The sequence below is a fragment of the Plectropomus leopardus genome, chromosome 9 (genome assembly GCF_026936395.1).
Source record: "Plectropomus leopardus strain MGB_pleo_1.0 chromosome 9, ASM2693639v1, whole genome shotgun sequence".
NCBI lineage: Eukaryota > Metazoa > Chordata > Actinopteri > Perciformes > Serranidae > Plectropomus > Plectropomus leopardus.
Window position 1 is genome coordinate 14,779,224 of NC_142184.1, and position 115,694 is coordinate 14,894,917.

Sequence of the window (115,694 nt, forward strand, 5' to 3'; positions counted from 1 at the left end):
CAGCGCTTCTCATCGTGATGAGTGTGAGAAGAGGAATTTATTGAATTTTTTAACAAAAAAAAACAAACCCCAAAAGCAAAAAAAGATTTTAAAATCCTACTTCCCAGGTCTGAGCATTTTTAAGAATTTAATACCAAATAAGGCCTTATTTTTAGATTCATGAATTCAATGCCCTTTAAGACTTTTGAAGGATCCACGGGAACCCTGTTTAAGGAGTTCTTCTTAATGTTTTAGACATACCCATGCTGAGGGGGAATGTGCTGCCTAATTTTAAATGTCGCACAGTTTTACAGTTTGCTTTCAATCAGAGCAAAAGTCAGGTTAATAATTTGGAGCTTTTTGTACAACTTGTTCTTTTATCTGAGCTCCAACAAACACAGAGTCTACGAGAGTTTAGGGGAAGTATGTGATGTTGCTTTGTTCCTCTTTTAAAAGAGGAGGAAACCTTTCTCACTTGTATTACAATTAATCTCATATCTTACAATTAATTACAGCCTTCCCATTGTACCCCTTTTTGTTCTTTATTATGGAGCCAGCTAGGAGCTTAAATCACATTCAGTCTCGGCACGTATTTCATAGTTATTCCTGTCCTATTAGGGTTTCTTTTCTCCTCTTTGGCTCATGCCGGGAAATAGGATACCTCGGTCAGTAATAACAAATCCTGTCTTTCTTGGAAAGGCGGTTTACAGTGTAAACACTAAAGTGAACTTAAGCTGTTGTAGCGCCTTGGGAGCAGCCAGGGTATTGAGAACGCGGGGGGATATCTTGGTGTCTAAATTTGGATTTGGGCCCACTTGTTGCTGATACGGTAGCATCAGAGAAAGCTCGGAGGAAAACTTTCTTTCAGGGTCAAGCGAGGTCTCGAAGGCGAGGCCAAACATTTTAGCTTCCTTTTCCTTCGGTGACAAAGTGCCCCCCTCTGAGCAGAAAAATACACTGAGACTCAGACTGAAACTGAGAAACAGAAAGAGCGGTGAATCAAAATGTGAATGTGCACACGCTGTTGCCAAGGTGTTTGTTTTGCCGTTTTGGTGATGTTTTAGCTACAAAATTCATGCCGGTTTTTGATTGATTGATTAGTGCAAATAAAGAAATACGGTTTTCCTTTTTTTAATATTTCCAGTTAACCCTTTAAAACCTGAGCAAACTGGCTCGATTCCTTTCAAAAACATTGGAAGACAACAAGCAACGCATGAAACAACCCAGCACAAAATAGTGAAAAGTACAAGAAAATTACCTGAAAATTAGTATAAAAAAATAGATTTAAAAAAGTAAAAGAAAATAAATTTTTTTTAAAAATTAAGGAAATGACATGGAGAAAGTGCTTAAACATTATAATAATTTTGTAACTTAGTAAAAATAAATAATTATGATCATCATCAATTTTCTAAATCTACTAATTTCTTGCAATTTGTGTATAATTTCCTACCAAGTTGCTGATTGCTTGTTTGTTAAAAAAAATCACAACATTTTCTTAGGGATCAAATTTTTTTGAAAAGTTATATGGCTCCAGGTTTCAGAGGTTTAATATATATATATATATTTTAAATAAATATATAACACTCAGAGATTTAATATTTCTTGTTAAATGCTCAATTTCAACGCAGCTGGGCCCCAAACATCTCTGTAGTCTGAATGACCTCCGTGCGTCAGTTGTTCAGATTAGCAAGATTAGCAGCGTAGTACTGTGTATCATGTACTCAGTGGTTACGAAGCACGATGTAACGCAGTCAGGAGACAGCATTATCTCCCTAATGCTCTTGCCTCTCTGTGTCTTATCCAGCTCACCTCTGTCCCTCTCTTTGTCTCACTCCATCTTACGTGTCCTTTTTTCGTCCACAGCATGGCACAAAAGAAAAGCTCCAATGCCTGAAGGACTTTCACAAGGACACCCTGAAACCTTCACCAGGGAAGAGCCCAGGCACGCGGCCCGAGGACGAGGCCGAAGGCAAGGCTCCTCAGAGGGAGAAGTGGGCAAGCAAGCTCGACTTTGTCCTGTCCGTGGCCGGAGGCTTCGTCGGATTAGGAAACGTCTGGCGCTTTCCTTACCTTTGTTATAAAAATGGCGGAGGTAGGCAGAAGATGCACTACAGATGTTGACCCTTTGAGACCTAGATGGACGTCAGTTTATGTTATGCTGCATTCACATGCCTCCCACAAATTTCTAAACCTTTAAACCTGAGAAAAAAAATTATCCTCAAAAGCATGGGGAAAATGAGAAATTAGATATAGTACAATTAGAAAATTATATTAAAAAAGCGAAATATGTCCAAAAACTATATTTATGATGATTAGAATTCTATATTAAACATATGTTATAGAAAAAATGATCTAACTTTTTTTGCACTTTTTCCAGATAATTTTCTTGTGTACATATATATATATATATATATATATATATATATATATATATATATATATATATATATATATATATATATATATATATATATATATATATATATATATATATATATATATATATATATATATATATATATATATATATATATATATTTTGCTAATTTTCTTTTGTCAATTTGTGAGTCGTTTCTTGTTAAGTTGCTCATTGCCTTCTTCCCTTGTTTTTGAAAGAAATCAAACCAACTTGCTCACGTTTCAAAGGGTTAAAGTGTTAAGCCAAAATAGTTGCAGCTGGTGACTGTTGCTAAAAGATGCCTTACTCTTGTTTCCACAGGTGCGTTTCTCATCCCTTACTTCATCTTCCTGTTCGGGGGTGGCCTGCCTGTGTTCTTCCTGGAAGTCGCACTGGGCCAGTACACGTCTGAAGGAGGGATCACCTGCTGGGCCAAGCTATGCCCCATCTTCACCGGTCAGTCTAAGCACATAAACACAAATAAAACACACAGAGAAAGAAGAGGCTCCGCATCAGAGCACAAATCATCCCTGACAAGATCATTTAAAATTTAACGCTGAGTAAAAGCCTCATTTGTCCGAACAGGAATTCCGCCCTGATTTTCCTCCCGTTTCAGTGCAGTATTCATTATTCAGCATTATGTTCTGCCGAGGTGTCCCCCCACCATTCCCTCCCAGTGTAATTGGACCAGTCTGCCTTCATTAGGCTGCTTTGTGTTGTGTAAACGACATCACACAGCACAGTAAACCAGGAATATTCAGAGCATGCATCATGGAGGATGAATGACACTTTAACCCTTAGACATCTGGATCAACATCAGTTTTCTTGTGCTGTGTTCAGATGCCTTTCACAAGCATTTAAACCTCTGACACATGAGAAAATTGGTTGGATTATTTTCAAATACTTGAGAAAAAAACATAATGAGCCAATTGTAAAAAATACCCCCCAAAAAATCCTGGAAAATCAGATACAGTGGGGGATTATTATATATTATCAAAAACTAGGGAAAATGTTTTAAATTATAATAATTATTATATTTATATTATTATTGTTTTTGAAAGAAATCAAGCCAATTTGCTCAGGTTTTAAAGGGTTGATTCCAGGGTCAGGTATACATACCTGCAAGTAAATATACAAACATCACATGCTAAACAGCACTCCAAAACATCCGTGTATTGCAGATTGTTGAGTTCTTGGTTGCGATGGAAACAGAGTAGCAAAAGAAACAGTCCTGCTCCCGGTCTGCACGAAAACATCATTTTTGTTGACAGTGTTCATCTGCTTGGTTTGCCTTAGCTTATAGGCTGATATAAATACTGCATGTGGTCTGTGACGCTGTTGCCAGGGTCGAGTTCACTCACCGGCCTCTTGACCTGAGATCAGCCATTTGCCACTGATACCTTAAGACACTCCTAGACCAGTCATTGCTCTTTGGTGCGTCCCTCTACCTTTGAGTGACAGCTGTAGACAAGCGCGGAGGTACTGCACCTTAAGCAGCTGCTGTGATGCCCTTACTCATGTTCACACACAGGACAGGACATGAAAAAAGAGGAAGCTGTGCTTCAACGGATCTCTAGCAGCTGCTTATGGTCTCCGCTATTCAAAGAACGCTGAGGCTGCTGTCTGTCCATCTGGCGCAGCGTCTGGCACAGCAGAAAGTCCACAAGTGGCTGCAAAGTTGGCCAATCACAAACCTCCCCATTGTCCCTCCCGCCTTCACGTGTTCTTATCACACGATGAAATTCATGACTTTACTCCCTGCGCTCCAGCACACACACACACACTTATACACACCTGTCACAGCATTGACTTGTCTATCAGTTTGCATTCGGTATGTGGGAACAAGGCGGGAGGGGGTTGACATAGATGATGAGTTTAAAAATACTCTGGAGCACTGGAAGAGTACCGGGGATTTCTGCATCCAGGTTGTTGGCAAAGTCATCTAAAAATAGTGTGACAACACTAAGGACATTATAACAGTAGATAGCAGAGGCGAGCTCGGGAAGTTTTCCCCTCTTTGAGTCGATAAAGAGTCAGTTGATACTATTGTTTGGTCAGCCGCAATCTCCACCTCAAACAAAGTCTTCATGTAAAGAGTTTATTTATCGCCAGGCTGGAAAAGTGGTTTGCTGCCCTCTCTGGCTGAAAGTCACAACTCTAAGCAAAACCAGTATCTGTGATGGGTGTGGTCGGATGCAAGGGCGTAGGTTTCGTTTGAACATTGGGGGGGACAGTGATGAACTGGGGTTTGGGGGTCCTCCGCCAGAAATTTTTAAGCATAAAACTTAAGTTTCTTGCATTCTGGAGAAATTTTATGCAGAAATTTGTGCCTTTTCTGCTTCAATTTGGTGTAAATGTCCTTAATTTTACCAAAACAAAAGTCCCCTATTACTGACTATGTAAAGTATGAACCATGAAATAATAGCCAGAAAATTCTATTTTTTCCTAAATCGATTTGCTCTTGGCCCTTTTGGCAGAATGTAAAAAATATGTATAATTTGAATAAAAATTATATATGGAAATCATTTTCTATCATATTTGACACAACACGCTTTTATGGTAATTAATTGATCACAAAAATGTATTTTTTAGAAACAAATACATACAGATTTCATTGAAACTGGAACACTTCAACTGGTCATTTTCCCCCCAAAACAGGAACCTTTTTCCCAAGTTTCTGTCCTTTTTCAGGCACAGGTGGACTTAATGTTTCCCTTAGAAGACATTATCAGGAAAGCCTCCCACCCTCTGAATGCCTGTGGTCTTTAGTTTGTGGTTGTAAATTTTCATGAGACTCTGATTATCCTAAAGTTCACAACAGGTCATTTTTTAGATTCAGGTCAAAATTGCATACAACAGGTTTTTGGAGCTCACAGAAAGTCGTGTATTAAATATGACAAAAATGGCATTATAGTGTTAATATTGAGGGAGATGAGTCGCTTGCGTCCCACAACACCCCTGAAATCTCCACATATTGTCAGATGTTCAACATCACTGGAGCAGGGCGGCTCAATATGACTTGTCATGCCTGACAGAGAGAGAGAAATCCTAGAAAATGATGGGAACACAGTGTGCACACTGTAACTGCTGAAGATCAGAAAAAAAACAAGATTTTCAGCAGCTGTGATAACGTCTATAATCAATTTCTCAACAACAAAGGATCTCATGACTACTTGTGAAAGATGTTTTCCTACGTGATGAACCCACAGTGATTATCACATGACTCCTCACTTCCCCTCCGCTCTAAGGAGCTTTAGATTTGCGTCATTTTCAGTCACAACAAGCAGCAGAAAAAGCTCTTAAAACCCACTGCACACTACCTGCTCAACACCAAACGGCAGACGAACAAAGTAAGAGGTGAACATGGTGGAGCGTTTAGCATCTAAAGAGGCAGATATTCATATTGGGCGTTAGTGGAGACCAAAAACAGAGATAAAAGAGTGAATACTGGATTCACATTTATCTGGGCCTAGTTGTTCAAATGTAATCTGCTTGGATTTCGGCTATTGAATAGGATCAAATTCTGAAAATGGGCTGTTCAAAATAAAAAAAGGATTTTGAAAACGGATTAGATCACATAATCCAGTCTTTGTTTTGATCCGGATCAAACCTTTAGTATGTGTTGTCAAAACTTTTCAAGAGGACTGGGAAACCTATAATCCAGAAAATTGGGATAATACAGATCCCACGAGAAGGGTGAATTAAAGGTGGATTTGTGGGTAAAAATATAATAAAAATTTCAAATTGGTTTATATATATATATATATATATATATATATGTATATATATATGTGTGTGTGTATATATATATATATATATATATATATATATATATATATATATATATATATATATATATATATATATATATGTGTGTGTGTGTGTATATATATATATATATATATATACACACATTCATTTTTTTTATTTGATATGTTTAACAGTTAGTTATCTCTACTGCTTTAGTAGACATTATCTTATTACAGTTATGTCAAAAATAAATAATAAAGGGATGTTGTCACCATAAAATAATCCCCCAAATAGCTGTCAAAATCAAACAAAAGTTAATCAAAGCATACAAATCTCCAAAAGATCTTTGAATGGATTTTTGGTTAGATGCTTGAAGAAAGGTCTGTGGTTAACACAAGCTTAAAAGATTTTTTACATTTTTTTCTACAACATAAAATACGCCAGCAAGTACCCTGCTCGTCATGTAAAAAGCCAGTTGCTAACAAGTGGCTAAATGAGTATACAGAACGTCATTACATCAAGCTGTGCCTGCTTAACAGCCTCGTAGCAATAGCAACGTGACTGTAGTGTAGTTCATTTATGACCTAATGTTAACCTTTTACCTCTGGCAACTGCATTTAGGTTTCAAAAATCCTCAAACAAAAGAACATTTTGCACAACTATCAGATGAGACAGGTGCATTGGGGAGGTACAGACTGACCAAAACAAAGGCAAACAAAAACTGAAGAAGGTCTAGTACCAAAAGGTCGCAAATAAAAGTAATATTGCAAGTTAGACAGTGTGCGGGAGTCCTTTTGTGGCTTCAAAAATCCTAAGAGTGATGTTTGTTTGTGAAAGTTATCTTGAGGGACAAAACTCAAACTGTTCACCATAAAACTGTAATAACCCAAAAGCCAATGGAAAAATCCCAAAGGCTTTTTTGACGAGAGAACCAGGGAGACGTTAGCCGGGTTGGCCTACAGAAAAATGTATGGGGAACTCTATTCGGATCCAGATTTTTTTGTTTTCTTTTTGGAACAATTAGGCCCAGGTGGCAAAAAAACATAACAAAAGCTGGACAATCACAACTCTGTGTTTTGGATATCTTGAACTGAAAACCGGTCTTCTTTCTTTCCTCTCTCTAGGTATCGGCTATGCCTCTGTCGTGATCGTATCTCTGCTGAACATCTACTACATCGTGATCTTGGCCTGGGGACTCTACTACCTGTTTCAATGCTTTCAGCCGGAGCTCCCCTGGGCAAAATGCAAGCAGCCCTGGAACACAGAATACTGTGTAGAGGACACAGTCCGCAAGAACAAGACCCTGTGGCTCGCAGCCAACATTACCAACTTTACCTCCCCTGTCACTGAGTTCTGGGAGTGAGTATACCCTGACAGCATGCACTCACACACACACACACATGAATATACTAAGTAACACTGCCCCTTAATCTCGATTGCGTAAATGTGTTTGAACAGGCACAAATCCTACAAAAGGCACAGTTTACTTTTAGTCCTCTGCCAGTTTATCTTAAACAGTATTTGTACAGCACCTTTCACACATCAAATGCCGCTCCTCAAACTTTGTCTTAAGTTGTCTTTTTCATGCCCGTTTACAGGCTGTTACATGTTTGTATTTGATGACAATTCATCACAATGAATAGCTCTAAACTAGAAGTGTTTGTGCAACTTTAGACACTAAAATGTTTAAAGCCTCAAAGCTTTCCAAATAGTCACCTCAAAATTTGAGAAGGGTCTAGCTGCAGAGCTGCAGAGCTGCAGAGTTACAGGCTCGGCTCCACTTCCTCCTTCAGACCCTTTACAGCCTTGAGCTTGGAGAAAGAAGTCTGAAATTGTGTACGCCCACCAGAGACGGTCATAAGGATACAATAGCATGCCCGTAATAGTTTGAATAAGCCACACACCCTTCAGCAATAACACCAAGATAAACAGGACAACCAAGTATTAGGGTTGGCCCAGAAGCTCACCTGGTAGAGCACATAGACATACATAGACGCTGCCGCATTAACTGTGTTGGTCCATTACTGCGATACATGACCACGTCTGAAATATTGGATGTGGCAGGTCTACCCTGTAAACAAATACAAGTTGACATTAAAAACTGCAGGTTTTCTGAATAAAGAGCACTAACATTTACATTGAACTGACTTTGATTCATCATTTTTATATGAAAGTTATATTTAAATTGAAATGAACCTTTCCCTACATACATTTTTATTTTGCAAATGTTTTTTTAATTCCAGGCCAGAGCAGCAAAACAGCACAGAAATGCCAAGTTGTGTCTATTTGTTTTTCACATTTGTTGTCCTTGACATGGTCCAGGGGAGTCACATGATTCACTTCCTTGGGTGTGTTTAAAAATGTGCTGTTTCAAGTCCCTCAGACTGCCAGTAACCTGTTCTCTGTCTCTGTATCCTCTGCAGACGCAACGTCCTGAGCATCTCCACTGGGATCGAGGACATCGGGCCTCTGAAGTGGGACCTGGCCCTGTGTCTCCTGGCAGTGTGGATTATCTGCTTCTTCTGCATCTGGAAGGGAGTCAAGTCCACCGGGAAAGTGAGTGCTGCCGAGGCGCCGACACATCCTGTACTTATTGTGTTGCCTGGATGCTGTTTGGCCTTCAGTGTTCTTTTTTACAAGTCAGTGACAAACACTGTTGCGCAAAGAAAGGACACATGCTTGGAAGGCAGTTAATTTGGTTGATTTAGAGACACAAGCCTCTGCGCTGTCCTGGAGGTTTCTTGTTGGCCAGACTCACTGTCGGCTGTAAACAGTTGACTGCCACTCCTAAGTCTTTGCTCTGTTCCTGTCAACTGGGCCAGAGCCAACAGGAGGAGCTCTGTGAGGACAGTTATTAACTCTATTAAGCCCTATTTGTGGGTTTATTTCCATATTTAACACAGGGTTCACTGCTGTGAAATGATCCCGCTTAATCTTTAACCAGAAGGCTATTCAGAAAGAAGTCATTACGCAGTTTGGTGTGCTGCCTTGTGCTCTATTCGGCACACACCTCAAATACTTTTCCTGACTTCTGCAGGCAGTATGCATCACCGTTCCTGGACCTCACCTAACTTTTCTATGTTAAAAATACTCTGGACATTAACATCAGATAACATGAACAATATTTCTTTTGTCTTGCAGCTGGAAAAACACAAGTTAGAAATGAGAACTTAAAAAAAGAACTACTGCTTGTATCATTATATATCAAGGCTGATGAGTCACAGTTGTTGCTCAGTATTTTGGCTTATCACTCCCCCATCCTGTCTAGGTGGTCTACATAACAGCAACTTTTCCATTTGTGATGCTGATTGTGCTGTTGGTGCGTGGAGTGACCCTTCCTGGGGCAGCTGAAGGGATCAAATTCTACCTTTATCCTAACCTGACCCGCCTACAAGACCCAGAGGTAAGACTGAAAACGAATAAATAAATAAAACTTAATAGCTTTCACACTCTACTCCAATGGTTCCCAACTGGTCCTGCCATGGGGTCCAGATTTCTTCCTAGTCATTAGTTCATGGTCCACACATTAGATAATTTACCACATATTTAACGATATTTCACAAAATGTAAACTGTACATGGGCTTGGAACATAACGGTAAAAACATATTGCAAGGAGAAAATAAACGTTTGTTTGCCACAGAATGTATTTTCTGCAATAATCCAAAATCCAATGGAAAAATGGCTTTTTGATGAGGGACGCTAATTTTGGTGTCGGCCAACAGAAAACTGCATCCCTGGGGCACTTTTGATATCTTTTTATTTTTTCGTTATGTAACTCGATTATATAATTTCTCATGAGTGATTGGATTAACATCAAAACCAAGCAGACATTTCCCAATTGTTTGGCCCCCGTGTGTCCTGTGCGAACGCTAAGTAAAATAAATAAGATTTAACGATGCCTCAAAGAGTGCATGATGTTCATGAGGTTTAAGATAAAATGATTACTGACATTTCACCATTACACCACTGCTTAAGGGCTGAGTTTGTATTTAATGTATTTAATTTATTTAATATCTTTATAGTCTTTAAAGCTCCCCGTCATTCAGCTTTACTTCCTGTTAACATTTTTTCTCAAACAAGGAACAGGGGTGTGTTTAATAGTCATTCATAATTCATTATCATGGCTACAAGATTGCAGTGACAGCAGGCTAGCTTATGAAAACAGCGATATGGCGACTAATTTGATTAATTTACTGTTTACACAGGGTTGGTGCAGTCATGAAAAACCTGGAAAGGTCATGGAATTTGCAAATACCAATTTCCAGGCCTGGAATAGTTTTGGAAAACTAAATTTAGTCTGAAAGTTTTGGGAAAGTCATGGAATTTTGTTACACAAGCCTGCATAATAACACATAATATGTTTAAGGAATTGGAAAATCAACAACAATAATTTAAACAGTTTCTGGTTATGAATTGTGTAAATTTGGTGATTTAAAAAAAAAACATGCCCTCCAAGCTTGAGGGTCCACCAATTTTTTTTAAAAAAAACATAAAATGGCCAAAGATTTTTTGAAGGAATTGTTTTCAATTTTTAAAAAATATAAATATATATAAAAAAATTACAGAATACAGGCATTTAAAGTTGTATGCGACTCCCCTTAGTCAAAAACAAAAACATAAGTTCCTACCCAGTGCTTAAAAAATCAGTGCTCAACCTCATGTCCACTTGTAAATAACATTAGATTTTAAAGCTATTATACAGTAATGAAAAGAACCGATAAGGCATGTCAGTGGTCATTTCAGGGGATGTATGGTCTTGAAAATCTGCTTAAAGGTCATTGGAAGTCATGAAAATTGAATGGTAAAAATGTGTATGAAACCTGTTTTTAAGACCATTGATAGACAAAAAATAGCCTAATAAACCAACTCTCTCTCTCACTCAAGGTACAAGGTAGATTCATTTGTCATTTTTATTGGTGGTTTAAGAAGAAATGAAATTAAAGTTGACCCTAAATCTTGCTACATCTTTTTGGCGTCGAACGAGGAGTTGGGGAGTCTCACAGCCTGGGGAAAGATGCTGCTCCGTAGTCTGGTGGTTCGGCAGCGGACACTTCTGTTTGTTTTTCCAGATGGCAGCGGGGTGAACAGACTGCGGCTGGTGTGGCTGCTGTCTTTCAGTATCCCTTGGGCTCTGTGCAGACACCTCACTTCACCGAGGTCACTGCTGCTCTGCTCGCTCTCTTATTTACGTCATTGTGCTGCAGCTGTCGGTTGTTAGCGAGAGGCGCCTTTTGGCGGCTGCACCGGTGCACTATGGCCAAAGAGCGCCACGGGAAGGACAGAAATGTTGTAGAGGTCCGCCGTTTAAGATGCAACGATGGGACATTTCGGAGCTGCACCAGCTGCTCTCAACTCAGCTCCCAGCACAGCAGTGGACCTAATCTTTCTGGAAAACACTGAAAATTATATCTTCTTCTGTCTCTCAGGTGTGGATTGATGCAGGAACCCAGATTTTCTTCTCCTACGCCATTTGCCTGGGTGCCATGACGTCACTGGGGAGCTACAACAAGTACAAATACAACTGCTACAGGTGAGTTGTGTTTCCGCTGGGGGGGACAGTGGGACTGTAGTAGTGACAGCAACTCGTGTCAGAGACGGTTGCGTGAAAAGAAAATGGGAACTTCGGTTCCACCTGTGTTCATTAACAACCTCCATGACATATGTGTGACATAGGGACTGTTTGCTGCTGGGAGGCCTCAACAGCGGTACCAGTTTTGTGTCTGGCTTCGCAATATTTTCCGTCCTGGGCTTCATGGCACAAGAACAAGGGGTGGACATTGCCGATGTGGCAGAGTCAGGTACGAGGGTCCAAGGTGATGGCAGCAGTGATGGTGGGCGCTGTTGCCAAAAAAAAAAAAAAATTTGGACACAAAAGAGTGAAGCAATACCAAATTTTAAATGAGGGGAAAAAGTATGAAAGTTTCGGAAACGGTGATGCTGAAATGTAGAGGTATCGGCAATTGCACACTCCTTGAATTAAAGAAACAGAATTGCAACTTCAGTGTGAAATCTGTTCCACCTTTCCATGGCGTTGGTGCTTTGGGTTTTAGCTCCACAATGAACTGCGGTGTTAAAGAGCTCCTCATCATTACTTCAGGTGTTCAATGGCACCAGGTGTCCTCATGTCCCACATTCAACCTGCTCATGTTATTTAGTAGCTTTACATCTTTTTGACCAGGGGACATTGCTAAGAAGATTGGCACCGTACTGTATGTATGCTACTGTATGTGCACTGGCACCCTGAGGTGATATTTCTGACCAGCAGCACTGCACTGTAAGCCCAGTTCTGTTAACAAGTGTGGATCTCCTGAGGTGGATGCCACCGGTTCTGTTTCTGTCTTCCTTTATACTCTATGTGGACTTTGAAGGAGATGCATCTTCTTTCAGCATGCTCGCTCTGTTCAGTTTCAAATTAAACTCTTGCTTTCTTTAAGACTGCAACTTTGAACATATTCATGTGAAATTAAACTATAACAATGACAGTAAGTTCTGTGATGGCATGTTAGTGTGTATGTACATACAAGATATTCCATCATATATGAAAACAGCCCAAATTCATAAATTAAGCCATATAACTTTGCATTTTGCTCATCAGTTTAATTGAGACACTAGTTTATGTGTTTGCTGAGTTTGTGTCTCATGCTCTTATCCTGTTGATGTGGTTCATGGCTTTGCTGCAAACCTCATTTGCTTTGTTTAGATTAGATTAGATTAGATTAGATTCCACTTTATTGTTGTTGCACACAGTAAGTACCAGAAATGCAGCATCTAGTGCCAACAGTAGTAAACGTGCTTATAAATGTATATGTGATATACACAAAAACAATGTACAAAATGTAAAGCAGCTGTGATATGAACAGTATGATCAGAACCTAATGAATAGCATGTGCAGTACAATGGGTAGGGTGTGTTATGTACAGTAGAAACAGTAGGCTGTTATGTAATATGTACTCTACAGTGTGAAAGAGACAATATGTACAGCTGAATATAGTTGTTGGTATTTCCTGCACGTTAACACATACGAAAACACTTTGAGGGAACTTCTATTTCCTCACAGCCACCCAGCACATAAAGCCAACAAAGAATAAAACACTCAAGCTAACTTCATCACATCTTTGAATTGTTGGACACATTAGATCATATTCCCTGTAGATCATTAGCAATGCCAGACCCCGCTCAGCCTGTAGCTCAGTATTTACATTATTTTTCCAATCCCATTGTGTCGTCCAAGCTAAAATCAGATAGAAATATTAATCCTGTCCATCTCCCCCTCTCCCCGTCCCCACTCTGTTCTCCCTCCAGGTCCTGGCTTGGCTTTCATCGCCTACCCTAAAGCTGTGTCCATGATGCCGCTGCCAACTCTTTGGGCCATCCTGTTCTTTATCATGCTGCTGCTCCTGGGCCTCGACAGCCAGGTCAGTATTTTTTGATTTTTTGGATTTTTTTGCAATCACTAGCGCGTTTACATGGATCCTTATATTTTACTGTTGATCAGAATAATAGCCCAATCAGAAAAACAAATGCTTAAAGCCCAGTACACACTGTGCGATTTTCAGCGGTTTCAGACGAAATATATCGATCGTGGCTGAAACGTGGTGATATCTGGTCGTGGCTCTAAAACGGTGGTCCCACGTCGCACAGTGAGAGAGGTGCAAGTACGGCTGTTGTCAGAGTCGTGCGATCAAAGACAGCCTGGGATAAATATCTGAAAGTGTCGGATATTTGGGATGAGAATCTCACACTGTGACTGCTGTTACGACCTATGTCTGCTAACCAACCAATAGCAATGCAGCATGAAATGACGCACTGACCAGCGCAACAGTGCAAAATGCTAAATGCTAATAGATGCTAATACATACTTGGAGCTCTCTTTGCAGAATTGGCGTGCCAAATTGGCCTTTTTTCCCCCCAACCATAACAGCACCCACATTCCCCTCCTCCTCCTCTTCTCTAGATGTTTCCCGACACATAAATGCCGCTACAGCGAAGGCTCAATTTGTTTATTTACATTTTTCTCTACAACTACAGCGGTGTAGATGAATGACGCCCGCCGACGTTACTCTTTTCATGCGTGTTGACGTCGATGGACGTAGGTCATAACCTGAGATTCAGTCGGTGACATCATTGTTAAGTCTTTAGATCCATGTCGCAAAGTGTGGCTGCACTAAACTTATAACATTGCAAAAATCTCACAGTCTACAGGAGGCTTTATGCAAACACATCAATCGGAAGAGACTGAATCAATCAGAAGAAAATTAATTAATTAAAAAGTGCAAAAAAAGTGTCAGCATTGAAGGAACTTTTACTCTTTAAAACTACAGGGAGCTTTTTTCATTAATTCATTTTTTATTTAATTTTTCACTTGACTTTATAAAAAAGTTGCTGGGAACTTGCTGTATATGATGTTGAATGTTTCAGTTTTTATTAAACATTTGCTGAAAGCATTTAAACTAAGTTTTGTGTCGGAGGTTGTGATATTTCAAATTCTAAATATTGACAGAATGATTCTTTTTATTTTTATTGTAAGTGCATACAATTTCCAAATATCAGTTATCGGTCTAACTGACAAACCTTTATCGGTCGACCCCTACTTAGGACTCTGACACACCAAATCAAAGGATGGCTATCGGTCACTTTCAGGCAGTTAGTCAGCGTCCGTTGCTCTAGTTTTTGCAGTGTGTCCTGCACCGTTGGCCCTTGTCAGCTTTTTATTGGTCAATTCAGCTTATTGAATCAAAGTCAGAGACGGTGGAGAAATCACTCTGACTGGTAGCTGAACTCAGCATACAAGCGCAAGAGAAATGAGGAATGCAAACAAATGAATAAAGTCAAGAGGGAGTGAGTTCAAAACTTGTCTTATTAGGTAAGATAAACCTTTTAGCCACTGAACTCTGAAGCAGAAACAGTTCATAATTGTTTGTGTTATTGCTCACTAGCACACTGATCATTCAGCATCAGGTTGTGTTGTTAATGTGCTGACTAAGCTAAGCGTCTTGAATCCATCCTGTTGGTTATCCAGTGTCCCTTTTTAAATGATGAATACAGACTACAGTTATCTGCTGGTACGGAGAGTTATTTCCTCTCTTGAGGTTCAGAACATTCGTGTTTGTTGGCTCTTTGCTGTGTACATGGACGCGTGTACAAGTACAACTTTTTGGCAGCGACACAGGTGATGTGAGGCGACACAACAGTCGGTTTCATCGCCATCAGTTCTTTGATGTCGGTTTGCTGTGTCTGGGCCTTAAGATTCGTCTATTTATACCAGTAGCAGTAGCCTGCATATGGGACATTTAGGGAACATTGGTAAATTGCAGCATCTGCCAACTGTCTGCACGTGAGTGTGAGTGTTTAGGCAACATCTGTAATTTGTAGCTACAGCAAATAACCGCTTACATCACAACACTTACAAACCACTTCTCTTCCTTTATTCAATGATCTATTTTTTTGAATTCAATATACCTATTTCAAACATTTAAAAAAATGACATACCTGTATAACAAACAAACAAAGGTAGCCGATAAATAACGGTTAAACTATAAAACTAAATTCGTCAACAAAGAAAAAAATCTTCTATTTCTGGTATTTTACTGGCAGATAGACACTTTACAGCTGGCTGAACCAAGTCAAAAAATTATTTTAGCGACTGTAGGAAACAATCTAAAAGTCACTGAGGCAGAGGCAGGGCCTGGTCCATGTGTGACACACCAACAAATGATGCTGAGATCCAAAAATACAATGTATTAATGAAAAGAAATCAAATTATTGTAACGTGCACAAAATAGCCACAGCGATCAAAGAAAGTGCGGTCACTCACTTGCTTTTCTATTAACAGGTGAAAAGCAGATTATAGATTATGAGGGCCCATATCCGTGTGACCCAACTCTCCTAATAACTGCAATCATGAAACTACTAAGTAATATTCCCAAAAAACATGCAACAACACCAAAATATAAACAATACCAAATCTTTATTATACTACAAAATGATCTCCTTTATAAATCACTTTATGGCTCCCGCAGTTATAAATCTATAATCAGAATGCTTTCACTCAGATAGAAGAAATACTGTCCGTGTAACCGCAGCCACTGTGGCGTCAAGCTCTGAACAGAACAGTCAGTTGGCAACTTCCCATTTATTTCACACAAACACCTCCCCGATCCCATGGGTTAGTTGGCTCCTGCCAGCCCCAATGTGTAAAACACATTTAGTGTCTCTCTGATCCACATCAACGTCTCCAAGGTATCAGATAACTGACAGACAAGAAAAGCAGCCTGTTCCCACAAAGGCATTTTACTATCACACTCAACCGCACTGTGTGAGGATTATAGTCCTTTTAATGTCCCATAATACCACAAATTAAGTTTTTAGAAGCTGACAGACGTTGACATGCCAAACATTTAGTTAGTAGAAGTCATTATAATAGTTTGCATGCGAGCCATCCAGCTCTGATCGCAGGCAGAGCTTTGATTAAGACAAGATAATCTAAGTAGACAAAACACAAGTGTGCACCCGAGGGATTCGCCGGCCATATCACATTTCCTGCCTCCAAGTGTAATTCTACTCCAGTGCTAACTCAGTCCTGCACATGGCCAGCTACTCGTCTCAGCCAACTGCGAGATCAGGCCGATGCTCTAAATTTGAGCACATGTAAATACTCATGCAGCTATTTCCATGAGAGAAGCGTTACCAGTGACAGTGTGTGTGCGTGTGTGTGTGTGTGTGTGTGTGTGTGGGTGCATTTCTTGACCATAAATTTCATGCAGATTTGTCGTTCTGAATGCTATATATTGTGAACATCGCTCACACATACATGCCACTGTTATGTAAGGGGTTTTTGTTTGGCTTTGGTGCAACAAAGAAGCATGTTCTTGGTAAAGAGGAACAATTTCATAATTTTGTTATGACAGTATGTAGTTTATGAGGCAATGAGAAGACACAGGGGAGCAGGAGAGACAAGGGGACGGGGAGACGGAGACAGTGATTCACTGTTGTTTTGTTTCTGTTGTGTCTTGGTAGCAACAAACCAGTGTTGCAGAGAGGAGCCCTGTTTAAATTCTCATTACTGCCCAACAAAGACAGCTCTCATTCTCTAATCACTGGTCTGTAGAGGCAAAACAAGAGCTGCATGCACACAGAAAGAGACATTTTTTTTTCTCTCCTCTGAGAACTTAATGGTTGCTTTTGTCCCCACAGTTTGTTGAAGTGGAAGGACAGATCACCTCCATCGTGGATCTATATCCGTCCCTCCTCAGGAAGGGTTACCGACGGGAGATCTTTATAGCTGTGATGTGCACCATGAGCTATCTCCTGGGACTCGCCATGGTAACAAAAGTAAGTTCACCAACAGTCACTTCATTTGAACCCCTGCGCTCTCACTGCTACTGCTTATCCTGTTTAGAAAAGGAAAAGCGACCCTGCGTATTCGGATTAGCGGCAGAGATAACGCAACAGACTTTCCACTCGCCTGTCGGCTGCCTCATTGTTGCGACCAAATATGGCTTCCTACCACATTCACCACTCACATCCTGTGTGTCTGAATGGAACAATTCGGAATGCCGTTTTCCGTTTAGCAGTTAACCGTGCTTCAATGGCGTCTCAGCACCTGTTGAACTCTGCCTCTATTGGTCGGGTGCCAGCATTCTTGTGCGCCTCTTTCAGCACCCCTCACCCACTCCGCTTTAATACCCCCCTCTATCTCCGTGACTTTCTTTTGTTCCACACACACATCAGAGAGGTAATTAATGCTGCTTTTCTTTTCTCTTTCCAGGGTGGCATGTATGTGTTTCAACTCTTTGACTACTATGCAGCCAGTGGTGTGTGCCTTTTGTGGGTTGCATTCTTTGAATGCATCGCTGTAGCCTGGGTTTATGGTAAGTGGAAACCACTCTGTGCGATAGAGTCGTAACGCATTTCTGTAACGTGTCTTGTTTTTTAAAGTAATGATCCTGAAGAGTTGACAAGCAAAGTGATCTCTTTGGCGGTAAACAAAGGTGTCCTTGTGTTTCCTCCTACATCAGTAGTAAATAACTTTAACTGCACGCGGGGCATGGCGAGGGGGTGGGGATGATGTTGGTCCCCCACTAGATTGTTATTGGCTCATTGGGTTTCCTCCCACCAGATGACATCCCATTAGTATTAATGAAGGAGGAACATTTAACCTAATGAGAGAAAAGCATCTAATTGAAATGAAAGCAATGCTGCATCTTCCAATAATAAACACGATACTAATATTCTGAAGCCATTGGATACTGTAAATTGCAATCATGTATCTGACAAACAGTGCAACCACTATACCGATACTTCTGTGACTGTAAAGCTGAGCATGTTTATCCATTTAACTCCCCCAAGACTCAGCTGAGCAATCCGTCAATGTGTCAGTTTAAGAAATTATAACAAGTTAATACAACACAAGTTAAGTCATTTGTCCTTTCAGTTTTATCAGAAAATGCTCTTAATGGTAGCTCAAAATGAAAAACCTGCTATATTCTTGTGGAGGTTCAGCCTGAGCAGTAAATATAAAATAACTTCAAAATAAACATCAGATATTTCCTGGAACAGTTTTAACCCAAACAACACTCTAAAAATGATTACAATTAACAATATACTACTACTGCTACTACTACTACTAATATTAATAATAATAATAAACTTTATATATTGAGCAACTTTCATACAAGGGATGCAGCTCAAAGTGCTTCATAATAAAAAATGCAACATAAAAGTAAAAAGGATAAGACAGCCCCAGCGCCAGGGCAAATCTGTAGAGAGGACGTGATTTAGATTGGGGGGACCACAAAAGTATCACAACAGATGCAAATTTAAAACTCACCAGCGGCATGACCAACAATTAACAACACTGAGTAAAGACGCACGCCGCGCGTAAATACGTTCAAACCAACACAACAGCATGACCAGCAGCACTGCGTAAAGGCGCAGAAGTAGGCACAAATAAACAACTGAACAGCATAACACTGCGTAAAGTGGCACAAATAAACAGCAGCATGGCACAAACCATTGCGTAAATGCACATGGATGCGCACGCCAAACCAGCTGGCCAAAGGCAAACAAATACACACACAATACAGAGAAACGACACTATAATCTACAGTAATGAACAGCAGACACGAGATAAACATGGGAACAGTCCACTCACCCTCCCAGGCAGCAGCTCCTTGTTGATGCTAATAAAGCTGGAAACGCCGTTTTCCTGTTGAGTGGATGTCCTCAACACACAGTCCTTCCTCTCATCCTGGCACATCTGGGTCAAATCCTTTTCAAAACCGCGTTGAATTAGCTTTGCGCGGATAAAGCATACTCCCTCGGTGATCGCTGAAAACGTTTGTCAAAGCTGAAAATAAGCTAGCACCCTGCTAGGTGCAGTAGCTGCAGGGTCGTCAAAGGCTGCAGCTGTCTCATCTGATATGTCCTTGGTTTTTAAACCATTTTCGTGAATCCATTTTTAATTTAAAACAAAATACTGCCACTTTAATTTTTTTTTTTTGTTTTGGGTTTTTTTTTTTTAGGGTTTACAAAGGTGCACCAGTCTCTTTAAAAAAGTTGCACATTAGCTGTGGGGGCAGACATGTCAAATGGGCGGAGAGGCACCTGGCTGTCGGAGGTCCGCAGGCACATGCGCAATAACTATCTCCGCAAGCGCATGCGCAAGAGTCTCGGTTGGCTTGATTTTTTGAATTATTATTAATTTTATAGAACATTAATACTAAACAGCCATAAAAGTCGAATCAGGGGTTTGTCCATATCATTCACATAAACTGAACTAAGTTAGGCTTAGTGAGGGAGCAGTCAAGCATATTAAATTATCTAGAAAGCCTCAAAACAGTTAGATGATTAAAGAGTAAATCGCAACACAAACAACAGAAAAAAAAACAGAAAACAGGTTATTCAGGAGTTAGGGCACATAGATATTCCCATTGCCCAATCCATTAAGAGCTTTAAAAACAAGTATGAGACGTGAACATCGCTTTTCGGTTGAAGTGCCCACTGCCCATTGACAAATGCAAGTTTGAAAAACTTTGTTAAAATAGCTGCTATTGTAACTGCATCACAAAGGACCGTACTCGCTGCTGCACTTTGTATTCATCTGTAGTCCCTCGCCAGATGTTAAAAAGGAACTAAAAACAGAAAAGAACATTTTGTTAACTCGCACAAAGGAGCATAAAAACAGTTGCACACACCCTTCTTAACAATGCAATAAACCATATTGTTCTCAACAATAAACTCCGAGGAAGCATAAATGATGGCCTAGTAAGCCCAGACTGTTTATATTATAAGCAGCATATGGTGCTTGACCCAGCGAAAATAAAAGCTGCAGTTTAGGGCACGAAGCAGAGATAAGGGACCATAAACCTTTTTATTTCTGAAGGTAGACATGAAGGTCATTCTGATTATAAAAAAAAAAATAAACACCAAAGACTCATGGTATCTTATGTACAACATTAACCTTGTTGAAACATATATATATATATGTACGATAGGACTCATGTTATTGTTCTTATTTTGTCTGGTAGGGGTTGATAATTTCTACGATGGCGTTGAGGATATGATTGGCTACAGACCAAACCCCTGGATGAAATGGAGCTGGACCATAATCACTCCTGTCCTCTGCATGGTGAGAGATGAGTAGTAGCTTCTGGAGCCTCACTTTATTTGTTGGACAAGATACTGTTTACGACATGTGACAAATGTTGCTAGTTAAACCTTCAAGGTCACAGGAAAGTGTTCAGCTTGTACTGAAAGAAGCATGTGTTACATTTTCTTTCCCCCCAGGGCTGCTTTGTGTTCTCCCTGGTGAAGTACAAGCCCTTGACCTATAACAAGGTGTATGAGTACCCTGACTGGGCCATCGGTCTGGGCTGGTTTTTGGCCCTGTCCTCCATGATCTGCATCCCCATGGTGATGGTCATCAAGATCTTACAGTCTGAGGGACCCCTGATCGAGGTGAGCAGACTTTTGTCCCTTTTAAACAAGGAGTTTGAATTTTGAAAAATATGCCTATTTGAGTCTTGCCAAGAGTAAGTACATCTGTGTCCGTAATATGAAGCTTGAGCCTGGAGATGGTTAGCTTAGCTTAGCATAAAGACTGGAGACAGGGGGAAACAGCTACCCTTGCTCTATCCAAAGGTAACTGAATCCACCTACCAGCACCTCTAAAGATCACTTATTAACACATCACATCATGCTTGTTTAATCAGTACAAAAATCAAAGTGTAAAAGACATTAAAAAAATGTCAAGTACCCCCTGCAGTGCTCCACTGTACCCCCGTTTGAGAAACATTGATTAACGTAAGTTAAGAAAGCGTATAAGCATATTCCCTAAAATGTCACTCAATTTTAAAAAAATTAAAATTTGATTGCTGTCACATTGAGCCTTAAACTGCGCCAGTTTGTGATGGTCATTAGTCTAATCTCTCCTTTCCCGCCCTCAGAGGATCAAAGCAGTGGCAGCCCCGGCGAAGTCAGGCGTGAGCTCTCGCCCGAAAGAGTACAACTTGAAGGGCAGCGAGCTGACACAGCCCCTGGACCCAAACGGGAACAATGGCTTGATCAAGCCCACCCACACCATTGTAGAAACAATGATGTGAGCGCTCTCTGTGAGAGGAATAAGATTGATGTGCTTTCTGTGTTATTATCATATTTGCTAACTTTGATAATGGTAGGTTTACATCGTCCAATATATTCACATTAGAGATGGTTTGATTTCTATGAAGAAAGTTATATATTATTGTTGTAATTTTTTTTCTCTTGTAATTTTTTTTTTCTATTTTTTACTATATCGATATTGTTAATGTTACAATTGTTGTTGCTGTAGTTGGCACTGATCTCAGCTTAGGCAGTATTTTGAGATAGAAAATGTTCAATGTTTACTACCTTTCTGTTGATTCCGGGGACGAGATGAGGAATTTGATTTGTATTGGTGTAATAGAGGAAAACATAAAATTCCAATTTCACATAAATTTAGTGAACTAAACAAGTAATTAAACCGCGTAAAAGTTAGAGAACGTCTACATGTCCTCACGTGATTGCCCAAGCTAACTTCTAATCTCGTTATATGTTGTTCGTCCCTGCAGTAAAAATGAATGTACCTCCGCTAGCAGCGGAAGTGAGCCACCCACGTCTCTAAGAGTACAAATCCATAACATGTTAAGTGGCAATATGCAGTGTATAGAGTTAATCTTGCTTTGCGTCCTTTACGTTACAAGTTGAACAAGGCCTTGGCCAAATACTGTGAGAAATGCATTCATAAGCTCCTCAGAAACAGAAACAACATAATACAGAAGAAAAACAGCTAAGGAAGAGGAAGTAAGGAGAAAAGGGAAGTGGCATTTTTGGAGTATTTGTACACAGCCTGTGTGACTACTATAGTCAGTCCCAGTGCATTTATTGAAACCTCTCTTTGCACTTTATATGTCGTTTCACCTTTATTGTAGTACTTGTTTTTATCGTTGCAGTGTATTTGGAGTTACATTCGCAACACATTTCAGGAGGAAATATTTTTAGCTTCTAACATTTTGATATTGTAAACTTTGATATACAGTATCTAGTTGTCTCCTTGCTAAGACAATGACAAGATAGAGTAGAAATCTGACATCAAATATTCTTAGTTGATTTGTGAGAACACTTAAAAAGTAAAAGCATTACTTTTTTCTAAACATCCTGACAGCTCTCTCCGTCGTGCTCATAGCAGTAGCAGAGGCCCTCTGCAGAACTACCACTGGATTCTAGTTTCTAATGTTCGGTGTAGGCATTTGTATTGTAGAATTTGAATTATTTGTAAATCACATATGCCTTTTTGTAACAATTTTATACTGTACATCATATGAACACCATCACTGACTCATTCATTTTACTGAAAACTCAGCAATTTGTTTGCTAAATATCGATTACATTGTGAGCCAAGATTACATTTTTCAGTGTGCAATGTTCATTGAAGTAATGGCAGTCCCTGCTCTCTCAAAATGCACCGTCAAATTTAGAATAATGTTGAATAGTGCAAAAACCTGCACAGTTAGATACAAAATCTGAAGCATGTGCGGGAGCCACCACAGTACTGTGCTGCTTTGTCCGTGAAAAATCTTGGAGATTCAAGTGTACCAAAGTATTTTTGTCTCACGGTTGTCCCCTTTGAGATGCACATTGCATCATTTCTATATAGATTACAATAAACATCTTTTTCTTTGGATTTTGTGCCTGGATGATTCTTTTGTTCTCTATATATGAACGTCTCTGAAGCATTTATACCTCAAAATTCCTGCAAAGTAGAGAAATTTCTATCTGACACCAGTATACTTTATTTATTACCATTAATATGTGATGGGTTTTTAATTTCTCAAGCAGGAATAAGTAGATGAGAGGACTTACATGTAAGAAACTTGGTAATACAGACCATTTATGACAACATGACTGACAGTGTAAAATTGTTGTTTGAATTAATAAATGCTCACCAGTTCCTCCTGATGTTTACCTGTAGATACCACTGAAGAAAACATAACTGTGGGGAACAAGGGAGTATCAATAGGGAAACGTTGAGGAAGCACCAATATTGTAGTAAATCCAAACAACATATGATGGTTTGCTAAACTGCTCATGCCAACATTTCCCAAAATTCTCCTTGAGTACCTCTTGTCCTGCCTGTCTCCCTGCTGCAGCACAGCTAAACTAAATTCTTTTCTAGAATTACCTCTTGTCCAGCACCTTTTTTTTGTCTCTTTGTGCAAACTTTTGTGAACTTTTTGTGTGTAAGTGACAAATAGGAACAACATTTTTTGAAACTCATTGAGTATATGGAGCAAGAGCTCTACAGTGCAATGTAAACTTTTGGTGCAATCCTTTAAGTGTTTGTTTTTGCATCCGACATACTAAGATTTAGACAAGACGCCTACAGCAAAATAATATTTTTTTCTTTACCTTTCGCTTGATCTGGTTTGTGTTTGTCTTTCTGCAACAACTCAACTCACAAGATTTCAGAATGAGAACTCACTTTGAGGGAGACTTGCTTAGTCCATTGACTGTATAAACAATGGACTTAGCTACAGTGAGGTCACCCATTGGTTTCTGGACTCCTGTTTTGAAGCCTTGAATTCAGCATTACAGCCGTCGCCATCTTGGTTTTTTGGAGCCAGTAGTGACCAAATTTGGGCAAGTGACTGTCTACCCTCCATTACACATAACTTTAAGACATTATAAAATCTGAACCGGAGAGTTATAGAAAAGTTCACCCCCTGTACAGTTTTCATAAAATAAATTTGAGCTATAGTGACTAAACTTTGTTTTTGTACCAGGCTGTAAAAATGTTTTATTCTGCTGTAAATTTAGGCATTTTAACATGGGGGTCAAATGGTGATTTCTGTTGAAGGTACTGCAGTTATTGGCACTTCCTTGTTGGCGACATTTTCTTTTTTGAATGCTAAAATCAAATAAGACAGTGGTGCTGTGACTCAGGAGTTGATTGTCCACTAAGCGGAAGGTTGGCGGTTCGTTCCCCGGCTCCTCCATTCAGGATGACGAAGTATTCTTGGAAAAGATACCACACCCAAATTGCTCCTCATGACTGTTCCATTGGTGTGTATGTGTGTGTGTGTGTGTGTGTGTGAGTGAGTGTTTAAAAAAAAGTGAGTAGCAGGTGGCACCTTGTACTGTAGCCTCGGCCACCAGTGTGTGACAGTGTGTATGAATGGGCACTCATAGTTGCAGCGCCTTGAGTTGTTGAATGACTAGAAATTTACAAGATCTGTAGCGGATAAGATTAAAAGTTTGCGTGCCAAGTTCAATAATCTTCATATTTCAATACCTGATGAAATATCCACAGTTTAACATTAACTGATGACACATATTAATTGCAGATTAAGGAAGATCAAACAAAGTGGTGATTTTTCCCTGTTTGGTAATGTAGGTGTGGTCACTGTGTGATATTTTTCCCAGTTTCCTCTAGTAAAAGCGGAGCCATTGTTTGTTGAGGGATAGGAATTAACCTGAGGTGTAACATATTTAAAGTTAAAGACTGTTGTTTGGCAGAATGATGCTGTATTTGCAGGGTTATTAAATGGACTGAGGACATATTTAGAAGGAACACACAGTAAGCATGTGACATATATTTGTTGAAGAGGCTTCAAACTGGTAGACAGTTCATCTTTGTACAGGCAGTACCTGCTTTTGTTACTAAACTGTACTCCTGTAGTTTTAGTAGCATAGTGTTACCATGAAATACGATAAACCACAATAACTCAGTGTTGGTAACACCATTTTTCATTTTTGTTTTTCCAGGGTTAATGTTTTTCTCTAGGCCAACGCAGAAGTTAGCGTCGCCCTCGTTCCCTCATCAAAAAGTCAGTGGGATTTTTTCCATTGGATTTTGGATTATATCAGAAAATATGGCAAATGGCAAACAAACGTTTATGATACTTTCAAGTTTTGTTTAACAATATAATATTCATAAATGAACACCACTTTCAGGATTTTTGAAGACTAAATACAGTTGCTTGAGGAAAAAAGCTAACATTAGTTATTAACAAACTACGCTATAGGCACGAGTTAACATTGGCATCACAACAAAGCTGTAAAGCCGTGTTCATTGTGGTTAAGCTTGATAACATTCTGTAGTGTCATTTAGCCAGTTGTTAGCAATTACCTTTTTTAAGACATAAAAGTTTCAAAGTTCACAAGTTGGACTTTTACTGATGTAGTTTATGTCATAGAACAAAACATGAAAGTCTCTTCAGCTTGTGTTAACTACAGACCTTATTTAAAGCTTCTAACCAAAAATCCATTAAAAAAAAACCTTTGACTTTGAGACGAGTGAACCAGAGCTACTGAAATGCTAACTCATTTACAGGTTTTTAGGACTCATTCCTGGGGGACTCTATTTGTTTAAACCTGATGTCATTAAAAAAGCAAATTCTTTTATGTTCAGACATCAATCATCGTTCAGGCTTCAAACACTACGTTTTTTTGATCTACATTTAAAAGTGACCTTGTCTCCCCAGTAACATGATTTCATAACGTCCCATTTATATGAAGCATTTGGATCCCCTGCTTCCTCCTGCACTCCAATGCTCATGTTGATCATCTAGGTTAAATAAATTTACGTCTTTGGGGGTTCAGTGCCACGGGGGTTTTTGGCCGGACAGTCGGACACCAGAGACATGCCCAAATAAGCCGGGGCCATCCTTGTGGGTGAGATGTCGATGCAGTTCCCAGCTGCTGGGGGGTATTTGATTGATGGTGGGTTGGACACCCTGAAAAATTTAGGCCAAGCGTCAATGAACTGTCACAGAGATCGGTGAGAGGTGGGAGCCAGGGTGTCATCGGTGTTATCTGCTTGAAGGAGGACATTTAAATGACAGTATTGACGAGGGTGCACGTGATCACATTATTGGAAGCAATGCTTAGCAGTGTTTGATAAGAAGATAAAAATCTTATCTAAACCAAAGATGTACACACATACTGAGCACTTGTAGTTAAGTCATCTTAAAAGTTAAGAGCTGCAATGATATCCAGCTTAACGTCATTCCTGCGGGGTCTGTATATCTATGAAGACAGATGATATTGTGATGAAATGTGGTCTCTAAATCATCCGTGCTGTGCTAGATCTCCTTTTAGCAAACAACTTCCAATATGCAGTCATGATTATTATGGTGGGAATAAAACTTGTGACAGTTTATGGTGTCATTTTGTTGTAATGATCAGGTGCCAATATAATAAAACACTTAGTGGCTCCAATTGGTACTAAAATGTATGATCGATGGAAGAATACCAGAATAAAGGGTACAAAAGGAGTGATTGGGCATTTTATAAGAGAGTAGAATAAATACTATATACAGATGGGGTACAGTAAAGAATACCCCAGTAATGAGTCCTTATACCTAAAAATGAGTTAGCATTTTAGCACCTCTGGTTCCGTCGTTTCAAATTCAAAGGGTTTTTTTAAATGGGTTTTTGGTTAGAAGCCTGAAATAAGGTCTGTAGTTAACAAGCTGAATCAAGCTGAAGAGATTTTTACATTTCTTCTATGATATAAGATATGTCAAGTAAACACCCCACTTGTTAACTTTTATGTCATAAAAAAGGTGTTGACTAACATGCGCTAAATTAGACTATAGAATGTCAGTGTGCCGAGCCGCAGCGAAAATGACTTTACAGCCTTGTAGCGGTGGTGACATTAAGTTGTGCAAACGCAGTGTAATTCCTTAATAGCCTAACATTAGCTTTTTACTTCTGGTGATTACATTTAGGCTTCAAACATCCTAAAAGTGTTGCTCATGTGTGGAGATTATCTTGTTGAACAAAACAAGTTATTCTAAACATTTGTTTGCCACAGAGTTTATTTTCTGCAATGATCCAAAATCCAATGGGAAAATCCCATAGACTTTTTGATGAGGGAACCAGGGCAATGCTAATTTCCGCATCAGCCAACAGAAAAACGTCATCCCTGGGGCACTTTATATTCATGCCTTTACAGATAAGACACCAAATTTAGTTATCCCTTTTTAAGATTTTGGATTTAACACGTGCATACTGCAGCATTTGATTGTTATAAATTGTTTGTATTAATTCTCTCAGTCTGCTAGCATTGCAGACTTGCATACAAGGATAAAAGTCAAACAAAGAGCATTCAAGCACTTGTCAGTTTCACTGAGCCCTCACAGATTTATTGCATCAGTCTAAGTCTATGAATACATAAAGGTGAATTTAGACAGAGCTTATTTTCCACCACAATACAAAATCCAATGGAAAAATCCTATGGGCTTTTGAACAAGGGAGCCACCTACAGGAAAACATAATCCCTGCAGCACTCTGTTGAGACAGCCTTGTACAAATGTGTAACGCCCACCCTCCAGCATTGATTCATATTCACCAATGTAGGTTAGCATGTCAGCATGTTAATATTTGCTAATCAGCACTTAAAGTACAGCTGAGGCTGATGTGATTGTTTTTAGTTTCTAACATTACATTGTTAGGTTTTAAATTTTAGCATTCTCGCCCGAAAGCACTTTAAGCTGTATTTTTTGTACGAAAGATTATCATTATCATTATAATTATTATTTAGTTTTGCAGATTTTGTAATAAACTACAGTATTGACAAATATAAATGTTAATTTGCAAAAAGTTTCATAATTAATCTTGAGTAAAACAGAAAAATCTTTCCAAATAGCAATCGATGCAGTAGTTGAGACATTTCAGTCTGGATAAAAGTGGTGGAGCGACACATTGCGTTACACTCAAATGTTGACACACTTTGTGTGAGTCTATGTGTGTAATCTTGTTGGGGAGAGCCAAATTAAACAACACTGTTGAGAAACCTGAGCCAAATCAGCTATGGTTTCATGAACTTTATTCTCATAAAAAGAAATACATTTCTTAGTTTATAATAAATTAAATAACAAAAATAAAATCATATCCAATAAATCTTTCAAGTTCCTTTTAAATATTTCCTGACATATTCAGGGAGGACAAATTAACCTAAATTAAATTTGTGCAGCCACATTCAGTATCACAGCTTACATGAAGACACCATACTGTATGTGCATGTACTGTAAATAAAAATAAAGCACTGCATACCATTATATATTATACAGCAAAAAAGGTACAATAAATTAATATAAAACCTTAAAAATAGGCCTCTGTATATAACATGACATTTAATATAAGACATGAGTCTGATTGAAAAAAAGTTACCGCCCCAAGGATTAATCAGTCTGCTCTAAACTGGACAGCAACTATCTCACAAAGTCTTCACATCAGTGATCACATGAAACTAAACATGTTTCTTATTTCCAGAGAGGCAGCAGGCCAGATCTGTTCCACAAAAGCTTTATAAAAACACATCATGATAAAAAAGGGGGCACTCTCACAAAGGAGCCAACAGATGTTACTCCAGCACGGTTTTATTCTAAGGAGGAGCTATTTTCTGAGGACAAACTCTACGCATGCTTAACATGCTTATAGATTTTGGTAGGAAAAACAGCAACTGAAGAGAGGAACATCGACCCAGTCAGATGTGGAGTGAAAACAAGAAAATCATTCATCACTGAAAAATTGAAAGGCATTTCATCCTCCTGTTTAGGGAAAGGATGTGATTCACTTCAGAAAGCATCAGCGATGGACCACAACCCATAAGTCATTCTGGTGCAATGCCACATACAGAGACAGTGAAAACAAGTGAAAGAGAGATTTGAATTAATGTGCGTCATGTGCAAATGCAGTGTGAGGGAAAAACAAGTGTGCAGAATGTGGAGCTGAAAATATCTTTGCAGACGTGCAGTTGAGTCATCAAGAAAGGAACAAAAAAAACAAAAAAAAAAAAAACAGAACATGTCTCTGACCACACTCCGGAACTATTCAGAAACTTTTCTATCCGTCACGGGACACCCACTTAAAAACAGAAACGGTAGAGTGTCTTCACAAGCATTCCTGGTATTTAGATGTAAGGGGCTTTAAAATACAGCTAATGATACTTGGAAAGAGCATTCTGTCTATTTGGAGGCACTGTCCCTTCTCTGGGGCGGGCAGTGTGGAGGAGAGACTGGAAACGAGGGCAGTGAGCCAAGCTGTGGCTAAAATAACTCAAATAAGCACAATGTGCCTTGGACCTTGAATACGCTAACTCCCTGTGTGTCACTGAGTGTGTTTCATAAAGTTGTGCGTCTTTTGTGTGCAACAAAAAAAGGGAGATTGGGTGAAATGTTCTTTGAATGAAGCTCATTAAAGCAAAAGATAGTGGATTTATATTTATCTATGCAGTGCATGTGTGCAGCATTTGACTCTCTCCAGAGCTGAGGCGTGTGTGTTGACATCCTGGCTCCGTCAGAAGCTATGACTCCCCCTGTTATATAACCCTGCATGTGGCTTTGCCTCTGGAGAGGAAAGGGGTGGGGTGAGGGAAAAGGGGGGAGGGGGGTGAGGGAGGTGGAAGGGGGCTGCCCTGAAGCCAGAGCCTCCTCATCATGTGAACACTGTGACTAAAACCGGCAGCAGCGAACACATGTGCCTCTAACTTTGTGAGTGAGGGATGCTTTCAGGCAGCGAGGATGTGAAGGTCTGTTTGAGAGGTACCACGTGAAAAAAACGTGCGCGACATGTGTCTGTGTGAGTGTGTGTGTGGTCCCAGTGTTTTAAAAAGCTAGCGTCTGTCTCTGTGGTCACAGGGCGATGCTGTTGGTCCTGTGCTCGGGGAAACAGAACAGTGAGTTTGAGGGGTCGTCACAGTCGTCAGGCAGCCCGGTGTCTGCTGCTGCCAGTGGATTCCTGCTAATGACCAAGTCCAGGCCGTCTCCTGCCTCTATAATGAGGGGCACAGTGAGACAGCAGTCCAAGTCCCTGGTCCGGACACGGTTCACCTGGAAGATTAGAATCAAAGAAACCATTCATCATGCTCCGACAGGCACATTTCTTTAAAGATATAGTTTGACATTTTCAGGGTTCGTACAGACAGGGACGAGTCAAATTCAGGGACTTTAAAAAACCTTTTTCAAGCATTCATTTTTATTTAAAGGATGAAATTATTTTCTCCCCAACAGTCTGCTGCAACAGGATTGTGCAAATTCGTAAACAGAGCAAACATTCTGCTAGGACATCGGACCTCTTTCACAAGCACTGAAACCTTTGAAAACAGAAAATTCGTTTGGTGTCTTTTAAAACTTGTGGGAAAAAAACACAAAGAGCAAGAGATGCCTCACAAATTGCAAGAAAGTATGAAAATTTGAAAAGAATAAAAAAAAAATTACAAGAAAATGACCTGAAAATTAGTTTTGTTGTGTTCTTTTTTAAAAGCAAATTTTCAGGTCACTTTCTTGTAATTTTTTTTATTCTTTTCATTTGGATAATTTTTAGGTCATTTTCTTGTAACTTTCTTTTGTTTTCTTGCCAATTTTGAGTTATTTGTCGTTAAGCCAATTAATGCAGGTATCAAAGGGTTAAGATAAACTTATCAATAATTTAATGGTTATTATTATTACTACTTTTATTATCATTATCATTATTGTCCTTCACCCCCACAGCAATCAGACTACAGCACTCTCTTCATCTTCATAATGTAGCACTGTTAGTTACCAGTCATTATCAAGCTCACTATGTAGCTCTGTTTGTTATCTGTGATTTTTCATAATCACAGTGTTGCACTGTCTGCTATTTTTCAATATCCACAATATGTAGTACTGATTCTTTTTTGGTCCGCCATTTGCAGATCAAAGCTGCTAATCATCTGCACTCTCCACTTTCATCTACCACAGGATGGAAATCACCCTGTGCAATACTGTGCGTTGTGCATATATATATATATATATATATATATATATATATATACATACACATACATACATGTGTATACTCTACATATATATAACAGTTGTTGATAGTTGTTAAATTCACTCATATTTCTTTTTTTTCTCCTGTTTAATATTGTACTGAGCTGCTGTAACAAGAGACTTTCCTCATTGTGTGGATCAAGAAAGGCTATCTTATCTTATCTTATTAAAACATGTGGTTGGTAAGGACAAAAAAGCAGGGGAATATAAAGAGACCAGCGAAGTAGCCTGCTTGCAACCAATAACCTCAAAAATCACTTCAACAGCTCCACTATAAGCAGTTAAACACACAGTTGCTTATCTTATCTAAAGCTAAATTACAGCTCAAAATTTGTCCTAACTGCTGATGGTGCTCCAATGTGACTGTTTGGCAGGCTATAGCGAAACATCCTGGTGTCAAATATTTACTGTTTTTTACCTACCCGTGGCGCCTGGAGCTCATTCCGCTCACACAGCATTAGAAAATAGCACAGCTGTTCTTGGCCTCTAAGTTTAAAACATTTATCTAATCCATTTCATGAAATAATATATCTCTCTTTTCTCCTGTTAGTTATATTTAAGTACTTTAAGGACCAAGTCCACGACTTAAATTTCTGAGTGTCAAATTCAAGCACTTCAAGCACCTCAAGCACCTAGTCCAAACATCCTGTTATTTCAGGGAATATTGCCCATTGCTTTATTCATGAGTTTCTTTTAATTTTAAGTTTTTAGCAGGAAAGGCAGTATAACGATGACCAGCTGTGAGCCTGACTCAGTTTAGAAACTGTTTACAGCTGTCCCACACAGCAAGGACAAAGAGCCAGGAGACAGCTCAGAGACAAGATAACCATAGAAACAGTGAAAGTAACAACAAAACATCAGTGGCCTATTATCAGCACAATGTGCTCAAATTTACCTAAAGTTTGCTTAAGATGGAGCTCTTAATTCTTATATAATGCTGCATAGTTTAAAAAAATAATGATGCATCATATGTCAAATGAAACCGTAAATGTCCTTTTTTATGTCATAGATAATAACATTAGATAATTTAATGATATGTTGACCGCAGAATTGGAAATTTCCCAAGTTTTCATTTCCCTAAATCTGGTCACTTTATACTTAAGTAGAGCCTACAGTACTTTACATTTAAAAGGGTTGTTAATCTAATTCAAGTTCAGTTTTTTCAGTTTTTTGGAAACCTATAATCAACTTTAATCATATAAAATGTAATTTCCCAACACTGAAATTGTGGCTAATGCAAATGGTGAGTGGCTAGTAAATTTGGGAGTCCACTAGCCACAGTCAAGCCCTGCAGGTGACAGTTAGCTTAGCATAAAAACAGTTTCCCCTTGCTTCTTTATGCTAAGCTAAACAGCTGCAGGCTGTAGCTTCATGTTTAGTGTACAGACATGAGAGGGGTATTGATCTACTTATTTCACTGTTGGCAGAAATTTCCCACAATGCTAAGTTTCTTTAAAACAGTACCTGAAGAATGCGGTCGAAAGGTTTTAACCCTGCCTGGTCAGCGGGGCTGTCGGGGCGGATCATGTTGACATAAACCCCTTTCTCCAGGAGCCCATCGGACACACTGAAACCAAAGTCATGACTCTCGAGGTCCTTCCTCATAGAAACCTACAAACACAGTGGACCTTAGAGTTACACACAGATTGTACAGCACAGAACACATTCATAAATACACATGAGCTTTGACATCATTTAAAAATACACAGATTTAGCAATTTTAGTATAAAGTTTGGGGGCTATTGATTCTCCTTAAAAATGCACATCTCCAGTTTCCAAACAGATTCAGACAATTTAAAGTCTCAGAGATCAAGAAGAGATAACTCATTATTTAGACTTAACAAAGCTCCCTGACTATTCTCAGAGGGCGACTCTCTGATCTAAACAGCGAGTTCAGGCATTTAAAATAAAAAAATAATGCACATTGATAAATGAAAATATGGATACCGCTCTCATATCTGTCCATTCAATATCAAGGCAGAGCACAGAGACAGTTAGCTTAGTTTAGCATAAAACTGGAAATAGGAATAAACAGCTTGCTTGGCTTCCTAGAGCTGATACTAAGATAAGCCAGAGTAACCAGCTGCTGGTGGCTGGCAGATATGATATTGGTATTTAACTCCTTATCTTCCTATGAAAAAAGCCCTCAAATTAAGCATGTTTTTTTTTTTAATATGCCTGATTTGATTAATAATATTGTCTGATATTGTTATTGGGTATTCTATTGTTTTGTTTTTTGTATTATTGTAATTTATTGATTTTATTTGCCTCAGTGACGATCTTTAGGGCATTCAGTTGTCAACACTTGTTATCTGTTTGATTGATGGTAATTATCTCTGATGTTATGGTTCCCTATTCTTTGTATTTCTTAAAACTGCCTTATTTTATTTGCCTCAGCCCTGCATGGTTTTAAATCTGGGTTTAACCATGAAAAGCACTTTGTGACTTATTATAAAAAGCACTTCATAAAGTTTATTATGGTTATCTAGCTTTTGTGAAAAATAAAATGAATAAGCACATTTATGAAATGTCCAGCTATTCCTTTAATTCAGTGGCCAAACGAAAACAAAGGGGGTGGGACAAAATAAAGCAATGATTCTATGCAAAAATATGAGGTGTACCAAGAATTTAATACCATTTCACAATCTTTTACATACAAATTGTTGCAGTTACTGTCATAGCACTGTACAGGTGTCTTTTGTGTCCACTGTCCCCTCTCTGTATATACTAAACAGTTAACGTTTTCACAGGCACGTGTCTCTTTAGATGTCGACCTACATGATCACAAGGTCAGCGGGTTTACTGAGAAACAGCTTCAAAGGTGGGACCTCAGATGACTTTCCATGATATCATGTATGATGTGTCAACTCATAACACTTTAAATTTCCACACTGCAGGACCGTGATGTGCTCTGTTGTTACTGCCCCAGTTTCAGCCCAGTTACTCCATCAAAAGATGCATGGTGACATGCACAGGTGACACCAAACACTGTGTCTCAGGGAGCACACGGGCGCAGACTGGGGTCACAGCGTGTGAAGCTGCTGAGGTAATGTTGTATAATGAGTGTTGTGTGTTTTTGTCGTACACACTGCATGTCCTGACTGGCCAGGTATCCACTGGGTCCAGTTACACTCTACCGACAGGCGCAGCGAGTCGAGTGAAGGAGGCACGCAGGTATAAACTTCGTAATGGGCAGATTCCCTCAGGACAAAGTTGTTTGTACCAAGATCATCAAGCTGTGAGTACAGCTGACTGATCAACGATCACATCCTCACATAAATATCTGTAGTACACTTTGGATTACAGTAGAATTACATAATATAAGTGGAGTATCTATAAAATACTGCTACAAGGAAGAAGAATAAGATGTTAGATAATAAGGGTATAACGGTGTGTTTAAAAGGTAAATATTTTTTTAATTTACTGAACACTTTTTTAATAATTTAGAGAATGTAATATTATTGACAGATAAAAGGGAGGGAAAGTGGGCAGAATTGGGTACATTGACAACATACTTTGGTAAATTAAAAAAAAGTTGTTCATATAGAGTTTTTTACATTATTATTTTTGCTGCAGATCAAAACATTAGGCCAAGTCTGGTAAAAGGAATGTGCCTGTTACAGCTTTATCTCTAAAACGGTTCATTTTTAAGTTTTTAAATTGACGATAAATTATTACTGGATAACAGTTATGTAGTTTTGGGATCTGATATAGGATCTACTTCTGCTTCTTGTCCTATTTTATCTCAGATATGACAGAACAAATGTATATTTTTTGCCACATGGCTCCTTTCACAACACCCCACCTTGGGTACCGAATAAGTATTTCATCAGTACAGCAGTAGTATTTTCACTGCAATCGGTGGGCTGTAATCTAAAGCATTAACATTTGAGTATTACACAGTATTTTGCAGTCTGACTGATTACTTTCCCCGCAATACCGACCGATACACACCAGCCTATAACCAAGACTTTTGTTTACTAGCACATGCTCTGTCTCTCTCACACACTTTTATCCGCTGACCAGTCTGCAATATTTCATCTGCATTTTAGCAGCAAATAGAAAAACTGTCTTGCGTGTTTTGCATCATCTGACTGGCTTTTCTGATCAGCCTTTATAGAGACCATCAATTTTGGCTGATAACAATTGGAGTTGAATATTGTTTTTGTTTTGGAGCAATTTATGTTCATGTGAAACTCAGCAGGAAAACTACCTTATGCAGTGCCAATGGGGTAGGGGACAACATATCAGAGGGGTCCCCTCGGCCCCGGGATGGAACGTCTCTGGCTCCAGTCAACATGTTCAGGTTGCTTTTGTTGTTTGACTCTGTGTGCAGTCCCTCCCTCTTAATGGGACTAATTTCAGACCGAAACATTGAGTCGTCGTTGGTCTTGGTCTCCTCTAGGTACAGGCTGAGAGCGCTACCTGTCATGGATGCCTGAAAGAGCACATTGGGATTATTAGAGCATCAGGTGTTAAAATGAAGGGAAAAAACAGACTTTCATTTGGATATATAAAAACATTCAAACATCAAGGTTGGTGCAGTCATGAAAAACCTGGAAAAGTCATGGAATTTGCAAATAGCAATTACTGGGCCTGGAAAAGTTGTGGGAAAACTAAATATACCCCAAAAGTTTTGCAAAAGTCATGGAATTTTGTTTCACAAACCTGTACAATGTTTGAAGAAAACATATCAAAAATCACCCAAAAGTCTTTTAGTAAAAAATAAAAAAAAGGTAAAATATTTTTCTAAAAATCACCAAAAAAACAAAAAAATCGCTAAAATGTTTTTTTTTATTGCACTGCCAAAAATTTAAAAAGTAAAATGTTTTCTTTAATAATCACCAAAAATGGTCTCCAAAATGTTTTCTTTATAATTTACTAAAAATACTTAAAGAAAAAAAATGTCTTAATTTAAACTGGACTAAAAAAATTAAAAAAAGAGGTTTTCTTTAAAAAAATCAGCAGTGAAATAAATATAAAACATTAGTAGTTGTATGCGCCTCCCCTGAGCCAAAATAAAAAACACAAGTTCCTCTCCAGTGCGTGCAGTCTCTAAATCATATTTAAATATTTGGTTCTAATCCTGTTCTTAATTCATTATTTTGTTTATATAATATATATCTTAAAAAGCTATTATGTTGTAAAGAAACAGTAAGGCGTATCGATGGTCATTTCAGAGAACGTATGGTCTTCAAAATTTTCCTCAAAGTCATGGAAATGTATTGGTTAAAATGTATATGAACTCAGTGAATCTCTCCTGAGGTGTACACAGAGCCTGATTAGAGGGGAGGGTGTTTCAGAAAGCCTTCCTGGGTCAGTGTGGCAGCAGGTGCCCGACGTGTCTTGTCAGATTTAATAACAGATTACACAATCTGCAGATTATCATAAAGCTTCATCTGGCATTGTCATTCAGGCCGACACGTCTATGAATACATGAGTAGGACAAAGCAGAAGGAGGAGAGGAAACAGGCTTACCTCCAGCTCCCTGAGAATCTCTGACTGTCCGCAGGTCTCGAGGTCCTGCAGAGCCTGGGACCAGAAGCTCTCCTCCTGGTTCAGGGTGCCATGGCAACGAGGGGGGCTGACGAATCTACGACAATGCAGGAACCAGAACGTGAGAGCAGCCCTGCGGGTCTCGAGGCCGGTGCCGCGTACAAAAGGCAGCATGGGAAATGCAGTTTTTGGGCTGCGAGCTGAAGAATCCCTTTGGAAACCTCTCAGGACCACATTGAGGTTTTTTTATACTGTAAATTCTCACTTGTGGTGAACACTGAAGAGTCCGCTAGATTAGATAAAGCCTTTAAAAGAGTTCAGTTTTACAAAAATAACGTCGCCCCCCCCCCAAAAAAAAATCAGAAAATTGAAAACGTGACACAAAAGTTCAGAAAAAAAGAAGAGACAGATAAGGCTGATGTATCCTTGGGCGCTTTAGGTGCTTTCTGTGGAAACGTTTTTGTTGTGGACAAGGGATGACAGAAAAAAGATGCATCTATGTGAAACACCAAAGAGCTCGTGGGCAGTTAGTAAAGCAGATGAGTGAGAGAATACCTGAGAAAGAAGAGAAAAGGACAGTTTTGGAAAAGCACAAAACATGAAAGCATACAAACACAAAATGTAGAGAAAATAATTCAGACAGTGCAGTTTGCTTTTGTCAATGAACCCCAAGAGGGAAAGAAAAATCATAGAAGCTCTTATTTATACACAGTGGTGGAAAGTACTCAGATCTTTAACTTTTGTCTAAACACAATGAATCAGCAACAATTAACCAGCAATTGCACAGCTGTATTTTAAATTAAGACCAAAAGCAGAGCAAACATTACACTTTAAGCCTCTCCAGAAAAGAAGTCCTCCAGAGGATCTTAGAGGAGCTGAAAATGTTGATATTTTTAAGGGTAAACTAAAAACCATCAATTTATGTGATGTTTTATAATATCATGGTTTTATTATTTCATTTTATTCAACTATCGTCATTATTTTTTTAAATTTATTAAAATTGTATTGAGGACGATTATGATTTTATTCTATTTTATTTTTATTAAAGCTGTAGTTCATAACTTTTTTGTCATATTTACTGAAACTGCCACTACACGCAACTCACAGCACTCAATGAGACTGATAATATGTAGAAAAAATCATATTTCTCTGCCTGACTGCTTATAATGGCAGTACTGTATGTGAACCAAAACAACCAATCACAGCCGAGGAGTCTCTAATGCAGCTGTCAGTCATGTTAATCACTGCTCCTGAACTGCGGTCAAACTAGACACTGCTAAACAAATATTTGTACTTTTCAACCGTAAAATGATAAAGTTGGTCTGACCAGTGGGTTATACTTATTACTTCAGTTGAGATATTCCAACACTGTGGTCACAAACTCTAATTTTACAACTAAACAGTGCACTAAAATATGTTTCTGAAACACTAGAGGCAAGACATAGGCCATGCAGTAACCGAATCTTCATATTTGATCAGCGCTACCTATTTGGTCAGTTTGACTGCAGTTTACAAGCAGAGATTGACAGGATCAACATCTGTGTTAGAGACTCCAGCGCTCTGATTGCGATCTATTCAAGTGAAAGCTATTAGAAGCAGTAGGAGGAGGAGGAGTGATATGATTTTTTATCTGTCTCATTTTTTTTCAGAATATAGTGATAGTTTTAGCAAATATTTCAAAAAGTTATTTTCATGAAAGTTACCAACTGTAGCTTTAACACATTACTACCTTTAACCATCCTTTTTACCTCCTTGAGCCTCAAACGGTTATTTAAATGAAACAATGTCAGAGGTGAAATTTCTACAGACATCTGAAACGTGACGAGGTCAAATCAAAAAGGTTGGGAACAATTTTAACAATGTGTTGTTATATTATATGTAAGCTTATGAGTTTTATCAAAAAGCTTTATCTGTAGAGTAACTAATAATTACATCTGTCATGTACGATGTGATAAATTATTTTCTTAAATGTTTTGGAGAATAAATACAGCATAAAGTGTCCAAAACAGCACAAGTTTAGTTCTTGACTAAATGCACTGAGTTACTTTCCACCACTGTTTGTGCACAGAACATGATTTAAATTAAATATGCCGTTTACTGTGAAACCACAAACACTGAAAGCTGCACTGACATGAAACAAGATGTTGACAGGAAGGAACCTGCAGGCCTGAGCACTCACCCAGGTATCTTATCCCACTCATCCTCAGTGAATCTCCCATCATACAGTGCTGCATGGTGGACTAGGCCTGCAGAGCTTGAACTGGTTTGGCTCCTGTGTTTTGTACGTCGCCACTCATTTGGATTGAGCAATATATCAGATGCTTTGTGAAGATACGTCCCTGAAAAAAAAAATTAAAGAAAATCCACTAAATTCATTAGGAAATTGGTAATTTACAGAGCACAAGCTTCCAAAGGACCTCACCTTGGCTGCTGTAGCCTGCGTCAAACCCTGAGCTATCCCAGGAGCTCATAGCAGAGTCTATACTGGGCAGAGTGGCAGAGTAGACCTCTGAGTGTTTACTGGTCTTCTGAGAGTCTGTCAGGTCGTCCTCTGTGTCACTTAAAAACCCGGCGACTCTGTCCGTAGGCCGCCTGCCGTCAGACTCTAGGAATAAACAGTGAGACAAATCGGAGTTAAAAAAAAGGAGGAAACACACCTGCTGTCATTTTCAAAACACAAAAAACATTAAAATTCACATATTTTCTATGTTTTACGACCTTTTTTGTGTTTACAGTTTGTCTCTTTGTTTTTGTATGTATTTGCTCCTGTCTCCTCTCCCTCTCCTGTAGAGGGCTGTCTAAATATATGTAACCTTTATTTAACTACTACGTGACACTGAGATTGAAACCTGTTGTACGAGTGAGACCGAGCCAAGGCAGGGTCAAATATCAGCATCCAACACACAGCAGGACAATATCCAATCAGCAACAATAGGTTAGACACAAAATACATTACGCAATAAAGGGCATTAACAAAGCAGCAATATTTTCCAGCCGCAGCGGCAGGGTATTGTTTTTGACCTTGACCCCCTGAGTCTGTGTGTGTCATCATTGAAAATGTGATCCTGGAGACACCTATTGTAGCAGGAACTACCATTGAAACTCTTTTGAGTACTTTGCCAGATGTTTCTGTGTGACAGACAGATTTTGTCAACGCGACGGCATCTGAACTCAGCAAAACACAATCCAGAAACTTTACAGGCGTGTAGCTGAGATCTGAAAGAAGGCCAGACTTGAAGATGGACGGGGTCGAGTAAATGGGCCAGGAGCAGGGGGTAAGGAGGTAGAAAAGTCACCCATGGCCCACATTTGTTTCGATTTGCTGATCGCTGTATTGTGGCTGGAGTGATCCCATCACCAGCTGGTCTTCAGTTTTTCATGCGTTTCTTAGTTCATTAAATCAGCTGCAGCGAGCAGTGATCCTTTTCACTTATCTAAGTTTAAAATCATTTCAAGAGATAAGGTTATGTCTTACTTTTTGAAAAGCATTACATGAGAAAAGTTTGCTTTCTTGCTGTGAGATTGAAAGAATGATGAACCATCTGCAAATGATGAAGGGAATGTTTAACCCTGTAAAGCCTGAACCCTAAAATAGTAGCCAGAAAATTGAAATTTTTTAATTGATGAGCTTATGGGCCCTTAGGGAGAGAAAGTGAAATGCAGAAAAAACCTTCAACTGTACTTTTAAGACAATTTTTATAAACCACAACTAGTAATCAAAAGAAAACAAATAATACATAGAGATTTAAAAAACAAAACAAAAAAAAAAACATACGGTCGGCTTGTTTTTTGATCTTGAGGGTGACAGACTCCCCGGCCATCTGCAGGAGGTGGATGGCCTCGCTCAGAGGTTTTCCTTTCAGACTGACCCCATTGATTGCCAGCACTCGGTCCCCTATATGGATGGCCCCGGTCCTGCAGGGTTAGGAGAGCAGAGGAGACAGAGATACCAGAGTATACCAGACAGTACCGACGGCCGGGCCGGGAGACCTGTCAGGCTGCCAGTGCGCCGATTGGGACGGACACAAAGAGGCTTCTTGTTGTAGAAAATGACGAGACAGACATTGTTTACTGTCTTGTTTGTTTTAAAAAAAAAAAAAAAAAAAGGAGGCCACGACAGATTTGACTCAGCCTGATGTAAGAGTCACCCTCATCTCAAATAACTATCTTTACCCCCGACCTGTCATTCCTCACCTCCACCCCGCCCTTCTCACCTCTCTGCCAGACCTTTCTTGGTGAGGCCAGAAATGACGATGGGGTCAAAGGGCTCCTCAGTGCCAGAGATCGTGATGCCCAGTGGTCCGTTATATCTCTTCAGCTCAACTGTGTAGATTATAGAGCCCGACATCTCCAACTCATCTACAGCACATGGAGGAAACAGTAGATACCACAACATAAGACTCAAAATGATGTAGACATTAATTAAACCTTGGGATGAATTATACATTTAAAAAGGTTATTGCAAATGGACACATTACAGGTGCTTTTGAACCCAACAGAGATTTCCCTCTTATTTCTTATTTGACTGTTTTCGAGTATTGTATGGCTTATATACAGTGGTGAAAGACATATTCACATCCTTTACTCTCTCTACCCAAACAAATACAAAACTTCACCAATCTGTCTCTGTGCAAATCAGTAATTAAAACTCTCCGCCTTTAGAACTACTTTTAGTGTGTGATTAATGTTTTGCTTTATATACAGTATTTTATAGCGTGTTTTATGATCATTTTAACTTATGTAAAGTGTCTTTGAGAACCCTGAAAAGTGCTATATAAATTACATGTATTATTATTATTAATTATTATTATTATTATTATTATTATTATTATTATTATTATTATTATTATTATTATTATTATTATTATTATTATTTTATAATATTATGTATTATTATCAATATTATTTACTTATGTGCCAACACAACAGTTTTAAAATACTAAACTATGTGCTTGGGGATATTGATGTTTGCTGATTTTATTAATTTTCTATAATATTAAATAAATTTGATTTTGGACTGTTGGATGACAAAATGGGAAACTGAAATGTCTATCACTGGCTGCCAGATTCCAAGATAACATATTCAAATATCGCAATAAATATATAAACTATGTATTGATTATTTGAGAGAGAGAAGCAAATAATTGTTACTTGCAACCCTAGAGCATTGGTTCCCAATCTCAGGGTCAGACCCTCTTCAAAGGGTCACGAGAAAAATTTGAGGGGTCTTTAAATGATTTATGGGTTTGGAAGGAAAAAGACGATCCAAAAATGTTTAGCTACACCAGTTTGTGTTCCCTTTCCCCTCCCTTTTTCCTAATATTTTTTTAAATACTAGCAAATTTGATAAGTTTAGGCCTCAAAGAAGGGATATCTGTCTTTAGAGGATAGATTATAAAATGTGTGAGTTGGCTTGATAAAGCTTTGCTGTGAGGGGCCACAAGCCAAAAAGAACCACTGGTTTAATCTTTGACAATGTTGTGTATTTTTTAGGTTTATCATCTTTTGTATATAAAATATTATTCTAAAGCGCAACTTATTAACATGCAAATGTATTTAGTGAAGTAAAAAGTAAATTATTTCCTCTGAAATGTAAAGGAAATGAACTATGTCAGTTACTCATCCTGTGTTATTGTATTTTTGTCCAGAGAATGAAGAAACAATAAACTAAGATAAATCTTGATGAACTGAAGTCAACTGAGGCCACATTTTCCAACAACAAAACTATATCAAAACATCTGTTTACAAACTCCCACACAAACGCTGCTGTAAACTTCAAGTCTCTTGTATCCAGTCGTTTCTCAAACAGTTCAAACACACATCCGTGCAGGACAGTGTGTGTGTATGCGGAACTGCTTTAAATAGTAAAGTTTAAACGAAACTGCATTTGTTAGGGAGTTACTGAGCATCTGACTGGATAAATGAGACTTGGATTATACTGCACAATATGTGTGAGAGTTTGTAAACGGATGTTTTTTTTCATAAGTTTGCTGCTTCAATTCACAAAGAACTTCCTTCGTTCAGCGAGGAAGCACGCTAGAAAAACAAACAAACTTTTCCTGATGAATTCAACTTAACACAGGTAGAGTAACTGATAATCATTTTGTGGGTGAAGTATTTCTGTAAGTAAATGAATACATGTGCTTGGTTACTTTTCATGTTATGTTAGTGAAGTGTTTCAAGTCATTAATGTACCAATGTTGTCCTCGTCTTTCTGGATTCGGAGTTTGACCATGTCCTCGGCTTGCTGCAGGACGTGCATGGCGTCCTCCATGGTGCAGTTCTCCAGACGTACGCTGTCGATGGCCAGCAGCCGGTCTCCAGGCTCCAGAGTGCCTGTTCTAGCGGACACAAAAACGAGAGGATCACAAGTATCAACTGGGCCCCGGGAGCTGCTCCTCCTGACTCAGTCTGAGAATCCTATTAGCTTGAGTGTCTCAGTGGGATCCTCGGGGGTCACTGTAACCTCACCCTCAACCTAATCAACACTGAGCCCTTTTGAAATGTAGCTGCGTTGCCCTACTGATCCAGTTTTGATAGCTCAATCCAATTAGGCACGTATTACACAGTGGATTCACAAAACAATTTTATTTTGTTCATGAAATAATCCCACATAAGCCTTGAAAACCGAGTTCACCCTGAACTGTAAAGTGTTGAGAAACAATGCCTCCCTGAAAACGAAGAGAGCCTATCGTGCTGCGAGAGTGATAAACATGTGCAGCAGGTATGTTATTATCTCTGTGTGATGATGGGACATACCTGTGTGCTATGCTTCCTTTTCTGATGTCAGAGATGATGAGGGGCTTGCCAGGTTTCTTACTTGCTGATAAAACACACAAAAAATGAATGGTTTTATTCGAGGATGTCTGATACGAGGATTAAACCATTTAAACTTCCTTTTCTCTTTGTCACACTCTCTGTTTGTGTTTACTCAGAGCTCAAAGAGTAATGATGAATGCGGGTACAGGCCTGTATTATTCAGAGGTAATGAGGTATGTGCCCTCGTGGGGTTTCATGGATCACAGAACATCGATTCAAAGGAGATTTACAGTTTGCAGCTCTGTGTTTGAGTATTATTGAGCAACACTGCCCCCTGCTGTGAGTCTCATTTCTCACAAACTCACCGCTGATGGTGATGCCCAGCTCCACTCCTCTCCTCTTGGGTAGTTTAACGTGGAAGGTGCCGCTGCTGGGAACCACCGACTCTAAATTGGTATTTGAAGTGAAGATAAATGCAAGCTGGGAGGCACAAATACACGCAGAGATTTCACAGTATAGCAATTTGTCTTTACAATATGATACCTGCGACGTCAAACTCAATCTCCACTGTGACCTTATTGGCCAGAGCAGAGTCTCTGAGCATCTGATGGGCTTCCTCCAAAGTGCCGTCTTCAGTCGGGATCCCGTTAATGGACAACAGTCTGTCTCCAACCTGCAGCAGCCCACACCTTCACACAGGTGGGAAGAGAAAGCTTTGTATTATTGTATAAAGATTTTTTTTTGTGTGGTTTTGTGAAACTTAATAAAATACAAAAACAAAGAAAACACACACACATGCGCATGATCATTTTTCCTGAATCAAAAGTGAAAAACGACAGTTTTCCAGAGCCCAAACTTAGCTTATATACTTATAAATAACTTTAGCTTTATTTATTCAGAAAGTCTCACTGAAATTAAGATCTCTTTTACAAGAAAGTCCTGAGAACAAACTACATATCAGTACATAATAATCAAAATACTTGCTCCTGTTTTTAGCATTTTTAATCTGCTTCCACTTGACACTTTCACTTAAATGTTTAGTGTACTGTATAGATAAATCTGTCTGTCTGTAACTAATTGTTGTTACATTGTATGAAGCATTTCTAAAAACGGAGTTTACGAGCTGCTTTGTCAGACAAAACAAAAGCAGGATACTTACAGGGCAATATAGTATAAACAGAAAAAATAACAACAGAAAGCCAAACAGTAAGGCCAAAAGTTGCCCATCGGAAAGAGCTGTCCATTTGGGAAGTACTGAGCATTCAACTGGATAAATGAGACTTGGATTATTCTGCACGAGTTGTGAGAGGATGTTTTGACATAGTTTTGCTGTTGTTAACTGTGAACCCCTTTGACTTCAATACATCAACAATTCTCTCAGTTTTTAGTTCATCATGTGAAAACAAATTTTTTCTTCACAAATTCATTGTAAAACACGGCGAGTAATTGATAAAAAAAATGATCATTTCGGGGTCAAGTATTCCTGATAGATGCGGCAAATGTCTGATGGTTTTTAAGTCACCTAAATGATTACATTTCTGTTGTTAAACTAATCTATTAATCTAATGATGGTCTGAACATACACACACTAGTATTAGCAAGGCTTTGAATTTCCGTTTTCAGTGAAAGGATTCTGACGAGTGACACATTGAGCCGATGTGACACCACACGTCACATAGGCTGAATGTTTAAAATGCCATCTATAAAATGATATGGCCTGTAGGCGTGACGTACACACACTGAACACTGACCTTACTCGAACTTGGAAAATCACCTCAGCAAAGAGAGCGCTCATACGGATGTAAAAAATAAAAAAATAAATAAATCCCACATATCACACATTTAATCAGACCCCTAATTGCAAGGGCAAACACCGAAACACTGTCAACTGATATTAATTCACTAAGCAGCGCTGCTCATTAACCTTGTGTGGAGGCTGAGACACCAACATCACAGTCGGATGCTGTACTTGAGTCACTCCTGTCCTAACTGCTGCTGGACTAATCGTGTTACAAGAGCCAGGGGACAAGGCCCCGCACAGACACCATCATTAATCTTACAAGACAAGGACAGATACACACCGGCCTGATCAGAGCTGTGTGTTAATTAGACCGCAGCATGAAATCCTGATCAATACACTACATCTCAATACAGAGGGCTTTGCCCCATTAAAAACACTGGCTGCATCAATGCCTCATGTGCAATGTGTGATTAACGTTTAACTGGAGATGACTGCTCCTCGAAGTCTGCAGAAACACACTCAGGACTAAAATAACTGTCATTATAAATAACTGAGAACATCTGTTGTCCTCATGACATTTTGGGCAGTGACCTACCTCACTATTAGGAATTAAACGACATCCATGCCAAGTGTTGAGAAGCGCTAACATTTTTGGCTTGTAACCCCTTAAAACAAAGCAATATTTGCTAACAACACATTGTTAAAGCCTCTGGGAACCCAAATCACCAAAATGTAATTTAGGGTCTTACCTGCATAAAAAAAAAGCATAAAAATATTAGACATTAGCCTCAATCCAGATTTGAAAATATGTCATTTTAGTTTTTTCACATATTCCTGAAGCTGGGTTTATTTGGGCATGGTTATTCCCAATCCATATTATGTAATATGCATAAAGCCAATCAAAAATTCAAAATCAGGTGTCACTTGACACTAATAGATGCCAAATTGAAATACCTCAAGGCTCCTTTTCAATGCTGTAGATGTAATATTAACATGTGGTCATTCTGGCAAGCCTTCAGCTAACGTAACATTATATGTGCACGCAGTGTTTGTGTATGTTACATGGCTTTTACTAAAATTACACAGATCGACACCAGGGAGTATCTGGCAAATGGGAAAGCAATAAAATAATAGATGCAAAACTGAGCGCTTCAGACGCTCATTTGTTGCCATCAGACTGTTCAACAGCAGTTAAAAAAGCAGACTGTTAATGTTAATGTTATGCTTTTGCACCCAAAACACAGGCTGCTCTGTTGGCTTGGATGGGAGGCTTATGTTCATGATAGCGCAAAATGTTCATGTTTATAGCGTTCTCCTCAGCTGAGCTATAACGTTAGCCAGAGCAGTGGTGCTAGGTGAGTTAGCAGTAGATGCATGCTTCTTTCTGCGCTATGATACGGTTGGTGGGTGTATATCGGTACAAAGAAAGTAGGTCCTTCATGTAACTGCTCACACAAAGGTCTGTGGATTATACTGAATAACTGGGTCATGATTTCTAGGAAGAGACATTACTGTTGAGTTTTTTAATATGTATTTTTTGGCGCTTTGAGCACCACAAGCCGATTGCCATATTGTTCTATTATATTAGAGAGCAGGCAGACATCTCTACGACTGATATCTCCATCACTCGACAACTCACACAAAAACAATCTAGACTGATAAACAGAACTACAAGTAAGAGAAAAAACATGTAGTTTGATATTGATGTATTCTGTCCCTTTAATCATCTTGTGACGCCTTTTGTGGGTCCTGACCTCATATTTGGGAACCACAGCATGAGACAAGCACAGCTCTAATGCGTTTGCCTTCAGCTGAAATACTCATCGAGACACGAGGCTAAAATTATCCTTTTTTCACATGTGGCTGAATGATTAGCGCTGCGGCCTTCTAGTTCAAGGTGACTCCCCATATGATACTTGTTTACTCGTTAGGTGTCTCAGTGTGTTACCTCTCAGCTGGACTGTCGGGCTCAATAAAGCGGATGACTGGGGGAGCAGACAGGGTTTCTGTGGCAAAGACACCCCCCTGCAGCTGGATCCCAAAACCTGTGAGCGGATCTCCCCTCAGGATGACCTCGCTTGTTTCCACATGAAAAACCTGCCCCCCAGGGCCGACAGAGCTGGACGCCAGAGATACTGAGGGAGAGAGAGGGAGGGGACACATCAGAGAGATATTGGTGGAGAGGAGTGGCAGATGAATGGAGCAGGAGAGGGATTGTGGAAGACAAAAAAGTGAAGGAAGCATAAAAGGAAGAGACACGCACTCACAGAGACGACACACGGATGGAGAGGGAGTGAGTCAGAGTTTACGTCAGTCATGTTTACGTCAGTGATCAGTCAAGTCTGTTCACACACTGAGGGGGCCAAACAGACGCTAAAGGTGTTTTAACAGCACTGTGAAGCATCTTTAAAGGGTAAAAACAACAACAACAACAACAGAAAAACTAATATGCACTGTTGTTCAAAAGGTTGAAATTGCCTGCCACAAAAACTTGCCTGGCATAGTCAGATGTGTGAGAGGACTTGTGTGTATTTTGAATGGTCTTTAGTGGTGCAATGTAACTAAGTAAATTTACTTAAGTACTGTATTTAAGTGCAAATTTGAAGTAATTCGACTTTACTTGAGTCTTTTCATTTCATCCCAATTGATACTTTTACTCCATTTTGTTCAGGAAAATATTGTACTTTTTACCTCACTACATTTATCTGGGATCTTTAGCTACCTAGTGACTTTACGAATTAAGATTTATGCACGATTCAAGATAAGACTAGTGTACAAAATAGGATGTTTAGTTATAAATTTAACTACCCAACAGATTATACTATTACAGCTAAAATGATTGGACGGTTAAGCTAATCAATTAGCTGAACGACACCAAATTAATTGGCAACTATTTTGATAACTGTTTAAGTCAGTTTCTCTTGTTTTTAACAGTTTTTAATTTTTGGGTTTGTTTTTTTTTCCTTATTTTTCTTAAATGGGTACTTTTCATACTTCAAGTATATCTCTTGATTTTACTTTCTCGTATGTAACATTTTTAAAGCAGGACTTTTACCTTTAACAGAGTATTTTCACAGTGTGGTATTAGTACTTTTACTTAAGTAAAGGAACTGAATATTTCCTCTACCAAAAATGGTTTTTGATGCTTTTACATTGCAGAAAATCCTCTTTACAAACAGATGTTATTTTATGTGAAGGGCTTGTTTTATATGTGGAGAGTAAAACGTTGTATGATGGTTCAACCAGAGTGACAGCTGAAAGAGCTGAAAGAGACAAAGATCCCTCTGAGCAACAATTCAAAACGAACAGAAGAAATCACCATTCGATGGTAAAAGAAACGGAAAGCTTGGCATCACAATGTGCGCAGATTTAAAAAGGACCGTTAGGTTCCTGTTTCAGTGTTAGGTGCCCAAAAATGCTGATAACAAGCTGAGATAAACAGGCAACATGTTGCTTTAGCAAAGCGGCTCTTCAAACTCCACAGTAGAAACAGAAGGTTACTCTCAGGTTAGCACTACTGGAAGTGGATCAGGGAACATCAGCTAAACATATAGCGGACTGACAAATCAGTTTAAACCTTTTATATCTAACCACTGATTAGGATGCTGAGGGGACAAAGTAAAATGGCTTTACAAAAATGTTACATCCTTTTTGCACCATTATGGGTCAATAATGATCAATGGCCAATTTGCTTTTCTAGATTCGAAAATAAATTCAGTTCTAACAGTGTAAAGAAAGTTTTGATCATTTAATTATTCCTCTTTTGGGGTAAATAACAGGCAAAAAGGTAAATAACACTTGGTGTCTGAATTATACTGTTTTTAAATCTTTGATTAAATAGCCATTATTAAAGAAAAGAAGAAAAACGTGAATGAAACGAATGATTTCAAACTTTTGAAATGCAGTGTATTTACCCACTTAACCATCCTGCAGAGATTTTTAGTTTTAGAGATTTCTGCCTGTTGGTTATTTGACAGCTTCAGTGATTAGTTGGTCAAAAGAAAATGAATCGCTAACTATTTTGACAATCAACAAATTGTTTCAGTCTTCTTTTTTTAAGCAATAATGACAAACATGTTCTGGTTTCAGCTTCTTAAATGTGAGAATTTGCTGCTTTTCATTATCATTTATGATGTCAAATAAGGAGTCTTTGAATATATCGATATAAATATATAGACCACAAGTCTGTATGTTTACAAAAGCAAATAGGAGCTACTCTGAAAATGAATAAGCCAACACCAGTTTGATTATTATTCCCTGCGGTACAAAAACCCCCATGATTTAGTAAGATAAATAAAAACAGATATCTGCTTTTGCAAACGAACCTCTGATATTGAGGTGCCAAAAAGTAATAAAAAGATGTTTGGATTGCAGAGATGTCTGCAGAGACCTGTGCAATGCTGTGCACACCACAAATAAATCCGTTTCACTGCCACTGTATTAAGTTGGAGGCAGAGATCTTATCGACCAACACTCAGCTGCCAGTTTATTATTAGGTGCAGTTCGCTAGAAGAAATGCAGTCTGATAAAACAGTCCTGCAACACATAACGAGAGGTGTTTGTTATTTATCCTGCTGTCATTTATATGAATGGAGAGGACAAAATAATACAGCTTTATGCGGTTAAAAAGAAAGGGGGAGAGACAGTGTGGTTGGTCATACGTGAGCTCTTGTGGTCCTTCTTCCTGTTTCTCCTCTTGCCTGTGGAGCTGCGGGGGCTGGTGGGAGCAATGGGAGGGATGGGGCAGGGCAGCGTGCTGCTACCCTGGCTGCTGAAGCCTGAAGTGGCTGTGGAGGAAGGGGAGAAGCCACCACTCACCAGAGCTGAAAGAAGACATAGCACTACACATATCAAAAGCCTGCTACATTTAGATTAAACCACATCATGATGACATTTTATTTACGTCCACAGCAGCAGCAGCACGCGCTCATGTGAACATGCAACAACAGAAAGAACTGTGGTAACAGTGTTGGAGTAAACGTCTTGGAAAAGATTTAACAAACGCGCTGAAGAAAAGGCTCCTGCTATGGTGTCTCGCCAGCAGCAGTGCTGTCACAAGTGATAACTTACATTTGCAGTGGTCCTGCTGGTTGTGTGGGTGGCTTGGGCTGCTCCATGTCTTGCTGTGGCTGGCATGTGGGGGATGGCAGTAGTTGCTGCTTTGGTCCCAGTGATGATGGTTGCTCTTCTGCACTTTTACTGCAGCGACACAAAGGCAAAAACACTTTTCCATTAAATGAACCAGATCCACTCCACTTTTTTGCATGTTTCTAAATTCTGCCCCATGAAATCACGCCTTCATTCCCATGTCTAAATTTGTACCACGCCACACAGTGCCTGGAGGATAATTCAGAGCGGGGTAATTGATATTTAATGTTTTCGTCATGGTACACTAGATTAAACCCTGTGGTTTAATGTATTGTGATGAGCATCTGAGAATCAGTTAGACACAAAGAGCTGAACTGGCTGAATGGGTTGGAAAAAAATCTTACTTTTACTTGCAAGGTTCCAAAAAGTTAAGCGCAAACTGGAGATCATTTTTATCATTTCATTTTCAAAAGATCTCGATGCAAAAAGAGTCGGTGTCAGTTGTGCGCCGGGCATGATGTTGTTGTGTTTAGCAGGAAGTGATTCTGGCTGTTGGGAGGCACGCGGCCTGAACTTGATTGAGCTCAGCTGAAAGCCTGATTGCTGATGATGCAGGGTGTCTGTTTCTGAACCTGACTGGCAGACAGTTTCGGTCTAAACACGTTACATTTAAATCCTGTGTGATTCATATTCATGCAGTTTTTACTTAGAAACTCTGTTGACTTAATTTAAAAAATCCACACACACAAAAAAAATCACTGAGGGTGGAATTTTCCATGGTAGACATTTGTTTTTACATATTATAGTTTCAGAGGTCTTACTGTAAATATTTATGTAACTTTATACAAAACTTAAAAATGTAATAAGGGGCAAATACATTTTTTTTAAAAAAAGTGGAGTTAAGCTAATTAAATTTAAAGTGACTATTTGCTAAGATGTAAAAAAAAAAAGGTTTCTGATCATTCATCATTGTTAAATGATACATTTAGTGTTATCCATTAAAAATATGCTGGAATAATTTCATAAGAATGATTTTTTACTGTCTAAAACTATGTTTTACAAAACGGTCAAATTGACCTTTCATGGTAAATGTAGTGATGCTAAGATAATAAATTCCCAATATTTACGAAATTTAAAAAACAATGTCTATTCACTGTTGCTAATACTATATATTTTATGTTATTCCATCATATATTTGATGAAAGGAGTGAAATCAGAATGATTTTTCACCGCTGCTGAGATGTTTTCAAAGTACTGTAGCTGTAAATATACAGAATAAATATGTGGAAATAATACTGGCACTGGGATACTACTAATTCCATGCTAACACTGATATATGTTGGTGAACTTACATATTACAAGAATTATAAGAGTACAAGAGTAGATTTTTTTTCTTTGCTATGAAGGGCCACCTTAAACTGTTTATAAGAGGCCTATAAATAAAAAAATATATAGTATTGATTTTTTGTTATTATAACCCCAAGGAAATAAATAATGCAAAAATATATATTTCTCATCCTTTTTTTAGTGAGGACATGAAAGGCTTAAGCCTGTATAAAGTAGAGCTTTTAATCAAACTATCTGTGACGCATTCAAAGCGAAACAACTGACCTCCTGCATGACACACACCTCAATAATTAACTTTCTTTTACATATTCATGCAGCTAAAATTGTCACAGAGTGTTACATGTGACAGTAATCCTTGCTGCTTCATTTGCAGGGGTCTAATCTCCAACAATTTGCTCACACGGATGGAGGATTTGCTGGGAACATGGATGACTGCAGTAGCGCCTGGGACGTTTGCCATGTTCAGGGAACCTGGTTAAATCCAACCAGTATGTAAGCAGAATACTAACGGGAGAACCCGCAGCTCTTTCCGGAGAACCAGTGTCTATCGGACTCATCAAACCTGTGAGGCTTTGGCTCTGACGGCTTATGTTAAGCTCACCTTGGGGAACCTCTCCAAGAAATGGTGTTTTCGATCAACGCCGGTGGAAAGAAACATTAACTCCTAATCTCTCAGTGGCCGTATCAGTCTTATTAAATCCCCAGAGGAGATTAGACAAATTGCATCTTATAATCATGTCTTATCCCAGGGGGAGAGAAGCTGTGAAAATATCGTTTTATCATAAAACCATGGTGATGTTTTCAAGGGGAGAATCATAGAATAGAAATTTCAAGAAGATACGTCTGTTATTTTAAAGCGAGGCAATGCCGGAGCTGCACTTTTAATTGAGACATTTCAGCGGTAAACAGGAGACAATAAAGTTAAAATATTATTCATTTGTATGTAGTCTTCAAAGGATTTACAATGATTATTCACCCCCAGATCAAAAATACACATCTTTCCTCTCACCTCTAGTGCTATTTATCAATCTAGATGGTTTTGGTGTGAGTTGCTGAGTGTTGAAGATGGCATCCGTAAAGATTGTCTGCCTTCTCTTCAATATAATAGAACTAGATGTGCTTCTCAAAGGGCCAAAAAAATACATAGGAAAAGCTCAACAGCAATAGATAATCCAAAAAACTTGTTGTGAGCAGTTTCATGTAGGAACTATTTTCTTTCTGCCAAACTACACTCGGCAGCTATCACTACGCAGAGGGAACTGTGCATCTACTGCTAACTCACCTTGCACCACTGAGCTGGCTAACCTTACAGCTCAGCCGAAGAGGACGATATTAATGTTTGCATCTCGTGCTGTCACAAGCACGAGCCTCTTGTCCATGAAAAGATTCACGCTTCTTTCTGTGCAGCGAAACAGTCGGTGTGTGTAGTTCAGTAGAGAGACAGTTCCGACTTGTGTTTTCACAATACTGAAATTTTGGACTTTAATGCAGTATTTTGAAAATATTGATATACAGAAGCCGGCCACTTTTGAGACCAAAAAGCTGATACTGAGGTCGTGTGTGCGTCAATTCACTATTGGAGGAGAAAAAAGAGCAGGAAAGTATTATTAATAGTGTCAGTACTGAGGAACATTAGTATCGAAACCATTTTAAATCTTCAGAATTCAAATGTATCGATGAATCAGTATTTTTGACAGAATTAGTCCCTACATGAAACTGAACACAAGAAGGTCTGTGGATTATTTAAAATAACCTGGTCATTATTTACGGAAAGAGGCATTGCTGTTGAGTTTTTCACTTTTTTTTCTGATTTTTTTTTTGACGCTTTGCCGAGTGCCATCTAGTTCAATTATATTTGAGACAAGACAGACATCTCTGTGGCCGATATCTCTAACACTTGTAACAATCTAGATTGACAAATAGCACTACAGGTAAGGGGAAAGTTATTTATTCTTAATTTTGGAATACAATTTCCCTTTAAGCCTGTAAAAATGGAAATCAAAATAAATCAGTAAATAAGGATTTAAAAAAAAACAAATGAAAGTTTGGTAAATAAAACTTAAAAGACTGGATCAGGGCACAAAGAAGAAACTGTAGATAAAGCGTTCAGTGAACCGCAGGGAATTCTAAACTACATCTTATTTCCTTTGTCATGTTGTATGATTCCTCACATGCTCACATGTTAAGGAGCCCCCGCAGCTGCTGACCCATAAATAAGTCTGCAGAACACGGCACGAACATGATCTCTGACCGAGAAAGTGTTTACAGTATTTGTGTGTGTGTGTGTGTGCGAGTGTGTGAGTGGCTTGTTGGTATGCATAAGAGACCGAGTGTGTGCCCAAAGGCAAAGGGGTTGTGGCCGGCAGCGTACACACAGACACACAGACACACAGACACACACACACACACACACACACACACACACACACACACACACACACACACACACACAGACACACACACACACACACGCTGATTCACAGTACTTGGTAGAAGGCAGCTGGGAGCAGCCAGGCTCTTTACAGCTGTAGGTAGAGCGGAGTCACAATACATATGGTGAGGACAACACATTGAACTGCAGCCTGTATATTCTCCACAATATAAACACAGAACTACCTCAAAACATTTAAATGCTGCAGTGCTGAAACAATTAGTCCGTTAGTCAACATTGTCCTCTGTAAGTCTTTTGCATTGCGCTGCACATCTGCATAATTGCACTTGAGCGTGTCCTAAATGTTTTTGCATAGTTTGCCTTACAGTTGTGACACTAATTTTACATTTTTTTACATTCTGAAAAACTTTACTGCGCACACACACACTGGGCGACTACGCATATATGTAAATATTTATATGTTATATGTTTTATATTTAGGTGGTGTAAGTACTCAGATGCTTTACTTAAGTAAAAGTGTCACCACAACCAGTTGCACCACACTGCAACTGAGTTCCATTTCATACTTAATGGTTACACCGCTTTTGTTACAATTATGTTGTTTTGTCCAGTGGGGTCCAACCCAGGAATCGAGCCCCTCCAAAGGGTCACAAGAAAAATCTAAGGGGTCAGGAGAAGATTAAAGGGAGCATAAGAACAATAAAATAAAAAAGTTTTAATTGTTAAACCTTCTTTAAAATTGGCATTTTGCTAAATATTAAAAAATAAGTCTATTGTAAACCAAATATCTGACAAAAACAGGCTATTTAAAGACGTCAGGTTGGGCATTTTATGGCTAAATAAATAATTTACTATTTTTATGTCATCAATTACAGTTGCAGCCCTAAATGATCAGTTTGTCTGAAGTCATTTATTCTTTTACAGCAGATTCTCATAACACTCTGATATCTTATTCTGTTGCAAGAGATTTGCAGTGTTTGTTGTGCCACCTCCAGGACAAACAGAACACCAGCAATCACAGAAACATTTTCCTTGTTTCATTTGGGCCAAACAAACAAAAACGAATGTGTTTAAGCAACAAAGCCATCCTCAACCTTCATTACATACCTGCGTCTTGCGGCCTGACAGGAAGTCTGCTTTGACTGGCCGGCAGAATCTCCAGTTTCACAACATCAGAAGTGCTGGCAAGTAGCTGCGTGGCCTCCATCAGAGAGCAGTGCTCTGTGCTGGTCCCGTCTATAGACAGAAGGATGTCACCTGCATGCAGTGCTCCACACCTGACAGAGTGAGACAGACTGTCAGGAAAGTTTAACAGGAAAGTGTCTGTGGAGCAGAACACTAAGATGTAAGTTTCACCTTTCCACCACGCTGGCTGGCTTTATCTTGTCAATAATAATAACTTGTTTGCTTCTGTATATTGTTGTGGTGAGGCTGATCCCAAGGCTCGACGAGGGACCTTTCACTATCTCCACCAGCAGAGGGCCCGAGGCCTGCTGCACTGCCTCTGAAACAGACAACACATATATGAGAGGCTTACAAGATCACTGGATGCATCTGAAGCCAAGAACATACATAGTATATGTCTCTTTTACAATCTCAATCTGCGATGACAAGATTGTCCAAAAAATTAGCACACTGTCATCAGATTTATTTTACATGCATTTCTTGTCCCTTGATCAGCTGCTGCAAAGACTTTGCCTTTAAGTCCCAGGTGGATTGCATTGCTTTTCCAATGGTTTTGATTACTCTCAAGCACATTTCTCCATATGTTTATTTTAAATTCTCACTGGCATTGGCATTTATCTCTACATAATGAACTGATAACAGGTTCAGATTCAGATAATTTACATGACAGATGGACACTTTTTTTTTTACGAAGGTATCACAGTTCCTGAATATGGTCCTTACAAACATCAGAGAGGAATGACAGGACGCTCATACAGAAAAGAAGATGTAAAGTGTACTGGACATGTTGTCAGAGGAAGAGGTGGATGCAGAGGAGAAGACAGAGCCGACATGCTGCCATTGAGGACGTCACAGCAGAGGCATGTAGGGGGGAGTTGAACCATGCAATCATGCCTCATTTTTGTTTTACATTACTGTTAAATAAATGGCCTAACTGTGAATAGGGGCCATGCCAGAGAGGTGCAAGGTGATAGTTAGAAAGCTGTGAACACAACACTGTGTCACTGGTGTTAATATAATATGAGTTTATTCAGTTAGCTATAGAGGATATTGGGTTATTGTATGTAAAGCTCAATAAGAAAAAAAGAAAAAGAAAATAAGAAAAAAACCCAGTAATGAGTCTTTTTTCAGTCTTTTTAATATGTTTTTGGCTAGGAGCCTTAAATAAGGTCTATGGTTAACACACCTTAAGAGACTGTCATGTTTTGTTCTTCAACATAAAATATTCCAGTAAATACCCAAGTCGTGAACTTAAAAAAAAAAAAAAGGGTTGCTGAATGCGACTACAGAATGTCATCACACCAAACTGCGCCAAACAGCTCTTTTAAAGCCTAGCTTTTACTTCTGGCGATTGCATTTAGGCCTCAAAAATCCTAAAAGTGGCATTCATTTGTAAAGTTTATCTAGCTGAATAAAATGTGTAAGTATCATAAACATTTATTTACCACGGAGCTGATTTTCTGCAATGATCCATGATCAAATGGAAAAATCCCACAGGCTTTTTGATGAGGGAACCAGGGCAAAGCTAGTTTCTGCATCAGCCTACAGAAAAATGTTATCCCTGAGGCACTCCATAGAGAACCAGTTTAAACACCCATGGTGTCATTATGTCATTAAATTCTGCGATCAATATCTACTCCAAAATGTAAAGTAAAAGCAAAAAGGTTGTCTGTTTCCACTTAAAGAATCTGAGAAAACCATGATGTTAGTATTTTTCCCCCCATATTTCTAATTTTTGTCTTATAGTTTGTGAACCCTCTGACTGGTTTAGTGTGGAGGCAGGAGGTCTGAATCCTAAACTCCCACATACAGAGAGATAATGTGTGTCACATGTCCTCAGTGACCTGCCCTATTTTGCACAGAGTTTGTGTTCTTATGAGAGAATTAGTCACCATCACAAAAGAGAGGTAATAATCTATGGTGAGTTTTTGACCCAAAGTCATTATAGATTTGATTTGCTCTGCACACTTAGAGTCAAGAGTCATTTTCACAGCATTAATTGCTGAAAGTGCTTAAAATAATATACAATATGATACAATTTAGTTTTTTGTTTGTCTTGAACTCAGATGCTGCATCCATAAATCCCTTCACAGTCACAATAAAACAAACCACATAAATGTATGTGCAAAATATTGCACATACATTTTACATAACACATACTGCCTACGCCCCATTGGTAAAACATCATGTAACTATTGCACAATCCCTGCAGCCTTGAACAGCATGGTTTAAAAGTCTGATAAAGGAAGGAACAAATGAGTTTTTAAAATGGTTGAATTTCCAGTGGGGAACACTGTAGGATATATGATGGGTCAGTCATTATTCTCCGAGCATGCCTAAGAACAGACTGCTCCTTCATCACTGGAGGGGCTGGCATTCATCCTCCCCGTCATCTTTATGGCGGTTTGCACCATGCAGCAATACTGTTTACTGTGCTTCCTTCAGCAATTCACTGACAGAAATGGCTCCTCTGATACAGAAAAATACTATTCTTTTTTTTTTTATTGAGGTTGAACCTGTCATATTTCAGGAGTGAAGAGAGGTCCACGCACTACAATAAAACACTGAATATTACCCATCTACCCTTTCCCTGTTGAAATTGTGCTCTTGGGCCAGTGTGACTCCCCTGGTGGCGTCTCCAGCATTGACACTCACTCCCATCTACGCAGCCGAACGGCCACATTATTTACCCTCAGAGCAACGCTGCCCTACCATGCCTCCACATATTCCCTGTGTGTGTGTGCTCACCCATGACAGAGACGTCATACTCAATCAGGAACAGAGCTTCCTGGCCGCTCTGCATCAGCATGGTCAAAGCGTCGGCGTGCTTCTCTCTGTTTAAAGGCATCCCGTCCACGCTCAATACTCGGTCTCCGGCCTTCAAAGTGCCCTCTCTGGAGAGACGCAGGAGGAAAAAGAGAAGGCAAAATAATAAAACACAAGCGACCGGCACAAGATGCTCGTAGGAGCGTTCAAGCACCAGTCACAGTAAATCATTAAACAGTTCCACATGAGCGTTTCCTCCCAGGTGAGATGAAGGATAAAGGAGATAAGCGGCCGTAAAGGCTTTGATGGTGAATTATGTTTGCTCCAGTGTTTTGGTGCACTCTGTTTTCATAGGGAAAAGTGAAATGTTGCATTAGCCGCAGGATGAGCGGTGCCCTTTCTTTTTTGAACAGACTCTATATGTGTCACAGCCACAATTTCATACAGCCGCCAGGAAACAGATGGATGATAAAGAAATAATATGACCATAAAGATATTTTACATTTACAAATATAATTCTTAATAACCTAATCGAGTATGGCTGTGGAAAAATAGTTTTAAGGCAGACAGAGATAAGGCATTAGTAAAACATATTCATTGGTCCATACATCATATTTGTATGATGTAAGTTTTGGAGATTTGTAGTTTTTGCTGTTACCTATATTGAGAGTTATTGACATTTTTATTCATATGTATACATATACTCATACATGTATACATACATTTATCACATATATATTATTTCTCTGTCTTATGTTTGCTATTTGGGTTGATAGTCATATTAAATGTAACTTTTTAAATGTGTTACTGTGTGTTGACAATCATGTTTAATGTCGATGTGGATCCCAGGAAGATTAGCTGTGCTCTTGGGTACAGCTAATGGGATCCTAACAAATAAACATCTAAATACATAAAAGCTGTTATGCTGCCTTGCTGTTCTGTATATAATGTACAATCAGGGAAAAGGGGGAAAGAGTAGTCTCGAGTTAATAACAGCCCCAAAACAAAGTCTGTATAGAATGTAAAGCTGAAAAAACCTGACCATGTGTGGGGTCAAGTGTGACGTTTTGACAGCGTGTTATGCGTGCGATCCACCATGGGAGATTCAAAAAGTAGCTGTTAGTGGTTAGCAGCTAACTCAAAGATGAAGAACACAAATGTCGGCAAATTGAGGAAACAATAATATTCGAGAGCTCCTTGCCATTCAAGCAGGGTATGAGATCAGAAACCATATAACTGAGAAGGTAAATGATAGTTATTGAAACATTACTTCCATTGCTGTTGTTTTGAAAGTGCTGCTGACGTATCTGTTTTTGTCACACTAGAGGCTGATGCTGTTGTGTTATATGTCATGTCTGTCATGCCTCTTTTGGTCCTGCAGAGCTGCAATGCAATGTATAACCACACACTGAAGCGGGATGATGCCAACGTCATTTGATTCTGTGTAAAAATGTAAAGGAGGCATAAAGAAGAGATCTCGCAGCGACCCTATAGCACCATCTCTGTGTAAAAAGGTCTATAGAAACATGCATGCACAGGCACATACAATAACGTGAATGGGCTCATTCATGCATGATCATGACACCAAAATAGCTCCACTCGTAAACACACAAACACTAAGTCAACTATCCTTGTTCTCACCTGTCAGCGGGGCCTCCGGGCCTGACGTAGGTAACCACCAGAGGACGAGATCTGCGCCAGTCCTCATGGAAGCCTCCTAAAAAAAAAACACACAGACAACATAAATCAGTGCAAACAAGCTTATTATTTAAACTGAAGGATTTTAGAATAAAATGTGTATGCACCTACCTCTCATGACAAACCCAAAGCTGTTTCCCTCTTTGTGTAAACACACCTCTATGGTTTTGGTTAAGACTCCTGAGGGGTTCTGGACTAAGAGCAGACAGATTCAGAAAATTATTGCCCTGATCCCCTAGAGATACACATAAAACGAGGTATTATCAACCAGAAACCGTTCACAAAAGTTTGATTGTTAGTGTCACTGAGTGTTATAAGTAAGTGCTGAGTCTTGAGAATGAACAAAGCATTGTGGAAAAATGATTAATTCATCTCAGTGGGGAAATTAATTCTTAGTATTTGACCAGTGTTAATGATTTCAGAGAAGTGAGCAGCCACAGTGCAGCGCCCGGGGACCAACTCTGTTTCTGAGGCCAGTGCCTCGATCGGAGAAACCCAATAAGTATTGATCTGGTGATTTGCAGGACGAAAGATGTCTACATGTTGGGGTAACATTGGGGCTAAATTTGGCTGACCATGTTTAGATGTCTAAGTTATTCTGGTCTGCTTCACAAATGTATTGCAGCAGGAAAAATCATTGGCACAGAATGACCAAAACTTTATGACATTTGCATCACTAGCTGCAAAAGAAAAGCCCAAAATATCATTAAAGGGACAGATCACCTCAAAATCAAAAGCATATTTTTTTCTCTTACCTGTAGTGCTATTCATCAATTTAGATTGTTTTGCTGTAAGTTGCTGAGTGTTGGAGATAACAGCGGTAGAGTTGACTGCCTTCTCTTGAATATAATAAAACTAGATGTCACTCGGCTTATGGTGCTCAAAGCGCCAAAAACGTGTGAAAAACTCAATGTGTCTTTTCAGAAATCATTGACCGATTACTCAAGATAACCCACAGGTCATGCTGACCTATATATATACATATATACATATATATATATATATATATGTATATATATATATATATTGCATCACATGCCGAGTGCAATCTACTTCCTAACCCTAACCCACCAAAACAATCTAGACTGATAAATAGAGGCCAGATGATTATATGTAATTCTGATTTGGAGTGAACTGTTCCTTTAAAGACACCAGCCACCCGGCTCATGCCCTTTTTTTCCCACTTCCATCTGAAACACATTACAGGAGCATCAGATCACACCACCTGTCTCAGTAACAGCTTCTTTCCTCAGGCAGTCAGGTTGCTGAACAGTTGGCGCATCAATGCGCATCGCACATTGTTGCAGTATATTGCATGTACTGTATAATTTGCATAATTATTCTCTTGTTGTTGTCTAGGGATGTGTGTCTTTTGTGTAAGGCAGAGAGTCTCACTGAGCACAATCATTTCATTGCAATTTAATACACATGACAATGAAGTTGATGTTGATGTATGAATGGTAAAATACTTCCTTTTAACTCACCAAAAAGTAGCTCAGTATTAATCTAGACATAAGCCTGGTATTTTCTTCTGGTCTGCAGCCATAAGTAATAAGCCTTTGAATCAACCAAATTCCTACCAATGTGCATCTGACACTTATTTTTCAATATTCACACAAACTTCACCTACCGAAAGGAGGCAGCTCGTACTCCACTTCCAGCACGACTCGCTCCCCGATGTTCTTCAGCAGGCTGATGATCTCATCGTGGCGGAGCTTTGACAGGTTGATGCCATTCACTGACTTTATGTAGTCTCCTACATTCAGCTGGTCACTCCTGTAGAAATATATGGACGGATCATCAAGATGAAGACTGAATTACCAACCGGACAGAATAATAGACTGCATCAGGGCTCCATTTTTCCATTCATCTTGCTGAGGAGCTCACTTTGAACACCTACCTGGAATAAAATCTCAGAAAACTGCAGGTTGGCTGCAACTCTCAGTTCTTTTAATCAAGACTCAAAAACTTTTTTGTTTGCCGCTGCCTTTAATTAAATCAAATGATTGATTTCTTTCACTAACTTGTCGTACTCTATTTTAGTTTTTTCTTTTTCTGCTCTTTAATTACTGTTGTATTTAAACATCTTTTTATAATGTGTTTCTTCTGCACTCCGAAATGCACTTTGAAATGCTCAGTTACTGAAATGTGCGATATACATAACTTGCCTTGCTTTAAAACTGTAAAGATCTGTAAGGTGTGAGATGTAGCTTGTAGTAACCCCACAGTGAATTATCAACACCTCTGCAGAGCTTTTTATACACTTACAGATCATTTATTGGTTTCACAGCTCACACCTTTCACTCTCATCTCTCTAAACTCACTGTAAGCTACCTGTTTGTTACACAGGGCCAACCATGGACGCATTACTTAAGCAGGCTTACTGGGAACAGTGGGACCTCAAGTGTCAGGGTCCCCTATGGCCTTCAACTGTAAAATGTCACTCAAAGAGACATGTACCGACAAGTTCAATTAAAATGACCTCAAAGAAAAATAAAAATACCACAAAGAGATGTAAAGCAGCTGCAAAGAGACACACAGAGACTCACAACAACTATAAAAAAAGGGGAACAACAAGCCAAATCAACTACAAAAAGACTCAAAAATGACCCCAAAATCGCTCAAAGCAACCACAAACAGACACTTAATGATACTAAGAAATCCAATAAGACCGCAAAGAGACAACAAACCACAGAGAAATGCATAATGGCTCAAAGATCAATATGAGATGCAAGCGTGAATATTCTGGCTGTTCCATCTGTGTGAGAGAAGCAGAAATACATCAAGCTGCTGGTTGTATTAATTTGTGTCCAAACACAGTAATGATAACTTCATTATTAATCCCTCGTACATACAAAACCAGCTGTGTGAGTGGACGGCTGAAAGCGTCTCCTCTCCAAACACTGACACAGATGATTGTACATGCCGCCTCACATATGACATTCTGAGTCAACACGCTGCTCGTCGGAGGCTAATTAATTAAAGAGATGTTCTGCCCTGCTCACCCCATCTCACCTTTGGGCAACTGCCAATCAGGAGTGACAGCAGACAGAGAAAGACGTCTTGACCAGCAGAGGCAACTGCCGGCCGGTCATCCGGTCCGGTCACATCACGCAGCGTCACTGCCAGTCTCTCTCCTGTCTGTCTGTCTGTCTGTGTGTCTTTCCACCGAGTAAATTAGCTAGCACTTCCATACAAGCATGAACTCAGCAGTGGGAAGACAGGCTGCTTGGAAGAATTAGCACAGTGTCTGTCTCTAAACCTCCTTGGACTTGACAAGCAATGGCATATTTGGCCAAGACATTTTCAGAGGGGCTATGTCATTCTTACAAAACTGTGTGTGTGTGTGTGTGTGTGTGTGTGTGTGTGTGTTACACTTCAATCACACGCTGCTTAATCATTATGAAATATGAGTCCTCCGCTACATTTTCCTTTCGTGTGGTTGATGTTGGAGAAAATTAGTGTAATGGTGTTGACGTCTGAGGAAAATGTGTTTAATTGAATCTTAATTAGTTAGGCAATCTTTGTACAACAATAAAAAAAAAAAAATAAAGCTATTTTGAATTACTACCATCATACAGTGATTTAAACATTAACTGGATTTTTTAAAGGAAAATATTAAAGGGACATTTCACCCCAAAATCCAAAATACATATTTTCCTTTTTATCAGACTGTTTTGGTGTGAGTTACAAAGTGTCGAGATATGAGCCGTAGAGATGTCTGTTTTCTCTCAGGTATAAAGGAACTAGATGGCATTCAGCTTTGGAAGCTCAAAGCACCAAAACAAATTCAGTTGAAAAAATGAACAGCAGTGTTTCTAGAAATCATGACCAGTTACTCAGGATAATCCACAATACTTGTTTTGAGCAATTTCAAGTAGGAACTTTTTTTTTCTACTGAACTACACCCGTCAAACTTATCAACATGCAGAAGGAAGCGTGCATCTCCTACTAGCTTGGCTCAGGCGCCCAGGAAGTGCGCCAGGCCTTGAAGCCAATTTTTGTAGTGACCAAACAGTGTAATTACTCCATCATGTGATCCCCTGTGGCCAAAGAACACTTTTTCCCATTGACTTACATGGTGGAAAAAAAGATGTCTGCAAATCAGTGGAAAACACTTCTTGAGCATCAAAGCCCCTCGGAAATGACTTCTTTTAGCTGTCAGGATTTGACCCATTGGGTCCGATAACATCTCGAAAGTGTAGAAGAGCTTCACCATTAAATCATTTTATCCCCATAACTTCTGATTAACTTAAGTTAGTGGAGTGCCAAATCAGAAGTTAGCTGCTGGACCACGCACTGCGGAAGTAGTGCTGATCATCTGAGTAATTTTCTACACAGCAGTTGAATCCTTTTGGCTTCACAAGCCACTAAGCAATTCTCATGGGAAGGAACAGAGCCCCACGTTCAACTCTGTATCGAGTTTTCTTTATACATCCATGGCTCACCACTGAGCCAGGTAACGTTACAGTTCAGCTGAGGAGGAGACCATTAATGTTTACATCTCTCCCTGTTAAGAGCCTCCAGTCCATGTGTGATGCACGCTTCCTTCTGCGCAGGTTGGCGTGTGTAGCTCTGCAGAAGGAAAATAGTTCCTACATGAAACTGCTCACAACAAGGTGTATGGATTATCTGAAGTAAGCGGGTCATGATTCCTGGAAAAATAAACTGCTGTTGAGTTTCTCAAATGTATTTTTTTGGTGCTTCGTGCCATCTAGTTCCATTATGTTCAAGAGAAGACAAACATACATACAGCCAATATCTCTGACACTCCACAACTCACGCCGAAACAATCTAGACTGATAAATAGCACTACAGGTATGAGGAAAAATATTTATTTTTGATTTTGGGGGGGATTGTCCCTTTAACATCTAAATCAGTCTTGCCTCCATTTATTGTCACTTCTTATATGGACTCATGGGTCTTAAGTAGGAAGACATCAAGTTGATCTAACACAACGCCTACGGTCCTGCAGTTGAGGCGAGCTGGTGTAACTTTGCAACACGTGCACGTTTGCGGAAGCAGAATAACAAGTCCGGACAGCTCGGTGTGGTTGCCAGCTTTTAACCGCATCACAGAGCAGTGATCTCACCTGGCAGCTAGCCCACCTGGCCGTAGGTTTGACACTCTGGGCTTGCCGTCCTTATCAGAGCCTCCGGAGATGGTGAGGCCAAGGCTGCTGCCTTCCCTTTTCATCAGGTCCACCGTGGTCACTCCTCGGTACTCGTCTGCTGACAGATACAGACACAGGCACAGATCCACAGTCAGCATTAGCGTCTGCTTGACAGAATCGCCCTGTCTGAGAGGCAACCAAAGACTTTTTTCCCTCATCTTTCTCCCCTGAATCTCTCACAGAAATGCCCTCTGACACACGACCACATACTTTATTTTCTCACTTTCTGTCCTTTCCTTGTTCCTTCAAATCCCTCAATCTGAGTGAATCTTTGTGACGGGTTCAGACGGAGGAGGAGGACAAGGACAGAGTCTGTTTTATTAATAGCACACTAAATACTGATAATGGAAAAAAAAATCTGTGCATTATTACAAAAGAGGCACTCATTGAAAATGACAGCAGACTCATCGGGTCATGAAGTGAAATCTAAGAGTTTTCTTAAGTGATTAAAAATGAGTTTCTTGACTTTGATGGATATGTGGCTATAAAGTGTCACCAGAGGACTCATTCTGTCTTGTGTTCCACTTTGTGCTGCGCTGTTAAATCGTTCTAGGTGAAGTCTACCAACAGTGGTTTAGTATAAATGACAGGTATGCCGCACAAGCGTTTTTTTCACCTTATCTAAGCATTCAAAACAGTGCAACATCAAGCAAAACACAGCAGACACATGGCGCTACACACACACGGAGAAGAATGACTCTTCTTTTTGAGGACACAGGAGCATGAATCAGTTAACAAATGGAAAACAAAATGTCAGGTTTGACTGTATTTTACCTGAGAAGCTGCGCCTGCAGGATGAATGTGATTGGTCAGCTGACCCAGACTCCTTGCTCCCCTTTGAGTATGGTCCTTCATCTGAGGAGACAGCAGGGAGGTGCTGTTACAAACCATGGTGGACAGTAACAAACTACATTTATTTAAGTCCTATACTTACGTACTGCTTTGGAGTATTTGTACCTTACTTTAGTATTATTTTTTTGGTAACTGACTGCTTTGACTTCACTATATTTGAACGACAATGTTCTTTTGACTACATTTCTATTAAGTTCTCATTAGTTGTTGATATTTGCTTTAAAATTGGCAGGTTTTGTTGTTTTTTGTTTTTAAATGCAAATTTCCATAAACTGTGATCACGCAGTTCTACATGTGGTTTGTTTGTCACAATACTGTTCTTGTACCTGTTTTTGTGCTATTTTTGGTCAAATGACTGTTTATGGATTTGACTATCAGAGCATTTACTCAGCATTTTCACTTTGGCTGTGGATTCACCAATATTTTTTAAATAAGTAATGTGAATGCTTAAATATATTTAAAAGCAAGAGCTCAGGTACTTTAGCCTTTTGAAACCTGAGCAAATTAGCTTGATTTCTTTCAAAAATATGGAGGGCGATGAGCAAATTATTGAGAAATGAAAAATGAATGAATTAATAAAAAGCTAGAAAGAAAAATACCTGAAAATATGCAACAAAAAAGAAAGAAAAAAGTTTTTAAAAAAACTAACAAAAAAAAGATAATGACCTTGAGAATTGTTACATATTCTAAATATTTTATATATAGATATATATGAGAATTATAAATATAGTTTGCTGGACATTTTCCCTGTTATAATTATTTTTAAAACATATCTAATAATCCTCCCCAGCTAATTTCCTTTCCATTTTTACTAATTTGTTTGCATTATGCAGAGTTGATCATTATGTTTTTTCCAGTGTTTTTGAAGGAAATCAAGCTAATTTTCCCACACTTCAGAGGTCTAAATGCTAGTGAAAGACGTCCGAATGCAGCACAAGAAAACTGATGTCGATTCAGGTGTTAAAAGGTTAACTCGAGTAATAATTTGACTCAGCAACTTTCACTTGAATTGGAGTTACATAGTACAGAAGTATCTATACTCTGATTCAGGTAATAGAGTTGTGTACTTTGTCCACCACTGGTTATGAAGCACTGTGATGACATGTAATGAAACTCTGCAGCAGAAAGTTAAATGAACATCCCTTGAACATCATGACAGCTGCACACATGTTAATGCTTTGAACTGCACCCTGGGTAACGTGGAGGCTCCGGGGGGGAATCGGCACTTAGCCAACATCCATCCACTAGGCATGAAACTGAAACACAGAGATCAGCCTGAACTCAGGACCCTAGAAGGTCACTTCACTTTGTTTCCACAATCCTACAAAAGGTTGAAGGGGTTTTAAATAGCTCTGCTCTGTCTGCAGCAGAGACCCTTGAAAACCATTAATTTAACACTAGAATACATTTGTGGCGAGCTTGATGTATGCAGCTACTAAAGCATGGGAATTTTCCTGAAGGAACAGCATGCGGTTAATGGACTGTTCGGGCATGGAGAGAAAATCATCATTTTCATGTCATTTACAGCAGCTGCTACAGATAGCTGGGAAATGTTCAATCTGCTCTGCAGGGAAACTGATTTTTTATTTTTTACCCACGGTGGGACTCACTGCTGACGGAGCACACAGAGCTGGCCTCAGATTAGCGGAGCCACTACTCGGCCATCTGAACCTGAATGCAGCCATACAAGCATGTCAGCAGTCACAGCGATGAGGAAACGGACTTGGCACTTCTCTAATCCTGTCCACTGCGGATTACCTTTTCAGCCGTCCTGCACAGTGATTGAACATCATATTACAAACTTAAAGAGGAGCTGTGCCAAGGCTTTTTTTTTAAGAGTGGAGGGGCCATGTTAAATCCTTGTGCTACAGGCATCAAACTTAAAGAGATAGTTTGGATGAAGTGGGCTTGTGTGAGCACACCCTCATTTTGGAGAATCAGGCAGGAGTACTGCGGTGGTAGCTAAGCAATGTAGGCTACTGCTTTTAAGTAGGACAGCATTTACTTGGACTTTTAGTTTCAATACTTAAGTATGCTACATTTACTATAAAGAAATAACTTTTGATACAGTACAGTAAATATTGGATACTTTAAGACTTTAATTAAAATAAAATTCTTGTTGGTGACTTAAACATCTAAATGAGTCTACAGAACATCATCACGCTGAGTCAAGCCGAACATGGCTTTATGAAGACGCGACTAAAGTGTAGGCTGTTCGTAGCCTAAAGTTAGCATTTTACTTCTGGCGATTGCATTTAGGCTTGAAAGTGGTGTTCATTTGTGAATATTATCTTAATGAACAAAACATGTAAGTATCACAAACATTTAAGTACCAGAGAGCTTATTTTTTTGCAATGATCCAAAATTCAATGGAAAAAATCCCAAAGGCTTTTTAATGAGGGAACCAGGGTGAACCTAACTTCCACATTGTCCTACAGAAAAATGACATCCATGGAGCTCTTTTGTGCCGAGTATATTATTATACAAGATTTAGTTCTGACCATGTGATAAAATACAAGAGCCATTCCATGAGCGCTGACCAGCTGATATACAATATAGGCAACAACAAAAGCTAAAAGCTACTGAGTGATAGTATGCACTATATACAACATAAACAACCCAGAACTATGTTTTTATAAGCTGCCAAACCAAAAAAATGGGCTTTTAAGAGGACAAAAGTGGAAACCCCTGCTAAAAAAAACCCAGCTTAAGACCAGCTTATTCTGGTAGCTGGTTTTAGTTGGTTTTAGTTGGTTTCAGCTGGTCAGAGATGGTCTTAGATGGTCCTGACCCAGTCCTTGCTGTCTTTGATGGTTTAGCTGGTTGGGCCACCAGCCAGACATGCTGGTATGATCAACATGTCTGGCTGCACACATGTACCTTTATGCATATACATATCATATACATATCTGACTTTGAATGGAAGCCAACGTCAGTGTACCCCAAGCAGAAAGTAATTTGCTAATTTCACCAGACAAACAGTATAGGGTGAAGCTGTTACTGTTACTTTTCCTCTCTGATAGACATAAGGTGCTAAAATAATGCCTTGAATAGTGATTTCTCATGTTTTCTAATGTTTCAGCATTTTAGCCCTTGCTTGCATATTGTTTGCCAAAAAATACAAATAATAATAAATCTAGTATAAAAATCAGTTTAAATATATGGTAAAAAAAAAAAAAAAAAGTCAATGTAATATAATAAAAATAGAATTTAATAGAATTACAGTAAAATCAAAATACTAAAAAAATGGGGTTTTTTAATGTTTAGTGTGAGTTTTTAGTGAAGCAATTCAATCGCAAAAAATGTCAACCGTTACAATGCCTGTTAAAGCGTTATATGTATGTATGTATGTATGTATGTATGTATATACTGTATATATATATATATATATATATATATATAATGTGCTGAGTGTGTAAAGTGCGTAAAAATATAAACTATTTGCTATAATAAAATGTATAAAATACGATGAACAAAAAATTGTATTTAAAGTTAGAGATAGAACATCTGTGAATGATACAGCAATGCACAACGCAATATATACAGAAGTAATCAGGACATAGATACAATATGAGTAACACACAATACCTGTATTCTCTCTTTACTGTCCAAGGTGTGCCAACAGTGTCCCCTCCTGTAAACCAATCAATGCCAACTAAAAAGGATCTACTTCTACGTGTCCTAGAGGTCAGAAATTAGACCTGCCTTCATCACAGGTCTGACAGTATATCAATGTGACATGAAAATGACCGTTTCTTCCAGTTCAGTCTTTTTTTCTGTGCTGATTTGTAAAGACTGAGTAGAGGAAAGAAAGTGCTCAGAGGGCATCAAACAAACTACGTTCTCCCTGCCCACGTCTGCCCAACTGAGGATGAGGCCTTTGGACAGCTGAGAGGCACGGATCCTTTGTCAAACCCTCTCTGACCTGAACTCTCTGTGTAAGAAAATTCAGCCTTCCTTAGACTCAGACCAAGAACATCTTTGCTGGTATTTCTATGTTATGGTGATGTATAGAATATACATATGCATAATATGGTATTTCACATTAATTTACACACATCCTTGCACAAATATCCTGTCCAGTAGCTGTGAGGCGCAAACAAAGTGAGTGACACATCACAAACACATTAAGCCGGGCAAAAGCCTTATAACCACGCAGGCTCCTGAGGGCCCTGACAGTCCAGCAGCTGTCATTGCAGTCAAAAGGCAACATTAGCTCTGGGTAACGCGGACCCCAACGCTCTGCACGTGACTGAACGCCACTGTGCCATCAAGCCATCCCCCAGCCAGCCTCCTCCAGCTTAAAATAACCATCATATAACCCTAACGGCCAGAATTAAAATCAGGATGGAGCTGATTAATAAACAGCCCCAACAATGAATCAACTATTGAAAAAAAAAAATCTGTTGTCTTTGCAAAGGAGGTTAGTTAACCCCTTGAAACAGAGATGGACATCAGTTAGGTCATGTCTCACTGCCTTTCAAAAACTACTCAACTATTGAAAGCCAAGCACATTGGTTTGATTTTTATAGAAAACATGAGGAAAAGGACAATGAACAGCTTGGCAAGAAAATTGCCAGAATTGCCAGAAAAGAAATTTAAATAAAAGGTGAAAAGAAAATGACCCAAAAAATGTGTTTAAAAAAATTAGTAAAATTTAAAGAAAAAAAAAAAAAAAATATATAAATATTTATATATATATATATATATATATATATATATATATATATATATATATATATATATATAGTTTTGTTTTTGCTTGTTTTTAGATAAATTTCTTGTTCCTTTTTTTTTAAAGTAATTCTCTGCAATTTTTGGGCCATGTTTTTGAGTAAGTCAAACCAGTTTGCACAGGTTTCAAACAGTTAATGGCTGCATGAAAAGGACCTCGGAGCACCACATGGACTAAAATAAAATCCTGTGCGACTGCGTAAATATGTGAGTTAATTAACTCCTGGTTTAATTCAGGGCACTGTGTGCCATCCCTCTTGTAACCAATCAGAATGTAGGTTAAATATGAGGGCGGCACTCGTAATGACAATGAAATCATAATGCTATTTTCAGATGTAAAACTTTATTTATAAACGGGGGGGGGCTCAGCCAGACCCAGTTTACGTTGCTATATCTGCCCCAATTACACATGGCAGGATGGTATGCAGAGCTGGTGGTCAAGTCCACTCACATTAATTTCCAATCACATCCATAATACATGCATTTTTATGATCGGACATTCACATTAGGCTGCATGGGTTACACATTAGAAGGAGCACTTAAGTGAACTACGCATTTAAGACATGAGCCGCTCTTTACAGGTGATCCAGGTGACACAAGTCCCAACACTCTGCAGAGATCAAATTGTGGTGCCCTTCTTACCAATGCTGTTCTTGGTGTCCCTCCTCAGACCACACAGCATGGCTGTAGTTTCGTCAGCGCAGCCACCCCTCGGGAAGTAACCTTGCTGATCTTTAGTAGTGGGCAGAGAGCTGAGGTTCCACCTGAGGTTAAAGGGGCTCAGCCGCTCAAATAAAACACCATCTTCGTTTCTTCATTCCCCTGCCAACATTTCCTTTAACCTTTGTCCCTGTTTTTAAAACCCCAGCGAGGAAATGAGCTCCAGAGGGCAAATTCTGATCCTCAGATGGTCTCTAGTTCCTCTCTCAATTTAAACTTGGTGACAAAAAGATGTTCTTCTCAGTCCCGGGAAATTTACCAAGCTCTGTTTTTCCCAAAAAAATCCAAAGCAATGGTTCATGTCCTATTCTTGCCATCTTGCCGTGGTTCCATTTTTGAGCTATTCTCACTAATCAGTCGTCCTTTTCCAGAGGGTTTATCATCCCCTGTTCATACACTCACATGAGCTCACACATAACCCTCCTCTCTCAAACAGAGCGGGAGTGAGTGTGTTTGCTATCTCTCCCCCCCTCTCTCTCTCGCTCTCACGCTGCCAGAGGGGTTCAGTGAGGCAGGCACACACGATCGTCACTCCCTCCCCCAGCACACACACACACACGCACGCACGCACACACACGCACACACACACACGCACGCACGCACGCACGCACGCACACACACGCACACACACACACACGCACGCACACATTTTATCCATTTCCCACCAAGTCAAACACCCCTCATATGCACATCCTCAACCTCACCCACACACATTCACATACACTGAGATTAGACACGACACTCTACACACTCAACTCTCTGCACAATTAACACCACCTGCACATTCATTGTCAGACTGAGCCCCGCACTATCGTGTTATTTTCTCACATAGAGATTGCACCCATTTTTACACAGCTTGTATCTACACAAAGCGAGTATCTCTCTCTCTCTCTCTCTCTCTCACACACACACACACACATAATTGCAAATGCTTATGCAAAATTCCTGTGCAGAACAGCTGCCTGTTTGAGATGTCTAGCAGTTGTTATTCATAAAAGTACAGTTGTCGTGCACAAAGCTGTGATGACAGATTCTACCTCTCGTCATGCTCTGATTGACAGAAAGTGAATGAGTGTTGTGCAAATTTGAGTAAAAGAAGGAGCATTTAAAATCCATTTAGCCTCTTGAAACCAGAGTAAATCGGCTTGATTTATTTCAAAAACATGGGAAGAAGGCAATGAGCAACTTAACAAGAAAGGGCCTAATGGCAAGAAATTAACAAAAAGGAAGAAGAAAACTGCCTTGGAAAAAAAGCAACAAAAAAAAACAAAAAAAATACCTGAAAATAAGTAAAACAAACAGAAAGTTTTTTTTAAATGAGCTCCCTTTTTCCTGTAACATCATTTAAAACATGTAATCACAAGAATTATAAATATAGTTTTCTGTACATTTTTCCCTAGTTTTATGAAAATATGTACTAATCTCTCCCAGCTAATAGTCAGGTCATTTTCTAGTCATCTTTTACTCTTTTGTTGTTTGTTTGTTTTTGTAGTTTGGATGATATTTCTTGCCATGTTTTTCATCATCTTTTTCCCCATGTATACAAAAGAAAACATTTTTTTTTATTCTTGTGAAAGGCATCTAAACACAACTCAAGAAAACTTATGTCAATCTAGGTGTTAAAGGGTTAATCTCTATTTTGGCGATTAATTAATAGTTGTTTGGTCAATAAAATGTCAGAGAAATAATGGTAAAACAAAAGTCCATCAGTGTTTCCCGAAGCCCAAGACGTTCTCAAAAGTCTTGTTTTGTCCAAGACCCAAAGATATTCACTTTACTGTCATAGAGGAGTAAAAAAAAAAAAAAAAAAAAAAAAAAAAAATTAAAATTTAAAAAGCAGAAATCAGGAAAAGTTTCAAATTTTTTGTCTTTAAAAATTAATCAAACCAATCAGTTGGTTGGAGACTAATTTACCAGTGACAACTTAATGGTTAATTGTTGCAGCTCTGGTGTGAAAGTTAACTGTATCTCATGTTTCCCCCTCAGGACGGAGAAAGGACCCTCTGCTAATCCGGGGCCCCACTGAGGTCCCTCCGCCCGTACACAGTGGGACTAATGGGTCTGCTGACCGACCTGTCACCACACCTGTCTGACCATTTGTCCTGCTCACAAACCTCGACGCCTGCCACTTCCTGACCCCCACTGCAACCAACAGCAACAACAAACGCCCTCCTGCAGGCTAACTGGCAGCCCCTCTGAGCCTCGTCTGCCTCATTTGTTTTGGTCACTGCAGACAAATTGTTGCCATCACTGAGTCTTTGGAGGCAGGGAAATAAAAAAAAGGTACACCGCACAATGTGAAATTACAAGCTCTATTCTACAACTGCTTACCTTACAGATGTGTAAAGTGATTACAAACAAATATTTCCATGTTTCCACCCGCTGTTGCATGGAGCCTAATTAGTCAGCTGTTTCAGTGGACACAATACTCTTCCGAGTAGATAATTTCCTCAGAGACTTTTGTCCTTAATACCCCATTTACAATGTGAGCGAGTGCAGTCTTTCAGAGCGAGACTAATTAATTTCCAACACAATAAAGAGAATCGGAAGACGGAGCAGTGTGTTGGACTGATAAAACCGCCTGGGAACAGGGCAGCGGTTAGAGTAAAAGATTGACTCTTTTGCACTCCTTCCTGTAGACATTATTGTTGGACTGAGTGATTATCATGGTTCCCACAGTCATGGAAAACCTGGAAAGCTCATGGAATTTCACAATCCCATGTTCCAGGCCCAGAAAAGTCATGGAACTAGTACAAATAATTGAATGTTTTTGAAAAAACCATGGATGTGTTGTTTGTAATAAAGTAAACGACATTATTGTGACATGACGGTGAATATATTTTCTGTAGCTGATGATGCGACGTATCTTTAATTTGCGTTGATGTGACAATATTTTGGTTGTTTTTGTTTATTTTTGTTTTTTTCAAATTTCTTCATTCTCTCCTCAGTTTCTGTCTCTTTTTTCAAGTCTGCCCACGAAATGTGTAAAATATTTTTTAAGCACTTTTGGCTCATGGATGGGGCATACAGCTTTAAATGGTAGTATCTTGCATTTATTTGACCGCCGATTTTCAAAGAAAATATGTACAAGAAACATGCCATGACTGACAAACCGATGGGTTTGGAAGACCAGTTTCTTGCGGATTTTCTTCTTCTTCAATTTTTGGCAATTTTTATAGAAATTGTTTTAGGGATTTCTTTTTTTATGAAAAGGGGTTTGGAAGGCATGTTTTCTTTAAGATGTTTTGGGAATTTTGTGTCTTTTCCTTAATTTTTGGCTTTAATTTTGTTTTTCGTTTTTTTTATTTCAGAGTATAAAACAATTTTTTTTTTTTAGATTTTTGGTGATTTTTTTCTTTTCTTTAAAATGTTTGGGCGACTGTTATAGGAGGAAAAAATTGGGGTGATTTTTTTTTCTTACATTTTTTAAAGGCATGTTTTCTTTAAAAATGGCCAGAATGACATCATTTCACAACCACAATCTGTAAAAACAGAAATTATCGTTGGATTTCCAATTTCATGACAATGTGTGGGAACCCTGGATAATGTCATGATTAGATTAAGAACGCAGAATTTTTGTAGTAACTTTAGCATATAAATAGAGGTAAGGGATAGGCTACTCAACCAAAAAAGAAAGTAGAAAAGAATTTAAAAAGGCTGAAAAGGTGCTGAAAAAGAGAATGACCTCAGCTGTATTTACTAATAGTGCTGCTTTGTAAATGTTTCCAGTGTTTCTTCTTCATTATTCCTTCTGACAGTAACCCACATTTTCATCATACAGACACAAAGTGGGTATTTTAGACGGGAGGGCCTGAATCTTTTAACCTGCTCCTCAATCAAACTGACCACACTGCCATCTTATGGTGACCGGATCCAGTTGCAAGTCAAAGTCTGAAAAGCAAAATGACTAATTCACTTGTCAGCCAGCACAGATCAGTGTGTGACAAAAACACAGCCACGGGATAGGGATGTGTCACACAAACTCACGCCTCCAGTTCACAGCAAGGTTCACCTTTAAGGTCGGTCAAAAGTCCAGATTTCAGTCAAGCGAATGCAGCTAAACAAGCTGCACACAAACAACTTGTCTGTTTTGAAATGACCTCAGGTAATGTATGGTGTGGGAGTTAATTACAGAAACTCAAGTTATTTTGTGTAAGCGACAAAACTCTTCGTTTCTGCATAAATGAAAAACTTTCACACATCTTGTTCTGCAATATCAAAGACATCTACTGCATACATTAGTGTTTCCCAAGAGATCACACAGCCCTCCCATTGGCCTTACCTTTGGTTCTCCCTCTGATGATGCCCAGTCGACATCTGAGAGAAAACGAGAACATCCTCCTCTTCCCTCCTGCAGACCGGCCGCCCTTCCTCAGGGAATCTGTCTGAGGGAAAACCAAGAAGAGCTGCTTGGGAGTGAGGTGCCCCTTTCCAAACGCTACCCTTGCTGACATGTTCATTTTCTGACCAGTGACTAGGAAAAAATGCATTCAGTCCTCTTCCTGAAACTCTCACCATCTCTTTGACATTGCGGTCTCTGGCCGTCCTGCTGTTCTCATGTTCTCCTCCCTTTCTGGAGAACTTCCAGTCCTCCTCTCAGGTGCAAAAGCCACTCCACAAACAGGTGCAGGTTCTGCAAAAAAGGAAAGATTCAGATCCAACACTGTGCCTGTTTTTTTTTTTTTTTCCATTCAGCATTTGTAACTCACTTCCTTCAGTTCCAAACAGCCACAAGCTGACTGGCTAAATAAATGTTATGTTTTTGCATCTCTGGCGATGTCAGTTTTGCAGGAACAGATGGCAGAGGGCTCAGGGCTGTGGGGCACAGCTTGCCTGCCAGAATGCAATGGAAACTTTCTCTGCAGGGAGTCGGCGCTGAAACATTGCAAAACAATATACGATGTTAGCTGGCCATTTCGAGCCAAAGATGTGTGATGACAGTCTATTTAATGTACTGATAATACACCAGGGCAGATTTGTCCAAACATGTTGCTACATTATCCCAAAATGACTTCTTGTTATTACATTCAAACCTGAGAGGAGACTGTGAGCTGGCCTCGTGGTTTTTCTACAAGTCTATGAATCCACTCTCTATTCTTACCTTATATAGTGCCTTATTTTAAGTTTTACACATGCAGATCAGTTTACAAGTTGTGGTTAACAAAAAGCCTGGAGTCCATTTCACAAATGACTAGTGGTGGAGAAAGTACTTCTTTTACTAAAGTAAAAGTAGCAGTATTGCTGTGTAAACTCCACACTACAAGTCCTGCATTCAAGGTTTTACATCATTAAAAGTACAAAAGTAATATCTGCATTTGAAGTATTAAAAATAAGTGTTCACTGAGCAGAACTGTCCCCTTCAGAGTATTATGTACTTGGACTGCTACTGAAATATTTCTATTGTTACTGATTCCTTAACACATAGCAACTCATCACCTTATAATATAAGGATGTATCTGTACTGATCGCAAAACTTTGAAGCTCAATATCTTCAAATCGCTCAGAACACAGACAGAACCTTTTATTTCTAAGGTGGCAAGCTGTTAAATTCTAGCAAGTTAAGTTATTTAAATAGCACCTTTAACAGATTACAGTCACAAAGTGCTTCACGGTCAAAAAATAAAATGTATTACAATCTAATTAATAAAACACGAGATAAAATCTACCGAGAGAACAGACATAAGACACAAGTTGAAAGACTAAGTTATTGCATGCTTGCTAAATGCCTGTCTGAACATATGAGGTTTTTTGCAGCTTTTTCAAGTGTCCAGAATCGAAGGAGACTTGTTAAAAGTACCCTTATTAGCATTTTTAGCATTGTGTACGTTTGGTTTTTGCACTACACAAATATATCTGAATTACATCTGCATTCTTTCCTATGTTGTACTGCCTGTGCTACTATAACATCGCTCATAATAACTAAAGTTCTATCTTGTTGCATCTGTATCTTCAATGAAAAAACATTAAATGAAGTCCTGAATGTGCTTTACAAACTGTTAACACATACTCTTTCAAAAAACTAACCCAGATCACATCTTGGAACGAAAACAGTGTTTATATGAAGTTATGTGGTCTTCTGCATTTACAATGTGGGTCAACACTTTTCTGCGGGCATCTTTGCCCCTTTTGTTCTGTTTCAGCATCCAGTCATCTGGAAGGATGTGAGGAATCACCCCATTTACCCAAGGGAGAATACAACCGGCTCTGCAGCCATCGTGTGGACGCCAACTCATGCATGTGTGAGCATTTTCTTACTGTTTTGACGCCTGAGCGCTGCACAGAAATAGCTCTAATCTCTGAAGTATCATGCACCAAATGAACTACCTATTTAAAACTCCCTGGTCCCTGCAGCACCTGTTAATACACTTTTTTTTTAAAGTCGGAAGCAAATGTGTTTTGGTACTGTTAAACAATACAAACAGAAAATAAGTGGAGTACCATTGTTACTGCTTAACATTAACTTCAGGCATTTTTCATTTGGCGGAAAGGCAAATAAAAAAAACTGCATTTGAGGAAACAACTTTTGCTGTTACGGGATCTTTGGACAACCAATCATCCCCAAATTTCCCAACAGCCAGAGTACAATTTTTAGCTTGATCTTCTTTCAACCATCTCAGACGACAAATAATCGTCTGATTGTAAAACTTAGATTAGCCCAATAAAATTATATCTAGTTAGAAACAAAGAAACTTCACACACAAGATTTTCCAAACCCGTGAAACAACAGTTAACATGCAGAGACGTGCAGAACAATGACCCATGAGGCAGTTTCCATTTTTAGACATTTATTGTGAATAACCAGTTTATTCGTTCTCCTCGCTCCTGAGCCTGGCGTTGGGGTTGGTAATCTTGATGGCCAGCTGAGCCGCCCTCTCCACGATCAACTTCCTGTTCTTGGAGGAGACGTTGTGGGCGATCTCAGCACAGTGAGTCCTACGGAGAGAGGGAAGGGCGTTACTTTGGTGACAATATTTTTCTGAAATGTCAGCGTGACAGTTTGGGCTGCGATTCATTGAGGCGTCAATCTAATGTCTATTCACTGGAGGACATCTGAACCCCAAATACAGACACTTTATATGACTGTGCTTCTCCAAAGAATGATTTCACAAGCACTACTTTGGTTTCATGTAGCCCAGCTTTCTCATAATACTCTGCGGCTTTAGTTGGCAATTTCACTCCTGTGACTGCTTAAAGAAACAAAGACTTATATTTTTAAAATATTAAGTAAACTACCAATCTGAAATTGCATAGTACAAACACAACACCACTGCAATTTGGTTTTTCCAAACACATGCAAATAAAAGGAAGACATGGGAGCCTTACAAAAAAAACCTTGCACCACTTAGTTTCACAAGCTTGAGCACCCAACCCAATCATCGTACAGAACAGTTTAAAAACGCCTCAATTTTTAAGATTGTTTCAATAAAAAGGATGCTCACTAAGAAACACTATCCAATCTGTGATGCAAAAATGTCCTTCTAAACAAAATGTGAAGTTATTCAATTATATTTTATTATGCCAGTTTGAGAGTTTTAGGCATATTTTGAGGATTTTCAGGATTGTATCATGCATCGCAATTATTTGGCCAGAATAATTATAACATCAAATTTACCATGCCAACAAAGTAGCTACTAAACAAACCTAAACTACAGGAAGAAAAACAAAAGACAAAAACAAAATATTACTGAATCCATCTGTCGTGTTTTTAACTTTACGCGTTCACGGTAACGTGATTCTATCTGGAAGTAAAATAATTACATTTCTTTGATTGTGACACTTCTTTAAACTGTCCCACTCGTCCAAATAACTTAAAATTGTTCTCTAAACTTATAACACAGCAGACCACTTGAAATTGTTCACTGGCAAAATAAACACCTCTATGTCTGACATCAACTGAATTCACAAATGAGAGAAGCCTGTGCAGAAATCAGTTTGGGTGAGCTCAGTTTTTTTTCTCTCACTTCTTTAGATTTTGCTTATGTTGAATCCAAACCGCAAAACACAAACTCGCTACCCAAACTGACATTTCCATGTATTTATGTTCTCAACAATAGTACCTGACTGCTCACATTGCTACTAGATACTTGCTCCAAAAAGCCAAACGTCAACATCGAAATAGATTATTATCTTAAACAATCAGTTTCGGACAAGATTCAACTATTCAATCCTGTGGAGAGTATATAGTGTTTGCAGGGTTTTACGCACGAGCTACTATGTCAGCTTGGTTTGCTATCTCAGATCACACACGTTTTAAGTCCTCTGCACCTTTAAATCAAATCATCCGTCTCAGTTCTTGCTCAAACGGAGGCATCCATAACCTCGACTGAACTTCTGCTTTTAGAAGACAGTAACAAACTCTGGACGATAGGCGAAGTCAACCTTTATTCAGCATTGACACACTGGTGAGACGCAGAGTTCCTTCAGCTTTCAAAAATTGAGATTTAAGATTTTTCAAAACTTCTTTAATGCCACTCAGAATTAAATTTAAGACGGATTTTACAGCAGCCACAAATGAAGGTTAAAAACAAGACGAACTGAATTACCTACTTAAGATTAGGCAGAATTTCACCCAATTACTTATTTTAACAAAAAACGTGAATTTGTGGTGACAAATTGCATATATTTAATTATTATTATTATTATTTAAGTGAATGGTTATTTTGAGTTTTTACAGTGCAGTGTCATAAAAACAACTGATAAAAATTCTACTTCTTATGTCTTAGCATTTTTAAAACTTTTGAAAAATTCATTAAGGACATTTTAATACCAGTTAAGGCCTTATTTTTAGATTAATGGATTCAATACCTTTTAAGGCTTTTTATGGACCCACGAGAACCTTAGAGTTGCTATTGTGGGGGTCTAAATTCAGTCAGACAAAACTCAAGATTAAGGAGGTAGTATTGACAATCAACCCATGATAAGAATAATCTTGGCTCTTCTTCACTGATACTGAAAAAGTGAAAAGAAGTGTTTGCTTTCAGCTGTGACTATTTGACAGTCGATGGTAACTTGCCATCTGTTCGCCTCAGCTCAAATGCAAATTTACTGGCCTAAAATAAACTGACAAGATGAAAACGCATCCTGGCACTGAGCTCCCGTCTCCTCAGAAACCCAGTGACGATGTGATTAACACCTGATCCATAGTTTTATACAGTTTACAATGCACAGAAAAGGAAAAAAGGGGGGAAATTCAGTTTCTTGAAGATAAAAGTCCTTAAAGTACAACAGATTTCATCTGTGTCATTGCATCATTACTTAAAAACAGCAGGCAGACTTTCATTATCTTCATCTTTCACAGCACCAAAGTGACTGCATGAAAAAACAGGTGACAAATACACGGACAGCCGTGAGCCTTTGTACCGCAGTGACAGGCTGTTACAAGCTCCTGACCTTTAACCACGCACATCTCTACCTTCAGGTTAAAACAATGTGAGTTTATAAACTATTTGAAAACCGTAATTCAGGATTATCAGGTTATTGTGAAACCATCTAAACTGTGCTGCACTTCAGCGTACAAGTCCCTCTCAAATATTTTGTCATCAGGCTCAGCAAGCATCCACATGTTGTGATAATTATTTCATCAATGTCAAATATTGCGCCATTAAAAAACTTTGTCAGGGCTCTTTTTAAACTCATGAAGGAGACAGAAGGGATGTTTCTGTGTGCTCCTCAACGCAGCCTGAAATGTTTACTCTGTAAAACGGCCATTGATAAAATCACAAACTAAGTCACATACAGGGTTTCTGAAGCTTAAGGCAAGAAATATTAAAGGCTTTTTAGGACCTTTTTAATGCTTCTCAGACTGAAGTTTAAGAGCAAATTTTTAAATACCAAATTTAAATAACTAAATGAATAAATGTTTTATATTTCCCAAATGTTTATTGTAACATAAAACATGATGTTTTTTGACAACTATCTATGTTAAATGTAAAAGAGAAAATAATCCTTTATTAAAGTGGAACTCAAGGAAGACAATGAACATACAAAATTTTAATAAACATCTATTTGGTTTTCTAACAGAAGTAGGGTATATCTGGCATTTTTCGGCTGGTGTTCTTGAAGGTTTTGTGTTTTTCACTCTGCATGTGAGATTCCACTGCTTGGATTTACATAGTGACAAGTTTAAGAAGAAAAGTGTATTAAATTATTTCACAATGAAATATATACTACCAACTATTTTGAGATTTCACAATGCAACTTGAGGAAAAAAAACTGATTAATACAATCCTACTTCCCCATGTCTGATCATTTTTAATACCAATTAATGTCTTATGTTGGACTAATGAATTCAATGACTTTTACGACCTTTAGGACCCACGTGAAACCCTACACATCGTTATGAATATACCAGTTCAAGTCTTGCTGTCATTTCCATTTGAATTCTTCCACTTTACCCTCAAATTGTACAGAAAAATAATTAGCCTTCTTTGCTGAGATTTTTGAGATCTTTGCCACTGAGACTTGTAATGCCACTTCTTAATACTAGAGGTCAATCAAATTTTTTTATGGTGCTCAAAGCACTACAAAAAATACACCGGGAAGACATCATAATGTCTAAACAGAATAAATCCCCCAGATAGTAAAGAAAGTCAGTCAATCAATGCATTCACAGTTCAAAAATTGATAATGCATATTATGTGAAAACTTTATGATGACACAGTTGTATTTGCACCTACAAGTCCATTCAGCTCAATTACACTGAACCAGCAGCAGAAGTCTTGGCAGGTATCTCAAAAGCTCTGCAGAACGAACCTTATGCACGCATGATGACAATAACTTACAGTATGTGCACACAAAACTTACTTGTTACTCATCATCAGGACCTCGAGCTCCTTGACATTGTGCACCAGGAACTTCTTGAAGCCAGTGGGCAGCATGTACTTGGTCTTCTTGTTGCTACCATAACCGATGTTGGGCATCAGCATCTGACCCTTGAACCGCCTGCGGACCCTGTTGTCAATACCTCTGGGCTTACGCCAGTTTTTCTGTTGGATATGCAAAAAAGATATTCCAAGGATAAATCACTTGCAGTTCAACTCCTACATGTAAAATCAGTGGTCCAAAACAGCTGAGCATGTGTAAATAGGTCATAAAAGACTCACCGCAATCTTGACATATCGGTCAGACTGATGGCGAATGAACTTCTTGGTTCTCTTTTTGACAATCTTGGGCTTTGTGAGGGGCCTGAGGGCTGCCATGATGACTGAGGACAGAAAAGACGCAAGTTAAGAACAACAACTATAACATGACTGTGTCCGTATTAAAGAGTTACACTACAAAGTGATACATGCCACCGTTTCTAAAAGTTTATAAGCAAGTATTGAGGTTCCTGCAACTAACTCTCTGCTACACTTAAATACTGGATCCCATTGTCAAGAGGATCACCGGGGCTGCGACTACAGCCATGAACAAACTATACATAAACCTCAAGGCAAACGTGTTGACCAACGTTAGCTAGCTAGCTAGCTTCTCCGGTGCAGTCACTGTTTAGTTAGCCATGCTACACTAGCACACTAGCAGTATGACTCTAAGGTAAATAAAAAATCCATGTCTTATGTTGGCAACAGCTAATTGTTAGTTCACAGTGCCACATTACACACATCTGTAAACCACATTGTACATCGGGCCTTTGCTACAGCCCCATTTCACGGTGAGAGCGTTAGCACCCGGCGAGCCGCTACGGGACCACCTCGCTCTACAACGACATTACAGACAATATAAGCTAATACGATGCTAAATTTTATTCCCAAAATATAAAGTGGACGTCTATGATTGATAATCTATATCAGGATGGTGCAATTACGGTGTAACTCTTGCTGATGAACATAGATTGTTTCGACTCACCCGCCGATGTAAATCCAAAAGGGACTTCAGCGACGGCGGAAGGAAAGAAAAGGACTTCCGCGAGTGCTGCAAAGGATTATGGGTACTGTATTTTATGAGAACTACCGTACTTTAAGGCGCTTGTAATCCACTGGAAATGTAATTTATTTCTTCAAAAACTATACAGTGCAACTATGTGAAACTCGCAGTATTCATTGAGGTGTTGAGGCGTGTTAGATTATCATATTTCAAGTTTGACGCACATCTGTACGCCTACTTTTTATATCTGTTTACTGCCCATAAAACGCAATATGCGCACTTCCTGAACAGCATTTTGCATTTTGTGGGGGGGCTTTCTGTACTTCCCGAAACTGACTGAGCGCATTTATCATTAAAGACTAACTCAAATCAGCGCAAGCCCTCAAACTGAACCACAAAAAAAAATTAAAAAGGGGAAGTTTTTTAACCTTTTAACTGTCAGAAGAAGAGAGCTGACACACTTTTCGGACACGGGGTGGGGTGGATATAAAAGGTGAATGATCTGCTTTTTGTCACATGATGATTTGAGGTAGATTCTCGATGTGTCTTTAGAGAACGTATGAAGACTTGTGTTTTCTCGTTTGGTTGTTTTCCAGCGCTTTGAAATGGAGTCACAGCCGGTGTTGGGGTGAGCGTCGCTTAATATTGTCTGTTTTATTCTAAACTTAATGTTTAATTTGCACCTCAGTGACCTTACTTTCGTTTCTCCGTTACTTTACAGCCACCCCAACCGAACCTACGGAGTGGCCAATCCCGGTTATATGCCAGCAGCACAAGGAGCACCCGGTAAGCTCCGCGGGTTTATCACTAAACTTTTGCACTGAACTTGAAGCTTTTTGTTATACTATGCATGTAAAGAGTGTTGTGATTTGCGCGCGCGCGCACACAAACACACACACACGCACACACACACACACACACACACACACAGGAGTGACGTAATTTTACGTGGAGGTTATTCGAGGCTGCTGTCGCTGTACGTAGAAGCTGTAGGAGTCGTGTGTGCGCTACCTACTGCTCACATAAAAGTTATAGCCTAGTGTTTGTTAGACGACCTAACCCTGTCTGCGAGGGTTAAAACCCTAACCCCAACCCTAACCGCTGTAGATGTAGCCTACAGCATCTTGCAATGGATAAAAACACTGAAGGACAAGGTAAGTCCGATCGCACGAGACTTCAGGTGTTGTCGTGTAGAAACATGTTCCAACTCTTGATCTTTTGAAGAATTCAGTTGGATTTTCGGAAAAAAAATCAAATAATACGCATTAGAGTCTCTAACACTTAATACATATCTATATGTATATATATATATATATATATATATATATATATATATATATAATGGTTACTCGTTTGTGTTTTGTATTAAAAATTTACAAGATGTAACCTGTGGAAGTCTACATCCATTCATATGACTGAACTGGTTCTTCTGGTTTTTGGTGTGTTTAAGCAATGTTCGCCCCACCCGCAGCTGAGTCCCAGGGCCCCAGCGCTCCTCCGGCCAGCATGTTTGACAGCATGCCTGGCTATGAAGGAACAGTGGCAGGAGGAGGTAAATATGTTGTTCTGTTGTCCCTGCCGACAGCCACTGACTGACAGTGACTGCACATCTTTCACACTTACTGCCATGTCACTCTTTGGCCACTTTATAAGGTACACTCTTGTTATGTGCAACAGCTCTGCCACATTTTTCTTCTTCACAAAGCTAAAAATGGTCAGTTATTGTTGAGAAATTCTGAGGTTTTAACTCAGTTGCATTCAATTTATTTTATGTGACTCAAGACCGCACATCGCATCACATGGTATGGATCACAAGAGTAACATACAGTAAAATCATTAGATTTTAAATGTTTTTGAATTTGATTTAAATGTTTCTAAACAGAAACACTTCTCAATATATGACTACAACCTACAAAATAAATATGCAGTTAATTTAATACAGCTCTGACAGTGTCATTCAAAACTCTGTTAAGGCTGAATTGTTGTATTAGATTTTATAGGCGTGCCTTAGAAATTGGCCACTGAGTGTATGTAAAGCACAAGGAATTATTTGTCTTAGAATAAAACCATTAAACAGTATGTTAAACTTCCATCATGTGCTGTAGGTGGATGTCTGCCTCCTCCGATGCCTGCTTTCCCAGTTCCTCAGCCTGAACCTCACCCTGAACAGCCACATTGGAAGTGAGCTACTCTATTTCTTCTTTTTCAACATGACTGCTAATATTACAAAACACTGTTCAGGATGTTTTTTCAAGATTAAAGCAATCTAAGCACTTTACAACCATCACTTCCTCTTAAAAGATTAAACTACATGATTTATCTGTCTCCTTCCCTTACTGCTGACAGCATCCCCTCTATAACTGAAGATACCGCCCGGGAGGCGCTTCTCCTGTACGCCTCCAGCAAGTGCTGCTACAGTAAAGCACCAGCAAAGGATGGCGTGATCACCAACATGGATGCATTCAATACATACAGGGTAAGAGGAGGTCTATTAATGTGCACGTTCAGAACAGTAGGAAGGCGGGAAAATCAACAGAAATAAAAGCTTGTGTAGTTTTTTTTTGGGATGTTCAGTGCGTTAATAACCAAAGTAAAAAAAATCTCTTGTTTCTTCTCCACTTCTGCTTTTTCTTAGTATCGCCTGGAAACTTTTACTGAATCAAGATCTACACAGTGGAGTCACGAGCCGTACAATGGTACAGTACTATGATCTTTGCATTAGTTGCATTGGTTGAATTCTCTGTTTTCTGCTGCTATTTAGGGCGACTGCTCACTGATAATCTGAAATGTTGTTTCATTTGGATCAGGCCAGCCAGTGGATGCCTTTGCTCAGCCACCTCCAGGTCCTTGGGACATTCCTGCTCAATCGCCCAACTTTTTTATGGATGAGAAACAGATGATAAAGGTTCCTTACACATCATCCATGAAGGTAAATTATTTAACACACATTCGGAGAAGAAGAAGCTCCTTTGACTGCTTTAAGGGAATTTTTCTGATGAGAAATATTTCATACATAGCCCTGCCACGCTTGTGTGGGAATGGGACGAAAACCTTGCAAGGACTGTGCTGGTGCCGGAAATGTAAGTAATTTCTTCAGACCTCATTGAAACAGTTATGCTAAGATCTTTGTGAAGATCATCTAATCATGTGATTTCTCTTCTTGCTCCCCTCAGAAAGTTTGTTGGGTCTGCAATGGATCCGGTTACCGCCACGGAGATGATCGCTGCCACCACTGCAATGGCAGAGGGAGGGAAAAGTAAGTGTTATGCCGAATTTTTGATTTATTAAAAGTGCATGTTATAAACAGTAGAGTTTGTGCATTTGCAAAAAGCTGATTGTTACTGAACAGTTTTCTGTTCACAGTTGCAGCCACTGTCACGGCCAAGGATCGAGGCAATGTGACACATGTCATGGAAAACAAAACCTCCTGGTCTACATCAACCTCACTGTGAAATGGTGCTGTTTAATTTGAAAAAATATCTGACTTAATTTACATAATGAATAGTCTTTTCAAACAATTTGAAGGTCATCGACATTTATGTTGACTTTACACTGGGAATTACTTTGACACAGTTGCAAAATTAATCTGGATTTCTTCTTTTTTGTGCTTGCTTTTAGGACTAACAACATTGATAACTATGTTGTGGAACAGTCTAGTGGACTGCAGATCGACAACCTCAGCAAGGTGTCTGGCAAGGAGCTTTTCAGGGACTCGCAGTACCTGGTAAAATATCATTTCTTGCTTTCCCAAAGGGCACACAATATGGCTATGAGAAGATTGTCTGTTTAACACATAAAACATGCAGATTGCTAAATATCTGGGGAGAAATGGTTTTCCTGCCTTGTTAGAAAGATAAGCAGACATGCTTATCAGTTGTACAGCTGTTCCACTTTAACCTGTATCAACACCATACAGTTTGTAAGCCGTTACTCAGGAAGTTACCCGTCTACCACTTACCCCTCTACCTAACTTTTCTTTTAAATATCAAATTAATTTCTTATTCACACACATTCACAGAATTTTAAACTCTTCAGATCACTTATGTTGGTGAATTAGCTTGTTTTTCTTTTGCACCAAAGTCACAAGAGGTATTACAACTAGACATATGTGTGCTTAGATCGTATGCTACACAATATGGTTGTTTTAAAGTGCTCCTCCTTTGGTTAATTCACAGACATGATAGTTTTTATTTTTCATCTTAAACATTTTATTGATTTTTTTTGTTTATTTGCTATTGTTATGTATCCTTCATCAGTGACAGATTTGTTAATTTAACTTTTTGGTCTCTTTTAGTGTTTTATAACTCTTGACGGACACTGCTTCTGGTTATTTGTTGTAATGGACTTAAACGTATAATTGCGATTGCTATCAAATGTTATATCCTTTTAGCCCACTGACTGTGAATTCAGGGCATTGCTGTGAAAGAACCAGACCAGTTCAGTGGTCTACATAGCTCATGTTATGCTGCTTTATGCAGTGACCTGAAGCGCCTTTTTAGACTTTAAGCCTATTTTCTTCTCTTTATGCGTGTAGATACGGGTTTTGTATCTGGGGCTATCAGTAATGTCAACATGTGGGTGACCCACTGAAGCACTGTGGCTAAACACATCGTGTCTGACACAGATGGAGGACTGAAGCTGCACGCTCTTTTCGCTGTGCAGCCCCAAGTCTTTTTCATCCTGCTTGATCCGTCACCTAATAAAAGGAATGCCATAGAAAACAGTGACATTGTTTCAGTGCTTCTTAATATTTTTCTGATTACTCTGTGCAGGTGTACCCAGTGATGGGCTTCCCAGACCCTACAGTGGTGAATGCTGCTCAGCGCCTTGTCAGTGAACACCAGGCCAAATTCTCCCAGACGTCACGCATTCTTCAACAGGTAACAGTGCTCCTACTTCATTTATAGCCTGCTATTTTGAAATAAAATAATATTTTGCCGGTGTTAATAGACTGGACAATACTTGTGATCAAAGCCTACAATTTTGTATTTGAGTAACTCATATTTGCTCTCTTTGTCTGCAGCGTCAAACCATAGAGCTGATCCCTGTCACCAAGGTGACCTACTCGTGGAAAGGGAAATCACACATTTATTTTGTTTACGGGAATGAGTTCAAAGTTGATGCCGATAACTATCCTGCTACCTGCTGCTGCTCTATACAGTAATAGGTGGTTGGTTGCAAATGAAGGTTTTACCTTTCCAGATCATTGGATATCTAAATAAATTAGTTTTACATAGAACTACTGACAATGGGGAGAGGCATTTGATCAAATTACCTCCCACAAGATAGTAGAATTGATGAAGCCTCTTCAATAAGTGATTTATAAGGGAACATTTACATGAAAAACCTGTATATGATCAGATTTTTGGAGTATTTTAAGTATGATTGAGCACATAAATACCCTATTCCCTTTATTAGAAACCCGAATATGTTTGCTGGAATACTCTAAAGAAACTGGGATGTATATGGGGAATGTGAATAATTCAATGTCACTGTAGTCATATACACACCATATCCCCAATTGCAACAGTATAAGATTTTCACAATATAATAACTGTCTCAGAAAATGTCATGATTTCACAGTATCACAGTATTACTGAATTATTATTATTATTATAATCAGTCAGAATGACCCTTAAAGGTATGAAAACAAAAAGGTTACATTTAGTTGTTACTTTAAAACCAGTATATTGCTGCATCCCTATTACCAATATGGTCATAAATGGGTTATATATGTTCATGTAATCACACTTCAGAAAGAGAATTTACCTATGACTCACTGCTACAAGATAACTAATATTTGGTAAGTGATTTTAATTGTTTCGTGTCATATGTATGCATGCACCACTTAAAAGAATTGCTTACTGACACAATATAAACCCGAATTCTACTATATTCCCAAATCCTATACCTTTTGCTCTTATATGGCAGCAGTGTTTTTTTTTATAATCACCAGTAAAACCAAATATTTGATATTTGTAATAATAAATGATATAATAATACTATTCACTGCTATGTTAGTCACATGTATTTGCACCTAATCCGTTTGCTCTCGCGACAAAACCAATAGTTTTTATGTGTATGTAGGTAGTTAGTAAATGTGTCTCATCTTGTACGACAAAAACTTGTAATACTTGCTTCCGATTGAATAAATGGTATTTCGCAATGTTTTGCTGTTGAGTCGTTTCGTCATTATCAATGGACCGTCGCTCGTGAAATGACGTGCAGAACGTGTTCGCCATAATGATAATAAACCGTGAACACAAAGCTACAATAAAGCGAAATAAGCCCTGGCTGTGATCCGGTGATCGATACGTGGATATTCGCCTAGGAGCAATCGAGTTTGGACTGATATCGGCGGACACGAGTCTCGGTAAATTTGGAAAAGGCGAAGAAGAACTGAGCGGAACAACGAGGTAAACTTAGCATGCTAGCTACGTAGCCAGGTTTACCTGTGATGCTGCTAGCTAACACCCCAGTGCTAGGCTGCACGTACAGGCAGGTTTCGTAGGTGCGAGTATAATTTGAATGTGACACACTGAGCTGCACATGTCTGGACAGCTCAGGCTTTATGTGAACGACAACTGGAACTCAAAAGTGGCCACTTTGAAAGTGTCGCTAGCGAGCTATGTATGGTAGCTTCCTTGTTTAACCACAGTGTAGCTAGCCAAACACCGCAACAGGCAGAGTTTACTGCTGCCTTGTACAGCGAGAGTCAGCTATTGGTGAATGTAGGAAAACACGCGAAGTGCAGGGAGCTGAGATTGCGTTTATCAATCCAAGTTGAAAATATGCTAAACTATTTTAATCTACATGCTAACTTGTAATGCAATAGCTACTTGGCAGTCCTGTTTGACAGTTGCAGTCCCAGGAGGGCAGCTGCACCTGCACATAGTTGTTTGACGTTAGTGAAGCGATGGAGCAAATCTGCTTCCTCTCCCTCTCTCTCTCTCTTTTTTGTTTAGGATTTTAGCGGAATATATCATTAGACCACAATCATGCGTTCCTTGTGTGTGTCTAGATTGTTTATTTGTTTTCCTCTTGGATTATAAATCAGGACTTGCAGAATGGAGCAGCAGATAAGTGTTGACTGAATTGTAAGGGACTGTTCGTTTCGTACGGGGGTAGGCAATGGTGCAAAACCTGGTTTGACATGACTTTTCTTGTGCTGCTTTCAGATGCCTTTCATAGGTATTTAAACCTTTGAACCCTATTGAATATTAAGAGCAACTTGGCAAGATATATCCTGCAAATTGCAAGAAATAAGCAGATTTAGAAAAAAAATTTAAGCTTGGGAAAAATGTCCAGACAACTATATATTTATTATAATCATACCAATATATTTTAAATTATTTTTATTTAACTAGTATTATTTTAAAGCAGTTTTTCAGGCCATTACCATTTTTAACTTTCCATTTCTTTTTTAAGTTCAAGGTAATTTTCTTGGAACTTTATGCTATTCCTGACAAATATCTAGGTTAGTTTTTATGTTGCTGATTGCCTTCCCCAATTTTTTTGAAAATTTCTAAATCAACCCAGTTTGCCCTGATTTAAAAAGGGTTAGACACTTGGGAGGGACTTATGTTTTTTATTTTGGCTTATACAACTTTAAAAGGCTGTATTAAGAATTTATTTTACTGCCAATTTTTAAAGAAAGCTTGCCTTCCAATAAAAATCAATAAAATGTCACCTTTTATCATATCCAGAAGCTGTAAAAATAGAAATTATCACTGGATTTCTAAATTTCCAGTGGTCCTTGAACACCTTGTGTGGGACAAATGCTCCTATCAGAAAACAAAATAACCAAATCAAAGTAGTGATATTTCAGCAAAATCACTGTATCTCATTTTAAATGTTGCCAAAAAACCCTTTGCACTAACTAACCAGCATGCTTGATAAAAAAAAAAAAAGCCATTTTTAAACTTGAGGATTTGTCTTCAAATATTAACTTCCAAATGTTGAAGGTTACATTTTTAACATCTAAAAGATAATTTATGTTGGAGAGAGGGTCAAGCATTTTCAACAAGTCACTCAGCAAGGCTGCAGGAAAAGTATTTGTTGCATTGGGGAGGGCCAAAAAGACAAAAAACAATGTCACACCTCAGCAACCCCCAAGTCCCTAAAGAATATTAAGAATGAAAATGTATACATGTTAAGTGCATGCAACCCTGACAGGCTGCGCTATGGCGTCGGCGTCTGCCAGTGTGGACTCCAAGGCAGAGCTGACTGCTCTACTGGAACAGTGGGAGAGGGAGCAACAAGGCAGCACACAGGAGCTGGTCAACATCCTCACCAAGTAAGTGGTTTAGTAAAAGTCTCTATCATGAGTTGTTTCCACAAGCTGTGTTTTGGTGTGTATGACTCAAAGATCGTCAATGTGTTGATGTAACTTTCAGAATCTCAGAGCTTGTTGAGAAAGAGACAGAGGAGTACCACAAAGCAGACCCAGACCCTTTTGATGATCGACACCCTGGTATGAAAAAAAAAATCACATCATGGGATCATTACTGGAGATTTGATTATGGTGTATGTTTTTGACATTTCTCCTTTGGCCACTAGGGAGAGCTGATCCAGAATGTGTGTTAGGGCACCTGCTCAAGATCCTGTTCAAGAATGATGACTTTATGAACACAGTAAGAATGGCTTTATGGACTATTTTCATGCAAAACAAGGGGCTGTCTTTATCATTTGAGCCAGAGGGTGATTCTTTTCTTTTCTTTTGTAGCTGGTGAATAGCTATGTGATGACTAGTCGAGAATTTTCCCTCAACACAGCAGCTTGTCGCCTGCTTCAAAACATCATGCCGGGATTGGAGACAGCTGTGGTCTTTCAGGAAAAGGTGGGTTAATATCTTAGTTCATGTCAAGATTGCAGCATTTCAGCTCTTATGTTACTCTGCAATGTTCTTGTAGTTTTTAAGATACAAGTTCAACATACTGTGTTTAGTGGTTAAAAGTAGATCAGGTAGTGCTTGCTTCCACTTGTTCCACTGACCACATTGTCCATTGGTGTTTAGTATGCTGACATAAGTAATATAGCTAGCAAGAGATGAAACAGTATGACATTTTTATATCATGACCCAAATTATCAGGGTTGTCTGTATTGGCAGGGAGTTATTTAACATGCTGAAAATATCCTGATAGCGGCAAAGAAATCATTTCACCAACATTTATATTGAAAACCACAAATATAATGTTTTGTTTGCATTAACATTAAAATAATAACATAGCTAATACCTTATGTGAACATAAGAAAACAAAACAAGATGAAGACAAGCAACCAGAAGCATCATTGGGTTTGCCCACTGCTCATCCACTCTGTAAACAAGGAAATAGCTAAACAAACCCACGTTGCTCGCTGTGCCTGCATTTTTTAGGGATGCACAATAATATCCGCACGTCATCAGTATCGGTCAATAGTGGCTTTAAAATGAAATATTGGAATCAGACATGCTGATTTGTGCCAAAATGAGAGACTGACTTTTTGTTTGTTTGTTTTGATTGAAAAAGTGAACATGTAAAAAACATCACGCTCATTTGAAGTATTATTATTATTTTGCACAATGAATTAATATTACATGCACTGAAAAGCTTTGCATTTTACGTTTCCATCTGCTGAGTGTGCGCAATATGATGGTAATTCCACCACAGAAGAGACTTGATGATCACTAAAATTAGGTGGGAAAAAGTGGATATGTATCTATCACTGTTGGTCATTGGCCAAATGATATATCGGCAGAAAATCCAATATTGTGCATCCATACGTTTTTCAAAGTGCGGTTGTCAACAACACAGTTTCAACAACAAAGAGGAAGCTACAAAAAAGGGAAGTGTTTTCTCTTGAACTGAGTGGAAGATCTCTGTAAGTCACACAGGCACTCTGGTTTGTTTGGCATTACAGCTGTTAGCAAGAACACATGGGCAGAGGGTAAAGGCAGGATGCTCAGGTTGGGATCTAAAGTAAGATTTGAAAGCCAAGTCACCGCTGAGTCACTGGTATTAAACAATGACCTCATCAAATGTAGATAACCAGAGAGGACGTCAGTTGCTGTGTGGTTTTTGTTTGTGGAGTCACAGTCCAGCCTGCAAGCTAGTTACACTTTGACCATCACGCTGAGGCATTTGATTTAAGTACATAGATAAACTGTCACCTGACTCTTACAAAGTCGGAAAAGGTGTAGTTGGTAACTTTTATTAAAAACTTTTTATATGTGCTTAAACAGTCATAAGACAGATAATCTGTTAAAAAAAATCATACTCCCCTGCTTACTCTGTTGCTGTGTAGCATTTCTTAAGACTTTGCAAACAGCCAATCAGAGCGGAGGAGTCCCTAACAGAGCTGTAGGTCACATCAATCACTGCTCATCAACTTTGATCGTCAGCGCTGATCAAATCTCAGTGTTTGTTTTTGGTGCACCACAGTAGATTTTAATGGATGTCATTATAAGTGGGAAAGGGAGGAGAGACATCATTTTTTTACTGGCTATTTGTCTCATGTACTTCTTTCAGATTACTTAAAACCTTTACAGCAACTACCTCTGATCTGACACTTTACAAACACATTTATTACAAACCATACTGTATTTCCATACAGGTAACCTATTTGTGTTATTGAAAACATTGGATTGCACCTTATTTGCACTTAACTGTGTGCTAGTTTTTATATTTTGAACCTTACTATTATCTAGTTTTAAATTTAGCTTTATATTTGTTATATTTTGTATCTTATTTTTGCTGTTAATTTGCTCTTTCTACTGTTAATTTCTGCTGCAGGCTTTGTATGTGCACACCTCTAACTTTATATTGCAATGGCTGCACATCAATTTCTCTCAAGATAAATGAAGTTCTATCTTATCTTGATATGTTATTAAAGGATCAGTTTGAGAAAATATGAATCTCATAGCTTTAAAGGTTCATTTGGGGAAAAAAAGTTAACCAAAAACCCTCCAGTGTTGGTCTTGAGAGCAAGTTGGGCAAAGCACAGTACTAAACATTCTGATTAAAAGTCTGTTCATATTCTTGTGTCTATGTGTATTTCCTGTGTTTGTTCCTGTTAGGAGGGCATAGTTGAAAGGCTGTTTAAATGGGCGCAGGAAGCCGAGCAGCCACTCAGAATCTACGCCACAGGCTTGTTGGCCGGCGCTATGGAGAACCAGGACATTGCAGCCAACTACAGAGAGGAGAACTCAGTTTTGGTCAGTAGGGGATTGTGCTGTCTCAAATGTCAGTTTTATTTTAATGAATAATGTAAAAGTACACAGTGATGGACAAGGTATTACGGCAACTGATAGATCTGTTATCCCAAAGAGCAATTTGCTCATCATCAGTAGGCAATGTGAAACAGCAACTTTCCATCAACTTGTTTTTCATGCCTCACTCTGACAGGTGCCTTTGATGCTGCATCGGTTGCGTGAGCTTCAGGATAAGGACGCTGAGAATAAAAGGGAAATCAAACGGCCCAGCCCCAGGAAGACTTTGAGTGAGCCCTTGCTACCTTTGGATGAGGAGACTGTTGACGGAGGCTTTGAAGAGAAGCCCTTCACACCGGGGAGAAACGGAGCTGAGAGGGAGGGGACGGGGCCGGAGGAGGATGGCGAAATTCCCTTCTCAACTATCGAGCCTGAAAACGAGCTTTCATTCCGACTCAACTCCCCTCATAAGACCAGCAGCCGCGCCAACTCGGCTGTTAAAACCATGATGAAGCCCATGTCTGCCCCAGGTTCACTGACACACCAAGGCATGTCTGATGGCAGCAGTTACCTAAAAAGGAGGGCAGAGAGGGAGAGCGGCAGGACCTCAAAACAGAAGCTGAATTTCTCTTTGCCAGACCCAGAAAGGAACTTCGCTGAGCTTTCCAACAGCAGCTGGTCTGAGATGAGCCCCTGGGTGATTGGCAACAACTATCATCTGTACCCGCTGACCCCAGAGATCGAGCAGAGGCTCATCCTGCAGTACCTCACACCTCTGGGGGAGTATCAGGAGGTTTGTCCATTAATATCAGCCCACATAGTGGATAGCAAAACAGAATTGTGCAGCGTGTGGATTTTTGTTTATCTCTTTATACAAGATTGTCTTGTCACAGACTTGCCAGCAGATGTCAGTCTTCTTTAATTATGATTAAATACATTATTGCGTTCAGATACAATGTGAGTGTGATTCTGTAGGGTCACCTCAGGCATTTTTTTAAAAAAAAATTAAGGTTCCCACGGTCATTAATTTCCTGAAAAATATATGAAATCAGAAAAACTGTTTTCCAGGCCTTGAAATGATTTGGAATTAACAGGATGTCTTTGAAACATTTTGAATATACATTGTTTTGGCTAGTGTTTAAAATATGTTCATAAAAAATCCCCAAATATGTCTAAATTTAAGTGAAAAGTGTTCTGTAAAATTACAATTTAAAATCTAGCATTGTGTTGTGCGACCTTTGAAATGTCACTAGTGTCACATGATACACATAGATCCGACCAGCACTGTGCTATTGCGTTATTGCCAAGGCTGAAATTAGCAGTCACATCTGATGAGAAACAGGAAAATGCTGAAAAGCTGTTGTACAGCAGGTTAAGGCTTTCACACTGAAATTTGAGACACATAAGATATGTGAATATTCACTGTTAGTGTCGTAAATCATATCGTTTTGTTTTATTACTGATGGACAGGAAACGCTGGCTTGAATAGGAGGCTGCTGCAGGACAGTTATACTGTATTGAGACATCAGACAGTGTTTCCAACTAAATCTCAGCGTAGATCAAACATCTGATTATTAACGGGTTAATTATTTACACATAACATGTAGCCTAATGATACAGCTGATTTGGTGAAATATACATATAGAGGTATCGTGAGCCGGTCACCTTTGAATGTATAAATGTCCAGGAAAATCTGGCCACTGTGTTGGGTTATTGATCCACCTCGATTGTGGAAGACAGGTGGGACATGAGGGCGATCTGTCTTTATTTATTGAGGTATTTTGAGTGCTTAGGTTCGTGCAAGGTCACAAAACAATTATTGGAAAAATGTTTGTTCATCAAGTCATGAATCCATACAGATTTGTCAAATTGCATTGATAGTTATATGATCTTTGGTTTTCAGTCCCCCAAAAAGGGGCTTGTCCTTCATGTTTTGCATACTACCCACATGTGCTGTTCTGGTCTATCATTAGTGGGCATAATTATGCAGCTGGTTGGTGGCGGGAATGTATGAGAGAGTTAAGTTGCAAGCAATATCAGTTTGCTTATCCACAAATGCCTGGGAAGTGTGTGTGTGTATTAATGTATGGCTGTATCGCTGCACAGGCACTGTGCATTTAAAATTACTTAAAATATTAGGAAAAGTGTATCAAAAGTCTTGAAAATTCTTTTGTAGAAATGTGTGGACACAGCAGTTAGCCATTTCCAGGGTTCCATAGTAAAGCGAATTTACATGATGGATGTATGGTCAATGCTCATTTCTCCTCCTTCCTGCAGCTGCTGGCGGTGTTCATGCAGATGGGAGCTCGTGAGCTGCTCATGCATTACATGGATCTAAAGCAGACCAATGACGTGCAGCTCACCTTTGAGGCTCTCAAGGTAAACACCATCTCCTCGAGTTGATCCTCCCTGCTGCCAAAACGCAAGGTCAAACTCCTCTGACTTATTTCTCTTTTTTTCTTTTCCTGTCTTGCAGTACCTCGCTTCTCTGCTGTTGCACAAGAAGTTTGCTGCAGAGTTTGTGGCTCATGGAGGAGTTCAGAAGTTGCTGGAAATCCCCAGGCCATCAATGGCTGCTACTGGAGTGTCTCTGTGCCTCTACTACCTTGCCTATAACCAGGATGCTATGGAAAGGGTACAGAACAGACACACATTATATGCAATGATTATAGCTATAATTGTGCCAATTTTGCTCGTAGATTTACATTTGACGTGCCAGAGGAAAGCTGTTTGAGCTTGGTAATGTGCCATTATAGTGGACTGTGATATGAAATAAAATCTGGAATTTAGATTACGGTAATGTTTGATATATCTCAAAAGTTCCTAAAGGCTGTTTTTCAATTTAGTGATACAATTATGAACTTTTTGTATGTTCTATATAAAGCGTAACTTTGTTATTTTTCAACCTGGACCCTATTTTCCCATGTTTTTGTGTCTGAGTGACTAATGGGAGCAACCACCTTTGAAACTAGTCCAGTATTGTAATCATTCAGTGCACTTTTGCAAGTTTTCTGACCTTTAAAAATGTTTGGATTTGCCACTTACAGGCTCAGATTATTATTCTAAGTGTCTTACAGAATTATGGAAAGGATACCTACAAAGGCAGACCTTTTTGTTTAAGAGTAAGATCACTTTTTGTTTAACCAAAACAGCCCTGAAATCATCATCACGAGTCTAGTCAGACTAACCAGACTCACCAGACACCTTTTAAATAAACAGCAATTTTAGCATGTCACATCTTACTGAATGAATTAAGGGTTTATTTCAACCAAACCAGAGTTAATGATTGTTAAAACAGCAACTAGACCAACCAAGATGACTTTTGTTAGTTTTAATTTGTTGCTGTCAAGTGTGTTTTTTGATGATAAAACTGATATATATTTAAATGGATTCTGGTGGATTTGAGAATTGGCAGTTTCAGGGCTGTTTTTGATTAAACAAAAAAGATTTTGCCCTTAAACAAAAAGGTCCATCTCTTTAGTGTCTTTTCTATGATGTTGTCAGACACTCAGAATAATAATCTGAACCCATTAAGTACAGGACATAAATCCACAGTGCACAGTTGCACATTAACATAAAATCGCAACCTGTTTTGTGGCTGCAGCGTTCTCGCTCAACACTTCACCAGTTTCAAAAAATTGTTTTCTGCATTAGCCGCTCAGACAATAAAACGTGGGGGATCCAGGTTGCAGAGTAACGAAAGTTACTCTTTGAGTTGATCAACACCAAATTCCTTTAAGTTTTTGGTCAATATTTTCACTTTATAAATCTTCTATTTAAAAAAATCTTACATGTAAATGTGTTGTACTAGATACGACAAAATTTTGGTCACTTTGGGCTGCAGCTCTGCAGAAAAAGTGCTTCACAGATAATGTTATTAAAACAACATATTCAATCACTAAATAATCTTTAACATTAATATTGAAGTATTTCCGAAATTTTTTTCTTTCATCAGATTTGCATAGCTCTAGAAGCAGCGCACATTTGTAATCACAAGCGTTACCTTTCCTCTGTAGGTGTGTATGTTGCCCCACTCCATCCTGTCAGATGTGGTTGGTTACACGCTGTGGCTGCTGGAATGCTCACATGCATCCGGCTGCTGCCACGCCACCATGTTCTTCTCCATCTCCTTTTCTTTCCGTGCCGTCCTGGAGCTCTTTGACGTGCAGGACGGCCTCAGACGCCTCGTCAATCTGGTAAGACAAACCAGCAGTCTGCTAGATGTGATCCTCACTGTAACCTTGTAATGTAACCATCTGGATCATTAAATAAATACGATGTGTTCATGAACTGGTAAACCGAGCAGTCTAATCAGTAACATAACAGATGCTGATGGTGATATGAACCGACTGTTTCCAGATTAGCACATTGGAGATCCTGAACCCTGAGGACCAAGGAGCGCTGCTGAGTGATGATGAGATTTTCTCCAGCAGGCAGACAGCCAAGCACACCTGCATGGCCCTGCGCAGGTACTTTGAGGCCCACCTGGCAATCAAAGTGGAGCAGGTGAAGCAATCCCTGCAGCGCACAGAGGGAGGTGCCCCCATTCACTCCCAACCATACTATAAGGTATGCAGAGGACAAAGGATAAGTGAGACTGACATTACTGGACAGTGTTTTTCATTAATGTAAACATGTTTAAATGTATTACACAGGTGTTACATTCAGTTACTCTGATGCTTTATGCTGTAGTTGCTCTTAACAAGAGTTTGTGTTTATTTTGTGTTCATTTGTGTTCTTGTATCGTTCCCCAGGCGGTCAGCTACAGCCGTGAGCAGGTGGTGGAAATGATGGAGTTTCTGATAGAGTATGGTCCACTCAGACTGTACTGGGAACCAGCGGAGGTCTTTCACAAGCTGTCATGTGTGCAGCTTCTCCTGCAGCTCATTTCCATCGCATGTGACTGGAGGACCTACTATGGCAGGTATGGTCCAGACAGTAATTCTCATTTCTTCATCAAGTCAAGTCACAGATATTTATAGAGCACATTTAAAGGCATGATCAAATAAAATACAGGAAATGAACTAATAAAACAGCTGTTAATAGGAGAAAGAAAGTAAAGTCAATAAGAGCATACGATATTGTGACAAAATCATAATGCAAAAATAACACTTTAGGTGGGCATTTTTTTCAATCTTTGGTAGCTCTCTCTTTTATCACCATGTGTTTGCATCCCTACTTCTTGCTTCATCATCCTTTTGTTTTTACAGTTCTCCCTTCGTTATGTGGCGATATAATGATGAGATAATGATAACATGATAATTCTTTCTTTCCCTGTAGGAGTGATACAGTGCGTTATGCCCTCGACATCCTGAGCATCCTCACAGTTGTTCCAAAGACCCAGCTGTTGTTGTCTGAGGCTGTTGCTGTGCTCGATGAGGGAGGATCCACTGTTTCCACTGTCGGTAGGTGTTTTTGGATTGTGATGCCACTGAGGTGTTTTGTATTTTATATTAATCAACAATGTTAAACTAATTGTGTACAGCCAAGGAGAATTGCATACGTTTCGTGGTGTTTGCACTAAGCAGCTGTCACATTATAGGTGAGCACGAGCAGTAGCATTTTGGAAATGTATTGCAATAAAATTAGAAGTATTATCACCCTCCACAGAATGTAATAACACGCAGCAGCTTTGTATTTTCATTTTTGTTTATTTCATAATACCTGTGCCCAGCTCTGCTGAGAGATGGCATAACTCCAAGTGTTATTTTTGTTCAATGTTTTTCATTCAATCATTTGTTTTTCTCCCTCAGGAATGAGTATCGTCCTGGCAGTGGCAGAGGGAGAGGTGTTTGTAAATGATGCCGAGATTCAGAAGTCAGCTCTGCAGGTCGTCATCAACTGCGTCTGTGCTCCAGACAAACGCATGTCCAGCATTGGCAAGTTCATCGCAGGCACCCCCCGTCGCCGCCTGCCTCAGCAGACCAAAGCCAGCGAGAGTGTGCTCACTAAGATGTGGAATGTGGTGCAGTCCAACAATGGCATCAAGGTAGACCTAATTTATACCTGTCAACAAAACCGTTGTTTGTTTGTTTTTAAGGCTGTACCTGACATTTTTAAAACATTTAGAATTGCCTTATCTCATTCTTACTTTTACCCCTACACCCTGTTTTCGTGTGCCTGTTTAATCCCTCTTAAAAGACTTACAAGCAGGTAGAGGTTGAAATCTTCCCCCTGTGAAACTGGTTAACTCTTTAAGAGCCTAATATGTCATTGTTAGTATTGCCAGACAGTGCAAATATACCATCCATTGCTGTGATGATTTCACTTGCGAGGGATTTAGGTATCTTTTTGGGCTTGTCAGGATGCTCGTGTTTGTTCACAGCCTAAGTTTCAGGCTATCGTGGGGCACCCGCGAGCTCACCTGGTAGAATGGGCGCCCCATGCACAAAAGCTATGTTCTTGCCACAATGGCCGCGGGTTTTATTCCACCCTTGATGCTTTGCTGCATGTCATCCCCTCTCTCTCCCCTTTTCATGCTATAGCTGCCCTATCTAATAAAGGCCAAAAAAGCTCCAAAAACATAAAAAAAAAGTTTCAGGCTTTCGTAATTACCCCTCTATCCCAACAAGACTTGGGACGCTCTACCCCCAGACTTAAGCACACAAAACAGAGTGGTAAGGGCACAGCTGCAGGGTCAAGAGGTGTTTTGGGATTGTGCCAAACAGTGACCACAAAGTTTCTCTAGTCATTCTGTAATATGGTGTTCAAGATTGTTGCAGCTGCAAGAATTTAGAGACATATTTGTGCTGCTAAGAACTGCGGTGGTAAATGGTGCTGTGGCATCAATTGACATCAACTTGCCCTGCATAACACAAGGATTTCTTCATCTTGCATAGGATTTATACTGAATGCATTTATATGTCAGGCTGTAAAATTGGGATTTAGATAAAAAACACTGTGCAAAGAGCTAACTTGGACTCGTTGATGTAAAGATAAAAGATGAGACAAACATTAGAACATTTGTTTTAATGCTTTGTTGGGTCTTTGAGTAATTTTTTCTCAGACTCATGTTTTATCATCAAAGCCAAATCTCTAAATGTTGACCAGACTGATAGATACCAAGTGGTCAGAAATGTGATTATTGTTGAGTTGTGTGCTGCCTGAGTGAAGAATTGTGGGACTGCAGTTACTTATATGCTCTTTAAAAAAGGATTTTTGTGTTTGCCGGAATAAATAAGATAGCAAAGCACTGAAGAGCCCTTCCTTAGCATTTAGAGGATTTTTCTGAGACACGACCGGGTCAGTTCACTCAGTTGGGAGCCTTCCTAAAAAAAAACCTTTCAAACAAGCCCTCTGTTCTGTCAGCCTTTGTTTTTAACTTACATCCTGCGTCTGTTCTTTAGGTGCTGCTGTCCCTGCTGACGGTGAAGATGCCCATTACAGATGCAGATCAGATCCGAGCTCTGGCCTGCAAGGCTCTGGTGGGTCTGTCTCGCTCCAGCTCCGTCAGACAGATCATCAGCAAGCTGCCTTTGTTCAGCAGCGGACACATCCAGCAGCTCATGAAGGAGCCTGTGCTCCAGGACAAACGCAGCGAACATGTCAAGTTCTGTAAGTTTGCTGCTGAGCTGATAGAACGGATTTCTGGGAAACCGCTGTTGATCGGTACGGACGTGTCTCTGGCATGGCTGCAGAGGGCCAGTGTGGTCGCTCAATCCAGGATTTCCTTCCCTGAGAAAGAGCTGCTGCTGCTTATTAGGAACCACCTTGTGGCCAAAGGCCTTCATGACACCGCCACCACACTCACCAAGGAGGCAGATCTCCCGATGGCATGTCTGTCTCATTCTGCACATTCGACTTCTGCTTTCCCTCCTGTCGCTCCTCCCCTACCTGCCTCCCCTGTCGCTACTCTACCCCGCACCCCACGGCTGGCCAACGGTGTTGGGTCCAGACTCGTAAACCATCCCTCGCATTCATCCACCCCAGGGTCCAGCAATCCACAAACGCGTCCCTCTACATCACAACCCACTGTGTCTTCTTCTCCTGCTTTCCCCTCACCATCTGTCCCTCCATGTAGCAACGGCTCCCCTCTGATCGGACGAATTGTTTTCTCACGTGAACGGCAAACCGGGTGTGGTACGGCAAGCTGCAAGAAACCGCGGGTGCTGAGACAGAAATCTGACCATGGCGCCTTCAGCCAGAGTCCGGCCATGAAAAAACAGTTTGACAGGCACCTGCCCTCCCCCCCTGCGTTAGACAGCATCATCACAGAGTACCTGAGGGAGCAGCATGCGCGCTGTAAAAACCCTGTGGCAACATGCCCGCCTTTCTCCCTTTTTACCCCCCACCAGTGCCCTGAGCCCAAACAGAGACGCCAAGCACCCATCAACTTTACATCCCGACACACACGAAGGGTTATATATCCTAAATATGGAGGAGTGGATGGAGGCTGCTTTGACAGACATCTCATCTTTAGCAGGTGGGTAGCTTTGTTAGATTCATGTTTCCTTCCTTCAACACAACATGAGATTACTCGACCTCCTTCACAGTCATTCCTCTACACTTTTTACTTTCTGTTCCCCAGGTTTCGTCCCATCTCCGTGTTCAGGGAGGCAGACGAGGACGAGAGTGGATTCATGTGTTGTGCCTTCTCAGCTCGCGAGCGGTTCCTGATGCTCGGGACGTGCACAGGGCAGCTCAAACTCTACAATGTGTTTACAGGCCAGGAGGAAGCCAGCTACAGCTGTCACAGTTCAGCCATCACTCACCTGGAGCCCTCACGGGTCTGTAGCTTCTAGAATATAAGCAGTTTGATGCTATGTGTTGCTGAATTTAGCTTTATCCTCTTCTGTGTAAGATGTGTAAAGGTAAAAATGTGCAATGTGTTGCTTGGATGTATTATTATGTGTGTGTGTGTATATATATATATATATATACACACACGTGCGTGTGTGTGTATACCAGAAAATCAAGAAAACTTTTATAGATCCCCTGTAACAAGTTATAACCAGGTATTTGGAAAAACAATATCAGAAGCACGGTATTATTTCAAACAAATTGTGTTTCTATGTCAGCTTGCATGTAAGCTTTAATCTTCTCATTTTGTGTTTGCAGGATGGCTCTCTGCTCTTGACGTCAGCCTCTTGGAGTTACCCCCTCTCTGCACTGTGGGGCATGAAATCAGTCTTCATCATGAAGTAAGTGATGTTTGCACAAGAGACTGAAAATATATTTTTACCAGCTACATACAACATGTTGAAACCTTAGCAGTCCAAAATTGCAAACAGCATGTACGACATGAACACTGTGACCATAGACCATCAATCAACAGTTCAATTAAACCTGTCTGTGATCATATGTATGTGGTCTTCAGTGCCCAATGTTACAGCAGCTTAATGTTATCAAAGGCGGGAGCTGCCGAAAGAAGATGACATGCTGTTAAATTATGTACGCTAACAGCCTGAGGTCTGCGGTCTTCAGTTCATGGAACACAAGCACTTTGCATCATTCATCCGTACAGTTTAACCAAGGCAACACTGGGACTCGCTGATGGATTTGGATTTCCTACTGCAGTGTCTTTAAGCAATTATAAGTTTTAACTACTCCGCTTTTAAACTCACACTGGCTCCATGTTTCTGATTAAATGTTGAAATGTTGCTCTTGTTGTCTGTAGGCATTCTTTTCTGGGCGATCATTATGTCGAGTTCAGTAAGCTTTCACAAGATCGTGTCATTGGGACCAAGGAACATATAGCACGAGTACGTATGTCAGCATTTTTTAAACATGATAATATAAAATGATACATACTGAAAAACATTACCCAAAGAAAGTGAACTTACATTCAGCTCTTGTCATCTTCAGATTTATGACATCCAGACGGGTCAGGTAACTCTGACTCTAAACAACCCAGACTTGGCCAACAACTACAAGAGGAACTGTGCCACCTTTAATCCAACAGATGACCTGGTGCTGAATGACGGCGTGCTGTGGGATGTGCGCACGGCTCAGGCCATCCACAAGTTTGACAAGTTCAACATGAACATCAGCGGTGTGTTCCATCCCAACGGCCTGGAGGTCATTGTAAACACAGAAATTGTATCCTTGAGATGGTGTGTTGTTGTATGATGGGATTGTCTTTAGTTGAGATGTATCAACAAAATTTTCCAAAAACATTAGATGGTGACATCCAAATTACTGAACTTGAGGCTTCAAAATGTCCACAAGTCAGTGGGTGATGTCACAGAAATTATGTCCGATATTTTGGCAGTATTTGTCAAAAATGCAAATGTAAAGCTCATGGTGATACTTCAGAAACAATGCCAGGGGATCACCAAAGTCAGTATGATTCATCCACTGGGAACAATGAATATCTGTACAAATTTATCGACAGTGGATCCAGTAGCTGTTCAGATATTTCAGTCTGGACCAAAGTGGGGGACTGACAGACATTGCCACCACTCGGATGTCACCAGCAGGGCCAAAAATGTTGTTAACTGCCTTTTTCCAAAGTGTGAGGCAGAAAAATGCGTGAGCAAAAAAATCTAAATGCTTAAGTACATCACCATGTGGTAAAAAAAATGTTGCAGCATTAAGATGGGACAATCTTTTAATTAATTACTAAAATTAAAATGAAGTGGTTACCATGACTGGTTCAAAATGCTTGTTTAACATTAACTGAAGTAATGGGTATACATCAGAACATTTCATAAATCTGACCAGGACGGAAAAAAGAGATTGCATCAGTGTTTAAATTTGTAGTCGCTCTAGTGATTGGATGACTGTTGGGCTTTTATTTCACTGCTAAACATTAAATATTTATTGCACTGAAAATTGATTTCATTACCCTGGGGATGGTTTTAATCGCTGTGTAATTAAATTCGTAGCAGATTTAGTTGCCGCAAATGAAAAATGGTGTCATGCTCCTTAGTTGGAGTTTCAGTGGGACCTGCGGACCTTCCACCTTCTCCACACGGTTCCCGCTTTGGACCAGTGCAGGATAGTCTTCAACAACAATGGCACAGTCATCTACGGAGGTAAATACAGAAGCCACTGCATGATGGGTAATGTAGAAGTTCTGGCATCAAGCCCTCAACTCCACAGTAAGTGCAAGTGTGTGTGAAAGGTGTGTGTGAGTGAAAGGCTGGTAATTATGACGCAAAGTGAGCATGTGTGTACTTGTAGAGAGGTGTGAACAGAGCCTGTAGAGGTGTGTGTATGCATGTGTGTGTGTGTGTGTGTGTGTGTGTGTGTGTGTGTGTGTGTGTGTGTGTGTGTGTGTGTGTGTGTGTGTGTGTGTGTGTGTGTGTGTGTGTGCATGTGTGTGTGTTTGGTACCACCGTCACTCGGAGCCATATGGGCAGAAGGCTCTGTGTTGGACTGGCAACAGAGAGAACCAGCTGGTTCACGCCACCTCACAGGAAGAGCAATGGGCGTGCCATAATGGTTCAGCCCGTGCGACGACCACTTGGACGTCTCAGGAGGCCGAACCACAGCTAGCCAGCTCACTGAGCACAGTTTTATCTACTGTCTGTCTCTCTCACACTCTCACGCTCGCTGGCTCTTTGGTTTTGCAGCAATGTTGCAGGCTGACGATGAGGATGACATGATGGAGATGCAGATGAAAAGTCCATTTGGTTCATCATTCAGGACCTTTAATGCCACAGACTACAAACCAATCGGTAAGACGTCCTGCCCTCACCCCACTTTAATTAATCCCTTCTCCAAGTCCTTTGTAATTATTAAGGAATTTTTACTTTCTGGTTAACTTTTGAGTATATATCATAGAAATGTAAGGACACAAGTAAAAAGGACAAACTAAACTAAACTTTTGTATTAACAAACTGACTTGTAGCAAGTTGTGAACTCACAGAGGTCAGGTTTTGCAGCAATGACCCAACGAGCAGTGGAGTATTACAAAAAAGCATTCATTGCAAATATTAAACATTAAAAATATTCCCGCAGCTGTTATTCCCTGTTCCTTTCTGTGCCATTAACTGCACGTTTGTTGAAACAAGACCTTCTGTAGCTGCCTCAAAAGGACGAGTGAGAGCTGCAGTTTAGTAGACAGCTAAAAGGCAGAGATCATGGGGATAATTAAGGTTTTATTTCGACTAAATCTGAGTCTGTGATTGTTGAAACAGTGGACTAACTATTTAGATGACTAAAAAGTGTGTTTTCGCCATAACAACCTACAACAATCACAATTTTCTTATCTTACAGCCGACCACGAAAAACAGTTCAATGTCCTTTCTATTCATTCTGTTTCGATGGTATATATTATACACTGCAGTAGTCGTTTAATTATGGTAAATGACATATACATATACATATACTATCTATTTTAGGTTATTTATAGTAGTGTTTTCATAAATTGATCCCTGACATGTTGCCTTCCAGCCACTATTGATGTCAAGAGGAATATTTTTGACCTTTGCACTGATACCAAAGACTGCTACCTTGCTGTGATTGAGGTAAGCTTTTTTGTGACTTTACAGTGTAATTACTTTTTGCTAAAGGTTGAGATTATTATGTGCCCTTTTAAATATGAGAAAGAATTGAATTTCCTTTTCAACTGCCTGCCTCGTAGAACCAAGACTCTGTGAACACCGACACAGTTTGCAGGCTGTATGAAGTTGGCCGGCAGAGACTCGCAGAGGAAGAGGAGGAGGATGAGGAGGATCAGGTTCTAACTTTATTTTTCTATTATTGGAGTGTTTGGTTTCTATTTGTCAGGATTAAAAATGATTTTTTTCTTTGTTTTTTTTTTTGTTATGCATGCAACAGGAGGATGACGATCAGGAGGAAGACGACGACGATGATGAAGATTCAGACGACGACGTCGATACAGATCCTCTTATTGCCGAGCTAGAGAACGAAAACGGCGGAGAGGATGAGGAGGACGAAGAGGAGGATGATGGAAACGATGAATTCTCTCCCTCTGATGAAGAGGTGGCACGTCTTCTCGAAGACGATGTTGACGTCGGGGATGACGACGATGAGGATGACAATGACGAGGATGACTCCGATAATGATGACGTTGATCTGGACGGTGACAATGGTGAGTAGCGCTTCTACAGGTTCTACAGAGTTGTTGAGTTCAGGCCTTTAAATGTTTCAGTTTTAAATGTTTACTTTCTTTTCTGCAGTATGTATTTGATTTAATTTTCAGCTGTCTGGGCTGCGTTCTCTGTACGCAGATAACCCAGTTAGCTTGATTTCACTGTAGACACAAGTCAGGATTTTCCAGCTCTTCAAAGCTGGCTTAAGATTTATCTGCAGATGTCGTCAGAGCAACACGTCCTTAAGCCCAAATCTGCAGAAGTGCTTAAAGCTCATACAGAGAGTCATTTTCAGACACAAATGACTTCTTTCCTTAGAGGGATGAGGAATTCCAAATAAAACCTGTAGGTTTTTTAATAACCCTTTCAAACTATCAGCTTTATTATCACTATTTAATTTTCACAAACAGTAAAAAAATATATATATACTTTGCAACAATATAAAACAGGTACTTATAAAAATAAAAGATATGGACTAAGTTAAAATGTTTTGACTATTAAAAGGGGATGCAAACGAGAAACGTGACATTTAACAACATTATGACAAGGTGTTGTCATTTAAACAGTGCAATATTTAAATTTTACATGCAATACATGTGTAGACTGTATTCATGTGGATTGAAACTTGGCCATGCAGTGAAATCTACTTAACCTTGAACACTGTATCACTCAGGGTATAACTGCATTCACTCAATAATTGTTGTATTTAAATATCTGGTCATTCTTCTGGGTTTAAAAAGTTTACAGAAGCATGCACGTCCAGACAATGAACACTAGGTGCTTTTGGGTTATGCAAAATAGGGAAAAACAGAACCCACACACTAGACTAACCTCTCATAAATATTTAATTAAATTACCACAAAGTAAGGTTTAAAGGATACAAGACTTCATGGTAGGATAACATTCTCAGAAAATATCACTGTATCATGGTATTACAGAATAACTATTATTTTCACTTACGATGACCCTTGCAGGACTGAAAATAGGGTACAAACAAATCAAGGTTTTTTTGTGTGGTTGAACAAATGTTTTATTACTGTAATTGAAACTGGAAACCATTTTTAAAATATCATTATCTATAAAAAGTCTCCCTTTCATGTCATTCATAATATGACAGCCATCAATTTAGTTATCACAGCATACCTTCATTTTTTTTTCTTTTTTCCTCCATTTATTTATTTATTTTGAACATGTAAAAGAAAATAGAGAAATGATTATACAAACAAGCAGGTGGATAAAAAAGTAAAATTTACAATGAAAACATAAAGCAAAAGAAATGGTCAAACACATGATGACTTGGTTTACATTTTCGAAAAGGAGTGAGAAGAGGTACAAACACATTTAATTCACCCCTTTTCCACAAGTCAGTGAATTTTAATTAGCTGCTTCCTTATTAATTTAAATCTATACTCTAATTACCTAAAAATATACGCATACACCCACATCTACAAAATAAAATATCAACAATTTTACATTATTATTTACAGAGAGAAAAGAAAAAGAAAACCTTGAAACTGGTACACCACTGAAACCGTACCACCGAGGTGATGTTTTGTGCATCACACTCTTCATCAGACCGCTGATGAAAAGCATTGAGATACATTTGAAGAACGGGGTCCTGATGTGCAGTCTCAGCTAAGTGATGGAACAAGCCTGATGTTTGGTCCAGTTTCTATGTTTTCATGCCTGTCTGGTCACTGTGAGGAAATGTTGTCTCTCCCAGTGGAATTTAAAAAACTGCTGTCTTTGGTTATTCCAGTGAATGACAGAGGAAGCATGAATCTTAGAGGGAAAAAATACATCTAGTGCTCCTTCACATTCACATTTCTAAAATCTGTATTTGTCTATCGCGCAAACAGACAGCTCCGACAACTCTGACCTTGAGGATGACATCATCTTATCCCTGAATGAGTGAGGAGCCAGTGGCGTCAGGGACGACATGTCAAAGACGTCTGCCTCATGGACATGTGAGCTGCAGAAAAGGAGGCAAGGAAAGGAGGATAATATCAGCAGATGAGGTGGGAGATAAAGTGGAGCACTGCCAGTTTGAAACAGTAGGTGTCCACACTCTGTGTGACGAGACCAAGAAACAACAATCTCATAGAGATGGAGGGGGCTGCTGCACAAATTGACTTACTTGTGGGCAAAACTGATTGTATATTATATAGTTTTATAACAAAAAAGGTGTGCTTGATGATGGCCGAAATCTCCAGTGTGTAGATGCAGTGAAGCAAAGTTTTATATTTTATCACATTTCCGGCTTTTTAAGTGAGTCTCTTCATTTGATATTGATTCTCTTACTTTGTAAGCCTCTGTTTGGTCACAGATTAGTGTTTGTAGGGAGAAAGGCTTACATCGCAGTGCTTCGGGTCTGCATTTGTGTGGCAAACAATACAACGCTCTTTCTCAAGCTTGTGTTTTGCCAGGCCGCCTGGAATAATCACCAAAAAGTAATAAAGCATCAAATTAGGCAGCTAATGTAATGCATAAACATGTTGTTGATGGTTCATCAAGCGTCAAACTTCGCCTTCAGGTTTTTTACTTTCACCATAAACCGATGACCAAAACGCCACACAAAGCAGTGCCATTGGTGAACGTACAGTAGCCTTCTGATTTCATTTTGTAAGTAGACAAAAATAAATCAACCTGGTGCTCTTGTATTTGCTGGAGAAACCATAAGTAGTTTGGACACTGTAACAAAACTATTGACACACCTGCTCACTATCAGCACGACAAACATATAGAGGCTTCAACAGCTCTCTACTTTTGTGTTATCATAGGCTTTATTGAGCCACACAAGGGTTTGGCTCTAGTGGATGTTTCTTAAAAAGATTACAGGGATTTGTGCTGTTGATAACGGCAAAAGTCCAATAATACAGTGAAAATGTAACCTAATCTTATGTTGGAAAACTGAGGATTTATCACAGTGACTTTGGTTCAGGACTGATAGTAAACTTCATCTCTCTGAATGAAATCGATCTTGCTAAATCTTAAAAGAGCCTAGACACATTGGAAAGAAAACGATGGTGATAAAATTTAGCCAAATAATTCACTTCAAACTTGACTTTCCTCTTGGTGGAGTGACAGGAAGCCTCAAAGTCTCAACAGTGACAAAACAAATGCCTTCACTTGCACACTTTTTGAAAGCAGTGCAGACGTTGATTTCTCATGTTTTTTGCCTTGTATCTGTTTATTTTACCTGTTTTCTTTTCCATAAGAAGACTTTGATGTTGAGTTTCTTGAAACGGTTTATGTACAGCTTGTATGTATCTAAAGTATTTTTACTATAAATAAAGCTGCAAAATTAGCTTTGTGCACTACGTTAATGGAGTGTGAATGATGCTTGCGGGCAGGAGATATTTAAAAGCTGTAACAGCAGAGGTGTGTTAAACAGTTGTGGGTCTTTTAAACGGAGGAAAGCAAGAGTGCATGCTGAAACGGAAACCAATATCAAGGTCATTAAGACATAAACTTGGTGGTTTTGTCGGGTACTTTGGTATTTTTCAGCCCAGGCCTTATTGTTCAATTATCTCTTGAAGGGACTGTGGGAACAACAGTTTTTTTGTCAACAGCTGACTGTTAATTGGTTAGAAGCTGAGAATATTGTTGACCACTCACGCATGCTGTCTTTCAGGTTAATTTTGCTGCTTTTCATGCACCACCCAGGTCTGGTGGGGGCTAGCTAGCCCTGCCGCTCATTTGATGATGACCACTTGTAGCGCTGTCTTGAACCAATGGCTTTACTGTAGAAACATTGTGTCAGCTCTTTGGTCTCTTCCCCCCTGGGGAGTAAGTGGCTCAATTTTGACACACATTGTTATGATATCACGGTTAACTCTGTTAGCACTGTTAGCAGTGTTAGCACTCTCACTGACAAAATTTAGCGTAACTTTGGAGTGTTATTTTGCCTCCTTCCTGAGAAGATATCATGACACACTCATGGGTTTCTCAGGTCTTCCAGTTTCATATAATGCAAATATCATCACTCTAGCTTTAAATTCAACCCAGTACAGCTTCTTAAAGACAGGAATTTTGGCCAGCAATTAAAAATAAATCATGCATTATATACGGACCGCAACAGCATCACAATTTACGTGTTAATGCCCTGGGCGGTTTCTTCCTTCAAGCTCAGGTCCTCTACCAGAGGCCTGGGAGCTTAATGGTCCTACGCAGCATCTTAGTTGTTCCCAGGACTGCACTCTTCTGGACTAAGATCTGAGATGTTGTTCCTAAAATCTACTGGAGCCACTGTCCCCGTTTGGGTGCTACAGCTGCTCCGATCACCACGGGTACCACTGCCGCCTTCACCTTCCACATCTTCTCTTAACTCCTCTTTCATCCCTTGGTATTTCTCGAGCTTCTTGTGTTCCTTCTTCCTGATGTTTCTTTTGCTCGGGATCATGCATCTATCAATGCTGCCCTTTTCTTTTGTTTATCGACCACCGCGATATCCGGTTGGTTAGCCATCACCAGTTTGTCAGTCTGGATGTGGAAGTACCACAGGATCTTAGCCCCATCATTCTTCACCACCTTTGTAGGTGTCTTCCATTTGGAGCTTGGGACTTTTAGCCCGTACTCAACTATGCCAGTTGTATATATAGAACTAGATAGATAGATAGATATGCAGATGTTTAAATCTTGTATGTACACAGCTCCTCTCTAGATAGAGCCATGTCTAAATTCCTCTAACGTTCTTCAGGCATCTCTGCATAACCTTAAACTTAAATGTAAATGTAAGTATTTGGTAATTCAGTTAGATAGCAGTCTTTATTTTGGGGACGACATGTCAAAGGAACTGCTGGCACAGAACCTGAAGATAAAAATCATTTTCCTATATCGTGATAAAGTGTGTACTTCTCCTTTTGTCGACCAGATGTCGGATGTTTCACTGTGGAGATATGCTCTACTCTCATGCTGCTACTTCCACCTCGCCCACAACAAGCAGTGAACTACACACTACTTCTGTTGTTTGTAAATGTATCCTATTAAAGCTGTCTTAGTGTATCACATCTCCTCTCAAATTGAAAGCTACTGTTCATCAGACCAGATCCCAGGACTGGCTTACTCTTGATACCGCACGAGTAAAATCTGAACTGGAACTGCCTTCCAGCATTTGGCAGCGTACAAACAGAATGAATTACAAAGGATTCTGATACTTTAAAGTGTGGTCCAATTGGATGAATTTAAATTTTCATTTTGGACCATTTTTACGAGATATCTGTGATTGTTTCTGATGCTGTTTGTACGTGTTTTTGTTTAACTGGCTGTGTTAAGTTGTACCTTTTCTCTGTTCCATTTCTCCTGCTGTACTCAGCTCTCTTTTGCAAAACAGATCTACCTCATTAGATGAAGGTTATGATAATGGTGTTAATTCTGTTAACAGCATGCCCCAGCATTAAATGCATACTATGCAGGAATTGTCAGTTACTATTTGTAAACAGTTTTGCCAGCAAAAGTGAAAATGAAAGCCGAACCCAGATTCACTCTGCTTGGTGTTTCGCCTTGCTGTATTTGCGTTTTTGCCGTGCTTTGTCCATGATTTTTTAGAGCTTCCTCCTGGATGCATGCTGCTTTCTGACACCTGGTCGCTACCTTTTTTTATAATGTCTCAACCTCACCTGTGCACTGTCCCCAGGAACGTCCTGGACGCAGCAAAATAATCAGAAAATGCAGGCAGAGAGCAGAGTCTGTGCAAACAAAATACACCACAACACCCTTATGGTGGGTCATAAGTGATGATTGAGAGGGATTACTTTTGTATGATCCTATGCGTTGTGTTTTTTTAGGGAAATTCTGCTTAGTATACCTTTTTAAGAAAAAAAAATAGAATCTATCGGTAATGTTTGTAAAATTATGTCCAGTGAGATGAGATAGCAGTTTTCCAGGTTACTTTTAAAGCGATGCTTTGGATGGAAAGTTTGGATACAGAAAGTTGGCACCATACTGCTCTTTTCATTGTGAAAATGGAGGCAGAGAAAACCATAAAACTAAGCAACACTGATCAAATATAAACCAAGATTGCTGTGTTACTGTGTTGCCTTTTTCTCACCTCAAAATTTTTCTGAAACATGTTTTAGCTTACTGCTAAAATGTAATACAAGACTATTTGTAACTAGCCGGCTGCTACTGTGTCCAAAGTTTCACTTCGCATTACGTCACCCACAGGTGGGAGAATTTATTGCTCTGGTATGGCACAGTGAATTCTGGTAGTTGTAAGTTTTCCACCTCTTGAGCAAAAGCCAAAGCCACAGTCCTTTTTCTCTTTTTTTACTCGTCATGTAGCACCAATTGTAAAAGTATGTGTCTTTCTGCTGCATAGACTGCCTAGTTTTATGTGAGAACCCTCTTTATATCGACGAAATACTTCTGTATGTGAGAGGAACCATGCAGGAAAAAAGTGCTAAGAGACAACCTGCAACGGGAAGTGTGCATTTGCATTAAGAATGAGCAGCATCTGAGTTTAGATATATATTTAAATCACACATTAGTTATGCTGTACATCAGTTGCTTGTGAATAATCCCATCTTTATTGCCCTTGAAGTGTTTTTACTGAAGTCAACTTGATTGTTGAATTGTGCATGCAGAGATTTGCCACTAAATTTTCCTGTGGCCTCCCCCATAGTTAATAATAGAACACATTAAAAAAATCACCAGAACCAAATTAAGAAGGGTCAAAAATGCTTTCTAAATTAAGTGTGTGTGTGTGTGTGTGCGTGCGTGCAGGCACGTGTGTGTCCATGTGTGCAGACGGTGATTATTTGTATAGGGAGCACAGAGTGCATGAAATGTACTGTATGATCCTAAGTAGTGTAAAGAAATAAGAATGTTTGTGTGAGGGCAGGTGATGGATGAGTCGGTGGGACATGCATCTTATTACCTCCTCGGCTGGCTCTTATTGCCTGCTAGCTCTGGGAGTGTTGAAACAGATAGCAGCTCTCACTGTATTAGGCAATCCCTGTTTGCAGTGGACCAGTGTCTCATCCTCACACTGCTGCTGCATCAGAGCAGGAGCTAAATGTAGCCACTGCTCTTCCCGAGCTGAACAAGTAAAATGTTGTCAGATAAAAATGATAAGTGCACGTTTTCAAATCTTGCATCATTTTAAACCTCCTTTGTGCCTGGTTTAGCATGTGCATGCAGTAGTGTTACATTTTTAGAAAGCCTGATGGAAGCTTATAATTTGTTGTGTCATTTTTTTTGTGTCAAATGTTTATTAGTTGGGATGCATATTTAGCTTACAAAACGCCCCTCACTCCTCCAGCTTTATGTATGTGATTGGAACACCGCCCACAGTGTTCCACTTGAAGTAATAGACAGATGGGAGTCAGTCACAGCGTCGCTATGATGGAGAGAAATTACCCTGCTGAATACTGCCCTCCCTCCCACACTACATCAAACTCACTGGACGCTCAATATTCACCAAATCACTCTATTTCTTCACTCACGATTGCCTTGTCTATAGGACAAGACAGCTTAATGCACTGAAATGACCAGACGTCCACTGAACAATGGGTGAGATACTGTATGAGAAAGATTTTTGGTAATAAATCTGAAGATTCATCTGGTTTAGATTATCTCTTAAAAGCATGTCCTCCTCCAGCAGCATGCTGATGTTCAAATGTTCAAATCAAGGTCTCGGCAAGACAAAGGAACAATTTCAAGGCAAACATTGATGGCGTTTTTGAAATGTTCAGGCGTTTAAGGCTGTGTTCATTTGATGACATTCTGTGCAGTGCAGAAACAATTAGAAGGTCATGCTGGGGGATTTGCGTAGACTGTTTTAACTCCACAGGTTTGATTCATCACAGCAAAGTATTGTGCGCAGTGTTCATCATTACCCCACAGACTGTTTAAACAGAAGTGACTCACTTCACGATAAACAGGTGTGCCATAAAGTCAATACACACGCTGGTGCTTTGTGCACAAGTCTTGACTAAATTCATTGCATCACATATACGTCACTTCAATTAAAACCAATCTGCTTACAGGCAAAATGTTTCCTCTAATTTGGTAACACATGGTGTGTGTTTTATAGGCTGATTACACCCAGCTGGCACCTGCTGTCAATATGATGTCAGAAAGATGTTGTCGGACAGATGTTACATTTTAGTTGGAATGAAAATCGGGTTGAAAATATTTTATATGTCTAACGACGTTAAAATATTGCCTTGTGTGGATGTTAACATTAAGATGTTTTGCATACACTGAGTTTTGTTCTCCATACTTTACAGAACTTAAAACCAAC

At 39.4% G+C, this 115,694-nt stretch overlaps 5 protein-coding genes across 8 annotated transcripts; 3 read left to right on the forward strand and 2 right to left on the reverse strand.

The window, feature by feature from the left end:
- Nucleotides 1-1,694: 1,694 nt before the first annotated feature.
- Nucleotides 1,695-23,328, forward strand: LOC121946790 (sodium- and chloride-dependent taurine transporter-like). Its single transcript, XM_088081485.1, has 14 exons — nt 1,695-1,721; nt 1,843-2,071; nt 2,699-2,833; nt 7,252-7,486; nt 8,551-8,683; nt 9,396-9,530; nt 11,555-11,658; nt 11,802-11,926; nt 13,431-13,543; nt 17,322-17,459; nt 17,896-17,998; nt 20,657-20,757; nt 20,916-21,086; nt 21,575-23,328. Exons 1-14 carry the CDS (start codon nt 1,695-1,697, stop codon nt 21,728-21,730), a joined length of 1,905 nt encoding a protein of 634 aa, XP_087937611.1. The 3' UTR covers nt 21,731-23,328.
- Nucleotides 23,329-28,435: 5,107 nt separating this feature from the next.
- On the reverse strand, nt 28,436-76,158 carry LOC121946774 (glutamate receptor-interacting protein 2-like). Of its 3 annotated transcripts, none has more exons than XM_088082054.1 (24): nt 75,681-76,156; nt 65,867-65,947; nt 65,012-65,150; nt 61,550-61,695; nt 60,031-60,114; nt 59,863-59,938; nt 58,204-58,349; nt 55,627-55,774; nt 55,378-55,547; nt 50,514-50,642; nt 50,105-50,230; nt 47,392-47,578; nt 44,246-44,391; nt 44,068-44,148; nt 43,703-43,766; nt 43,139-43,284; nt 41,158-41,302; nt 40,719-40,858; nt 39,366-39,548; nt 39,123-39,282; nt 36,926-37,040; nt 35,661-35,885; nt 32,912-33,058; nt 28,436-30,481 (listed from the first exon to the last, which is right to left on the reverse strand). In XM_088082054.1, exons 1-24 carry the CDS (start codon nt 75,886-75,888, stop codon nt 30,284-30,286), a joined length of 3,390 nt encoding a protein of 1,129 aa, XP_087938180.1. In that variant the 5' UTR covers nt 75,889-76,156; the 3' UTR covers nt 28,436-30,283. The 3 variants fall into 3 exon arrangements, with proteins under 3 accessions (XP_087938180.1, XP_042347447.2, XP_087938181.1); XM_042491513.2 differs by having other exon boundaries at nt 50,105-50,266; nt 75,681-76,151; XM_088082055.1 differs by lacking the exons at nt 28,436-30,481; nt 32,912-33,058; nt 35,661-35,885; nt 36,926-37,040 and adding an exon at nt 37,124-37,498 and having other exon boundaries at nt 50,105-50,266; nt 75,681-76,158.
- A 2,008-nt stretch (nt 76,159-78,166) lies between these two features.
- Nucleotides 78,167-83,387, reverse strand: rpl32 (ribosomal protein L32). The gene is made up of 4 exons (XM_042491419.2): nt 83,243-83,387; nt 82,501-82,601; nt 82,202-82,383; nt 78,167-78,331 (listed from the first exon to the last, which is right to left on the reverse strand). Exons 2-4 carry the CDS (start codon nt 82,594-82,596, stop codon nt 78,202-78,204), a joined length of 408 nt encoding a protein of 135 aa, XP_042347353.1. The 5' UTR covers nt 82,597-82,601; nt 83,243-83,387; the 3' UTR covers nt 78,167-78,201.
- A 155-nt stretch (nt 83,388-83,542) lies between these two features.
- On the forward strand, nt 83,543-89,428 carry ssuh2rs1 (ssu-2 homolog, related sequence 1). 2 transcript variants are annotated; one of them, XM_042491417.2, is made up of 14 exons: nt 83,543-83,753; nt 83,857-83,888; nt 83,982-84,046; nt 84,711-84,812; nt 85,366-85,441; nt 85,607-85,736; nt 85,896-85,956; nt 86,068-86,189; nt 86,278-86,340; nt 86,434-86,516; nt 86,624-86,716; nt 86,879-86,984; nt 88,033-88,140; nt 88,284-89,428. In XM_042491417.2, the coding sequence occupies exons 2-14, from the start codon at nt 83,866-83,868 to the stop codon at nt 88,422-88,424; spliced, it is 1,173 nt and encodes a 390-aa protein (XP_042347351.1). In that variant the 5' UTR covers nt 83,543-83,753; nt 83,857-83,865; the 3' UTR covers nt 88,425-89,428. The 2 variants fall into 2 exon arrangements, with proteins under 2 accessions (XP_042347351.1, XP_042347352.1); XM_042491418.2 differs by lacking the exons at nt 83,543-83,753; nt 83,857-83,888; nt 83,982-84,046 and adding an exon at nt 84,199-84,414.
- Nucleotides 89,429-89,482: 54 nt separating this feature from the next.
- dcaf1 (ddb1 and cul4 associated factor 1) lies at nt 89,483-110,757 on the forward strand. Its single transcript, XM_042491742.2, has 25 exons — nt 89,483-89,676; nt 91,436-91,556; nt 91,657-91,733; nt 91,820-91,893; nt 91,986-92,099; nt 94,317-94,454; nt 94,645-95,241; nt 96,726-96,827; nt 96,925-97,083; nt 98,465-98,644; nt 98,808-99,017; nt 99,203-99,372; nt 99,729-99,853; nt 100,202-100,437; nt 101,795-102,870; nt 102,976-103,174; nt 103,506-103,588; nt 104,065-104,149; nt 104,253-104,486; nt 105,331-105,424; nt 105,965-106,069; nt 106,788-106,861; nt 106,978-107,073; nt 107,175-107,448; nt 109,309-110,757. The coding sequence occupies exons 2-25, from the start codon at nt 91,444-91,446 to the stop codon at nt 109,362-109,364; spliced, it is 4,671 nt and encodes a 1,556-aa protein (XP_042347676.1). The 5' UTR covers nt 89,483-89,676; nt 91,436-91,443; the 3' UTR covers nt 109,365-110,757.
- Nucleotides 110,758-115,694: the final 4,937 nt, after the last annotated feature.

Bases quoted from the DNA above. Each gene is read 5' to 3' on its own strand.
- LOC121946790 (XM_088081485.1), top strand. From the start codon at position 1,695: ATGTACTCAGTGGTTACGAAGCACGAT. The intron at 9,531-11,554 runs GTAAGACTGAAA...TCTGTCTCTCAG, and splicing joins CCCGCCTACAAGACCCAGAG to GTGTGGATTGATGCAGGAAC. The intron at 17,460-17,895 runs GTAAGTTCACCA...TTCTCTTTCCAG, and splicing joins GACTCGCCATGGTAACAAAA to GGTGGCATGTATGTGTTTCA.
- LOC121946774 (XM_042491513.2), bottom strand. From the start codon at position 75,888: ATGCATTTTTTCCTAGTCACTGGTCAGAAAATGAACATGTCAGCAAGG. The intron at 43,285-43,702 runs GTATGTCCCATC...TGTGTCCGCTAG, and splicing joins AAAGGAAGCATAGCACACAG to AACAGGCACTCTGGAGCCTG. The intron at 37,041-39,122 runs GTGAGTGCTCAG...GCATTGTCGTAG, and splicing joins GAGTGGGATAAGATACCTGG to ATTCGTCAGCCCCCCTCGTT.
- rpl32 (XM_042491419.2), bottom strand. From the start codon at position 82,596: ATGGCAGCCCTCAGGCCCCTCACAAAGCCCAAGATTGTCAAAAAGAGA. The intron at 82,384-82,500 runs GTGAGTCTTTTA...CATATCCAACAG, and splicing joins ACCGATATGTCAAGATTGCG to AAAAACTGGCGTAAGCCCAG. The intron at 78,332-82,201 runs GTAAGTTTTGTG...CTCTCTCCGTAG, and splicing joins GTCCTGATGATGAGTAACAA to GACTCACTGTGCTGAGATCG.
- ssuh2rs1 (XM_042491417.2), top strand. From the start codon at position 83,866: ATGGAGTCACAGCCGGTGTTGGG. The intron at 84,813-85,365 runs GTAAATATGTTG...CATGTGCTGTAG, and splicing joins AGGAACAGTGGCAGGAGGAG to GTGGATGTCTGCCTCCTCCG. The intron at 85,737-85,895 runs GTAAGAGGAGGT...GCTTTTTCTTAG, and splicing joins ATGCATTCAATACATACAGG to TATCGCCTGGAAACTTTTAC.
- dcaf1 (XM_042491742.2), top strand. From the start codon at position 91,444: ATGGCGTCGGCGTCTGCCAGTGTGGACTCCAAGGCAGAGCTGACTGCT. The intron at 99,373-99,728 runs GTATGGTCCAGA...CTTTCCCTGTAG, and splicing joins TGGAGGACCTACTATGGCAG to GAGTGATACAGTGCGTTATG. The intron at 105,425-105,964 runs GTAAATACAGAA...TTGGTTTTGCAG, and splicing joins TGGCACAGTCATCTACGGAG to CAATGTTGCAGGCTGACGAT.